The 124,047-nt window shown below is 37.2% G+C and overlaps 3 protein-coding genes across 6 annotated transcripts; all 3 read right to left on the bottom strand.

The window, feature by feature from the left end:
• Window positions 1–5,251: 5,251 nt before the first annotated feature.
• GRK7 (G protein-coupled receptor kinase 7) lies at window positions 5,252–39,892 on the bottom strand. The gene is made up of 4 exons (XM_063306651.1): window positions 39,290–39,892; window positions 38,280–38,717; window positions 14,874–15,145; window positions 5,252–5,901 (listed from the first exon to the last, which is right to left on the bottom strand). The coding sequence occupies exons 1-4, from the start codon at window positions 39,890–39,892 to the stop codon at window positions 5,577–5,579; spliced, it is 1,638 nt and encodes a 545-aa protein (XP_063162721.1). The 3' UTR covers window positions 5,252–5,576.
• A 7,238-nt stretch (window positions 39,893–47,130) lies between these two features.
• On the bottom strand, window positions 47,131–51,853 carry RNF7 (ring finger protein 7). 2 transcript variants are annotated; one of them, XM_063306652.1, is made up of 3 exons: window positions 51,612–51,832; window positions 49,143–49,190; window positions 47,131–47,760 (listed from the first exon to the last, which is right to left on the bottom strand). In XM_063306652.1, the coding sequence occupies exons 1-3, from the start codon at window positions 51,787–51,789 to the stop codon at window positions 47,642–47,644; spliced, it is 345 nt and encodes a 114-aa protein (XP_063162722.1). In that variant the 5' UTR covers window positions 51,790–51,832; the 3' UTR covers window positions 47,131–47,641. The 2 variants fall into 2 exon arrangements, with proteins under 2 accessions (XP_063162722.1, XP_063162723.1); XM_063306653.1 differs by having other exon boundaries at window positions 47,704–47,760; window positions 51,619–51,853.
• Window positions 51,854–61,858: 10,005 nt separating this feature from the next.
• RASA2 (RAS p21 protein activator 2) lies at window positions 61,859–119,107 on the bottom strand. Of its 3 annotated transcripts, none has more exons than XM_063306657.1 (24): window positions 118,982–119,107; window positions 113,647–113,764; window positions 110,735–110,838; window positions 110,191–110,285; window positions 105,660–105,736; window positions 101,146–101,229; window positions 99,493–99,565; window positions 96,559–96,635; window positions 95,287–95,385; window positions 93,019–93,175; window positions 91,309–91,457; window positions 89,873–89,987; window positions 86,976–87,050; window positions 84,979–85,102; window positions 83,907–84,013; window positions 81,344–81,430; window positions 81,187–81,264; window positions 80,723–80,796; window positions 79,503–79,609; window positions 78,490–78,572; window positions 70,856–71,064; window positions 69,423–69,526; window positions 67,813–68,002; window positions 61,859–66,913 (listed from the first exon to the last, which is right to left on the bottom strand). In XM_063306657.1, the coding sequence occupies exons 2-24, from the start codon at window positions 113,721–113,723 to the stop codon at window positions 66,883–66,885; spliced, it is 2,376 nt and encodes a 791-aa protein (XP_063162727.1). In that variant the 5' UTR covers window positions 113,724–113,764; window positions 118,982–119,107; the 3' UTR covers window positions 61,859–66,882. The 3 variants fall into 3 exon arrangements, with proteins under 3 accessions (XP_063162727.1, XP_063162724.1, XP_063162725.1); XM_063306654.1 differs by having other exon boundaries at window positions 118,821–119,008; XM_063306655.1 differs by lacking the exon at window positions 118,982–119,107 and adding an exon at window positions 118,217–118,440.
• Between the last annotated feature and the right edge of the window lie 4,940 nt (window positions 119,108–124,047).

Here is a 124,047-nt window from a genome sequence, read left to right on the forward strand (position 1 = left end):
GTGGTATTCTTTTCTATTCTGCCAGTCTCTTTACTAGATCTCTTTATTATGACTTTTCATTAATTCATATTTTCATTACTTCATGTTTTCAGATTCTCATAATTTATACTGCTGTCTTCTCCACTAGATACAGCAGGCCAATACTCAAATCATGGAAGCCCTAGAAATTCCCACTGTTAACAGAATTATCAGTCTGTGAAAGACATGTACAGGTAGTCCTCGCTTAATGACCATTTGTTTAACAACAGTCTGAAGTTACAATGGCCTCAGAAAAAGCGCTTTACAACTATCGCAAAATGTCACACCACATCTGCAGTCATGTGATCGCAATTTGGGCACTTGGCAGCCAGCTCGCATTTACAACCAGTTGCAGCTTCCTGTAGTCACGTGATTGTGATTGGGACCTTTTTTGCTGGTTTCTGGCAAAAAACATTCATTGGGGAAGCTGGATTCACTTGACTATTGTAAAAATGGTCGTCAAATTGGGTCTGGTCATGTGGTGACTCAGTTAATGACCACACCACTTAACAACCAATTTTCCAGTCCATATTGTGGCCGTTAAGTGAGGGCAGCCTGTATTGCTCATTAGCTGAGCATATACTTCTATATCTAAAAATGTTTAAAAAAGCAGAATTATGAGCAAAGGTGCTGTTGAGAGAAAATCCAGGATTGCTTAATGCCGTTGCTTAAGTTGGTTTTGCTAGACCACACCCAGACATAGTTTGTGCCAGCACAAGAGCTGGCAAGCAAGAAAACGGGCAATGCAGTTGATTTCTGTCTTTGTAGGGAATCAGAGTTAGATGATATATCTAGCACATCTTTCTAGCATGTTTTTACAGAACTCCATTGAGAAAACATAATTCAATCATCCGTTTCAATCACTGCTGTTTTAAACAGTTAGCCTATTATTGTTAACGGGGTTAACAAGTTAGAACAAGGACCCAGAGTCATCACAGCAGTATTTCAAAAGCATTACTTTGATCCACTAAGGTTAATCCAACCTAGAGGGCATGAAGTATGCACCTTCTGTGTACCCCAATCATCTTCTGAAACTGATTTAAAATGAATGTGTCAGTTTTAATTTTTAATTCAGTAAATATTGATAAATATAACACATAAAACAAAAGTTCTTCTGGGGTCCTCCAAAATTTTTAAAAGTAGGAAGGGAAAAAAATGTTTAAAAAACACTGCTTTAAGATATTGCTTTTATTTTACTGTTTGTATTGTGGTACCGTGGGTAATCAGAATCAGAAAGCATCCTGTACAGCCTACTGAGCAGACACTGAAAATCAAGTCCCTAATTACAGTGATTCTCACACTGGGCAGTCCTTCCCTGCTCTCTAAGGGAGAAAGGAAAAGAAAGCCAAGAATCTTGCCCTTATGATGTTTATGTCCTATTGGCCATAGGATGCCATACTGGAAACAGAATTATATAGTTCAAGCCACAATACCCTGCTGGGATCCCTAGAAAGAAAGAGTGGAATTGCATATCTACAGCTACAGCATAATCCACAACATATTCTACAACTACACAATCTAGAGCATGGCTGGGGAATCCTGGGAGATGAAATTCACAAGTTTTAAAGTTGCCAAGGTTAAGAAACCCTGCCTTAATCCCTGTGTTGCCTGAAGGGATTTTGATGATCCGTTCTTACTTTCCGCATTAATTTCACAAATATAGGGTATATTTGTTTAAAAGAATATACTCTATGCAATAAAACGTTATTTGTTGCAGAACCTGCCCATTCAAGCAGCACAATATTGGTTGCGTGACCTTGTTTTTCAAAATGCAGCAACTTAAAAACATGTTCAGCTGGGCTTTCATCATCTCAGATAGTCCCTGTGAAGAACTACTTCATGTGTTCATTAAATTTGATGCAATAAGGAAATAAGACTTTCAGCCTTGCCCTCTTGTATGCAAACTACACTTTCTCTACGCATGAAATAAAAATAAAAAGTTTGCCTAATAATTTTTCTTCTCCCAAATAAGGCTGTAACGTCATCTAATTACAGATTTATTGTAGCAACAAGTAAAAAATGTGGTGTGCGCTGCCAGTTTCCCCAGCACAATGAAACACATGGTGATAGTGCAGTTACAAAAATATGCTGGAAAAAAGACATCCAGGCTTGATCTCAAACCAGAGGTCAGCAGAATAGTGTCTGCCAACTCTTATATTAATGTACTTTTAAGAAGAGTTCTAGCGTTGTTTCTTAATCATACACAAGGTCTGTAAGAGGTTAAGGGAAATGGAAAATCTATTTACATTTGCTTGCTCATCCAAAAGGTTGCAACATACAGTACACCTTATTACAGAACACAGTTGCATTATACAACATAACAGACATACTATGTTCAAGGCACATCACTGAAATGAACTAGGAAGAACTAAAGAAATAAATAAAAGAGATTTTTAAAAATCAATCCAAACTGCTAGCATTATATAGGAACCACCCACATTTTGTCTTTCACAAACCAGAAAACCATAGTATGCTATAAAGAAACAAAAGGGGGAAAATGCTAAGACAGAGTTGAGTGTCCTAACACTTTAGTTAACCTGATCTTAGATATGTGAGGAATGCTCTCCCATTTCCAATACTGAATCAAGTACCATTCTGTTTAGGTGTTGGAATGGAGGTGCCACTTGGGTTTTGGCAATCCTGAGTGTTTTGGGCCAACCCTGAAAGCTGCACTGTAGGAAAAGGTGATGATGATGATGATGATGATGACTGCACATAGCTCAGTGGTAGGCAAAGTGTTGTGCATTTGGAATGTTCAAGGACATAAAAAGAAGTCTATAGAACTTAAAAGCTGAAGAAAACATGTCATTTGGATTATAATTGATTAAGATAAATGCTAAAGAGTGCTCAGTAGCTGAATAAAATGCTACATGCCTGTATTTTGTTCTGATGTAGTCAGACCAGACTAAGAAAGAGACAATTGCATGCAAGAAGTTCAGAGTTTGGTACTCTAGTACTTATCCATTCAAAACATAACGTTCTAGGAAACTCAATGATGTAAGGCATTCAAAACTCATGATACAGGTAGTCCTCAACTTACAACCATAATTGGGACAGGAACTTCTGCTGTTAAGTCATGCAGTCATTAAGTGAGTCATGCCCAATTTTATGACCTTTTTCGACATGGTCACTAAGTGAATCACCATGATCATTTAGTGAATCCGGCTTCCCCCATGACTTTGCTTGTTGGAAGCCCCTGGGAAGGTTGCAAATGGCAATCATGTGACCCTGGGCCACTGCAACCATCATAAATACATGCAAGTTGCCAAGCGCCTGGATTTTGATCACATGACAGTGGGGACACAGCAACAGTTGTAAGTGCAAGGACCAGTTGCATGTCACTTTTTGCAGCGCCATTGTAACTTCAGACAGTCATTAAATGAATGGTTGTAAGTCAAGGACTACCTGTAATTTCCTTCTAATTCCTCCTTCTTCTTCCCTGCCCCCTTTGCTGCACTTTCTTCTACTACGCCAGTGGATATCTCTTTTTATCCAAAAAGCCTACTCTTCAAGTAATTACACTATAAGACTTTGTTAGTACTGTATATGGTTGTGGTTAAGTGAGTTGGGGGATGGGCTGAAATGCAAAAAGAACAGACAATAGTGTATATTTTCTGAACAATCCATCTCTAACAAAAATATTCTGATTAGAAATATGTGTGGGCACAACAGGAAAAAAGAGAAAAGGACAAAGATTTTATATTTAATTTACTTTGGGATATTTGTATGGTGTTTTAGCACATCAGCTTATCAAAAATTACAGTGACTTTGGTCACTATTTGCTGTGTTTATGTCTAACACTATTCCTGCCCTGGTGTTTTGGGTTCCCTCCCAGTCTTTTGGTGGCCATTTATGAATTGTGATGGCATTATTTGCCCTGTAAGTAGAAAAAAAGGTTTTGCTTTTTTTTTTTTGAAGAAGGCCATTACACAAGATGGAAGACAAGAAATAGTAAAACCCAACCAGAGGTATAGACTGAAGGTGTTGGAGCCACATGACTAAAAATGTGCAAATTATGCAGGTCATGTATATTTATTTGCATATTATTAATAATAAATAAATAAATAAATATTAATGTGTCTATTTGGATCTTGAAATGTTTTAGCTCTAATACATTCTTAACTGAAATTGCTTAACTAAACATCAGCCACATAAATGAATTGATGAACACAATATTATAAATAGAAATAAGTGTTTATTTCACTTGATTCTCGTATTGAATCGGAAACATTTTGCTAAGTTTGTGTGGTCAGAACACTGTGGCAATATGTGTATAAATAAGTTTGGAAACAAGTTGGAAAGTATTCTGAAACATCATTGTGGATATGTTTTATTGTTTCATGTTAATGAGGGTGTAGCTCTGCAGATTCTCCAGCCATCAATCCCCCCAAGATGTCTAATTGCTTTTAAATTGTTTATTCTGTAGAGTTGCCACATATATAAAAAAAGAGAGAGATAATTTAGGGAGGGCAAATTGAGTGAACTTTTCCTTGTATAAATATTTTCCAGTGCAAACATGGAAATTTACTCTCAGGCAAGCTATTTGTGTCGGTGATAGTTTACTGTCAGTGAAGAACTCCCAACATTTCTAGTGCACATTCTTTGGCCTGAGCAAACTAGTTTCAGAATGTCAAATTTTGGATATGAGACAGTCACAAAGCATTTTATAAGAACCAGATGTATATGTTTATGCTATACAAATATATTATTTTTCAATGTTTAATGCACTTGTAAAAATCGTTAACAAACTGTATTAAATTCACTGCTCACTGAATAAAGGTTTTGATTCCATTTGTATTTCTCTACTTAAACACCAGTTACAAACTGGCGTGGTAAATTTGTTTAATTTAAACTACGGCTTTCATCAATATGAAAAGATCCTATCAGGAAATCTGATAGGAAACTGAAATCGGTATTAAAAAATTACTTGACAAATTACTGCTTAATCTATAATGCACATAATCTATAAGGATTAGTTAGTGGTTCTTCCAGATGAGAATTTTATTGTGTAATTGCCCTGTCTTATTCACAGCATTTTATATGAGATCCAGACATTTTTCTCCTTTATTTATGACCTTCCCATTTTTTCCCACCAGTTCTAATGTTTATTTTCAGAGAAAATCTGTTAAGAAAAAAAAGTGAAGAGTTGCATAATGCTTTTTTATTAGTCCTGTGCCTGAAAGCACATTAAATAAATGTTCTGAGTTCTCTACATCACTGAAATCAATTTGGATTTTGTTGTTCTTCATAAGAGTGGTGTCCATTTTATAAAACATTTGTGTGTGTGGCTATGGAATTATAATAAAATAGTGGCAGTCCCAAATAGAGTGGTGTGTCCTAATAGCTAAGATTGTCCAGAAACCACCACAAATTCTTAAATTATTTCACTATCATAAAAGAATCTTGAAGTTTCACTGCAAAATTTCCAGCACAGAAAGGGACACATTACTCAGTTTGCCTTTATGGTGTCAGTGAGATCTTGCTAAACTTCTCTGAGCCTTTGAAATCTTGGAAGATTCAATTATGTATTCCCACCTTTTATGTTACTAATTTAAGATTTATAGGAGTAAACAAACTCCAGATTTGGAGTCACCTTCAACTACTCGGTTGGGATTATTCAGATCTTCAAATAGTCCTGTTTCAATAACTTCTTCTTGCCAGGGTATTGGGACAGCACCAGTAGCAAATTTCTTAAAGAATTCAATGTCTTTTTCATCAAACTCAATTCCCCGAACTTCAGAGAAATCAGCAATGTCTGCAAGATCTTTGGCATAGACGACTGATGGGTCTGGCACAAAGGGAGGATCAATAATGCCTGCTTCCAGCCTATGAAAATTTATTGACTTGAAGAATGCATGTTTCCTGGGATCATCATCATTATTCCTGTAACAAAACAAAAAACTGTTTCAAATAGGAGGAAACTAGTCCTGTATAGCAAAGTTACACTCAAGCATGCACCGATCATAGATAGGTTTACCAGTGGGATCAGAGAGAAATGATTAAAGGTACATTGGTTAATTAAGTTTGAGGTCTTTTGTTTGTCTACAAATTAGAAGCTTTAATAACTCAGTGGGGAAAAATATTCCATAAATAAGTTTTTATGCAGATTAATATACATATATTTTCCCAGTCCATCCAGATCAGAATATAATAAAAAATGTTAATCATACAGTCTAAAAGAAGCAGAAACTAAAAGCATTTCCAGTGTAAAATATGAGCAATTACAGATTTTAAATTTGTTACAGTTTAATTCTGTTCTCCTTCATTAGTTTAGAAGACATTAACAAAAGGTTTGAGAGCCCCATGTACAGATTCTATCAAGCTTATATCACATTCTAGTAAATTTTCTCCTTTGGCTGAGAATGTCTAGTACTGTATTCATTAGTGAAATACAGCACTGCCTTCATTCCCTGTGGATAACTTGAGCAGCATTAAAGAAACAATATACTATCCGTCCCTCAATTGGTGATTCACAGAGGTTGCGGACTATACTTTTTATCATCCCCAGTCACTAGCTTTGTTGACTGGAGATGATATGAGTCCCCATGATACTAAATGGTATTGTGCGATTAAATATGAAAATATGCACATGGTTTTCCTTAAGTATTATAAACATGTCTCTATTTTAATCTATGAATCTGTAACGCATAGGTGTGAGGGAACTGCAGTTAGTATTAGTGGGCATGTATAGAATCTCAAAGGAATTAAATAAGTTATCAGAAAATGAGCAATGTGTTCCATAGATTCTATTCACAGGTGAGAAGGTCAAATCTGGCATGATTACTGACTTGGAGAAACCGCGAGCTGCACTAGTTACCAGTCTGGGGTAAGGTGCTGATCATGGCATCTAAAGCCGTACATGGCATGGAGCCCAGTTATTTGTCTCCTGTGGTTTCTGCCTAGCAGATAACTGACAGGGTTGGTGTGCTTCAGGTCATTTTGTGTGTCATTTTTGTCACCCTATTTTATCCTTGCTTCTTTTTCTGGGCAGGTGGACATACTTCCAAATAAAGTATTGGATTGCAGCTATCTTTTGTTTTAATCTGATAATGGTCCTATATACTAGAAGCATTCTTTCAAATAAAGTTATATTAAAAACTAATGCTGCCTCCAGATATTCAGGCTGCCTCTTTGAAGTTCCATTAAGATGTGGCAGTTCCATAAAGCATCTGAAGACAAGACGGAAAACTATGTGACTCCTGGAGTGTAGGTGCATTGGGATGGATGTCATTATGGGTTTTTTGTTTTGTTTTGTCTTATTTTCAACCCTCCTTTTTATTGGCTGGATAAGCCAGGAGTGGCACCTTTTCTGTCACAACACCTGCCCTCTGGAATGAAGTTTCCCCTGCGATTTGGGTAGCTCTCACTCTGATGGGTCTGGAGGGCCTTGAAGATCTGGCTGTTCTCCTAGGGCTAGGGTGATGGAGCGTCTTGTGAATGTTATTGTTGGTCAGATTCACCATCTTGCTCTTTATCTGCTTTTAACTTGTTTATTTTGCTAGTTTTGTTTAAATTGTTGTTAAATTTTATCTTTTTTTTTTTGCTATATGGTGAGACACCCAGATTCGTTTGGAGTTGGACAGTGCCTAAGTTGAATAAATTCAGTTAATTTGAAAGAAGCTCCTTGCCTTTGCCCACTTAGGATGGAGAGGATGTATCCTGAATCATATTCAGATATGTGCACTTACATAAATCCAGAACAAAGAAAATGGTATAGAATTGACTCCAATCACTGAATTTTATTACTTGGGGAAAAAATCAAGTGTTACAAAACAGGTAGCAAACCATGCAACTGAGTAGTATTAAGGAACATGATTTTCTGTGGACATAATCATGTAAAATAAAAGAACGTGTAAATTTCTATGCATTCCCTCTTTTTAATGCTGATGTGATAAAAACTCAGTCAATCACACAAATTAGATTCAGGTGCCCAGCTATAAAATCTTGGCTTCTTTTTTCATAATCTACAGGTCCTCTAGTTCTGACATCCAAATCTTCTTGATATTTTCCTCTGAGTTGTGTGCCAGCAGACTGTGTTAGGGAACAACTCTTAAAGGAAACTCAGTGGCCATCACTTTCTCCTTTTTAGAAACTGACGTTTTAGCACCACCACTAGGCCTTTGCATGCATGTACAAGAGTCACCTAACAGCATGGTGAAGGGGAGTATATAGACAGAATGTTTGTTTATTTGTAAACTGGTGGAGCTCTACTGGATGCAGATTTAGATTGAGAAGGCTAATTTCTAGTTCACTTACTCGTACTAAGTTACAGTTTCTTTATTCTCAGTTTGTTGAATAAGCCATAGTTGGCTAGTCACACACTGAACCCATAAACAAGCTTTAATGTGTTTAATTCATTTGCTAGATTAATAATAATATTTTTCAATATTGGACAACCATTGAAATTATACTTTCTAGAACACCAGCTTGTAGAAAATTATACTTTCTAAAAAACCCCCAAGATTCATTGGAAGTTGAGCACACTCAGGTGCATTCATGTCAGGCCAAGAAAACTACATGAATCTGTTCATGAAAACATCGAGTCAAGTTCTGGGTGAATGAGATTTTTACTTAACTTCATCATGAGCTCATTGTATGTTTTCTCAAAAAATGAACAGTTAGAAAATGAATATATTGAAGTCTTTTTAGCTGTTCTTTGGACATGCTGTACGGTTGGAGTTCTCTGAGCTAGACTGGGTTGTTGTACAGCTGTTTCTTTACTGTAGTAGTTTCATAACATAATCAATTCCGGAGATGTGGGAAGTGAAGGTTTTTGGTTAGCAAGGATTGTATCTCTTTCTAGGATTGTATCTCTTTCTGTTATGTCAGTTATAGACATAGGTGGGAGAGTGCTGTGCATGGCAGTTGATTTGCATATAAACTAAATCTTTTGTATAAACTAGGCCATCGTATGTATAATTATATTTGTCTTTCGTATCCCACTTAATATTTTTTGCTAATGTGGTATTTAGTGAATATCTTCTGAAAGAGATTCACCCAATCTTTTTCAAATGCTACATCTTGGTTATCTGCTAGGAGCATAGCTTTCTCAGTGCTTGCCCCAATAAAAATAATGCTTTTCTCTGGACAGTATATTGGGCCTAATATAGACTGCTTTTCTGAAACTGACAGATACTTATTGATTGCATTTAGCCTTAGAGATAATGACTTAATAACCTGCTGGAGACCAATGTTTAATTGGTGTCCTTTGTTGTTTCAGCTGTTACATCGTATTTGTAACTTAATTTTGAAAAGTGGTATGTATCAAGTAACAACTAAATGCAACTCTGCTTGGATTAACTTGTTAATATCAGTTTCCAGCACCTACATATTTTTTTTTCATATACATGAGAAAGGGAAATAAAATATTTTTCTGCTTCTTTCTGATTAGTGAGCTGCTTCTTTTTGCATGGCCCTGGTGAAAAACCTAGTTCCACATATCTGACATAGTTGAACCCAGAAAATTCACCTCTTATGACCCTTGGATGGTTGATGTTTGCTGTTAATCAGAACCTTTTTAGAGGGTCAAGTGTGCAAATTAAAGCTGCCTATAAGAAGCTTTAACTTATGCAATGCATACTTAAACAGATAACCCAAGGGCTCAATGACCTTACCAAAATCTTAAGTTAATCTTTATAAAGTTGTTCTTGAACAATATATCTAGCATAACAAACATAAGCAGGATTTCTGTTCCCTCCAATATACAATGAATGTTTTTCCCCCTCAGTCACAATATCTTACACATTTTGTTGTTTATTCGTTTAGTCACTTCCGACTCTTCATGACTTCATGGACCAGCCCACGCCAGAGCTTCCTGTCGGTCGTCAACACCCCCAGCTCCCCCAGGGACGAGTCCGTCACCTCTAGAATATCATCCATCCACCTTGCCCTTGGTCAGCCCCTCTTCCTTTTGCCCTCCACTCTCCCTAGCATCAGCATCTTCTCCAGGGTGTCCTGTCTTCTCATTATGTGGCCAAAGTATTTCAGTTTTGCCTTTAATATCATTCCCTCAAGTGAGCAGTCTGGATTTATTTCCTGGAGTATGGACTGGTTTGATCTTCTTGCAGTCCAAGGCACTCTCAGAATTTTCCTCCAACACCACAGTTCAAAAGCATCTATCTTCCTTCTGTCAGCCTTCCTTATGGTCCAGCTCTCGCAGCCATATGTTACTACGGGGAAAACCATTGCTTTAACTATGCGGACCTTTGTTGTTTACACATAGTGGCAGTAAAAAGCAAAAGACAGACAAGAATGTCATTGATGGATTTTGATAAGTGCATGTATAGTTCTTATGGATATCAGACTGTTTCTGGACACAATGAAAAAATGTATTGTAACCTATAAATACTCTATTCACTTTGGGTGTAAGCTCTTTGGAAGCCCACATTTCCTATATGATCATATGCAGGATTTAAGATCCCTATAAAGCTTGTCTGTTTGGGGCCCACATTTTGTGAGAATGAGACTGAGGACCTTCCCAGTGGAACTGGAGCCAGAAGAAGCCAAGTCTCTCTTTCTGTTAGCTTCTGCTTATGGATCAAGATATCTTTACCTCAAGAAATGTTTGGTACTGAAACAGATACGCTTGCTGAAATAGATTTTTAATTGGGAGGGCAGTTTATTTTTTTAACTGATGCATTCAGTCATAGTTTAGTGTATTTATTTTAATGTTTTAACTGTAAACATAATAACATTTTCATCTGTATTTTGCTTGTTAGCCATGCTGAGTGTTGTTTTTGGCAAAGAAGGAGAATATAAATTTAACAGATAAATAAATAGTACACTTCAAATTATTAACTATGGTGACTAAGAGATCTCTGCTTTGCAGTTAGTATTTTCAATCAACATTTTAATTCCAGCATTTCCTTGTGTTTTGGTATAGCCTGCATCAATTGCTCCAACCATTGGCTTTGAAAGACAGTTTAATCGTTAGGGGCTAAGCAGAATCTCTTTGCCATGACATGGAAAGATCACAACTGGTAAAGAATGCTAAAGCAGCACATTTGGCAGTATCAACAGCAGCATGAAAAACATCTGCACAAATAATTATTGCAAGGCAGTTCTCTGATCCTTTAGAGGTTAATACAACATTCAACAAACTGGAGCAGAAGGTACAGGATCTAAAACGCACAGGCATTAAAATGTGTCTTTGCCCACTTACTGAACAATTGGGACAATTTTTCCCCAAGAAAAATATAGGGTGGGATTAATAAACAGGTTATGAGCCACATGCAGAATAATAGAAGGATTCAAAAAATATTCTTTCTTTAGCTTGATAGCTTCTATCTCTTTAGCTTCTATCTCTTTAGCTTCTTTAGCTTTTGTTTTTAAACTTTCTTTGTCAGAGATATAGTTGGCTGCCTTATTCATTCCAATGTCCCATGTTTTCTTTTACCATTTTTTAAAAAATTAGTGTGCTAGCAGCCTGACTGCATCCAACTTTTAATTTAATTTAATTTTTTATTTATTTTATTTATTTCTAAGACTTTCATACTGCTTGGTTCTTCAGGACTTTTAAGACCTGATTATAGTTTACAGCTGTTCCAGATACAATTTACTGTACAAGGACTTCTTATTTCATTTTACATTTCATGTTTTCTAGCTTACATTTTAGGGGGCTTTTAAAATTAGGTTAAAATTAACTTTTGCCCTACCTGACATTGGCTAGTATGCTGGGAGAGGTATCCAACATACCGACATTTATATATTATATATTTCATACATTTATGAAATGCTGGTATAAATAATATTAATTCTTTAGACACAAGAATGTAGCCATACATATTATATTATTATATCTCTGACTGAATAAACTTTTTGTGTGTATGAAAAATGTTGCCCTTTTCTTCAAGCAGAATGTATTTATTTAAATATTTATAAGCCATTCTGTTTCACATCTGAAGCAGTCTATAATCACTGTTAAAGACTTCTCTACAGTTCTATGAAAAGGTATTTTCTCCCTTCGCACAGCTTTGCCGCTAAATGTTATCAGAGCTTCACAGGAGTCCAAAGATATACAGAGGGCCCTGACTGAATACAGGACACCAGACAAGTTGGTGCTTGTTTCATTTATTTCATAAACAAAGCATCCAACATGCAATGTGCCAGTTTGAAAAAAATCACCGCCCCCACTTCTCACAATTGTTACCCACTATTCTTAACTTGGCATCACAAAAAAAGAAAATTTAAAGCTTTTTAAAATTTAATATGGCTTTGTAATGGGTCAGGCCTGCAGGATGAAAAGCTAGAAGTCCCAAGCCTCCTCTTCCAGGATGTTGATTCATCTCCTGCTTTGGAGTAGCAGCTTGGTAGTTCCTACTGCCACCACCAGCCTTCAGGGCAAGCCTCACCTGTTCTGCTACAGATTCATTCATTCATTCATTCATTCATTCATTCATTCATTTAAAAGATTTATATGGCTGCCCATTTTGTGGCAAACAACTCTGGGCAGCTAATAACAATGATAAAAGCACAAGCAATGCAAACAATACAAAAGAAAAAAGAAAAAATCAAGAGATGAAGATTCCTCAGATGAGGAGCCCCCTACCCAAATTCTCTAGGAAGGGGTTTCAAACTATTATTATACATCACAAGAAATTCTAAAGAAAACAAATATCCTTAGAAACATAGCCTGAAATATGATTGAAAACTAAAATTAAACACCTGGTTGCATACCTTGTTCAGAGAGATAAAGGATGCGAAACTTCTCACAATGCAGAAAATAGAAAGCAAAACCTAGCATAGATTCCTAGCTACACTCTTTACAGTTTCTACAGAGCAAATGATCCTTTGCTCTTTCAGTGTTCCTGGACTTCTTCAGCTTCTTTGAGATTCCAAACATCTGGGAGATGGGAACCAGCCTCTTTCCATGGAGACCAAATCTTTTCTATGTCCCAGGTTGGGGTCCCTGGCTCTGTGACTCATGTCACAGTTGCAGGGAGGTGGACTGCAAGTCCACAGTTTGGCATGTAGGCTACAATCCCTACAGGCTCATTCCCTATAACCATGTTTAGAGCAGTGTTGAGCACAGCTATCATTTTCATTTCTAAAAGGAATACTTGAATTGGGATGTATAAAATGCCAGCCACCTATTTTTCCCAAGGGTTCTTCCTCAAACCCTAGCTTTCTGCTTTGGGTCATCCTCAACTGTAATTAAAGCTTAAATTGCATATGATGGCAGAATCCTTTGTGACTGGAGTGGCCTTTAAGCACAATGAAATAAATAAGTGTAAGGGAATTTGTCAATATCTTTCCCTCCCTGATTGTGTGATTTTACAACAGACTTTGGTGCTGTGAAATTATTTAACATCATCTATCCATAGACAATATCGGTAGTCCTCACTTAATGACCACAATAAGGATTGGAAAATTGGTTGTTAGGCGGTACGGTCATTAAGTGAGTCACCACGTGACTGGACCCGATTTTACAACCAATTTATGACAGTCGTTAAGCAAATCCAGCTTCCCCAATGGATGTTTTTTGCTGGAAATCAGCAAAAAAAGGTCGCAAATCATGATCACATGACTGCAGGATGCTGAAACTGGTTGTAAATGCGAACCAGCTGCCAAGTGCCTGAATTGCAATCATGTGACTTCAGGGCTGGTGCATTGGTTTGTGACAGTCTTAAATGCAAGTACAGGATGTAAAGCACTTTTTCCGAGGCCATTGTAATTTTGGATTGTTGTTAAATGAACAGTCGTTAAGCAAGGACTACCTGTCTGCCTATTTTTCTCCTAATGCCAAATTCCTTTAAAATGTCTTAGAACTGAGAATATAGTTATTCAACCATTTTCACTGCAATGTGGCATTTATTCATTTATTGCATACCACCATTTCACTTGGGAGCTCAGGGCAGGGCAGGGCACATGTGAGGAATGCCTTCCCGTATTTTATCACAACACCCCTGTGAGAAATGGAACTAGGAGTGGGAATTTGGCCCCAAAGTATCCAATAAACTCCATGGTTCATCAGGGGAACTGGACCTGGGCCTCTCCAGATCCAAATTCAACAAAAACCAAACACTATTTTCTCAGATTCTCCTATTCACTCTCTAAGGGCTCTTCCCCACAACTCAGTTAAAATGCTATTCGCCAGTCCTTCAGCTGGCAGAAAATCAGGCTGGCATAAAATGTGCTGCTGCTGCTGCTACTGCAGATCCCTATCCTACAACAGGAAGGATGTCATGAAATTGTGCTGTTCTTTACTGTGTGAACGCCATGTTAAGGAAATGGATTGGTGGATTCTTCTTGCTTTGATTTCCTCCCTCCTCAATAAGCATCAGCTAGTGGGAAAATATCCATCAATTATTCTCCTTAACAGGGCCTGGGGCAGGCAGGTTTTAACAGTTGGCTTAGATGTGCAGATTCAGCCATCTGTCAAAACTTACTCCAAGTTTTGCACACATTCCTGCTGATCCGCAGGCTGTCAGAAACTTGTAAAGATCTTAAGATATGGAAAGGTCAATCTGAGAAGAGACACCTTTTAGGAGCAATAGGAAGAGTTAACATTTATGGATTTTAAGTCAGTATCAACATCTTGAATTGAGTCTGGAAGCAAGGAACCAACCAGCTCACTGGGGTAAAATGAACAAAATTGTCTATAGCAGTTAAAATCCTGACTGCAGTATTCTACATCACGGAAGCAGCCAAGGAACCTTCAAGGGCAGCTATGCACAATGCATTATAGTAATCCAACCAAGGAGAAGGGGATTACTGTGGCTAGATTATCTTTGCACCCAAACAGATTTTAGCTCTTTAGCTTAAGCAGTCTTAGAAAATTCTACAGTATTGTCATTTGAACTTCAGTTCCTTAAAAAATTATGGTAGTACCACTCAAAAGGGGAAAAAAACCATACCTGTTTCCCAAACGATCTTCAGGATTCTTTGCCAAGAGGAGTTTACAGATACTTTTTGTTGACTCATCAAAATTAGCATGCTGGAACTTCACTTCATCTTCTAAGGTTCTTCTTTTCACTTCATCTTTCTCAACCTTTTCTTTGAAATCCTTGAATGGTGTTCGACCAGCAACCATCTCATAAATACTGCACCCCATAGCAAACCAATCTACAGGGTAGGAGTAACTTTCTTCCTTTAAGATTTCAGGAGCCATGTATCCATTAGTTCCAGCCTGTGACAACATAACATAGTTTTAATGAACAGTAATCCTAATTAGTGATGTCTTTGAATGAGAAGCAGTCCATTCCTTGGATGAATCCCACAGAGCTCCATTTAAATGTTAGTCATGAATTTGATTTGATGCATGGCATAGAATTTTCAGCAAAGTAATCTGAAAAATATTATTACATAAGACTGCTTAAAAACAGTGGTGGGCAACATTTGTGGCTTTGAGTACTGCACTGATTCCTCAGTTAGGAATACAGGCACATGTATCCAACACTGGGCATATATCCATTTGCAGACACTTCATTCTCTCTCTCTTTCACACACACACCACACTCTCTCCCTTTCTCACACATACCACTCTCCTGAGCAGGTTACCGAAAGGAATAGGTAAGTAATGAGGTTTCTGTCTGTTAGTAATCTGTTTGCAGATAACTCATTTCCTGTTGAGGAATCTAGCAATTTTAAATAATCCACCAGAAGGAACAGGGGAAGCCTAGTTCACTCCACTTCCCAGTGACCCAGAACAGAGTTGAGCAGAGAAACTGGGATACAATGAGGTCTCCCATTTGGGTCACCTAATGCTGAATTCTCATTGCAGGAAACCAGTAATTTTAAGCAAGTCTACTGTCAAGGAGTGGGAAACCTCACCTATCCCTCTAAGGCAGTGGTGTCAAACTCACATAGAAATGGTGGCCACTAAACCATGCATAAGGATCCCTGCAGGCCATAAATTGACTTAGGAAACCAAACCTTTATATATTTCTTATTTTATTAATACATAAGCACATTAAAATCAGATAGGAACTAGATATAACCAATACATTAAAAAAGAAACGCATTATCGTTAAGAATCTGATCATTTGTTTTCAATATTTATGTGAAAACACATATTTATATATATATACATATATGTGTGTGTCTGTGTGTGTATACACACACACACACACACACAGTATGTGTACATACACACACACACACACAGCCCACCACCTCACTCTTCTTCCTGGCCTCCTGCCAAATTACAAGGCAGTCCAGCTCCTCACCTGCTACTCTCACTTATCACCTCCCTGCAATGTTCCCCCTAATTTCTGACATACCATGAATAGAAAAAAAAAGTTTTGTGCAGCTGTTCCCAAACCAAGTGCAACTTTGTGCACCACATTATAAGAATGTGAGTAAACTGTACATGTAATAGTGACATGTTAAAATATTTACCTATTTTTTAATTAAAATGTTGAAACTAGAAAGTATAATAGTAAGTCATGTACCGCACAAGGCTGAAAGTTGTGCTTTCAAGTAATTTTGGAATCCTGGCAACCGGCCCCTGCGCTTCTCTTGGCAGCGTTTTTCAGGCGTGACTTGGCAGTTTCTCCTTCCCAGGGCCGAGAGAGAGGGACTGGCCTGAGGTCCCCCAGCTGGCTTCCTGCCCAAGTCAGGACTAGAGCACACCAACCCTGGTTTCTAGTCTGACACCTTAACCACAACCCCAAATTAGCTCCACACATCCATGCCTACAGATTATAATATAAATTTACTAGTTGCTGATAACTGCAATCAATATTTTGTAAGCATTGAAATTTCTTTTTTTTTTCTTCTGGAATTTGATATTGTAATGAAAGAATAGAAAAAAGAAAAGCATTATGCAAAAAGCATTTACCGTACATACTCATAGATAAGCCAAGAATTTCAGGTGTCAAAATACGTCCAAAAAATTGGGTTTGGCTTATCCACAGACAGGCTTATCTGCAAGTATATGTGGTTGGTTTTTCCCTCACCTTTTAAGAAGTACCTGTATATCCCATATATACTTGTGGATAAGCCCACCCATGAATAAGCTGACCCTCAAATTTTTAACCAAAATGCCATGAAAAATGTGCCACCCTCAGATAAGCCAATTGTGAAAATTAAAACATACAGAATTTCAAGGGTCAGCTTAACCGCGAACGGGCTTATCCATGAGTATATATAGTAGACTGCCCCGTCTCTTTCATTTCCCCCCCATTCTTTCCTTCTTCTCTGGATGTATTTTGAACTTATTTAAACTTTATTATTATTAATTTAAAAGTTGAATGTTTTATAAAGTTAAGAACAATCATGGACATTTTGTAGCCTGAAACTCAACAGATATTAATTAAACCTTTTTTGGAGGGAGGAGGGAAATTCAACCTGTTTTGAAGGGAAAAGAGAAATTAATTTAACCTGTTTTGGAGAGAGGCACTCCTCTGTGGTGGAAGCTCGGGGGACCAGAGCAGGTCCACTACCAGTGCAAGGCTGTCTGTCGGCAGTCTGGGGAAGAGGCCCAACCTCATTGCCACAGCTTAATTGCAGCTGCCTTCCATGCTGCAATTGAGGATGCTGCCGACCAGACTGAGCAGGAACTCCTGTCAGGTGGTGCTCTGGCTCAGCTTGTGCCACGGCAGTGCCAAGCAATCCTTGCTGCTGCAGTTAAGCCGAGGTAGGAAACTTGTGCAGGACTCCTCGTGAGTTGTGAGCCTGGAGTTTTGCTGATCGGTGACTAAATTTATTATTATTTAGTTTTAAAATGTAATATTATCCATGTTTTATTGTATTCTTATTTTATTTTGTTAAATATTTCCAAAATGTATTTTAATCTGGTTTGGGCCACACCCAGGGGTGTTGTGGGCTGCATGTGGCCCGCGGCCTGTGTGTTTGGCACCTCTGCTCTAAGGGAACTGATCTATTTCTCATAGACAATATATATGATTCCATGATGCTTTGCTTTCCTTCCAGAGAAGCAACTTAATACTTGTATTCTTCCTGCCTGTTGCATGTTGTTTGAAAAGTTTCTGTAATCGATGGGAAGCTCAATGGCAGTCTTAAAAGGAATAATTGTTAACTTAATCTACACCACAGGGAGTTGCTGATATGTCAAAAGACAACCTGAAGTATAAAAGTGTTATACATATGGAACAAACAAATGAAAATATTTGAAGCAAAAATATGGAAAACCGAGGGCTTCTTGATACAAAATACTACTTGTATTTGGCAACTTTTTAACATAACAAATATTCTTCAACTAACTATCAAACTGCTTACAGAATCCCATTGGCAACTCCATTGCAGGAAAGACTGCCTAATCCTGTGAAATTCTATGTAATCCCTTCATCACAACAGCAAAGTGTATTTTCCACATTTCTTTCATATTAACCAATACATCTATACATGATAAGTATCTAAAAAGAGGAATGGTTTTCCCCCAAATACCTTATTGTTAAAAGGAAAGGGCCATTTATTGGTAGAGAATATAGTAAAGGAGCAGTTAAGTTTTAAACTGTCTTTAAAAGTGTCTTCTTTTTGGGTAAATACAGAGCATATGGGTGTATACCATGTATGCTCATCCCCAAATCAAATGCAACAATCTACTATTTCACCCCTAATCTGGTGCAGAGGTGTGCATCAATAACTTTGAAGAAGGCATGCAAGAGTGGTTACATAAACATGAGCTGAGCCCTGAAAGAGAGGACAGGGTGAAAAAGAAACTCAAGATGGCCCTGTGTTGATTCTCTTCAATATAAAAGAGAGGATAGAGAAACTCTGTCAGGTTTTCAAGATTCTGTTATTACATCCTATGACAATAAAGCAGAATTCCAGTGGTTCTTGTGGTATTTGTTTCCTGACCTTGCCTACCTCAAAGGGCTGACATCAGTCTTGAAAGCCTCACTATTCTTTATTCAGAGGGGCACTGAACCTTGCTTTGCACTGTGGAGATGGCATCAGAGCACCCCACTACACAGAATAACTTGCTGAAGAATTGTTATAACATCAGCAAGGGGATATACTAATAACAAATCTGCACAATGTTATGGTTCAACTAATACAGCATTTCAGACAAGGCTTACCTTAGCCAGGAGTAATACAACAACCTGCAGCCCAACCGATATTTCTTCACTTTCATGGGAGTTTGCCAGAGACATTTGAAAAAGTCTAAAGTAATTTTCTGATCTGATCTTAGTCTGTGTGAATGGTTTATGGCATGTTGGTCAACAAAATTATGTACAGATTGTTTCAAAGTGTCTTTTGATCTGAATCTGCTGAAAGAAGGGGCAGCCAAAGGGTTGTGCCCCTCATTGAGGGCAATGATCCATTACAGATCAATTACCAGAACTTCATGCAAAGTTTTAGAGCTCATTTGATGAATCAGCTCAGAAAGCAAGAGCAAACAGATTCACTCACTGAAACAAGACAACCACAGAGTTTGTAAGTACAGATCAGATTTTCAATTATTTGCCATAGATTTGGAGTGGAATGATCTGGCTCTAACTGACCAATTTTAAGAAGGACTTGCTGATGAACCGATGAACATTGGAAAGACATTCTAGGGATAGATAATTTAGTGCCCTGCTGTTGTTCTCAAGTTCAGTTCCCAGCCAGCATGGCTATTGGCAAAGGATTATGGGAACTATACTACAAAATATTTGGAGGGCGCTTGCTTGCCTTTCCCTGAAAGAATACTAAATTCAGTAGGCCAGTTAAGGAGCTGTATGCTTAATCTTATATGGGAAATAATTAAACTTATCTGCTCAAGCAAACCATAACCACACTGAACTAATTAAATAAAGTTATGTTGATTAGTCTGTTTACTTTTCTTTCTAGAAAAGAAAGGTTATCTTTATTTCTACACTGTGGTTGTTTTTTGCTTTATAAAAGTGCAGGGAGGGAAGAAGAGAGAAAGAGAGAAATCAAAAAACAATGCAGTGACATTCCCAGTACTTCTGATGATCTGCAAAATAAAACACACCCACTACCCTTCTGTACTAAAATGATGCCTCAAAATACCATTAGTATTTGTACTTTAGGATCTGCGGCAGAAGCTCTTTTTTTTTTATTGCTGTGAAAGCAGTCCAGTTGGCAGACACAAAAGTAAAGGACTTTTTTCTATCCAGAGTTATTGCAATGTGCAGAAAATAAAAATAATGACATGCAGATATATTTGGTTATGTGTGAAATATGATGTCCTTAATTTGCTGTGTGAAAACATCCATGCAAAATGAAGCATGTTAGTGATTATATTGGAATTTGCATTTGCATTGTTAAGCCAATTAGCATGATACTGGTTAGTGCTTTACTACCATCTTCAGAGGACATGTGTTTAATCCCTTCATAATTGAGACCAGGTATATGACCTGTGGTTCAGAATATGTAAGTAATTTCTTACAGCTTGCTTGGAAGATTTATCTGTTACACAGACTTTTAAATAGAATTAAGTAACAGAAAATAATTGTTTGTGCGATTGAAGTTCATTTGTAACATATTGCATATGTGGGGACTAATGGCTTTAGAAAGGACACTGTGAAATTCCTATTTTTATTTATAGATAAGATAGATAGATAGATAGATAGATAGATAGATAAGATAGATAAGACTGGAAATTCAAATGCTTTCAGGACTCTTAGGACACTTCAACATGAAATGTTTCTGTTTTCTAATTCTTCCACATCATGTTGAAGCTGGCCATGGAATCATCTTTACTCCTGAATACCTTGGAATGCAGAGAAGAGCCATGGAATACCATATCAATGTTTTCTCTCCAGGTGATCAATAGAAATGTGCAAAAAATATAATTTCCTTGGTCCCAAATGTAAGCTTCTGTAAATCCTGAATTAATAACAATCCACTCACAAGCTAAATGAAAGAAAGATGCATTGCTGGCACTCTTCCACCCATGTTTTCAATACAAATTAGCATTTGCAGAAAAAAAAGGGTGAAGCTGCATGACCACCAAGCCATCATCCCTCATGTACTGAAAGTCTCATTGAGAGCTGTAAAGATAGCATGATATTGTCATTAGCTTCACAGCCAGGTGTTTTTCTCAAAACCGCTACCTGTAGCTGTGGGCTCCAGTGCAGAGGTGGTGAAGAGTTCTAAACAATGTCTACAAACAGGCACCAAGAACCGGACACTGAAGATTGGCTGGGGTCGGGGGAGAGACAGATGGTCCTGGAGCAATTAAAAGGGGTGGGGGAGTGAGAAGCAATTTCTAGTACTCTCCATTCCCAAGAGCCACACCCCTCCCAAATCCAGGAAGCCTGAAATTTTGCCTGCTTGTTAACCCCTGCTGGAAAAGGCAATAAACGGACTAAAGTAAAGATAAAGCCTTCCTTGAGTTGAGTTTGACTCCTGGTGCCTAAATGGACACCTGCATAGTTTTCTTAGCAATAATAAATGGTTTACTGCCGTCTGTCTGTCTCTCTGTTCCTTCCTTCCTTCCTTCCTTCCTTCCTTCCTTCCTTCCTTCCTTCCTACCTACCTACCTACCTACCTACCTACCTACCTACATCATTTTACAATCCATTGGTTTTCTGATGGTCTCCCATTAAATTATCAACCAAATCCTACTCTACTTAGCTTTTTGAGCTAAGCCAACATCCATTAGGTGCTAGAGGACGAAAAAGGGAGGAAAACTAGACTCTAGAATATATCCCTCATTTTATATAGCAATATATTTGATGTCAGGGTGACCAGGGTCACACTTAATATTTTAGTGACCTTAAAGATCGTAGTAAGAGATGGATTGATTACTGATTGTGCAAAATGGTCAGGGCCACATCATACATGTAGTTCTGATTAGAATTTCTTCCTTTCTTCATCTTTTAGAGGTTTTGGGGGGAATATGGTAAAGGGAAAAGCTCAGCCTCCTTGTTAGGAAGCCACAGCAACAGGGAATGGGTATTTGCAGGCTCTATATGCTGAACATAAAAGCTACTGTGACGAAGGAGAAGGGGTGGGTGTTAGGGAAGAAGGATGGGGGAGATGGCAGATACCAGAGATTTGCAAGAAGAAAACTAAAGACCAGGGAACAGTGGACTGTCCTTATCAGGCCCAAACAAACAAACTCCCCCACCCTTCTAAGCTGCCTGGCCTTGAAGCAACGTACTGATCAGGCAGGAAATAAAGCTGGTTTTGCGAGATGGGACATCAGGAGGGAAGAATGGGTGCCAGAGACAACACAAGTAAGGAGCTGTTTACAACACACAGCTGAGCCTGGCAGGCTTATTGAAGCCATTGGTGAGAGAGCAGGAAAGCAAGCTTCAAACCTCTACAGCCAGAACACTATCTCCTTGGTTAGGCATTTTATTTGGAACACTACTTTGAGTTCTTGGTTTGGCCTGCTGCAGCTCCAAGAGGCTGTTTTTCTTTTCAACCCCTGTCCCTGAATGCTCAAGAGACTGGGGAGAATAAACTTCTGCAGATTCTCTACATTTTGGAGGGTCCAGGGTTCGCTCTCTGTTACAGTATTCGCTAGTCAGCTCATCTTTCTGTCTACAAGGGTCTCTGTCACAGGAATAACTTTTTAAAACTCTAGTAAGCGTATATTTGGGATTGGGAACTACAATTGCACTTTGTGTTTTTCAGCAATTGTGACCGGATGCGACTCCAAAGTACACCCCCACCCCACCCTGCAATATGTAAAGGCTGGATGTGGGTTTAGAACTGCACATTGTCCACTCCTATTTCTACCTATTAATTTTATTCTACGTAAATATAAAGATTTCCTCAAGTTGAGCTTGACTCATGGTGACTATGTAGACCCATCTATGCAGTTGCCTTTGTAGCAGCCTTGCAGTTGCCTTCAGGATGTTGTTGTTGTTGTCTCCTTCTTCTTTTCTCAGTCATTGATATAGCTATAAATGACTGGGAAATTTCGTGCTGGTCTCCCATCCAAATATTAACTAGGTCCAACTTTGCTCAGCTTTTGGGGAGATTAGCTAATGTCAATTGAGTGCTGCCACCTGCTGTAGGATATTTTTCTATTCACTGAACTTCTTACAGAGTATCAAGCTAAGTACTGTATATTAAAACAATAAATACATACAGTTAACTGTTTTAAGAATATAATAAAATATTAACAAGGAGGATAGGATAGCTGGAAAATAGATACTAAACAAAAGTTCTCAAAAGTTCTCTTCTTTGCCTCTTTGTCAAAAAAGATTAATAGTTTACAAACAACACAGCTTCAAATCAGATACAAATTAACTGTCCACTTGTGAGAGCCAGTTTGGTGTAGTGGTTAAGGCACCAGGCTAGAAACCATGAGACTGTGAGTTCTAGTTCCACCTTAGGCGCAAAGCCAGTTGGGTGACCTTGGGCCAGTCACTCTCTCTCAGCCCTAGGAAGGAGGCAATAGCAAACCACTTATGAAAAACCTTGCCAAGAAAACTTCAGGGACTTGTCCAGGCAATCTCTGAAAGTCAGACACGATTGAGCAGGTAAAAAAAAAAAAGCCCAGTGGTGTATAATCATTTTTAACCATCCCGTGTGTGAAAAGTCCAAACATCCTGGATGTCTTGGTATATTCCAAGTATTTGGTATATCCCAATTACATAGCTAAGAAGAACACATGCATCCTTTACAAACAGTGATCAGACTGGAGTCATGGTAACATTTCAGAAGATTTCAGCCACAAATGTATCAACAATAGAACAAATGCAGACGAGGCATGCATATTCCCCAATTCCTAAATTATATCCCCTAAGGTAACTGCAATCAGCTCTGTTAAAACATTCTATATGACATTCAGGGCAAATCACTATTTCTTCACTTTCCATTTGTATTCTGAGCTTATCTAGCATTATAAAATCACACATATAAAATCACCCAATATATATGATGTACCATTACAGGGATATAAATTTGGTAGCATCTCCTTTGCTGCAAAAATACTTTATTTTTATAAGTCATGTACCAAAGCAAATAAGAAACTGACTCAGTTTAGCAATACTAAATAAACGTAGTATACAGAAGATAATTTTTCAGAAGTCTGAAGGAGCCAGAACTGAAACTCGTTTCATGTACTGGGGGAAAAATGTCCTGCTGATGAAGTGTTCTCCTAAAGTCCTGGCTAAAGTCTTGTGGTATTTAAGCTCAAAAAATTGGGGTGGAGTTGGTTGGTCACAAAGCAGCTATCCTTAGGGGTTCCATCAGCATAGGAAAATGTGGTTTAGATCGGCTCACATTTTCCCACAGCTCTTTACAAAACAAACGCAATCAGTCTCGTAAACCAAACAGGGATGACAATCTGTGTGTTCAACCTTTATTTGCCATGGCAAAAGAACTGTTAAACAGGAGGAAAAAACAAGCTGAATTTAGCCCTATCAGCTATTTTATAGAGCTCACTCCTCCCTTCCTTCACAGGGTGCCAGTGACTGCTTTGTTCTCCATTCCAACTGTTCCATCTTTCGTTAGTAGTGGCCTTAACAGACCTTGGAGGAATGTCACATTGGACCACAGGAAGCTGTTCAGTATGTTTGGTTCAAAGATTTTTTTCTTTCTGCTTACAACTAATTCTGCCATGAATTGTATAAGAAAGTGGCAGAAATCAAGACTCTTTCCTTTCCTTTCACTGACAATATACCAATAGTAATTGGTTCAGCATTCAACTATCCATTGGAAGGATGACATTTCCTGTAATCTCATTGATAAATTTTGCTATAGGGCATAGAATCTGCAGAATTCAATAAACAGAGTAACAATTTAAACATCTGGCATTCTTTCTTTACTGCTGCATGTCTTGCAAACTGTAGTTCTGCTGATGTGTTTGTGAGCTTGCTATTTTTGTAGGCTCTTCTCAGCATGAGGTTAGGAACCTCTTAAGAAAAAGGGTATGTGAAGGCAGATTTTGTTCATACTAAATATATTCTTACATGTGGAAAGTGAGAAGTCCAATTCTTTTTTTCTGTCTTAGACATATATATGTACATATATGCACACATAACACACACACACATATGGTGTATGTAGTATGTATGCATTTGTGTGTTTGTGTATATACTGCCTGAATATACTACTTCCTCTCTTTCTCGGCTTTATATATGCACTAACCTTCTCTCCCATTCAAATTTATGGCAAAAAGTCTTAAAAGAGCTGGCATGGTGTTAATGCAGTTATGATATTGGACTAGGAGTGAGGAGAACCAAGTGTTTGTTCACCCTGAGCCACAGTGAGTGACTTTGGGTCACTTTCTCAGCCCAATCTATCTCACAGGGTTGTTGTAGGAAAAATAGGAAGCAGTATTGCATATGCCACCCTGAGCTCTTGAATCAAAAGCGGAACATAAATGTAATAAATAAAAAGTGTCATTCTGTTATATAACTTTTGATTATTATTCAGTTTTCCTCCTCCTTCTCCTTATTGCACTTGCTATGTGTATCTTGTGTCAGAGTCAACTAATAAGTAAGCTAAGTCAAGCCAGCAATGGCAAATTTTCTAGCAAAATTGTGAAATCAACTACATCAAATTGACTGATTGGAGGCAGTTATGGAAATAACAAGATTAGAGATGGGCATTTGCAGAAGGCATTGGTGGGTGATATCTACAGCCTAATACCTTACCATGTTTATTCAGATATTTAGCTACAAATCCTCCTGTCCTGTGCCGCTGATTTTTGTTGTTTATTCGTTCAGTTGCTTCCAACTCTTTGTGACTTCATGGATCTAAAAATCGCAGTTGTTTTCTAGAGAACAGCACAGCCAGTTGGCCTCAGCTCTGGTTATTACTTGGATGAAAGCTACCAGGCCTGACCCAATGCTATCTCAAATGGTTGTTGGCTAGACTAGGAAGTTGAAAAAATCCTGGAAGAAGGTAAAGGCAAACCACTTCCATACTGATGCCAAAGAACCATATAGACATATTCATGAAGTCAGCAAGAGTTGAGCTTGACTAGAAGGAGACTATATTTTTATACACCAATATTACTACCATCTAGGGATATTTGCTGCAAAGACAACTGGTATATCCTGTTTTTCCCTTAAGTAGTTCCAAAATCTCAAAGGATTTGGGAAATATTCTTAAACCAAATTCACAAGAATTTGATAATATCCTTTCTCTTTGCAAACTAATAAGAAATGGGGTGTTGCTATATTTGTTTAAAAAAAGATACTTCAGTTAGCAAAACATGGTGTAGTAAAAATATTGATCTAAGTAATCAAGTAATCAGATACCTTCTATTCTACCTCTTCAACTCTGAGATGGAAGCAACTATAATTAATAGAAAGTAATTTTTACAACTCCACCTCTAAGCAACGGCCATTTAAATCTAATGTAATCCATTATACCATCATGACATCACCTGCTAGAATAAATATATTTTCACTGCCTGGTGTAAATCCAGCAGAGAAGGAGCTGAGCACAGTTTCTTTCCAAGGGAATAATGAAACCTTGTCACCAAGACAGAAACAGCTTTGTCAGATAATTTTATTAGCTTAAAGAAAATAATGTACAGTACAGTTGTACATGATCAGTACTTGCAAATAAACTACATGCAATGACTATATTTTCCTCCCTCCCTCCCTTCTTTTTCTTTCTACATACACTAAAGAAGGCTTGCTGAAAGAACTCTTATTTATTAGATTTATATGCTGCCTTTATTTTGTACAACTAAGGGTGGTGTTAGTGGGGTGAAGAGAAAACGAGAGTTCAAGAAGCTTCAGAACTGTCATGAAGTCATGAAGAATCAGAAGTGACTGAACGAATAAAGAACAAAATATCGTGTGACATCTCCTAGTTTGTTGCATGCTGAAAGCTAATTTATACAATGGGGAGTATTTTCAGTCCACAGGGTTCTGCACTGCACAGAAAGCCTTCACAGGGAGAAATGGCTTCCCACAGCAGAAATCCATTTTTAATGGATTCTAAGTCCAAGAAAATATATAGGACTTAGGTTCCTAAACATGCAAGTACCTAGCTCCTTGTATCTGAATACTATTTATTTATTTATTGCCCACTTTTGTTAAATTTTCCTTGTTGAAGTCTTACGTTTTCATGAAAGACAACTTGATTCCCCCCAACATACAACTATGCTTCATTTTAACTTTTATTTGGTATATACATATTTCTAAGTACAGCACTAATCTTATTAATCAGAGAATTTACAGGTAGTCTTCACTTAACAACCATTTGTTCAGAGACTGTTCAAAGTTATGGTGGTGCTGAATGAATGGTACTTATGCCCAGTGCCCAAAGTTAAGGCCGTTGCAGTGCCCCTGCAGTCATGTGATCAAAAGTCAGGTGCTTGGCAGCCCGCCTGCACTTACAACTGCAGGGGCACTTCAGCTCCCCTCAACCACCTATCTCCCCCTCCTGCAACAGCTTGGAGGCAGTGGCAGTGCTGGGGCTGAAGTAGAGGCCTAGGGCCTTTAGCAGTCTCAGCCGGCCATCACTGCCCCTGGGCCTCTACTTCAGTCCCAGCGCCACCACTGCCAAGGAGTGCCACCTCAAGCCCCATGCTGTAGCCAATCACCCCAGCGCCACAGCACAAAACCCCAGCCACCCTTGCCATTGTGTGCTCTGCCGGCCCTGCTATGCTCAGCTGACCTTTGCTGGCTTCCTCCCACTGCTGATGAGGTGTGGTCCTGCCTGGCCCTATGGAAGGCAGCTGCTGGCTGTGCCAGGCCATCTTCCTGAGGCTACTTGCCCTGTTCTCCAAATAGCATGTGCCATTCTTGCAATGCTTCAGAAGGCTTCTGGCGCCTTCTGAAACCTTGTGAGAAGGCTGTGCCCACCATTCTCCAAATCAAGGACTAACAGCATTGCCATTGCTAAGTGATGTGGTCATGTGACATTGCGCTTTATGACCACATCACTAAGCAATGAAAATTCCGGTCCCAGTTACCTTTGTAACTCAAGGACTACCTGTATCTGTGTTTCTGCAAAAATAATATTGGGTGACTTCCTTTTTTTTAATAGTAAAAACTAATACAAACTAAATGAAAGAGAGTAGAAAGAAAGAGTAAAGAGTGCAAAGGAAAAGAAAAAAAACATAATGAACGAATGAATGAATGTAAGTGCAAATATGGTAAATAAAAAGAAAAGAAATATATAAAGAAATGGTTTCCAACCTTCATCACAAGAAGTATAAACAATTTTGGTAACTTTTCACCTTCTTTTAATTTACAACCAATCATCTCTTCATCCCATGTCCCATCTTTTACCTATGAACAAATCCATAAAGCATCGTCATTTCAGCCCTGGTATCAGCAAAAGCCCATTAAGGGTTGCCAGAAATATCAACATATCTATTTTAACCCTGATGAAATAAAACCAACTTTATATTCCTTCCTTTTACTTCTAATAATCTTAATCTTTAGTCCATTCAAGTAATGTAGTAGAACTTGAATTCATTTCTTTTTTATCTCTTTTCACAAGATTCATCCAAGCTTTAACCAACCTCTTTTGCAAATCCAATATAAAAGAATTATCCAGGTCACTCTGTTGGTTTATTATTTGTAATTCCCTTTTGATTTTTAAAGCATCAACCAATTCCTTTTGTGTGTCCAATGAAACATCTTTTTCCATGTCATTCTTGTAGCCATTCATTTGTAGATCCACTTTCAGTGTCAACTCTGTCTCTATCTCTCTCTTGTCAGATAAAAGCTTGTCAGATAAAACTTGTTCCTCTTCTGCCATTTCTTCCAAAACATATTTTGGACACAGTCTATCCACAGAAGCAAACATCACTACTGACATTGTTGATATTAACTTCTGATACTATTTTTCAAAAGTATCCTTCAGTATTTCCAATGTTATAATATTTGTGTCATTGTGTAGCTGTTAATCAGGTTTATGTATTCTTCTCCTTTACTTAAAATCTTTAGTTCCCTCTAGTGTCCAATTTTTGAAATTGTTTATCTCTTTTATGTTCAAAACAAATCAACTTTCCCACAGGAAGGATTCTTATAATTAATTCAAAAATCTTATTTCAAATTTATCTGGACCCTTAATCCGTTTATAACTTTCTAAAATCAAAGTCTTAATTGGCTTTTTGCTATTTCCATTTTTTAAAGTTCTTAAACTTGTAGTTAAAATTTTATTTCATTAAGGATTGAAGGCAGACTCACCCAATGCTTTCAGACTTGTTGATCCAAAGGTTTCTAATAACTGAAAGGTAATTAATAAGCAATTTCCAAATGTGATTAGAAAGGGACGTGTGTGTCCTTTTGAAGGCACCCACCGCGATTTGAGCAAGAGGACTATGCCCTTGTCTCCCAGTGCTCAGAACCCACTGGAAACCTCTGTTTCTGGTCCCCTCATGAGAAGCAACTATCGGGACCACTTCTGGGCAATCTCCTGTCCTCTCTTTGTCTGAAGAGGTTTGAAGAGAGGCTCATTCTTCACTGTGGTTGTCAGCTCCACTTCTTGCAGAGCTGTCTTCAGTCTGCCATTTCTTCCTCCAGAAGCCAAAAATAATGTTGGCTGACTTTCAATGGTATCTTGTTGCAGAACAGCACTTCCTTTAGGCAGGATATCTTGCATAAATTACTGCTAATTAGACTTTCAATGTAATTCATAAATTAAAAGAACCAAGGGTTTCTAAAAAATAAACTAACAGGTATACAAGATAATGTACTAATTAACAGAGAATGCTGTATCCAAATTAATATATTTGTAAATCCATAGTTGTTACTTCTAACTAGCACTTGATTTTCCAATTAAAAGAGTAAATGCCTAGAACTTCAGAAAGGCTCTTCTGATGTTCGTTTTTTTAAGAAATTAAACCTCAGATGCAAACAATATTGGAGTGGGGGTGGGGACAGGGACATTTGAACTCAAGTTCAGTCAAGACATTTTTTTTCTATCTGTAATGTCTTTCAAAACATTTTAAATAAATTTTGGAAATATTATTTAAGTTGCTGTTAATGTTATATGATGCTCAAAATTTACTGAGAGCAGCATACTGAAATACTGCTAAATAAAATTCAACTATGATTTTATAATGGAATTCAACCTTATTGACAGTAAATTTAAAATCCAAAAGAAAATTAAAGGAAAAATATTTTCTAGGGAAGAAAATAATTTATGATATGCAAAGATTAGTGAATTGTAGTTACATGTTTCAGAAATCTCTAAATGATCCCAGACTATAACTATATTTGCACATACCTACTTATTGCTAATTTAATCATGGTTTACTCAACCCAATTTTATGGGTTTGCATGACATAGTGAATGATAGGCTTGATTTATAACATACTAAAATATTAGGATCAACAATCAACAGTAAAGGGACAAGCAATCAAGACATACGCCGCAGACTAGCATTTGGTAGAGCAGCCATGAAGGCCCTGGAAAAGATATTAAAATGCCGTGATATGTGTATACCTACAAAGATCAGAATCGTGCAGGCCATGGTATTCCCTGAGACACTCTAAAGAAGTGGAAGTTGGACTTTAAAGAAGCAGGATAGGAAGAGTATTGATGCCTTTGTATTGATACCATGGACACTCAAGCAAACAAACTGATGGATCATTGAACAAATCAACTCAGAGTTCTCACTTGAGGCACAAATGACCAGGCTCAAATTATCCTACTTCAGACACATTATGCAAAGACCCAGCTCTCTGGAAAAGGCTCTAATGCTAGGAAAGGTGGAAGGAAAGAGAAGAAGAGAGCAACCAGCAGCAAGGTGGATTTATGGTGGCGATGAGTGCACCATTGGGAGACTTGAAAGGTTAGGGATAGATCATCATGGAGAAAATCTATGTGGTTGCTAGGAATCCAAAATGACTCAATGGCACATAATCAATCAGACCAGCAGACTCCAAATGCTTATCTATGGTCTTTTAACAACATCCTCCTGGAATGGTAGAGGTTAATGATACATTTCTTTTTCCCTTTTGGGAAAAAATATAGGAACATCAACCTCCATTTTCTGAAAAGATGTAAAGGAGAAATAAAAAAAACCCCTAATAGTGGAATAAAACAGGAACTATTATTTATTTAAGGCAAGGTGAAGACGTGGAAGAAGCAAATGAGCTCTCAGATAACTATTTACCAACAGTATCTACAATGCTGCTCTCATTACTAGCCCAGGACCCACCCAAGGCCTCAGCCCTCTTTTTCCTTCCTGCTCTCCACCCTAGAATCCGGTCTTCCCCAACCAAAGATCTAGCCTTTATCCATCTGTTATTGTTAATTATGGCTTTTACTACAGAGGTTGGGCAGCAAAGTGGACAGAATTTGGAAGACCACAGTAGGAAGCATGAGTCTGTGTGTATGACTGTGTATTTGAATGTTACATGAGTGCATCGGAATGGATTTGTATGAATGTATTGCACTTTGATCAGGGAAATGGTATTGAGCCTAGCTATTGAGAGATTGCCTGTCTCCTGTAGTGTCTGCCCATTCTATGTGCTCCAACAGGGTTGGCTTGCTTTGGGTCCCATCAATTAAGCAGTATCACCTAGAGGGACCCAGGAAGTGGACCTTTTCTGTTGCTGCACCTGTCCTTTGGAACAGCATCCCCTGGAGATCCATATGGCCCCACCTTGTCTGTCTTCAAGCGATTGATCTTGGGTTAGGATAGGGTTACCAGACATCTGTCAAAAGGAGGATATGTCCCCCTTTTTGTCCTCATGTCCTCCATCCAGCAGGCATAGCCTTATAATCAAATATTATCTGGATTTTTAAGTATCTCTGGGTTTTTTGGACTGTTTTCACAACAGTAATAATTCAAACTTTCATGTATTGTGACCTTGTAAATTGTCTGCTTTTTTCTTTCTCTTGTCTGTCGACAGACTCAACAACCTAGATTTATGTTATTTCCTGATTCCAGCAATCAACTTCAATCCAGCCCCTTCAGATCTATGATCACTGTAGTCTGTAGATCACATGACTCATTATATGACTTATCTGTGGTGAAATTTGGAATGCACATCATCGTTGATTCAATACAGATAGTCCTCGCTTAGTAACCACAATTGAGACCCGAATTTCGGTTGCTAAGAAAGTGGTCATTAAGCAAATCTGACCCAATTTTACAACCTTTTTTGCAGCGGTTGTTAAGGGAATCACCATGGGTGTTAAGCAAACCATGTGGTTGTTAAGCAAATCAATTGATTTTACCTGCCAGAAGCTGCCAGGCAGGTCGAAAATGGCAATCTCATGAGTACAGGACAGAGCAATGGTCATAAATGCAAACCAGTTGCCAACTGCCCAAATTATGGTCACGTGACCGCAGGTCATAAGTGTGAGAATCAGTCACAAGTCATTTTTTCCAGTACCGTTGTAAGTCCAAACCATCACTAAACGAATGGTTGTTAAGCGAGGACTACCTGTATTATCGCTAGCATATGTTGAAAATAAAGATTTGTGGGAAAAATATTGCGATTGAAAAACCAGTCTTTCTGATGCTGGAAAAAGTAAGTTCATATACATGTAAGCCTAAGCACTTTTTTTTGCTGTAATTTTTGTTGTGAATGCCATGAAAGTTTAAAAGTTAGCATGTCCTCCTTTCCCCCCCCCATTTGTCCTCCTAATTGTCTGCATCCTCCTTTGCATGTTCAGATATCTGGTAACCCTAGGGTAGGATGTTTTGGGGGAAAACCTTTAAGTTGGACAGGAGGGGCAGTGTGGGAGTATGTTATGTCGCTCCCTCAGATGATTGTTTTTTATATAATGTTGTTTCGTTTAACTTTGTGAAGCTACCCAGATTCATTTTGGAGTTGGATGGTTTAAAAATTCAAGTCTTCCCCTGGAAGAAAAAAGCATTCGTAGCCCAACCTACCTCTTAGGGTTGTTTTCAGAATAAAATAAAGGAATATCACCATGTAAGCTGCCTGAGCTGAGCTGAATTCTCCAAAGTGTCATCTTCAGAGAAAGTTAAATAAGGGCAATCACATGATTATAGATTTAAATATTTGCTAGATTTATATCCCACTTTTCCTCCAGAAATTCAATGTGGTATTTTCCTCACAGCAGCCTGTGAGATTGGGTTAAGAAATGCAGCATAATTGGGTAGAGATAAATTAATTATTATATTTATAATGGTATGGTATAAGGACTCAGAGTGAAGTGCCACAGCGGCCTAATAATTATACACAAAGTACTCTGAAGTAAGAGTAACTGTCTTGCTTCTTGACCTGAACTTTACAATTTATTTATTTATTTATTTATCAAATATACTGTATATATAGCCACCCATCTCACAAACAAACGACTCTGGGCAGTGCTTATAATACATACAATCATTTTCTGAAGCTTGTGAAATGACGATGGTTTCCTTACCAAGAGGTAGAGAAGCTATTAGCAAATATAAAGCAATTTTACATCTTCAATATATACAATAGATTTATTTATTTTATCGAATTATGTGTATGTTACCTACTGAAACAATTCTAGGTTGCTTATAACAAATTAAAAATATCCATAACATCTATAAATATTAAAATGTTTTAAAATCTGCTGCTGTCTTCCGTAACAGTCCCAAAAAGCCCTGAAGAAGAGGAAGTTTTTCACATGTTTCCTGACGGATTAAAGGGTGGGGGTCAGTATGACTTCAGAGGATAAGCTGTTCCAAAATGAAGAAGCTGCCACTGAGAAATCTTTGTTTGTTTGTTTGATTTCTGTAGCCACCCATCTCAACAAGTGACTTTTTTCCAGGTTCCCATGCCCTGATGTCTTTAGAAGCAAGTACAGGCAGTCCTCACTTACTGACCACAATTAGGACCGGCAACTCCATTGCTAAGCAATGCAGTCATTAAATGAAACATGATATGACCACACTGGACTTACAATGTCAGTTCCACTGCAGTCATTAAGCACATCATGTGACCATGACTTGTGACTTACTGCCAGTTTCCCCATTGTCTTTGCTTGTTGGAAGCCAGCTCTGAAGCTTGTAAATGGCGATCATGTGACCATGGAATGCTGCAACTGTCATAAATGTGTCCCAGTTGTGAAGTGTCCAAATGGTGATTACGTGACCACGGAGATGCTCTGATGGATGTAAGTTTGAGGACTGGTTGTAAATCTACTTTTTCAGTGCTGTTGTAACTTTGAATGGTTGCTGAATGAGGCAGTAGGTAAGTGAGGACTACCTGTACTTTCTGTCCCTTCTCCTGTCCAGATCATGTAGAGCAGGCATATTCTACATGAAGAATAATCCAAAATGTAAGAATGGCTAAGTCAAATATAGCCTTATAGTTAGAAACCAACACCTTGAATTGAGCCTGAAAACCTATCAACAACCAGCACAGCTCCTGCAGAATAGGTTTTATGCTGCTGAATTGGCTAGCACTGGTCAAGCTGGCAGGCCAGCAGCTGCTTCCATGCCAGCTTCACCTTTTGGATTGTCTTCAGAGATAGCCCCATACAGTATACAGCAAATTGCAGTAGCTTTACAGTCAATGCCTCCTGATCCAGGAATAGGCATTACTGGCAGAACTGCAAAGTCAGCCAAAGGCTTTCCTGGCCATGGATTCCATCTGTTTCAGCAGGAACCATGACTCCAGGACAAGCCAGATTACACACCAGCTCTTTGTGGGTAAGTGGAAACCTGTCAAGATGGAACTGCTTTGGAACCAGTGGTTTTCTGTACCAATAGTAACTCTATCTTCCTGGGATTCAACCACAGTCATTTTCACCCCACGTAGTCCCTCACTCCTCCAAGCACTGGGTCAAGACTTCTACATCACTTATTCAGCCTGGCGTTGAGATGTAAAGCTATGTATTATATTGATGATACCAGACCTTAAACCAATAGATGGCCTCTCTCAAAGGTTTCATGTAGATGTTAAATCAGATTACTCAAAAGGCTGATCCCTGAGTATCCCACATGGGAACTCGTTCCACAGAGGACCTTCCTACTTCCTCAGGTGTCACTGGCTCAAAAAATCCCAGGTGACCTTGCAAGATGTTACCTCTGTCATTTCATGAGATTCTACCCATTTTGTCTTTAGGAGCAATTTTGTTCTCAAAGAGCTCCTAAAGACCAGCAGTAATGTCCTCTGCGATACCAGAGCCCAGAAGGGCCCAGGTCACTCTAAATAATGCTGCTGGCCAGCACTCTGAGGATGCAATCAGAGTGGAGAAGTATTGACATTTTATATCTCTGACAATGGCAGTGTAGGCCCAGACTTGGGCTAATACCTGTTTCTGGTCATTGTTGGTCCTTGTCTTTTCCAGTGTTGCTGTAGGCATCTTGTTAGGTACTTCATCTCCTGGAGCTCCTCAGTAAATCCAGGAACCCCATGGATTGGCACCCTCAGAAAGGCCACTCAGGAGCCACCCTATCAAGCACCGTATCTCTCTGTTCCATAGTTCAACCAGGCTAGCCTCAGAGTTGTCCACTTGATTGCTTGGAAATTCCCAGCACTCACTGGAAGCCAGTTGGATTCATCAGCTACTTAGGATGGACTAGCTTAATAGATCCATCCTCCCTACAGAGGTTAGGGTGGCAAAGTGTTCCAAAGGGGACTAAATAGTGATCTGACTATGACAATGGCCTGATGTTGATGTCTTTACCTCTTACATCGTGAACTAATTGTTCTGAGGAGAACATCATATTTTGTCAACCATCTACTTTATCTTCACGCCTCATGTCAGGTGTTATTCAGGAAAGACAAAAATTAATTAGTCAAGTGACATGTATGCTTATGGATAACAACTGTTTATCACTGAAAAAATAAGTCAGTTTTCAAAAAAGGATAGTTTACTTTCTTTATATATTCACAAGCTGTAGGCTTTCAGATTCAAAATATCACCTTATTTTCATAGTGTTTATTTATAGTTACTATATACCATCCCACTCCCTTAAATTCCAAAGGAACATTTTATTTTATTTGTTAGCTTTATCTCTTGCCTTTCCTCCAGTGAATACTGTATATAGTACTCCCTCATCCAGTTTTTACCCACAATAACAATCTTGTGAGATGGGCTGAGCTGGGAGAAAATGACTGGGGCAAAAATCATCCAGTGAACTTCTGTGCTTAAGAATGGACCAGAACTGCAGTCTCTCCGCTCACATTCTAAAACATTTACCACTGAACTGCACTTAGTCTACTTTAGTTATATAACCATGATTAAGCAGATATTTAATAGAAAAATACAGACACATTACAAACTGTGTTATAGCCATATATACTTACATTTATGTCAATGGGGGAAAGACCCAGCTTCATTAAAAGATATTTTAATTGTATAAGCTGAGTACCTGGGATGACCAAATCCACATTTTAAAACCACTATTATAGACATGGGGATGGATGGAGAAGCTTGAATAGCAAAATGCATGCCAACACTATTATTTTATTTAGAAATTTCATAAATAACAAAATGTTCTTATAATGAAAATATTTTATCATTCCAATATCACAAACTAAAATGTATATATTTATGTAGCATTTTTGTTGAAATTAATAGCCATTAACTAATCCTGATTTCATCATGACTTTAGTTGACTACGAAAAGAAGAGTAAGTTCTATTGGGTACTGGAAATATGATACATAGTATTTATCTGAAAGAAGTCTACGTTTTTTACCCAAGTGATTTAACATGAGAGGGTCTAACATGAGATTTTCAAAGAATGTACTGTATAATGGAGGCAGATAAAAAAAAATTTCTATTATTACCTTTGCAGGGATAGAACTGTCTTAAATTCTGGGTTGTCTTTTGGGTATGAATGACATTTGTCCACATAATTTTTCCACTATTGGAGTGTACATACTGTATGTAATCCAGGGATAGAGTTCCAGGATACTGCCTGTTGCTGCTGTAGTTCTAAACAGTATAGCATATTAAGACTCCTTGCAGTAATTATGAACCGATAGTTGTTATAGTATTACCACTGATAATCATTTATTATAACTGTATAATTAAATAATTGTTAAATAATAGTAATTTATTTATTTAGTACATAATTAAATAATCGTTAAATCTTAATTGTTATACCAGAAAGGTACATTATTTAGATATTTTAATAGTATTTGATACCACTTAGATAGCACCATCTGGACCATTGGGGAGAGTTAGAAGTTGGAGACACTGTGCTGCAATGGTTCTACTTCCTCTAGGAGTCAGTATTGTGGAGGAGTATTTGAGACCATGGTCATGGTTCAGACTACGTAGGGTGTTGCAGGACTCAGTGTTCTTCCCTATGTTATTTAACTTCTATATAGTTTTGCTGGGGGAGGTCATCCAGCACTTTGGGGTGAGGTATCATCAGTAGATGGATTTATTTATTTAATTAAAATATTTGCATGGCCCCCCATCTTAAAACACAACTCTAGGAGATTCATGGCAATAATAAAACAACAAACCATAAAACCATAAAAACAAAACTAAATCCAGGAACTAAAAACAAAAAACAAAAACTACACACATACACACATACACACACAAAGAATCCACATAATTTGTAAATATATATAAATCAATTCGTAATCTTAAGGAGATATACAACATTTTACACATTCATATTGTATAAACATTCCATACATACCCTATAAATATTCCAAACATACCATATAAACATATACACATTCATATATTTCTAAGCAAATAATCTGAAGTATTCTATTAGGATTTATTTTAGTGATATAACTAAAAATGGAGCCTAAATGTGAGTAAAATAATCATTAATTAAATAATTCTTCAAGACTCTTTGCTACTGTGTTAATGTCTAAGTCAGTGCTATCTTCTGCACCTTTAAATTGAAAGAAAAATGTACTTTAATTTTCTAGAGTTTTTTTAATAAAAAGTCCAATGACTAAGTACAAAAACCAAATTAATTTCTTATGTTACGAAGGACTTATCTAGTGTCCTATTCCTCACCAACCCCTTGATCCTAGATTTTCTATATTTTGACCTGGAATGTGCCAACTGATTTGTGGAAGGTAAGGTATGGGCTGTCTTCCCTGATTTTAATAGTTACTTAAAATGTTTATTATTTTCCCTCACTGAAACAAACTTTAGTATTCTTACGTAATCACTATTAATTGCAGTGCGCGTGTACAAGAGAACTTTCTATATACTATGTTTTATATTTGGATAGTAAAGATAATATTTTACATTAATATTTCATTTCCCAACTGCTCATTGCATAATGTACCTCTTTGTTTTTTTTCTCTTTCAGCAACCAGAAAACATGTAATGCCTTGGAAGAAAATGGCAGCTTTTGGCAAGATATAGATTTCTTTTAAGGAGGCATGGTACCTGAATTGCTGCACTATACAGAATACACAAATACTGAATTAAGTAAATCTTCTTACCAATCTGTCACATAAAGTTAGTATATAAGATTTAGTCAGGAGCAAATCTGAAAAAATTAAAGCTTGGATTCAATGCATTGGAAACAGAAAGAATTGCTCCACTGTATCTGCAACCCTGCACAGTGAACTCTCACTTACCCTATTGGTGATTTTTTTGTCCTCCTTGACTTCTACTGCCAAACCAAGATCAGACAATCGGCAATGGCCATTATCATCCAGGAGGACATTTTCCGGCTTCATGTCCCTGTAGACAATTTTCTTGGAGTGGAGGTGCAGTATCCCACAGGTAATCTGAGCTGAGTAGAAGATGACCCTATCCATTTCCAAGCCTCTCTCACCCACATGGTAAATGTGATATTTAAGGTCCCCACCATTCATGAGGCTCATGACAAGACATAAGGAGGTTTTACTTTGATAAGCATAGGCCAGCCTGACAATGAAACGACTGTTGACTTTTTCGAGTATCTCCTTCTCAAGAAGAGCCATTTTTTCACCCTTTTTTTTCTTCAATCTTTTTTTATCCAGCTTCTTACAGGCATACATCTTCCCAGTACTCTTCACCTGGACAGCACAAACCTACAGCATGTTCCGTGCAAAAGGAAAAAGTCCAAGTGAGCCATCTATATTGGGAAGCAGAGAGGTGGCAATGACAATTCTGAAGTGCTTCAGTGTTAAGTTGAATAATAAGGTCTTTTGGCTGGAACTATGACCTTCTAGCTCTTCTACCACTGCATTTTACATTACACTAATTAAATTACATTATGCTAATTAAAAGTTGTACAGATTATATTTTGCATTTTGTCTTACTGTTACAAGTTGCCGTAGGTGCTTATATAAGCAGAAAGGTAAGGAATAAATTCAATAAACAGACAAATATTTGCATTATTCACTATCCCATGAAAAATAAAAAATAGATAATTTCATGTAAGCAACCCTGAGCAAATGAAAGGTGGGGATACCTATTGCTTCTGGATACACATTACTGCAGGGAAAATAACCAGTGAAAATGGCTAAAATAGGCATATATGTCAAGCAATCTTGTTTATACAAGAATACAGCTAGTGATCCATTGTCTAACAAAGGATCTTTATTTAACTACCAAGGCTCATCTATATGCACAGCAAGTAGACAGAATAACTTCTCCTTACCTCTCCAAAGCCTCCCTTGCCTAATACTCGGAACTCTTCAAATAATTTCTCAGTGATAGGTTGCTGTTCATAGCTTTTCCATTGCAAGAATTTCTCATAGAATGGACTGGCCTGGAAGCCCTCAAAGGGTTTTCCTTTAAGAAAGGCATTTGTCTCTTCCCTGGCTGACTGCAGGATGTTCTCAAAATCATTCTTGGAGGCTGACTGGCACTTGTTGGATAGGCCTGTACTAAGAAATTTCAAGTAAGCATTGCTAACGTTCCTCAGATACATATTGACCATCCCCTCTAGGAGACTACTCTTGATGTTTTCTTCTGACAACTCCCAAGCAGAAATTTCATCCAAGAATTCTTGGGCCAATTGGTATTCAGGCACAGTCTCCAGAAATTCTCTGAAAAACTTCTTGCCAATGGGCTGTTGCTCACAGATGTTCTCATACTCCACAGGAATGGATTGCCTGATTTCAACACATTCTTCAATCTTGGGTAGTATAATGCTCTTGCGCCGTTTTTGCATATCCTTGGCATCCACATCTCCAGTTTTCCTGGCCTGTAAATATGCTGTGTTGGCAATCAGATTATCAAGTCCCCCCATATCACACATCTTGGCAATCAGTTCGAATAGCAGAGCTTGCTAGGGTAAAAGCACCGGGGAATCTTGGAGTGTCTGCCTGGGTTTTGCTTTTTTGTGCCACTGCCTGGGTATATGTATAAGCCTCAGAGAACAGGAGGGAGATTGCTGACTTTAGTATTAAATACCTCTCAAGGATTTTCACTAAGTACCTTTAAGGTGTATGTACCATTTGTGGAAAATGGCTAGTAAGAGGTTTCTCTGTAAGGAGCTTTGGGTTTGCTATCTATAGCTAAATGGATGCCATCCAAGGAAAAGCTCCTCACTGCTACCACTACTATCTGGTGTTCATTTCTCAATTTTGATTCTACAATTTATGCCTAGAAATGCCAGGTCCTTCTATATACACCCTTCTTGTAGTTCTTCCTGATCTCAGTATCTGCACTAAATCAGACAAAACATATGGCACCATAACACACTCTAAAAACAGTTATGTAAAGCAGGTCCATCATAACTTTAAAACTGGCTTTAAGACAAAAGGGATTTTCAGTACTTCACAAAAGCTTAATTGTCTTCAGTGTTGTGTATGTATTTTGGGTGGGAAGAATAAATATTCTTTTTAGTTAGCACAATTCAGTTTAAACTAAACCTGATACTTTATGAGGATCTTATCCAAAGGAATGCCAGTATTATAAGCTGCATCTTCATAGTCCACTAAAAGCTTGCTCCTGTCATCCACAGCAACCTTTATAGGAATTCAAATCAATTTAGGCAAAGTATATGCAAATAAATGTTGCTATATAAATAATGCAAGACCGAACAGCATTTCATTCGGTTATACATAGGGTCGCCATGAGTCGTAAACGACTCAACGGCAACTAACAACAACTTATAAATAATGAGTCTATATGTTATGTTATTTATTTTATATCCCACCTGTATTATTTTTATAAATAACTCAAGGCAGCGAACATACCTAAGAGTCCTTCCTCCTCCTACTTCCCCCACAACAACCACTCTGTGAGGTGAGTTGGGCTGAGAGAGAGTGACTGGCCCAAGGTCACCCAGCCGGCTTTCATGCCTAAGGAGGGACTAGAACTCTCAGTCTCCTGGTTTCTAGCCCGTTGCATATGCTTTAAACAAGATAGTCTTAATTTCTCACAACCTGGCAAAGAAGAAATATCACATTTGTTTGGAACAAATCTGGTAGGTGATATTAAAAACAATTCTTGGTAGCATGTTTTTTTTAGTTCAGCACTTAAACTAATGGGATTACAAAGGGAGCTGGTAGCAATCCCTATATTTAGATAGTCTAACACTTCATTGTAATAAACTGTTGTGATTAATGGCTCTCATATTTTCACTGTCTGGGGGATGAAGGATAGCATTCTGTTGCACAAAGGGCTCGGTGTTCATATTAACACCATACAAAGATAAATGTTCTTGTTCTCATTTGGATATACCAGTCACACTGAGGTTATGTTAGTAAAAACTTCCAATAATCTCAGGCAAGAGGCTAAAAGTACTTGTGAATACAAAATATTCACAAGAGTTGCCAGTTCCGTTATATCCCATTCCTGGAATATAATATTCACTTGGACATTATAAATACTAAGTTGCCGTTTAGAAATCATAATAATTAATTAGAAAATGATTAAATACCCCTTCAAAGCTAGTTCAGATATGATACTAAAATGTCTTGTGCAAAGCACTGTGTAGTATTATTACAGTTGTTTAAGCTTCAAGATATATAAGAAAACCATATTTAAATAGGTAGAGGACAGAGAAACATCTATAATCTTAGAAAATACTATTTTTAACATCGATACTTAATATACAGTATTTTGACAAATAGATGTTTGTATTGATGGAGATAATCTGGTAGGAATTATTTGGTCATACAGTTAGAAAATGGACATAAAACATGAGTAATTTGGTCCTTAAAGGATTTTTCTAAATTTGTTAGTGTTATATTCTGTGTTAACTCCTATTTTGCACTTTTAAATATCACTAATTCAAAGGAAGATTTATTTTAGCTTTCCAGTATTTTTGGAATAGTAAATTTGGCAGTTAATGACAACAAAAATATTGATTACTTATGTCACACCATTTATAGGGGAAAAAAGGATAATAAAGCCATACTACAATTAATTACTGAATATTGTGTTATTTTTCCAACTTCCTCTAAAACATTTAGCCAAAAATAAGTAATCAAATGTACACTGTCAACAGAGATAATCACAGTTTAAACTAGAAAGCTTCCAACAAAATCTAAAAAACCCCCAATTAATATAATACAATTTTAAAGAGATGTAATTCAATCTAGAAATTATTTAGTTTTAATGACTTGCCAAAAGAGATTAGAAGTTGCTGGAATTATAAACTTAAGAACAAGCAGTGTTCTTAAGTTTATAATAAACCTCTGGGAAGAGGTTTGTTCATATAAGTTGTTTATATGAACAAACCTCTTCCCAGTTTTCAGTAAGGTTGCTAATATAAAAAAACCCTTATTTTAACACCATTTTAGTTGTTTTCTTAATAAAAAATTAGCAGAATGATTGAATCAAGCCTATGTATCAAGACTGTGTAACAATTGGGAAAAGCTGGCATTTGAGCCAAAAAAAAAAAGTCTAGTTCTTATTTTCCAAATTAACTCCTGAGGAAGTTTTAGATTAGTGTTCCACCTCCAAAAAAAGTAGGCGTAAGACTGAAACAAGAGATTAGTCAATACAACTCTTAATTAGTTCTGAAATATTCTACAGATGTCCTGGTTGGTTATACCATATTTACCAAGGAGAAATTTATCTTTCTCCCAGAAATAATTATCTGCCAGCTGATGGGAGGGGTTTGTACTATGCTCAGTTAGAAGTCAGGAGATTGTTGAAAACGAACAAGCAGGCAGGAGGCACAAGCTGACAGCAGTCCTCCCTCATTCCTTTCCTATCTAGGAATCCTTTCCCTTTCTCTCCCTTAATCTTCATCCAGCTTTGTTCCCCCCTTCCTTCCCAATATAGCTATCTTTTCCTCTTATATCACCATCCTATTTTTCTTATTTTTTCTTTGGTGGGGGGAGGAAGGATAGGAATGTATGTGTACATACTGTATTTGTGTATCTGTTTGTAAGAATTGCTTTTACATGTGAGGACAAAATGGTATATAATGATTAAGGATGAACTAATTTTTAAAATGAGGTACCTTCCTTTACAGGCAATTAAATTTAATTGCTAATAATTCATTCAGCTATAGCACCAGTTTGATGTAATGGTTTAAGGACCAAGTTAAGAGCACGGGAGACCGTGAATGCTAATCCCATCTTAGGCACGAAGCCAGGTGGGGGACCTTGGGCCAGTTACTTTCTCTCAGCCCTAGAAGAAAGCAATGGCAAAGCACTCCTGAAAATCTTGCCAAGAAAACTGCAAGGAGTAGTCTAGGCAGTTGCCAGGAGTCAACATGTGTGTACGTTTGTGTGTGTGTGTATTCCAAACAAGTCCTTTTTTGGAACTAGGATGTCTGAGAAGTACACATACATACATATGTACAAGGTTGTCACACACAACATTTATTGGGTGATGGTAAATCTCCAAGAGTGGTTTCAGCTAAAGCTAGCACCCCTGCATTGACAAAATAAAAATGGAAGTTTTGTCTGTGGTTTTTCCTTTCTATTTCCTTTTTGGGGCATAGGATCATGTTAAATTTAGGGTTATCTTACTTTATGAAAGCACATGTGGCCCTTATCTTCAAAGAGGGAAAAGCAAACTATGCAACAGTCAGCCAGACATTGATACCTGGGAAGATTCCAGAGTGGATAAAGGGATCCATCAATAGGCACCTTTAAAATAATGCTGCCATTAGCAGAAGTCAATGTGGATTTGTCAAGAACAAATCTTGCCAGCATAATCTAAGTTCATTTTTTGATTGGGTAGCTTCCCTGTTAGGTTGTGAGAATCTTGCGAACATAATATACCTTGACTGCAACAAAACATTTTACAAAGTACTCTGTGACACACTAATTAGAAGGCTAGTTAAGCGTGGGCTGGATGGCATGACAATTAAATGGATACACGGCTGGCCCCAAAATTATTTTCAGTACTTATCAGTGGCTCCTATATTGGAGAGGGTATTGCAGGGTGCCACAATAACCACTTGGATCTCCCTCTCTTCAATATTTTCATTAATGATGTGGATGAAGAAACAAAAAGAATGCTTATTAAATATATAGATGAGGAAACCCAGCTGCACTTACTTTGCTTGATTCTTCCCAATCTTTTGTCTTATCATGGTGAGATAGGGCCTCTCTCCTAGTTTTTTAGTGCCACTAAGTTCAGTAAAGCTAAAGAGACAACAAAACAATGGATTCTGGATGTGGAGCAATAAGGTGATATGAGGCTAATCAGTTACTGGATTTTAAAAATCTGGCTCCCCGTTGGGCTCCAGCCTCATCTTTAGTTTTCGGAGACCCAGGAACTAACATGAGTGTTTTCTTTGGCACATTTTGAAATACTGCCAACAGCAGAGATGTGTTTTCAGAAGATACTAAGAAAAAGTCCATCTGTCCACTACATCTACTGATGTGGGTCTGACCAAACAGAAATGCTGTCCATCTTTTTATACTACTCTACTCCTATTACAGTGATGTATCATCCCAATAATAGCTAAATTCCCAAAATGCACAGATGACCTATTTGTTTCTTGGTTTGATTACTTATTCAGTTTATAAGGCTACCTACTTATCAAGCAGCTCTGGCTGACAAGAGGGTTAAAAACACCTTTTAAACATCTTATCTATTAGCTGACAGAAACATACACATCTTACATATAAAAGTGTTAATTTTTCTGCTAGTTTACCACCTCCAATGACTACTCAGTGTTGAAAGTCACCACTATGTAACTTCACCTGAATAAAATCTTAATTTCTAGTTTTATTTTTTTCCCTGATATTTAAGGATTGAATGTGTGTATCCTTGATAGTCTGATCCTAAGACCATAATAACATGGAAATAAATATATATATATATATAATTTATGGATGATAAAAAAATGATAATACTTAAGATAGAAATAAAACTTGGTCTTGACAGTTTGGAGAAATTAGCTGAAAGTAACAATGAGAAATCCAATAAAGACAAGCCCTAAATACTTAAGAAAAAAACCCAATCTATTGAAGACCATTTAAAGAAGAATATCAATTATTTGTAAGAACTTGGAACAAAGATTTGGAATTTCCCATAATGACAAACCAATCATGGTCTTAAAAATATTAAATGTTTCTTATGATCTTAACATGAGATTAATTTAGCTTAGAAAGTATGTATTTTTTTCAGGTACTTCAAAAAAATATTTAATAAGGATTTGTTGTCATCTCCCTTTTGCTGGAAGAGTAAATTGATACAGGAGCCATTTATAAATACTATATGGGTTTGCCTTATTGTAGTCACATTTTGACTTAATATTCATTCTTGTTAATATGTTTCTGGGAAAAGTGCTAACTTTAAAAGATATTTATGTGATTTTCAGCTATATGCTAAAGATTTAGTTTATCAAAATACAGTATGAAAAACTGTGGCTTTGTTGATCACAGGATATAGCAAAAAAAGTTATTTTGTTATAATGGTAAGACTGCGCCACTCTGAACCTACAATTTTTGATTGGTTTTGTTCTCAACTTTTAAACTGCCTATCGACCAAATGGAATGATTGATTACTATAATTCTGTACAACCAGCATTTAATGGTGTATGTAACAATTGCTTGTTTTAAGATTGTTATTGTATCCTATAACAATAGAGCATTCCTGAAACTTCTGCTGCTTTTTTCCTGATGTTGCATGCCTTAAAGGACTGACATCTCTATTCCAGAGAGCACAGCATGAAATAATGGATTTAAGTTACTAGATTTCAAATGAATGTTAGAAAAATCTAACAGTAACAGCAATTCCTGATAAATAGTAAGCTCCCCTTTACTGGGCATGCCAAAGCATATAGGATGCCTTCATATGGATTCCTGCACTGAGCAGGGAGCTGGCCTCAATGGCTCCTTCCAAATCTATGATTCTATGAAATACATTTGTGTAAGATTTATTTTTGGCTGTTAAATCACAGTTTGGAGTAACCAATCTGGAACAGCAGGAAGGCAGTAAGAATTCTATCCAAAGGTTTTCAATTCCTGGCAGTTAAGATCCTTTAATGTTCAAAGCTCTGACACAGCAATTTGAGGATCCATTTAATTTGCCCATAATCTAAAATTCTCTATTAAAGTATGTTCATGAAAGTCCAATCAAGATTAACTACTGTACTTTTCATAAAAGGCAATTCCAAAATTAAAGAACCTTTATACTTCCAAATGGGCATTTTTTAACATGGGAGCACAAGCAGACTGGCTGCATCTTTTTACAAGTGAACTATTATTTTCTAGCCAGGTTAATTTGCATCAGCTCCAAATTACAGTATGTACAAGTTTCAATCATCAAACTGTTTTTGCTTGGGAAGTAAGTTCTGTGGTACAGTTTAGTCTAATATGCATGCAGCAGTCGGAAGCATTTGTCCCTCAATATGTTCAGGAAATTGTAGCAGCTTTTACGAAGGCCTGTTGTAGAAAAGGAGCAAACTGTTGGGGTTATAAATGATGAAATATGAGTGCAAGAGGACTGAAATCTCACATCCTATTTTAAGATACACATAAGTTGTACTTTAATGTAACCTTATGTTTAATTTTAAATCACTTTTGGGGATAATGAACAGATTTTGAAGGATGAAAGCAATTCCATATCATGCCTGTTTTCCTGAAAGGATTAAAGTCAGTATAAACATGTCTGCAGCATTTCACTTAACCATAAAATCCCAAATAATATTAAGAACTGCTATGTGAGTTTTCTTGTTTTCCTTTTGTTCTTTAGAGATTCTAAGTCTGAAAGCAATGACTATCTTTTTTGCTTTTGAGCTCAAAGGTGCTCTGAAAGCCCTTTTGGCTGAAGAACAAGATATAAATATGTTAAGTATATAAATCCCAAACACCTCAACCGTTTTCAAATGGACAGCTTAGAATGTCATCTGCTCATAGCTTCAGTCCAAGCATATTGTCTTTCTGCAACTTCTGCCTGCCTCTACCAGAGAAACAAAGCCCAAACATCTGAATCCTGCCCTTATATTAAAGTAAAATTTAACAGATAAATGTGTAACTTCCTACTTACTATCCATTCTAGTTTGTTTCCAAGTTCCAGACTTTTTAATATCAAAGTTTTAAATACATTATCTTATAGGGACAAATAACTTACACATTTCACAAGGATAAGAGGTTTAATTGTGTGTGGAGAAGGTACATACTTTGAAAAGGCAGTCAATTCAATTCCATCTTAAAGTACTATGGAAACAAGCATTTATCAATACCTAAAGAAATAATGATAAAGCCAAAATAAAAACAATGCACCATCAATTATTTATTAATTAATAACTTCATTTTGAGAAAAAGTAGCAATGTTTCAAGCTGAAATTGCTTGTATTAATAATCATAGACCTATAAGCCCTAAATAATTCCTAAATAAATGAACAGTGTTCATATTAAATATTTAGATACATTCTTAAATACTGCAGCTAAGTTCCTGATGGAACATTTTTAAAGACCAAAAAACCAGCAAACTAACACAAAAATTTCAAATCCAAGTCCTTGTGTAGACACAAATAAATAAGATGGATTTTGCCACACCGTGACTTCTTCTCTCTTTCATAGAGAAAGTATACCATTAGTTGTATACATTTCAAGCAATTTCAGTGCAATAACTGGAAGCAATTTTATTTGCCTATTCTTTGGACTACCCAGTCCTGCTGGCAGAGGGGGCAACGGTTGTTCTGTTTCACCCACAGTGACATGCAGCAATTGTGGAAGGAATGATTACACTCTCCCCAGACCACTAAAAGAAAAAGAAAAGCAAACTTAAGACTGCAGTTTAGAAATCATTTATGAGAATATGTAATTCAAAGTATAAACACTGCCCTTGAGAACAGTATACATTCATAAATTAAAAAGAATTACTGTGCATTTTTTGTGTAGAGATGTCAAGCCAGTACTTTTCATGTTCTTGATCCTACAGTATTGTACAGTTAATATATTTGAGCAATTAATATAAACTACATGCACAGTACTCATAAGCCTTCATGAGCGTGAGCACTCCTTTTCTGCTCCTTCCCCTATGACTGGAACAAAGAATAAACCATGATTGTTAATTTTTCCAGATTCTTGTCTTCTTATAAAGTATCAACACTTTGTTTAAAGAAAATTCTAGCTAGTTAAGTAAGTCATATTCATTCTTTAAACATATTGTCATGAGTACTGATGGCGAGCAGGAGGGGGCCTCTATCCAGGGGGGGAAAATGCATGCGTAGTACTGAGGAATTAAGCAGCCATTCAAAGAGACACAGATCAGACCCGCCTTAGCTTTTGGGGTTTATCTGTCTGGGTTTTTCCCACGCTTCTTCAGTTTGTTAGGATTTTCTGTCTTATGTAGCAGCAATAAACACCAGAGACCTATTCCTCGTCTCAGTGTGGTTCCTGACTGTTAGGACTACCATGCATCTTTTGGTCTTCCTCACATATTATTTTCCTTTTTATGTCTGAGGTAGCCATGTATGCAATACTAAATCATTACATGTGAATGTTTTTATTAGACCTATTGGATATCTAACTGAATTGTAAGAAATCTCTGGGCTTGTTTTCAAACTCCAAAAAATCCATGAATGAATATCTTTCAAGTGTACTACCATAAACTAACAAATCAGTGGGAAAAAACTAAGTATGTACTTAATATTTTCACTAAAGAGAACTTAAAAGCTATTTTAACTTAAATTTGGCAGTTCCTCCATTTTTTAAAATGTTCCACCTATGATCCATTATAAATGATGAAGTTATCTTTTAGCATAATCATTCCCTCCAATAATAATACAAAAACAGGAATCGTGAAACTTCCTTCAGCCAAAGAAAATAAGTTATGAAACCAAATAATTCTCTCTAATTTAAAATGATGCTTTAACTGTTTCAACAACACTTTTTAAAAACAAAAAACAGGTACAGGGAAAGAAGTAGCAACTGTTACTTTTTGAATTAAATACTAATATAACTAGCTTTGCATCGACACATACCTACATGTAAAGGATTAACCTAATATTTCCAACTATTTTATACAATATATTCAAGAGAAGCTTTACTGAATGAGACATATTTACTTGAAGCTTTAAAAAGCACCCCACTAAGATAAAGCCTTTTAATGAATAACAACAGAATGTACTCACAACATACCAACACAATCTTCTTGTTTGTTTTCAGCTTGACATCTAAGACAGGCATCTAGATGTAAACAAGAGCAAGACTATTATGTTTTGGATGCAACTAATAACTGGTTTTCTAAAGATTCTACAACTCACTAAAAACATTTATGGAGTATGCATACCATATTATGAAGTAATTTATAACCTAACTCACCCTAAAACATGCCCTTCTATTCATTCAGCTTCATCCACACCATGAATATCTTACTTCTTTCAACTAATTTGCAGTTAGCTTTAAAAACTAGTAGACTTTGTAGGGAGAGAAAAATGGATATTTGATAAGATTCAGCATGTCTCTTAAGATTCATGAATGAAGTAGCAATTCTCACTTTTTATCAGGATGTGCTATATTACTGAAGGGTTATCAATGAGCAAACTATGGCTGTTACAAGATTATATAGAGAAATACACTATGTGGCCCAACAATAATTAATTGTATATCAATTCTTAAGATTATTATCACTTCCAAAAGAGCCATGAATTAAACATATTGGAGCAAATACATACACCTATTGTGTGCGCACCACAGGTGTATATATTTGCTCCAATATGTTTAATTCATGGCCCTTTTGGGAGTGATAATAATCTAAGAATTGGTATACAATTAATTATTGTTGAGCCACATAACAAGACTGATTATGTAGGGAAACCATACATTGTGCATTACTTAAATTCACCCTAAAGACACAAAATGTGACTTATGAGTCTAGAGTATTGATTGGTATGTTCCAAATAAGATAAAATGTCACTCATGGAGCTATTTTTGAAAATATTTTATGAATCAGCATCAATGAAATTGAACAAAATATCTGGAGGAATCTGGTAGCCCCTTTTCTTAATTTTATTAAAAGGCATACATTTTGTGAGCTGCAGCTTACTTCCATTATACAAAATAGTATGCTTTTTAATAAGATTTAGAAAAGGTGCTACTATAGACTAACACAGCTTTCCTCTTACAATGAAACTGAACAGCCTCAACCAGCTATATAATTTGAACATTTTTCTGACACTGTTGAAAAATAAGCATATTCCAGTGAAGACAAATAACTATCTATCACATTGCACTCTGGCCATTCAAAGACCCAGCTGTTTGCATGCTCTATTGACTCAGTACACACAAATTCACACAACATTCCTACCTATATTTGAATTACAATTTACCGAATGATTAATTAATTAATCAATTTTTGTATAGTTTGACAGACTGAACCATAAACTAATCATACCGATTGGATCCCCACAGCATAATTTGGGGTGTTGTGCAAATATAGCTAATATGCTCAAACCATACCACTACCATCTCCCTATCCTTTTGTGGAAATATAAAAGTTTACACACCCACATAACAAGAGCAAGGAATAGACTAAAATGGAAATAAATACATGCAGCTTAAAGAATCCTACATAAAAAGATGCTGATAGGCTTAGGAGATCGGAATAAAAATGTGATCCATGAGAATCCACCCCACACTGGCATCACATCTGCCTGCACTGGCAAGTCACATTCCAGTTTGGTCTTGGTGGACTGAGCACTACAGTTGTGAATTCTATAGTTTCAGGCTGTTGTGTTAAAACATGTATTTGAGGCCTATCCACATGATTTTTATACATCATGTTAATCATATTGACACTTGCTTGTTTCATATGCAGATTTAGTAAGACTTTTGTCTGTTATAAAATACCTCTTAAAGCGTTTTGTTACATGAATTAATTCCATGAAGTTTTGGCTTCCTGAAAATGCCTCTATTAGGGGCTTTCCAAAGACCCAGCTAAATACCATAGGTATGAAGAGTATCTCAATATTTAAATACATTTTTAAAACGAAGTGGGGGTGAGCGCCATTGGTTTACAATGTTTCTCGGCTACCTCCTGAACTCAGGAACCTTCTGCTATGTTGCATAGCAAGTAGACTCCCCACCCCGAATTTAAATCTAATTTTATAAATCCCTCAAAATCATAAAAGGAGGCATAACAATCGCCCAAACGCAGCCTGGTTTTTCTCCCAGTTGCACTAAATTGAGGAAGAAAAGGAAAGAACGAGAGAGTATAGCAAAAAGAAGCGGTCATAAACGAAGAGATGATCCGGAAAGAAAAGCAGCCTGGAAAGGGGATCCCCACCGACCCCTTTGAACTAAGGCTGTGTGTCGACAGCGCCTCACGGCGCCCAGAGGCTTCCTCGTTCAGGCCGCCGGGCGGCAGAGAAGGGCGGCTCTTTCGTCGACTCCCAGCGGAGGGGCAGGCGAAAGCCGTGGACCCCGCCGCCCCTGAGACCCGGCCGGCGGGAAGAGCACGAAGGAAGACCGGGGCGGGAGGGACGAGAAGGCGACGCCGACTTGGCCCGGCGCGGCTCACCCCCGCCGCGGGGGAGCAAGCGGGATGGCGAGGTGGCGGAGACGGGGCCTTCGTTTCCGACCGAGCTTTCCTGCCGCCGCTCCGCTTACCCATGACCTGCACCCGGCAGATGGCGCAGGTGTCGCACTCGACGTCCCAGCTCCACATGGCCACGGCGTTCCACTTCTTCAGCGAGAACATCTTGTCGGCGCCGCCCGCCTTGGCGCCGGAAGAACCCGAGTGAGAAGCAGAAACGCCGGGCTCGTCTCCGTCCTCCGCGTCGGCCATGGCTGGGGGCGGGAGGAGGCGGCGGCGAAGGCGGCCTGGCTGCCCCGCCCGGCACCTCCGGCGCAGCTCCGCCCCCCCCCCCCAGCGGCAGCCCGAGGAGCCCCAGACCCCGAGCGGGCAGCGTTGAAGGCGCGGCTCGACGAGAGGATGGATCTGCGAGGAGCCATTTGCCTTAGAAGAGCAAGAGCTTAGCGGCGCGGGGTCTGGATGAGATTAAATTAGTATTCCTAAACTGGGTGGTGATACTGATGTGGATTTGCAGCGATGAATGCGGGGCTGTTCAGTAAGTAGTTGAATCTGGTCATTTAAGATCCATTTGAGGTTCACATACTGTACTTTTGCCACACACAAATAGGTAGCTTTCGATCATGTTCCTCAATAAATAAATGAACACTTGTAATGCTTTGGACTCCTTTGTTTAATTGGGTTCTCTTTGTCTAGTTTTAGCACTTGTGTGGAGAACGGATCACGTTTTAGGTCATCTTTATGCAGAAAGGTTGAAAATTCAAAAGGGTTCACAAACTTTTAAGGCATGGAAGAGAAGAAAATGAATGCTTTTGTCATTAGGCTTGCAAGCAGGACCCCAAATTCCAGTTCCCAAAGCCAGCAGTGGCATCTTCTGAAGGGAGATACTGGTTCAATCAGAGGTTTCTCTGAAGGGGCAGCAGGAGGGAACATCTCTTGTTCAGTACTGTACTTTGTCATCACTTTGATTAACTGGGTGTTTTTGAGAAACTCCGAATTGGACTTGTCTTGGTGATAACTTTGTTCTCCAATTGATGCAATCCCTACAGGAGGGGAGCATGGCCTTGGTCAATATATACAAGGGGTCTGGTGGCTGCACACATAGCCCTGCATTGCCAGAATACTCTATTCATAGCAAGTGAAAAGCTTTGGTGAAACAGGCTAGAGCTGAATTGTGACCCATAGGTGTGCACATACCGTTTCTTGAGTTTCTTAGGCACTGAATATGGAGCTGTCTTCCTCTGTCTGGTAGATTTTCAGAGTCTTTTTAGGGTACTGTCAGGGGACTGATCCACTGTTTTTGTCTTTTTTTTTTACTGTCAGCTCAGGAGAAAATTCTTATACTACACATTGAAATTCCTTTTTAATAATTTTCTTGTGGGATCTTATTCCAGTTTTAGTCTTTTACACTCTTCTTTATGGGTAACAGAACATTCTGAATGAGAAATGATTCTGCAGTGATTTTCCCCTTCTTGCACCCAGCAGCAAAAATCCCAGGCTCATCGGCTGCAATTCCCATCTAACTTAATTCAAAGGAGTGTATGAGGTCTCTTTTTCGGTTTGTGTTGAAGAGAAGAGGCATCTGAGTTCATTTGCAATTGATGTTTTTGGTGAGACTTTCTGCCCATCCAGATCACGCTGCCCAAGGTAGTAGTAAGAACCCCCATACTCATGTTTGTACAGAAACGTGCAAAAAGGCTCATGTATGGAGACGACCTCTGATTCTAGAAACATATGAAAATTCTTACACATCTGACATCACAGCTCTTTAGGTAGAAATTTTACAAGCACCAGCTGAAGAAAATAATGGCTACTTTTGTCCACTGAGATCTTGCCAAGAAATGGTGAAAGTGATAGAGATGAATGGAAGAGAAAGAGCATCTATTCATCCCTAGATCCATAATTGCCATAATTCACTTAAACACCACTAAGAATCATATTAAAAACTTAACTTGGATGAAATGCCTTATACTATATACTGGGTAGAAGACGAAAACATCCAAATGCCATGAAGCATGTATTCAGATGTATGGTATGTAGTTTTAATAATATCCTGCAAACATACTGCTATTTAGATGCCTATTAGTTTCAGATAAAGTAAATTAAAGTCAGCAAGATACCAATGAGACTGTTTAAAGGTGATGTGCTCTTATACCAGAAAAAAATCATTTTGTCAAAATGTTTTCAGTTGTCCTGATTGTATTCCTAGCAATTCAGTAGAATCTGAGGGGGTGGGCATGCTCTGAGTCCCTTTAGTTAAGGAGTATTGTGTTGTGGGATCATAGAGGCATGCCTTCTCAGTCGCCATACTTGCCCTCTGGAGTGCCATTCCTTGAGAGGTCCATTTGGTCCCATCCCTGCACAGCTTTAGAAAGGCATTGAAAAACTGGCTTTTTGAACAGGTCATTAGCTGAGGTCTTTTGTGATCCTGCTGAGTGATAACTGTTGAGGGACAACAAACTGTATTTCCCCATGGCATTGTTTAATTTTTATACCTTTTCCATTCTGATTGTTCTTATTAAGTATTTATGTACACTGCCTTGAATCTTTCTGATTTGGTGGCCATATACTGTAGGTCTAATAAATACTTGAATCAATTGCTTGATCATTCTGCTTTTTTTTTTTAATGTTGCAGATATGTGACAGTTGGCCTAGGCACTTGGTCTACAGTATATACTGCTCTACGTCTCATTAAAAATGATCACCCATAGAATTACATGAAGAGAATAAACTACAGGAAGATGGTTGAGGCTTCTTCCTGCCTACTTTTCTGGTGCCTTTCAAAATTCTAAACTTTCTCAAGGGAGAAAATATGTAGTTTATGTTCCAATAACTACTCAACTATTTATATGAAACATGGTGAAAAGAATAAGTGCTGCCCGTGTAAATGTTTTATTACAAAACATGTCCTTCTGTTTTAACACTAACAGGGCACTGCCTGACTTAGGACAAGTAAGACTGAATTAGAGTTTTAGGAAATATTTTCTCATCTAAAGGAACATAAGAGCCTTGTTTTGAATGAATGAAGAACATAGGGCTCATTGAGGTATGTGAATTTTTCAGTGCATTGTTTATGCATCTATAAACAATATGTGAGCAACAAAACACATAAACATAGAAGAATTTGGAAAACCATAACTTGCAATGCAATGTATTTATTTTTTTCAGGCACTTATACATGTATCCTTAGCCTATTAAATAAAGCCTGTAAAAGTGTTAAACATCTGTGAAACTATAATAAACTGTAATGTAAAACTTACTGAGAACATTTTTGTAACTAGAACATGATATATCTAGAACATCATATTTCTTAACATATACATCATGAGGATATTCATCTTCAATGTAATTTCTTCAGAAAGTACATGTAGACTACTATCACTTGGTTGCTTGTAAAACAAATATCTCAACAGATTGTAATGAGCTACTGTAATAGCATATTGGATGTTGAAGATTAACCCACCACATTAAAAGAAAAAATCATACAAGTAGGTGATGATTGCTATGCATTTATTTTTATGAGCTGAAAATTCTAGTCCAGCAATTGAGTTGTGTGTTCACCTGCCTCTGTCCATTTTATTATCTAGTTGTGAGAATTTGGTATGTCATGACAAACATAGAAGGTTAATTGCAGGGAATGGGTTACTTAAGTATGGCAATACAAGAAGAGAGGATCAAGAATGAAGGAGTGCTGAAGAAACGTAGACTGAATACAAAAGTAAGTGTTATGGAATGTTTCTCTGAAGGGGGGAGCGATGTGTGGGATTTCAGTAATGCTGCTGTTTCTCAGGAAGGAGGCAGCAAATTCCAAGAAGCGGGACAAGATAAGAGGAAACATAGTCCAGAAAGCGACTGTGGGAAAACTAAGAGGTTCAGAATAGCCCTGGCCTAGAGCTTTCCCAGGTTATTTCCCCTTAGGTTAGGTAGAGTTGCTTTAGTCTGGCAAGATTCTGTCTAGGGAGTCCATTTCATTATCTGCCTTTGGACATAATTGAAAACGCTATACTTTGCCCCCCTAAATGCCTGGCCATGGTAGGGGCTTATTACAGCAGAAGTAGGTGACTCATACCAAGATCTGCCTGAATCTTTCCTGCCTCTTTCTCACCTCCCTCACCTAAATAGGGAAGAACATATTGAAATGTGAATCTAGTTTGATCTATACTTTGAAAGTCTTCCCTATCCACACTCTCGTTGCCAGAGGGGGGGGGGAAGCCTGCATTGAAAACATAGGTCTCTCCCACCTCCGTTAACATCTTTTTTAAGTCCGCTGGTAGAGGTCATCTGGCGGCATGGGGTTCAATTACACATCTTTACCCCAGGCCAGGCAAATGATGCTGTTCAGGTGCTGGCTCAGTGCCTAGAGGCTGTAAGGGCCTGTATGAGGAGAAACTAGCTGCGGCAACCTTAGCAAGATGGAGTGGTTGTGGGTCCTTCACCCCCCCTGTATGGACATCCTACAGATAAGAGCGTAGCTTCACTATTGGGCACAATTCTTGTCAAAGATTCAAACTCCCAAATAATTGGTTTCATATATTTTAATTCTTAAATGATGGTTAGTGAAATTGTTGAACATTTAATGGATTTAGCACCTGATACCAGTGTTCTCCAATCAGTGGAACTACTTGAAATCTAAAGGGCAGCAGATTATAAAGCACTGTTCCTGTGCATAGTAAGTGAATCTACACTTCTAATGTAACATTATTCAAAAATAATTTACATGAATGAATAATCAAGGATATCTTCAAGGATGGGGTAAACCATGCAGTTGATGTACATCACATGATTTGCTTTCTTTTCTTATCCAAGGCTATTTGTATGCTAAGCTATAAGCCATAGAAAATCTCACAGGACCATCTTAAACCAACTTAATCTCATCCTCTTTAGAAGGTATGGCCCTTGGCTGAAAATAGTTGCCTGTCCAAGTTACTTTGTTATATTTGGACAAACCAAATTGTGGTTTATGATTTTTGGCATGCTGCTACAAATCACAGTTAAACTAACCATACTTCCCTGAACAAATATAATGAAAAATTGTGGTTAGCTTAACCCAGAAACTGATTCTTTCTATCTTCTCATGATCATGTTGGAGGAAAGGAAATAAAATGCCTATGGCTTATTTGCTCTTGCTAGTTTTCATAATAATATAGCTTCACTAAGAACATATCCATAGTTTGCAATTAGTTCCAAACCTGTTAAGTTCTTACCATATAATTTCTAATGTTTTAGGCTCACTGCATAAGGTAACAAATATATTAATACAGTAATAGCAGAGTGAATGCTGTATTATTATGTGATATATTTTGTTAGTTTGTAGTTTATTATTGTATTTCCTGATTGTACTTTGTTTTTTTTTTTAATTTTGCTGGTCATTGACTGAATAAATAAATTTACTACTTCCAAACCTGTTCAATGTAACAAGAGTTTCAAATTCTTAACAAAACTTTCTAAATGCCAATTTGGATTACATGCGTCATTACTATCAACCCACCAGTTAAGTCCCAAATCAAAACAATTTAGACTAGTTGCATTCAGAGTTACACAGGACTTAGAAAGCTCCCCTCTAATTCAGAAGCTGGTCTTCTGATACAATTATATTCACATCTATAAAGAGATTATTAAGTCTTCATTGTAAAGAAGTCCATTGTTTTGCTAAAATATAGTGATCCTGTCAGTGTTGGAATTTTCTATTTTTGTTTGTTCTAATTCAGCTTGGGTTCACAGAGCTATATCTGAAAAGGCTTAGAGCTTTTCCTCATTAGAAATTTACACTGAAATTGGGACAGTGTAAATCCTATGTTTACCTTTTTGTCCCATGAGGCTTGTCTTGTCTTGTCTCAGGACTATGGTTTATGAAAATACCGAGCTGCTGCAAAGAGAACTTGGACAATGCATCATTTGCCCGGCAACTGTTTCTGTCACCTCAGCAAGGGCTGTGGTCTGCTAAGATTTGCTGGTGATGAAAAGTTCTTAATTGAGAGAAAAAGCAAGATTTCACAGTAAGGCATTATGCAAAATAATTTTTTACCATGCTCTCACATATTTTTATTTGGTTGGATTAAAAAAACGGGTAAACACTATAGGCAGTAAAACAATAAATAAAATACAACCAACCCCCCCCCCCTGGCAATTGTTTTAAAATCTGGGTTTGGAAGAGGAACTTCTATATGTACAGTTGGGGCCAAAAATCATGACCCAAGTCCAGAACCCTCAAATGATCATAGAGTGACTGGTGATGATGGGGAAAGGCAAAGGAACCTCGGTCAGCACCTGATTGCCAGAACCCAAGACTAACCCTGGTCTCAGGAGAGTTCTTTATTTGTATTACTAAAACATAGCATAGGCAAGGGGTGATCAGGTGGGCACCAACATGGTAATACTTTAGAAATCCCTTCGTACAACAAAATATACTTATTATAGCATTTGATTACAGTTAGGCAGGTGAAGTAATCTTCATTTCATTGTAGTCAATAAATAACATGCAATGAAGGAAGGTTAACTCAGGTGAAGTCTTCATTCAGCTGTAGATGAAAAACACTTTCAGAGCTCTGTATTTAGTCTGAATATATAATTTATCCTCTGAAGGGAGAAATGTGCAAGGTAAAACTGTTCCACTGATACAAATTTTTGTTGAGAAAGCTGTGCTCTGTTTAGTCTGTAGGGTAGTGTGACCAGTGGTGAAATTATAACTGGGCCAGAATGTAGGTTCATGTAGACAATATGGGTCCCTCAAGATACTGTGGATCCTTGTGGGCCAATACTGAGCACTGAGCCCAAGAAGTGACCCAAGTCTGTAACAAAAGTCATAGGGAAGGAGGAAAAAAAATCCCCACTTATTTTTGTGACTACTAAAGTCCCCTGATATTCCATAACCAAAATGTGATATCAAAACAATGAAAAGCATGTTTTCCTGATTACTGTCAGTGAAAAACAAAAGAAAGCTTAATATAACTAGAAAACTTTTTGACTCTCCCCAACAAAAATAATTCCTAATGTAAAACGTGTATGATACATGGATTAAAATGTATGATATATGGATTAAAAATAAACTCAAGATGAATTTAAACGCATTTGCTATTAAACAGGCTTAGAAGGAGAAGGAACTATTGATTACTAATTATATTTTTCCTTTGCATGTCTGTAACATCCAATAATAGATAATGCTTTCAGATTTGAGTGCTAGCTTGTATTTTCTAAGAATTGCTCATTACATTCATGGAAACTAGTTAAAATTACTTTGTGATATTTGTTATTATAGCCTAAAGTTTCTTTAGGCTGCAACTGAAGAACAAAATAAATCCAAGATAAATCATACAGTCTTTCCAAATCTGTCTAATCCAGAGATTTACTACATGATGCATTATTCTAATTTGTAAAATGGATAAATGGTGCATCCATCCAGCTGTAGGATGATAGCCTCAGTGCATGAAAAAAAGTATTTATCAATGGTGTTGGTGGTTTGAAAGTATTTTTCTTTAATTCTGGTATATCAAATGGGTTAAACTCAACAAATTCAGTAATGTGATAGTTTAACTATGAACGTAATCACGAACATAATTAATCTTTAACACAAACACCCACTATTGTTTCTTCTAACCTTCCCTTATTCTTAAATTGTTAGCATAGACTCTATAATTAATTAAAAGCCACCCTGGAATAAAATGTATGCTTTTGCTGCAGTGTTCGTTAAGCCTTTAGCAGTGTCGACCATTTCTCAGTCAAAACACTCTGAAAACCATGAACTGGAAAACTTTTGTGGACAAAGGCTGTATTCTTTCTTTTTTTTAAACCTGACCTTATAAAATCTCATGGGATGGGATGATGTGGGGGCATATCCCCAGAAGGAAAAACCAGAAATGTCATCCTTGGAGAGGTTGTGGGAGGTGAAAGCAAAATAGATGGGTTGAACTTAAGAACACATATCTTAAGGCTCATTTCTACAAGAAATGTTTAAAGAGTTACCAAAATAGTGTCCACTAAAGCAAATAGCAAAATGCATCAGATTTTCCTCTACTCTTTCCAGAACTAATGAGCTTCCATTAGCTAGATTTAGAACAGGGAAGAACAAATTATCTACCATTTATAAGAACATCCCAAATGCAAAGTTCTTTACATGGGACAAACAGTCTATTTCCTAAGGTTCCTTTCACTTATTTCAATATTCAAGGTACTAGGGAGCTAGGGACCTCTTACAGACAGGTTTTGTTGTTCTTGTTGTAGACTTAGGCAGTTTTGGCAAAAGAAAGAATTCCTGGCTACGATATTCCCCATCCAGTTCTCCCCCTGAATAGGGTCCTTTAAGATACTAGGAAAATAGCCTTTTTCCTTTAACCTGACAATTTTATATTTTCCATCTTTGTAATTCTCACCAATATTTTAAAGCTTTAGTGTCTTTGGTGCCCAGGCTATTCATAATTTATAATCCAGTTATAACCCAGCTCTGAGCTGGTTGGTTAGATGAAATTAGAATGAAAGCATACAATATTAGAACATGGCTAATATAGAAAAAAAGCTAATTATTACTTAAGTGTAATTTACAGAATTGCAGACCTATCCCCATAACACACCTAGCTGGAACAGTGAAGGCATAATGTAGGGCTACTAGATGTAGGCTACAAAAATCAACACCCATTGAAATCTTTGCTATCTGGAGGTTGTCTAGAATAATGGCTTAGAATCCAGACAATGAACTCTGCATTGATATTGTCTGAAGCACATTTCCTCCTCCCTTTTTTTTACCAACTACATCACCAAATGAACCAAAAGACCTGCAGCTATAATGCATCTCTCAACAGAGAAGCATTTCTTAGGCAACTTTAATTCTATTCAGCAATGGTGAGAGTATATTTCTGTTCGAACAAGTGACATCTACTGTCCCCAAACATGCCTGTGTTCAAGGAACAAATGTAAGGAAGTACCCAAACTCAATGGTGATGTCTGATCCTTCATATGCAGATAAGACTGGCAAGTATAGAGGGACACAATGCCTTAATTTATCAAATTGGAGAAGGAAATTTTACTTACTCAGTTTTTCCCCCACAGCTTTTTGAATGACCATAAACAACTTGGAGTTCAATGATTTGTAGCCTTCAGTAACTCCAAGGAGCAAATTCAAATAGTAAGCTGAAATCAAGTACATAGAGAAGGGGTCCCCAAACTCTTCAGCTCATCAACCCCTTCATGAACTTTCAGATTGTTCATTGACCCCTCATACTACTTTAATAGTACTAACATCATCATCAACCTTGGGTAGTCCCATCGACCCTTTGGGGAACCCTGATGTAGAGGATGGAAGTGATAAAAACAAATTCTAGTTTATTATGACAAATAATTCAAGGGCTTCATATGTACCTGAAATAGCCTCATTCTACTTTCAGATCCCATTATCCACCCAGCTAGAACCATCTTTACATGCAGATATTTGATTGGAAGATGTTTTAGAACACTGAAAATTAAACATTAAAAGTATTCCAGTATATGAATGTTAATTAATTGAACCATCATCCAATAAACTGAGCAAAGTTTGTAAAGAGAGTAAATTAAAGGTTAAATGATGACATTTGATGCCCTTGTTGAAGTAAATGGAAATTACAGTCTCCCATGGTGACACCTCATGCTACTTCAGTAACATTGAATGGGATACTGTACATGGAAGGAGATGACATGGTAATTCAGGGCATGGGACTATGTGCTAGGAGGACAACCAACACACTACATCCATGAACCTGAGATTCAGTCTTAACTAAATGAGATCCTTGTCTATTTAAACCAGTACTATTTACTGCAACAGGAACTCTCTAGATTACAAAGCATCTTCAATAGTGCTGAGCATCTCCAATAAAGACATGTAATCTTCTGAACCCAGATTTAAATATAGTGCAGCATTACTCAATTGATTATGTTTGTATCACAGTGGTATGTGCACACTGCAAATATTTCTTAACTCCTTTATAACTATAATCCTGAAGAAATGTATTTTGCTAAGGAAATGTTTAGTTTATGTTTGTCAATTATTACTTGTACAAAGTCATAGCTGTTTTAAAGCAATTCTGATGGTTTTAATGAATAAAATCCCAGTTTATCTTACAAGTTGCTTAGTCCATTTGAATTGTCATAAAGTTAAGTCTTGGCAAAATACTTTATCATGCAACAGAAGATTTTAGTGAAAATAGTTATGTAATTTGACTTTGATTTCAGTAGCATATTGGCCTCTTTGATAAGACAGAGGATGACGTGAAATAATTTTAAACATCCATACATGAAGAAATTTCATCTACATTTTATATACTTAAGAAAATGAATGAACTTATTAAAATAAACTGCAATATTCAAGTTTCAAACAATTCTACTGTACTTTAATACTTTGTTAAGAAAATAAACTTTAAATAAAACACATTCAATATACCATTGTTAACAAATTTAAATACATTGTTAAATTTACATTGCCAACCAAATCTAAGTAGTGAGCAGACATCTCAGGGCTACTCCAAATAGAAACTCCTCTCAATATTTCTCACCTATTTGTACAAAATGTAATGTAGGATTTTCTACTGCATATGAAATATACAATTGCGAAAAAAAAATGCATGGGCAGATCTAGAATTATATCTGGCACTTGGACATGTATCCAACACTGATATGGTACTGTATGTGGAAATTTAAACTGTTTCAGTGCTGCTCTGTTGATTTTCACTGCTTCAAAATTTTATTGGCACAATGTGGTACCTTATGTTTTAAAAGTGCTTTTTTTCCTGTAATAATATGTTATAAATCTGGTTTGTCAAATGAAAATAATTATTGAATGTGATTAAACATTTCTTTCTTGGCCAATAAGGCCATGCTGACATTTGTAAAACATTGATGTAAAGCCTGCAAGTTAAAATTGGGATGAAGACTTTAAGGACACTACTCTGCTTTAGATGCTACTGCTGTGCCCCCAACCCTGGGAGAACAAGCAGATAGTCCACAGAAGTCCTTTAATTTTATCTTTCTTCTACCTCTTACAGATAAGTATACTTTACATACATATAAAAAAAGGGCATCATACAAAAACAAGGATAGTGTGCATCATTTGCTCAACAACCTAGTCAATTTGCAACCAGGAATTCTGGTAAATAGAGGAAAGAATGAATTACTGTATGAGAAATATACACTAGACTCTTCGTGAATAGTGGGTAGCACACTGCAATCTAAATAGGAAGTAAGTTTCATTTAGCACTATACTGAAACCACGTTGAAAATTTTGATCCCCCCCAGTTCTAATTCAATTTAATAAAATAATTTTCTTTCCAAATTTATTTCAGAGAGAATTTTGGTGAAATTTACTTGGGTAGAGTGGTTTTCATACTTACTGAGCTGTGATGGTCACAGGGTATCTGTGAATGCCCTGTCCGTCACTATATAACCATCTGTTCTGCAGTTTGCAGCTTACCAGCTTTCATGAGATTGCAATGTTTGGACTGCAATGTTTGACAGCCAGGGAGGCTTCACTGCAATGCAGATAGGTAAAATGGAAAACACCTTTTGCCAACTATAATATGAAAGCTAAAAAAACCTACCAGGAAGATAAACACAAAATAAATTCTCAAATATGGTAAGATAGAAAAGATGAGCTTGTTTGCAGGGGGAAAACTCATTAACAATAAGGCTGATTTCAGCACAATATTAATGTATGAACCCATCCACAAGCATGAAGCCTGCACAAAGCCCAAAAATCAGTCATGATTTTGGTGGGATAATACTATTTCTCATGACAATTATTTATATCCGACTTTCAAGATAAATATTCTACAAGGCAGATTGCAAGCAGTATCAGCAACCATAAATAAAAAACCAAATAAATAATTGTTAAAAAAAAATCCCGGCATCCTTCCTACAGGGCATTTGGATGGTAGAACTAGTCCTTTGGTGGAAGGTGATAGAGGAGAGCAGAGTCCAGTCAGAGCATACCTTTTAGAGTATCTTCTTGGGCCTTTATCTTCATCTCTGTCTCTCTAGAAATCCTTCACACTAATTGCCCTCAACAATTACTTCACGAAGCTGGTAACATATAGGCAACAATGCCCAAACTAAACATAGTTCTAATTTCTTTAATTATAACTATTATATACGTACAACCTTTTAATACTATTTGCAGAGTGAAACTCTCAATACTAAATGTCATGCTTTCTGAGATGGTATTGGTACACTCACTGCAAGTCCTATTATAAAAAAAGGGAATAACTTTTGCAAGCATCGTGATCAGGAATCAAAAGGGTAAGTGGAATGAATACCAGTAACAGTATGAATTGAGTAGCACCTTACATTTATGTGGTTACTAAAGTACCTACTTCAACCAATATTACAACAGAATGAATGACACAGTGATGATGGAACAAAGTAATGCTATAATTCAGTATATAAGCAAATATCTCAAAATTGTAACTACGGATTGTTTGAAAGCCTCAGATGATAATCCAAGTCAATCATATATACCAATGGTCAATAGTTATCGAAGTCCTTAGATTGTCAAACTGTCATCTTCCACATGTGTTTACAGGACTGAGGAAACCCCAACATAAATGCACAAACACTTTTTTAGATAAATACTTAGGGGGAAGTCAACTTCGCCTCCTCCCCCACATTGGACACTAAATACTCAACAGCACGTTAGTTATTTGAGGTGGAAAAGATACTTTGCAGCTGGCTGGCTGGGCTTCTATATATATATTCTTGTATTACAATTACACAGATGTATGTAATCAAAAAATCCTGCTAAAAGGAGACAAAATGCAGTCCCAATGCTTGTATATTATTTTCATTCATTATTCAAATGCAAGATTTTTCAGGACAAAATAAGGCTTTCATTTCTATAGCATAAATATTTGGATAGAGCAATCTTAAGTTGGTGTAGGAGTACAGTTATTCAGGGCAGAGGAACTCACATTTACTATATCCTATTGATTTGGTATAATCAGGGATGGAAATAATGTTTTTCTTACTGTCAAATGCTGTAAACAGGTGTAAAATAGCTCTTGGGCTGGTAGTTTTCTGGCTCTGTTTGGGCACATACTCATAAACAGGGGGCCTACAATCTACCAGATTTTCGGTTGACTCATGACTGTCTCCTATTTGGCAGTCTAGGGAAAGGAGTGAAAGGGAAGCCTGGTGATGGAAGCTTCATTGCCACCTGTGGAAAATTTCTATGGGTGGATCTCTTTTTTTTTGTCCATGGATGATGAGACTTACAGTTATCTATGAACTTGTAACACTTCCTCTAGGATCCAGTTTCTTTTTTAAACTGAAAGGATTATTTATCTCCATACTTAAATTATGCATATAATTAATATTTTTCATTTTTTCTTATACTAATAATAGCTTAGAAGGAGATTCCCACATGTGTTAAAGCATGTGTATATATCTATATGAGTGTATATGTGTATGAATGAAAGTGTAATTTTTCTGGTATTTTGCAAAAAAAGTAGACACCCAAGCTCAAAACCAGGTGACATGGACACGATTTTCCGTTATGAGTCTTTTCTGCATCACTCTTGCATTTTGCTTTATATTTACCAGCTATAGTCTAGTTGTAATGTTTTTTCTAGATTTGTATCTCTTGTGTTATTATACAGTCTGTGCCATTCATTCTGTCACTAAATCATTATAGTTTCCTTTACATTTTACTCAAAATCCATGATCTGCATTGACAGATTCATATACCCAGTGAACTTGCTTTTTAATGAGGCTCCATATCTATGCCTCATAGCAAATTATTTAACAAAAGTATCAAAAAACATTTAGTGATAAGGCATGGATACTACTTATCAGGAAAGAAAAAGAAGTCCTATTAGGTGCGTTTATTTGCAGGTTAATCCAGATTCAGGATCAGACTATTTAATTTAATGGCAAGATCTTTGAATTTATTTTGCTAGCATAATACTATTAGAACTCATGTAATATTTAAGACAGTTTTATCTTTTAAATATCATTATTCCATATTTCTATCAAACAGTGAAAACAGTCTTAGTTAATGGTGGCAAATAACAGTATTAAAAGGTAAGGAGACCAATGGACAGATATCTTGAATGTGACTTCAGTGGAAATACACTGATTTTTATAGTGCTTAGCAAATTGCTCCCAAGTTGAGTCTTCTGTAGTACCACATTCAGTAATGAAAAGATAAAGTCTCTTTTGATTAAGCTTGACTCCTGGTGACTTTGTATAATACTGATTTTAAAAACTTAGCCTTTTCTTCTCCCAAGTGTTAGTTTGTTCATATTTATTACATACCAATCTTTTTATCAGCCTATGAGTACAAATACAAGGCAAGATTAAGAGTTTTTAAGGGTAAAGCTTAGTTCAAAACTTTACTTGGCAAGTAAAAAATACCATAGATATAAAATTTCATAAAAGTATTGTTTTAAGCCACAGTAGTGATCATTCAACTGATCATAATGATTAGATACTATAAAGTATCTAGAATTATAATCTGGGGCTAACCAGATATGTAAAGTGCTTGGAGTGATTTTCATAAACAGCTAGTTACAACTAGATATGGCAATGTTCACCATATACTGTCTACCTTTAGGCATTTTTTAAAAAGTATTGATAAAGATATGCCACTTGGTATTCAGCTATAGTATTATTTGAACAGCATTAAATTCTTATATTCCCTTCCCCCCAACCCTAATCACTAAAAATACTAATAATGTATAATTTCAAAAAGAAAAACACAATGGTTCCATATCATACCTTTCACTATTCACTCCAATTGTAAACAAGACATATAAATTCCCTGACTTGTCCTGTTTCAGTGATATCACTTAAATAACCTAACATTGCTAATTGTCAATGCACATTTTGAAAAAGTACCATCATTTTCTTTCTTTCTTTAAAAAAGCAACATTTCTACTGTAGATTAAGAAAGGAAGTTATAAAAGTGGCTGTGCACTGAATGTAAAGCTTCAAATCCTGTCAGAATTTCTTTGCCAAGAGTACTGTCCAGAAAATAGTAATGATGGTCATAGAAACTGATGATTATCCTGGCAGATTAAATCCCAACTGAAGGTCGTAGTTGTTTTCTTCCTTAGAAAGCTTATTTCTTTAGAAGATCTTTCCAACTTTAGATACCTTGTTTACTTGCATCTTCTGAACTTTAATTTCTTTCAACAATATGTACATGCTTTCCCTTATCCCTGCAGAATTCTGATTCCACGCTCTTCTTTCCACTGTTAAATATTAAATAGCCCATGAATGCAGCTAATTCGCAGCTATATTCTTAAATTCATTGAATAATCACATAACCAATTTCTTTTTAAAGAGTGAAAATTACTCCCTTTCCTTCAAAGTCCATCTCTATTGCAGTGTCTTTGGTTAGGAAATTTTTCCAACAATTGGGTTTTCTCTAGAAAAGAAAAGAGAACCATATCTATTTGGTAAAAACAGTCTATTAAAAATTATTTTTTTCACTTACAATTAGTGTTGTGTTTTCTGACCACAGTAAAACCTCAATTTTATAGATCCCCACTGAGCAGTTTTGAGCACTGATGCAACAGACCAAATATCCACCTAGGCATCCCCCACAAATAAGAAAAGGTCTGCTGCATTCTACATAGTCTGGATGAGGAAGCCAAATTTACTTGAATGTTATCTTAATTTTATGACATTTGAGGCAATTTATATACTTTGCATAATGACATCCCTATGGAAATGAGATAAAACTGGGGCAAATAATGTATTTTCACAACTAAGAGACAGTTGGGAATACTGAAACTTCCTCTCCCAATTAGTCCATTAAATCAAGGTTTTACTGTGTTAAGATTTGCAGAATGAAGGGTGTGTTCTTGCATTACAACTCCAAGTTCTAAACATATCCTATTTCTAAAAACTAGTCATATTCAGTTAAAATTAGTTTGGTATTGATAAGGAATGCATTTAGTTGTGATATGCTCATTTTATTGCAGCAAATTTGTCAATCTCCTTCAGATTTAACTCTCTTCCTAACTGACGTCTTCCAATATGTTGTATAGGACAAAATCCACTTGCCTGATCTCTAATCACCTGCCCCATAATCTGAAAGGATTGCAACTCATCTATGTTAAATATATAGCTAATAATGATATGATAACATTTAGTTCAACTAATTTTGAAGTAAAACTCATTGTCATAATTTATCTTAGCAGTTTTGAATAATACATAGTAATGCATTAGAAGACTATGTGGTCACAAAATGATGTTAACATATAGTTGCCATTTGTTAAAACACAAACCTGTTGTAATGGTAGAACTACCCACAATACTTACTCACTGCCATATTTAGCGCTAGATGATCTTTTTTGCCGATATCTATCATGATGTATGTTCAATTGTTCTACAATTGATATTATTTGCTGAAGAGTTTGAAAAGTTGCTACTGAGTCCTCAATTTTGAAATTAGAATAATCATTTGGCTCTTTCTGTGGACCTTGGTAGACTGCTATGCTTCCACAAGCCTCTAGAAGTAAGCATATACCAGAGTATTATGCAAGCTTTAAATATTCAAGAAACAAACTTCTGCTGTTCTACATTTTCAGACATAAGGCTTTTATCATAAGTGCTGATGTTTAAAATAATGAAGAAGGGTATTTCTGGGCATAAGAGAAAATTGTTCCCTATTAATTCATCAACGTAAATTAAACAATTTAAATTATTTGTTATCTGGGTTGATAAGAACAAACTTTTCCATGAAAAAAATAAAAGGACCAAAAGGCTCATTGTTATGTTCCTCTATCATAAGTCTATAAGTTCTATCAAGTCTGTAAATCCAGAAGATGGCACTGAGTTATGTAATCTCTTGATTTAATGGACCTTGGATTAGCAGACTTATATAATACATAAAATCTAACCTAAAGTACATGATAAAAGCAGCAGCAGCCCAGCTGGATAAAACTTGGTTCCCAAATAATGAACATCAAATATAGTCACTCCCTGGTTCTGCAATCCCACATTTGCTACTTGGAGAATGCTTGTAATACCTGTCAGGATATAGAGCGAAGAACCATGCTGAGATCAGAAGTTTTAGCTCTAGTGTTTATTGGTCTGCTCTACAATACAAAATCCTGCTAAACTGAGAAAGTACCAGCAATTCCTACCAGAAAAGCTCAGAAGGCTAAGGCGGTTCCTTTCTGGATCTCTTGATAGGGAGGCAAAGAGAATCAGTACTGTGTGTGCATTTTTCCCCCTGGAGAGGGCCCCCCTCTTCTTCACCAGCAATTTCCATAACAATACCCTTTTTTCGATTTGCCATGGCTTAGATCTACTAGGGCCTTTGAAATCACATACACCACTTCCACAACTGCTATGGCTGGTTGGACAGGCTCAAAGAAAACCTATTTGGATTTAATGAACATTCATCTTCAACAGACACCCTTCCCTCCCACTAACTAGCTTATTAAATTTAGGGTTTACTCTATTAACAGATATGCAGTAACTGAGATGTACACTGGTAGGATACTTTGAGAATCATATCTTAAATAATTGAAAGATATTAAGTGAAGAGTTTTCCTCTGTTTAATACTTGAAAGACGTAACCATGTTTACGATGGATGGAATGCAGACAAAGGCCTAGCAGAAGCCAACTTCTCAATTCTCTTATATACCTAATAAAGCCCCATATCCTTTTCAAAAAGCTCCCAAGGACCAGGGACTTCCAAATGAATATGGGGGACTGCGGTGCTGGGGGAGAAGAGGAGCTGGGAAAAGTCTGGAAGAAGTTTAACTGTACCATTCTTGTTCCATGTGATTTTGAGCCAACCCATTGTATCTTAAAATTATCTGGAAGGGACATGAGATTTCAGATTTGGACAACAGCTAATGGCCCCTTTATTAATATTACAAATTGGACTGCGTTACTTTGACAAATAAGTCTTTCATACCTTGCATTTTCTGGAGCTTTGGCATACTGATAGCAAAGAGTGAGTAGATTCTCTCTGTCTCTCGATCTCCATCTATTTCTATCTGAATGTCAGCAGGTACACCTCTTCAATTAGAAATATAAATAAATAAATAAATAAATAAGTGTATATTTCTTCATTTTGGAAAATAGGTTATTTTTAAAGGAGCTTAACTAGCTATGTATTAATGCATATACAAATCCAAATAGTTACATTTAAACAAATATTCCTAAAATGTGATATAAAACTCAGCATGAACGTACAGGGCACTACTATCTCCTTGGAGTAATACATTATGCAGCAAATTTTTGAAATGGTCAACTTCACAAACTTAAGTGTAAACAAGCAAACAAGCAGTGCAGATTTGCAAAACATCTAGATCATTTATACTTATAGCTGTATCATGATAGGTAAGTGTTCTTAATATGTGGCCTACCTGAAGCCAAAATTAATTAACCTGTTTCACAGATATCAAACCACCCCATAAAGCTGTAGCAAACCCATCTGTTAAGCTAATCAATTGCAACTTTTAAATTCATAATATGATGCAATAATCATGTAGACAACACTCATATTATTTGATGCTGGGACAATATAAGATTACGGTAAAAAATAGGAAATGCATCAAATCATTTTCCATTCTGTAACTGGCAGAGAAATGCTCACTGAACAAGCATCAAGCAACCATCTTTTTAGTAAAGAATAAGCAGAAATAAGATTGAAAGTTAGATACATACATACACATACAACCATCATGTTATTGCCTTTTGGGTAAGCAACATTATATAAAGCAGAGAGAGTAAGAAATATGAAACCAAAAATATCAAAAGCTTGAAATGAGAAGGAAATATTGTTAGATCTAATTTATGCCAAGCCCATTCAGTATCTCTCTCCTTCCCTGCAAACCATCCTTGCTTCTACCAATAAACATATTTTGGAGGGCATACAATTTTTTACTTTGTATTTATAATAAGTTTTTGTTGTTTTTTTATAGTATATTATGATGTTTCTGGTGGATTTTCTTGTGAGCTGCCTAGGGTCCTAGGAGGCAGTGGCATATAAAGGCAGGCAGGCAGGCAGGCAGGATATTGTATTAATACACACTCAGGATGCAAAGAACAAAAGCTGCCATTTCCAAATGACAACTGAAATAAATTCACTTATTATAGGATTAATAATCTATGTTATTTCATAATCAGAACTGATGAATAGCTGGCATCAATATGAATGTGTATGTTTTCAAATCTAATAATGTTCAGAGGCACTTGCTGATGTCAAGCAGATGCATAATTCTGATATGAATCTCCCTTTGGTGACTAGATATGGCAATAAATAACCTAAGCTACAGCAATATAAGCAAAATTATGTCTAGTCAAAAACAATCACATATTATTTTTCTTGCAGATGTTACTTACGCAGTACATGGCATACAGCCCACTGTGTTCTCTAATGTGGCTTTACAGCAAAGCCAATTTCCATTCAAAAAAGCAGATGGGTGGTAGACACTCAATCTCTTTTGGTTGCATCTACTCACTCTACAGAGAGCTTCTATCCACTCACTAGCCTCCACACAATTATTTGCCTGCACATAGAGTGGTTTCTCAACATGTATCACTTGAAACATCTGAAAAAGAAAATAGCTCTATTCAACAACCAACAATTCATTTAGAAGAGAAAAAAGGGCAACAGCACAATTGTTTATGTTTATTTATGTATTATTTAAGAACTTTGAAAATGGAACACTGGATATTATCTAAACAGTTTCAGCTGGCTTGGTATAACAGAAATTGAACAATGCATTAACTTCCATTTTGCTCAGAAAAGGAGGGACCTTGTGACCCACATTTTTGCTTCTAGGCTGATAGACTCTGCCCAGTTTCATCCCATGGTTGAACTGATATTCTCAGATACCTGAGAAGTCCATAAGGCAGAGGAAAGGAGAAAGGAGGAGAGGAAGTAATCCTTCCCTAATTGTTCCTAGTACAGTAAGGAAGAGATGCAGGGAAGAGAGCTTGAATTAACAGGCATGACAAAGAGGAGTCAGATACTGATGAATTAGAGAATGATCACTAAACGTCTTTCTCAGTGCCACTGCTTGTTCCCTTGATTTAATGAAAAATAAATCATCCAATTATAAAGCAAAGCACCAGCCTCTAAAAAAATTATTTATTTACAATAGTATCTTTGGAACCCACAAAAGTCCCACTAGTATGCTACATCCAGCGATGTTAGTTCACTTTCATGTCTATGGTTATTTTGTAACCACAGCTATGCCACAGTGGCAACTCAATTCAATAAACAAGTCTTTCGTAAGAGCTATTTTGTTAATGTTATTTTCAGTTTAGTGTGAAGAGATAGGCAACACTGGAGTGTGCATATGTAACCTAATATCTAGGAAGTGGTAATGATAGTGGGTAAAACAAATGAGGGAAGAGTGTTGTAGCACTTTTCTCCACAAGTCTCCCTTCACAAAAGAAAAGGTGTTCAATCTGTATAGTTCAGCAGAGGTCATTTATGTGGTCCACCTAGCAGTCCTGCATGTAGAAAGCCTTCTTGTTGTGGCAAACTAATGAATAGCAGGCTCTAAGTCTCCCCACTACCACTCTGACCCCAACCAATAAATGGAGTAAAGGGTAACAAAGTGACAGTATGCCTGAAAAATTATGTGCGATAGCTATAGATATTGAATGCTCTGCACACATCAAAGTCTCCCCAAAGTCACACAGAGAATATACAGACTCAGGGTAGGAAAAAACCAGTGCTCCTTTGGAATGACAGTGCTTGTGCTGCCACCACCTCTCTTCCAAGGATACTTTGTTTTGCCATCTATCCCTAGCCCCAGTGTGTGAGTGAGATAGGGCTGCCACAATTTGTACTGTCCTTGTAGCAATTACAAGGCAAAAATGCAAACAACGAAGTAATTTTCAATAGTGAGTTGTGCAGAGAAATGTGATGACAAGATTCAACTCTTCTCCTTCTCAACAAACGATCTCAACACAGAAAAAAAAGTTTTATTTTTTAAAAAGACATGTTACAAAAATAAATGTAAAACTGCTTTTTTAAACTTTGAGATAGTAAACCCCTACTCTTGTCCAGCTTCAGCCCAGACTTCTCCCAGGATTTCCTCCCTGAATAAGGAAGGAGGGGCTAGATGGTGCTGAAATAGCAGTCCTTTGAATAAGCTTCAGATAATGTGCAGAAAACCAAGGATTTTAGATAGCTCACTCCTTTACCTGACTTTAACTTTAGCTGAAGGCTCCATTCCTTATCAAAACTGAGAAAAGAAGATATAACTAGAGTCTTCTGAAATCATAAACACAGTTGATGGAATTGAGGGCACACTGCTGAGCAGACAGATGGACAGGCTACTAAACAACTGATGAGCTTATGACTACCAGGAAAGAAACTGAGTATTTTTCCACCACTCACATGATGCACAGCAGATCTAAAGCAATTATAATCTGGGAATCTCCCTCTTCTATTAATATTCAACCACTTTCTGAGGAAGATGTCAACAATTCATCACTGGAGAAATCAACCTGGAACTAGGCCCTGGGACCCTGTGCAATGATAAATAATGTTCAACACCAGATGAGGACTCTATACACAGGTAAATTTTGCTTGTAGTACATACCTCATAATAGCTATTTTGAAAGACTCTTTAAAAGAAATCAGTCTGACAAATGAGAAGAGCTATAAAACTATCACTCCCCCTTTATAAGATCAAACAGGACTAGTGGAACTTGAAACATGGCCCTAGTCTTGCTATCAGAAATATTAAACCAATTAGACTTCTGAAGATGGGACAATTCAAGTCATTGACCAAATTCTACCAGAAGAAATAAAACTGAATCCCAACCAGCGGGCTGTATTTATTTATACGATTTTTAAGAGGGGATTAAGATTGAACAGGTTCACACCTTTAAATACCTTGCAATGGTCTTCAACATCAAAGGATCATGAAAGCACATCATGAGTATGCCTCTCAGGCAGCATTATAGTTTTCTCTCGCTATTAGACATTCTTTTTCTCCAATGGTGGAGAATAGTTCTTGCCACTCTTAAAAACTTTTAAAAGCCAAAATATTAACTCAGTTCTTAAATGGAACACATCTCTCACCTTTCCCAGATTGTGGAAAGACTTTGTCTGGGCACAACATAATGTGTTGCCATCAGTGCTCCTAATGAGCAAATACTCCAAACTACCCTTACTGGCTTCAGCAAAGGATCGTTACCTTGTCGTGGTGCTGGAGCTTGAGCACCTCAATGATGCCATGAGCTAAACCGTGAAGGGCCACCCAAGACGGGAAGGTCATGACAGAGAGGTCAGACTAAATGCGATCCCTGGGGAAGGTAATGGCAACCCACCCCAGTATTCTTGCCGTGAAAACTAAATGGATCAGTACAACCAGAGATATGTCGGTATACCATCGGAAGGTGAGACCCCCAGGTCGGAAGATGGTCAAAATGCTACTGGGGAGGAACAGAGGATGAGCTCAACTAGCCCCAGACGTGATGACGCAGCTAGCTCAAAGCCGAAAGGACGGCTAGCGGCCGACGGTGCTGGTGGTGAACGGCGAATCCGATGTTCTAAGGATCAACACACCATTGGAACCTGGAATGTAAGATCTATGAACCAGGGCAAATTGGATGTGGTTATTGGTGAGATGTCAAGATTAAAGATAGACATTCTGGGCGTCAGTGAACTGAAATGGGCCACTTCACATCAAATGACCACCAGATCTACTACTGTGGACAAGAGGACCACAGAAGAAATGGAGTAGCCTTCATAATTAATAGTAAAGTGGCTAAAGCAGTGCTTGGATACAATCCAAAAAACGACAGAATGATCTCAATTCGAATTCAGGGCAAGCCATCTAACATCACAGTGATCCAAATATACGCCCCAACCACAAATGCTGAAGAAGCTGAAGTAGAGCAGTTCTATGAGGATCTGCAGCACCTACTGGACAACACGCCTAAAAGAGATGTTATTTTCATCACAGGAGACTGGAATGCTAAGGTGGGCAGTCAAATGACACCTCGAATTACAGGTAAGTATGGTCTGGGAGAACAAAATGAAGCAGGACATAGGCTGATAGAATTTTGCCAAGACAATTCACTCTGCATAACAAACACTCTCTTCCAACAACCTAAGAGACGGCTTTATACATGGACTTCACCAGATGGACAACACCGAAATCAGATTGATTACATCCTTTGCAGCCAAAGGTGGCGGACATCTGTACAGTCGGTAAAAACAAGGCCTGGAGCTGACTGTAGTTCAGATCACGAACTTCTTCTTGCACAATTTAGGATCAGACTAAAGAGATTAGGGAAGACCCACAGATCAGCTAGATATGAGCTCACTAATATTCCTAAGGAATATGCAGTGGAGGTGAAGAATAGATTTAAGGGACTGGACTTAGTAGATAGGGTCCCGGAAGAACTCTGGACAGAAGTTGGCAGCATTGTTCAGGAGGCAGCAACAAAATACATCCCAAAGAAAGAGAAAACCAAGAAGGCAAAATGGCTGTCTGCTGAGACACTAGAAGTAGCCCAAGAAAGAAGGAAAGCAAAAGGCAACAGTGATAGGGGGAGATATGCCCAATTAAATGCAAAATTCCAGAGGTTAGCCAGAAGAGATAAGGAATTATTTTTAAACAAGCAATGTGCGGAAGTGGAAGAAGACAATAGAAGAGGAAGGACAAGAGACCTCTTCCAGAAAATTAGAAACATTGGAGGTAAATTCCAGGCAAAAATGGGTATGATCAAAAACAAAGATGGCAAGGACCTAACAGAAGAAGAAGAGATCAAGAAAAGGTGGCAAGAATATACAGAAGACCTGTATAGGAAGGATAACAATATCGGGGATAGCTTTGACGGTGTGGTCAGTGAGCTAGAGCCAGACATCCTGAAGAGTGAGGTTGAGTGGGCCTTAAGAAGCATTGCTAATAACAAGGCAACAGGAGACGACGGCATCCCAGCTGAACTGTTCAAAATCTTGCAAGATGATGCTGTCAAGGTAATGCATGCTATATGCCAGCAAATTTGGAAAACACAAGAATGGCCATCAGACTGGAAAAAATCAACTTATATCCCCATACCAAAAAAGGGAAACACTAAAGAATGTTCAAACTATCGAACAGTGGCACTCATCTCACATGCCAGTAAGGTAATGCTCAAGATCCTGCAAGGTAGACTTCAGCAGTTCATGGAGCGAGAATTGCCAGATGTACAAGCTGGGTTTAGAAAAGGCAGAGGAACTAGAGACCAAATTGCCAATATCCGCTGGATAATGGAAAAAGCCAGGGAGTTTCAGAAAAACATCTATTTCTGTTTTATTGACTATTCTAAAGCCTTTGACTGTGTGGACCATAACAAATTGTGGCAAGTTCTTAGTGGTATGGGGATACCAAGTCATCTTGTCTGCCTCCTGAAGAATCTGTATAACGACCAAGTAGCAACAGTAAGAACAGATCACGGAACAACAGACTGGTTTACGATTGGGAAAGGAGTACGGCAGGGCTGTATACTCTCACCCTACCTATTCAACTTGTATGCAGAACACATCATGCGACAAGCTGGCCTTGAGGAATCCAAGGCTGGAGTTAAAATCTCTGGAAGAAACATTAACAATCTCAGATATGCAGATGATACCACTTTGATGGCTGAAAGCGAAGAGGAACTGAGGAGCCTTATGATGAAGGTGAAAGAAGAAAGTGCAAAAGCTGGTTTGCAGCTAAACCTCAAAAAAACCAAGATTATGGCAACCAGCTTGATTGATAACTGGCAAATAGAGGGAGAAAATGTAGAAGCAGTGAAAGACTTTGTATTCCTAGGTGCGAAGATTACTGCAGATGCTGACTGCAGTCAGGAAATCAGAAGACGCTTAATCCTTGGAAGAAGAGCAATGACAAATCTCAATAAAATAGTCAAGAGCAGAGACATCACACTGACAACAAAGGCCCGCATAGTTAAAGCAATGGTGTTCCCCGTAGTAACATATGGCTGCGAGAGCTGGACCATAAGGAAGGCTGAGCGAAGGAAGATCGATGCTTTTGAACTGTGGTGTTGGAGGAAAATTCTGAGAGTGCCTTGGACTGCACGAAGATCAAACCAGTCCATCCTCCAGGAAATAAAGCCAGACTGCTCACTTGAGGGAATGATATTAAAGGCCAAACTGAAATACTTTGGCCACATAATGAGAAGACAGGACACCCTGGAGAAGATGCTGATGCTCGGGAGAGTGGAGGGCAAAAGGAAGAGGGGCCGACCAAGGGCAAGGTGGATGGATGATATTCTAGAGGTGACAGACTCGTCCCTGAGGGAGCTGGGGGTGTTGACGACCGACAGGAAGCTCTGGCGTGGGCTGGTCCATGAAGTCACGAAGAGTCGGAAGCGACTAAACGAATAAACAACAACACCCTTACTGGAATAAGTCTGCCTTTGGGGATCAGAGGAGGTTGAAACCATTGCCCATATACTGCTCTATTGCAATTTCTATAGGAACGTATGGAATTCTCTTATTTCATCTCTTATGTGACAGTATCCAGGATGAACTGATCTTTACAGCAAAAAGTTTCTACTTTCAGATTCTAACACTAACATTACCAGCACTGTGGCTAAGTTCTGTGTTGGTTAAAATGCACCATCAAATTCTGTATTCCTGATTATGTTTTTACATGGTTTTATGTTTTTATCTGGATCATTAATCATAACAATAAAGTATGTAAGGTTCTTCCTGAATTCTGACCTTTGATTTTAAATGGGCTCAAAAAAGATCTATTGGACTTTAAGGAAGCAAGCAGGATAGGAAGAGTATTCACACCTTTGAACTTTGATGTTGGAGAAGACTCCTGAGAATATCATGGACAGTCAAGAAAACAAACTGATGAATCATAGAACCAACCAACCCAGAGTTCTCACTCAAGGCACAAATGACCATACTCAAATTATCCTAGTTTGGATACATAATGCGAAGACCCAGCTCTCTGGAAAAGGCTCTAAAGCTGAAAGGTGGAAGGAAGGAGAAGAAGAGGGCAACCAGTAGCAAGGTGGATGGACTGGGTGGACTTGGAGTTACAGTGGCGATGAGCGCACCATTGTGAGACTTGAAAGAACAGGGAATAGATCGTAATGGAGAAAATCTATCTACATAGTCACTAGAAGTTGAAAACAACTTGATGACATGTAATCAATCAAACATCCATTATGAGCAGAGGAAAGTACTTGTCCTAACAGTCAGGAACCATGCTGAGACAAGGAATAGGTCTCTAGTGTTTTATTACTGCTACATTAGACAGAAAATCCTAACAAACTGAAGAACCGTGGGAAAAACCCAGACAGATAAACCCCAAAAGTTAAGGCGAGTCTGATCTGTGTCTCTTTGAATGGCTGCTTAACTTCTCAGTACTACGCATGCGTTTTCCCGCCTGGATAGGGGCCCCCTCCTGCTCACCATCAGTACTCATGACAGTACTGGGGTAATGTTTCTCTGACCGTGTGACCAAGAGACTTCTTCTAAGTTCTGCCGGCTGGCAAGGGAAGTACATCCAGAGCATCTGTCCTCCTCTTGGGTGGGAAAGGACACTCCCTCCCTTCCAAATATATTCCTCTTGGGAGGGATAACAGTATTTGGCATGCGTTTTAGAAACACCTTCTAATGTCTTCTTGTGAAGAAGTATCAGGTAAAACTCAAGACATTTCTGTCCCATTCACCAGCATGCAAATCCACACATAATTGCCAGCAACTCATAAAGTAAATTCACTCTGTATTAACAAAATCTGGTGGAACGGGTATCCGAACAAAGACTCATTTATCCCAGATCATCAAGCAAGAACATTAAGAGGGATAGCTTTGATATCCTATAAGTAAGGAATGTCTCATGGAAATAGTTCAAAATCAGTGCCCAAGTGCCTTTTCAGTACATATAACAAGAATTTGAACAAAGCTTTGTTTCTTGGCATTAAACTGCTTATTCATTTTTATATGTGACATTTTAGAATTCTCCATGCTTGACTGTTACTTCAAAATTTACCCAACTTACATTTTTCTTGTTAAATGCACTCTCATCAAGTTTTTCTACTGCAAGGATGTTTTTGACTGGAATGGTAAATATAGCTTCTTTATCTGGATGAACAAAAAATTGCAAATACTTTAACCAGAAAAAAAACCTTAACTGTTAAAGATAACACAAAACATATATACCTGGTGAAACATTCTATCTGACCCTATTTGCCTTTTGTAGAGCCATGAAGACAGGATGGTAAAGCATTTGGCTAGGATGGTAACTGAGCCTATTCTGTTATGCCCAGCCTCCGCTACATGTATGGGTATGACTGCGATTCATTATTATGGTTTTATATTATTTTTGTGGATTTTGACAGGTTTCGATTTTCGATGTTTGCTACCCAAAGTCCTAAACTATGAACTGGACAGCCTTACAAATCCCATAAATGAATAATCCTGCAGGAAACAGAATCCAAATTCCAATATTGCATCTTCTATCCCTCAGAAAAGTATATATTTGTCTACACTGTCCTGGTTAACTCACATATACGAGCTGAATGGGCAAATAGTTTGGGGAACTAGTACATTTTCAAAAATTATGTAATAAAAACATGAAAGGGTACTTTTACTGCTTTGTTTTATACCGAACAAATTTAATATTCTAATGAACTCTTAACCAGTAGAATCAAAGAACACAATCAGTGTTAACACCAACAGACCATGCTCTGTAACTTGAAATGTTAAAATAAAAAAAGTGTCAGGGTTGAGGTGAAGAAACAATGCTGAGCCAGGAATTGAGCTCTAGTTCTTTATTGTTTCTACCATACACAGAATCTTGCCAAACTGAGTAAAGCCAAAAAGGAGCTAGGGAAAAATACTCCAGGCAATCTACGGCCAGCCCTGTCTCAGCTTCTTGGCCGGCTGCCCAAGGTCCTCCAAACTATAAGATGGTTTCTCCTCCTGGAATGCACCCCCTCCTTCCTCTCCTGCGACCTCCATTGCACCACCCCCCTCCTCAGAGACACACTCCATCACAAAAAGGAACAATACCTTGTTGCTTATGGTAAGTGAGTTCTCTACTTGTAAGGCAGAACCAACGTTTCTTAAAATTCTTTTTTCCAATACGAGTTCTTCCTTGTGCTCTTTTGAACATCTCTCTGTGAAACAAACGCAACAGCATTTTTCACAGATTTTTCAAAACTTTCTAACAGGCTATCCAGATGCATTCATTTACAAGTTAAATTAATGGATTCAACTCCTGATCTTATGATAAATCAGCAATGTCCAGAACAAAATACTATTTAAGACTAGATTTCCTGATTCAGCATGAAGTCATGCTAAACTAAATGCTATGCAATTTCTTTCCTATGCTAATGCATTTTCCTTTCTTCCCCTCTTTTGAACACCCTCTTCTTTTTCCCTCCTCTCTTTTTCTCCCTCGCTGTTTTTGTGCTTTCTACATCTCTGTATGAGAGAGGTGGCATGCAAAAACTGGGATATGGGGCTCGCCTAAGCTTTTATAAACCCAAAATTATTGGAGACCCCCGATCTAGGAATGTTATTGAAAACTGAATACAGTCAAAGACCACAGGTATAACTAGAATAATCTCTGATTAGTGCTTTTACTATTATTTACTGTATAAAGCAGGAAACCTTTACAACATTTGAAGATGATTTTCTTGACATATTTTCCTTCACTGTATAAAAGTACACATAGTACAGACTGGTCACATTTACAAATAACTTCAGAGAATTTTAAACTATAGTAAGGGTCAACAATGTAATACTCACACCACCTCCAGATATTGTTCATGAAATTCCTTTTAAAAAGGCTGAAATCGTGCAAGACTGTAATTTGTAAACTACTTAATTATTTTTTTTCTGGCCTTCATACCATTGGGCAACAAAACACAATGGCAATTAGCACTTGAAAAGTTTGCCCACACTTGATTTATAGGTATGGTAAAAGGTAGGTGACGTATATAATATATAATAAACTAGACTTATTGTGAAGGAATCTTGCATCGAGAAGAAGGAAGGGCAATCTGGGCACAATGGTCATGGGAACAAGGTATTTTATATTTTGGTCAATAGGAATCCTTACAGAAAGCCCAAATTTTAACACTCAGGGCAACTTCTTCAAAGAAAGTGGAAACTTAAGTAGTGGTGAAAGACCAAAATTCTGTCTGGAACAAGTGAAAGTGACACATAGCAAAGATACATTAAAATAAAAATCACTTCTCAACACATTGTACTTTGGATTAAGTTACCCTTCTTTTAGATGCACTGGTTCACTCATGATACTTGGCTCTTTACTTTCAGTGGAGGACACTTCATCTAAAAACTGAGTATGAAGTATATATTAGAATAGAAATTATTTTCCCAATCTTACCCAGAACCTTAAAAATTAGCAAATATTCAGAACATTAACATACACTTATTCTTAAGTTAAACAAACATTTTAATAGTTCAAAATTATTCTTCTATTTTTTTTTTTTTTGCATGTGTGATGTAAACACAATACTATATTTTTATTTTTAAAACATCCCTTCCAAGTATTTTACTAAAACAGGTGGAGTTTAAATGTAACATACAGAGGTCTGTGCTGGACAGCCTGGATTTAATCTCTCTCACAGAGAAAGATAATGTAGTAAAACTTCCTGAGGTTTTGCAGGAAAGCCAAGAAAACGCATTTTTTAAGAAAACCAAATATTATGTATAAAGGAAACAATACCTTTTTAACTATTTCAATGCATTCTTCTTCTTGAAACATTTTGAAAAATTCACACATAAATGTCTCCTTAAAGCTTGACTAAAAAGAGAAAATAGATAGAAGTAAATCTTAACAGAGGCATGCCAGTAGACAAATGTAGTTTCAGTGAGATACTTACCAGTTTACTTTTGGACAAACTTCCCCAGCTTCCCAGTGTCTGAATTGCTTTTGATATAAGAGTTAATGTTCTAGATGTCTGTGCATCCTAAAAGAGGCATTTAAAGAAACACATTCAATATTTACAAATGATACAAGTTCAGCTGGGCTGCATGATATTACCACCAAACGTGCTGCCTCTGGTGACAGACTCTTACAAAGAAATAGGCAGATATACCAGCATATCAACCATACATCTTCTGTGACATCACAGTTTTCATGGGCATTCATATAAGCTTTGTGATATTGAAACAGGAATGGTTTTTCTTCATATATAGAGATTGGTCCTAACTGCACTGCACAGTCAAGGGCTTTACATCCAGGATAATTTTCTCTAAAGTGATAGAAAATAAGAAATGTTTGTCAGTGTGTTCTGGAAAGTACCCCAATCCTTTGGAGACGATTTTCAGGGGAAAAGAACGAACATATAGAAAATAGCCTTTCACCACTTACTATTAATTAGTGGACAGAGAAAGCTTTAGTTCTGTAATTCTAAAAAGCTTTAGTCTATAATTCTAAACTTCTACAGGTTTAAATTAATCCTTTAGTAAACAACAACATAATATATTTCAATCTTACTATTAATGAAGAATGAGAACTGAGACCAGACTGAACAAGTGAAAATGAATTGATAGGCATGGTTCAAAAAAAAAAAAAAGCATGATGTAGTGGTTAAATGTTGGAGTGGCACTGGCAAGACCTGGGTTCAAGTCCACCCTCAGCCGTGGAAGCTCACTAGGTGACTTTTGGCCAGACACTCTCTCTTAGCAACCTACCTCACAAGGTGGTTGTTGTGGGGAAAAATGGGAAGAAGGAGTACTGTATACAATACCTTGAGCACCTGAGAGAAAGGAGGAATAAAGTAGGAGGGTATGAGAAGTGAGCGGTAGCTGAGAGCACACTGGCCCAAAAACTTGGAACAAAAATTGTATGAGTTCTATATGATATTATTTGGTGTCTTCTAAAGAAGCATCTTCAGTGCCAAATTAAGTAAAGCAAATTATCACAGTTTTGCCAAATATTTAACCTCTTGGTCCACTGGAAGATTTCTACATAAATATGTTCCAGAAATTACGCACCTAAAAGAATCATATACTGATAACCCATGAAGGAAAAAATGTAATCTGTGCATAATATTATTGACTTCATACTCTCTGCAGTGTATTCGCTATGGAAGCTTTCATGAGAATTTTGCTTAGAATAAAAATATGACTCCTTCATGTACTGTACTTTGTTTATATTTGTGTGTAGGATATAAAATATAACTGAGAATGGATAAAAAAATGCAGATGTTCACATTCTTCTTCAGTATAACCTGAATTCATACATTGTACTGAATCATGCTGTTTACTTGCTTTTGGCTTAGTATGATGTGAACAGAACAAAATGTGGCTTGTTTTAAGTCAGTAAGCTATAATTGAAAGCATGGCTTGTTATTGGTTTACTGGTCACAATTATGTCTTAATATGCATGCTTCTTTTGGTTTCCTGACGTTTTTGTGCCACTGCCCTCAAATCTTTAACCAAGACGAAAGCTATTACTATTTGAGAAAAACTAAATCAGGAATTGGCCTAACACAACATAGTTACTTTTTTTCTGCACAACTGTATGATAAAGATACATGTGGGTTTTTTTTGATAAATCCTTAGTATCTGGAATCTATCCTGATATCAAGGACTATGGATATTTAGGCATGCGAACTAGCTAAAAGAATCATGCAACACTGGAAGGAGAAACCTATACCTGACTGCAGCAAAGAACTGTTGATTTGTGTTGTCAAAATTTGAATTAGTCTTTTTTTTTCTTCAATAAAGGGACTTTATTAAAGGCTTTTGTTAAATGTCAATGTTAAATCAACTAAAAAGGTTAATTTTTTCAACAAACCAATCATGCAAGCCATGACGTATGACTGGTGGGTTTTTTTTTTTGGTGCCTTTGAGTTAGTGTTCACTTCTGGCAATCACCTGGACTAGTCCCTGCAGTTCTCTTGGAAAGATTCTTGGAAGTGATTTGCCATTGCCTCCTTCTTAGGGCTGCGAGAGATGACTGGTCCAAGGTTACCCAGCTGGCTTCATGCCTAAGGCAGAACTAGAACTCATAGTTTCCTGGTTTCTAACCTGGTGCCTTAACCACTACATCAGACTGGCTCTCCAGTATGTGTGTTCAAATCAAATCTTTATTATGGTTGCAGACCAGCATAAGTGTGTGTATTAATTTTTCCTATTTTACTGAAAATAGGAAATATATCCCGAAATGTTAAGAGATTAGATTTCAACTAGCCAAATATTTAATTTGGTTTTAGTCACATAATTTTCTAATGGCAAGTACTTTCAACATATAAAAATGTCCCCAAATGCTTTACCATTTGATAACTGATCAGTGGTGTTTTGTTGTTGTTGTTGTTGTTGTTGTTAAGTGATCTCCATGCTCATTCAGCTCTCTGCTTAGGTTACAAGTTTATCTCTGCATACACCCTCCTCACTAAGCTCACCTACTGGTTTGAACATAACATTATCAAAACTTACTGGATGATGAGGTCGTAAATGGAAAGTATGAGGCGATACTACAGCTACAGCAAAGAAACGAAGGAACACAAAGCTGCTCACTGCAGAATACTGTACATGAGGGTCATCTGCAGAGAAAAACCATGAAATGTGAAATGTACAACTCAGCAGGAAATGAAGATAGTGAAAAAACTTAGTAGGGTGTCAGTAGAAAAATGGTTATTCTTCTTCTGCAAAATAGAGAAGTAGCAAGTAGTGTGAAATGAAAGTGAAGTTATGATGAAAGATGCATGGCCATGTGTTATTGGGCACATATCAGAATTGTTACAGTTTATTTGACGTTACATGCTAGTTATAGTAAATTTAGGATTGTGCCCCTTCCTCTTCTCTGTCACAGGTGTGAATAAAATTGCAAGTTTCCACTTCTATATTTACTTAACTGTTGGCCATTGTTATGATTAATTTCAACTATGCAAAGGAAAGTTACTTCTAAAGATACATTTTTAAGTTTGATATGTTTCCCTAAACCACAGTTAACACTAGCAAAAATCTGTTCAGCAATCAGTTTAAACTGGCCTGCTTGTTTCCTCTTAGTTTAGAAATAAAGGTAGAGATGAATTTAGGCACCTGAGGCTGGTGCACGCAACTGTCAACTATTATATTAAATATATTTTCCTATGACTGTTTTACTCCCTATAGGGAGGCAATGTTACTTATTTTTCTGTACTATAGCAGGAAGAGGCAACTTAGTGAACTCCAGAAGTTTTAGCTTATAACTTTCTTCAGCCTCAGCCTGCACATCCAGTGATAGAATATTCTAGCAGTTGTAGTCCAAAACCACTATTGCCTATCCCTTCAGCATAGTATCAGTGTGGAGCATAGGTACAATTGCTATTGTACAAACAATTGCTTGCTGTTAACAAATGTGTATCAACAGAAGGCAGGCAGTGTCTACAACTGGTATTTTAACAATTCGCATTTCCATCTCTTTATTAATGCTATAAAAGCGATTTTCGGTAACATTCTCATGGACTTAAGAACCTATATTCAGGCCATAGATCATACTGTCATTTTGAGACACCAACACACTTACTAGGAAATCTTTCAGCAGCCAAGCGCCTCAGAGAACACAACACATCACACATTAATGTTGGGCAACTAATACTTGATTGTACAATTGTACTGAAAACTTTGTCAACATAGTAGCGCAGATTTTCCTGTACAGACAAATAATTTCAGAAAGTTAGTATCTTTTATATTGTTTATCAAGTTCATTTTATCAATGAGAAAAATCTCTCCAACAAATTTTCATACGTAGTTATCACCCTAGCATTCAGCGGCAATTTTTTAAAGAATAAATACATATCAATACTCTAAAAAGGTTTTTCTGGTCGTCTCAGACCTCTTGTTGGCTTTTGATACTATCGATCATGGAATCTTACTGGATTGCCTATGGGGGTTGGGATTTGGAGGCACTGTTTTGCAATAGTTCCAATTCTTCCTCAGTTGGCAGCTCCAGTCAGTGGGAGTAGTGGGTAGAAGAGGTTGGCCTGATGGCCTCTGATATGTGGAGTGTCACAGAGGTTGGTCCTCTCTGCCTCATCCAATGGCCCAGTTATGGTATCATCAATATGCTGATTACACATTACATTGCCATCCTGAGCCATAGAGGAGATGCTACTGACATGCTCTCTTGGTTCCTGAAGACCATTAAATTTCTGGATTGGAGAGAACAGACTGAAGCTGAACCCAAGTAAGACAGAGTTACTATTTGTACAATGGGGTCTTCTGTTGACACCAGTATTGGCAGGCATTAACCACAAGAGGACAGGTTTGCAATTTAGGGTGGTTTCTAAACTCACAGATCCTTCTAGAACAGGTGGAGAACATGGCTAGGGGCCATTGACCAGCTGTGGCTGGGTGTGCTAACTGCAACCTGACCTGGTGCAGAAAAGCCTGGCTATGGAAACTCATGCCCTCATTTTCATGTGGATGGATTACTGCAATGAACTTTACATAGAGTTACCCTTAAAGACTATTCAGAAACTACAACTGGTCCAGAATGTGGTAGCCTACATACACACCAGCTCCTGGCAACAGAGCATAATACTCCAATTTCATGGGCTCTGCATTGGCTGCTGATAGGTTTCTAGATACAATTCAAGGTACTGGTGTGGACTATAAAGCCCTGCATGACTTGGCACCTTAGTACTTATGGGATTGTTTGCTCCAAACAGAATTAGCCCAACTTATTAGATCCTGTAGGTAGTAGCTGCTGGTGGTTCTGCACTTCTGGGAGGTGAAGGGGGTCAACACTAGAAGATGCTGCTTTTCAGTGGTGGCACCACTGTTTTGGAATGGCATCCCCTTTGAGATCAGGATCACCACTTTCAGGAAATTATGGACAACCAGATTATTTTGGAGGACATTCTTTTGATTTAATGGATGTTGTCAGTACTGATTTTATTATTTTATGTTGGTACTCCTTGTTTTTGTTAGGCTTTTATGACTGTATTTATTGTGGATGTTTAATTGCTGTCATAGTTTCAATGCATAGACTGCTGAAAGTCATTTGATTGTGTCCAAATCCACTTTTCATTCCCAGTACTGATCATATGGATCAAACACAGCACTGTATTTTAAATTCAGTCAGCAGGGCTCATGTGTCAAGTACAGAGAAACTTCCTATAGTTAATATTAATGCCCATAGCACTTTTTGGATACAAGGTGCCTTATAATCTGACTCTCTATCACTAATATAGTTAGTATTTCCATTTTCTTAACAGTAGACTAAGCAGGCACCTTTCAATGACAAGGTCTGATTTCAAGTGTGCCAAGGTACATACCAAATATTGTATCTTGTTCTGCAGTTGTTTTTAGTTATACCCAGTAATTACAGTGAGGTCTACATAATGAAATTAAAGAGCAGAATATAGGCAAAACCGTATGAGAAAGAAAAAGTGCTCAGATTCTATATATTTCCTTGTTACTGAAATTATTGTGGACTGTTACATTCCAGAACATGCTTAGTTGTTACAAGCTCCATAAATACAAATAAATAAATAAAAAACCTGCAACATTTTAGCCTACCTTGTGCATTTCTACATTATCTGCTTCTTTCAGTTTCAGGGGATCAATTTCACAAGGTTTAGGATTCTCACATATCTGAAACAAGATTAAAGTTTGCAGCACAATTATATACCTGTCAACTCAGAAGTGAGTTCAATGACATTTGTTGTCAGGTAAGTTAAAAGAATAAAGCTCTTATCAGTTATAAAAGGACAATTAATAATACATAACTATATTCTCTTATTGGATCAGATGTCAAAAATAGATTGCTAACCCATAACAATGGTTCTTCAAGTGGTCATTGGTACATTCACCCTTATTTCTATCTGGGCCTTTGCCACATCCAGTAAAACACCCCTTTAACTTCAGCCTCTAGAAAATGATTTAGAATAATTTGCGTGGAAAAGTTTACCTACGCAGTAAATGCAAAGACGCTGTTTAAAGGACCACAGTTACAGGAACAAAACTGCTGTTTTTTAAATTGTGGTTTCTATGCATCACCCATATGGGTAACTAGCAAACTATATACTGTCTTGTGAAAGTGATATCTATCTTGCTCTGGTAATGTTAGATGATATCCAACAGGGAAATGTCAGAAATAGTCACAGGAGTGTCACCAATCTTTGCTGAGTGAGCCCAAGCTGTCCTGGGAAGATAAAGTTAGACACACAGTAAATGACGCTATGGTGTTATTAATCCAATACAACTGCATCTGCTATGATGAAGCAGATAACCCTTTTTGTGGCAACCAGACAATAGCCATTGAAATGAAACTCTGGAGATATACTCTCTTATAAACAGTAAGTCTAATAAAAGTCTAGGATTCTAGTGGTAAAGAAGGTCAAGGAAAGAAGACTGGGAAAAAATGATAGCCTATCCCAAATGTTTCTCTATGGTTTAGGTTCAATAATATGTTAACAGACTGAGCTACCTCTATATTAGGTAAAGGTAAAGGTTTCCCTTGACGTAAAGTCCAGTCGTGTCCGACTCTAGGGGGCGGTGCTCATCTCCGTTTCAAAGCCTTGGAGCCGGCGTTGTCCATAGGACACTTCCGGGTCATGTGGCCAGCATGACTCACGGAACGCCGTTACCTTCCCGCCGAAGCGGTACCAATTAATCTACTCACATTTGCATGTTTTCGAACTGCTTGGTGTGCAGGAGCTGGGACGAGCAACGGGAGCTCACCCCGCCACGCGGTTTCGAACCGCCGACCTTCCGATCGACAGCTCAGCGGTTTAACCCGCAGCGCCACCGCGTCCCACCCACCTCTATATTAATATCACATAAATCCTTATTTCTTTTTTTCAGTTCTCTTTATCACTACAATGTATTAATTTTTACTATATAGCCACTGTTGTTTTCTGTTTATGGTATTTTGGTTGTTAATATAGCATCAAACTTTTTTTAAAAAAAAATAAATTTTAATATAAAAATTTAAAAAATAAAAATGCACGATTAGCTATTCATCTCACATAGAGAGTGAACAACTAAATAAAGCATGCTACACTTTGTGGCTAGGAAACCTGAACATGTCAGAAGCCTCCAATATATCTTGTGTTCAACCTGTAGAAGGAAGGGAATTAGGGCTGATGAAGTCAGAATTCCATAAAGATAAACCAAAACCAGGCCTGTCATATGGTGGTGAAAATTTTTTATGTGATCAGAATAGAGGGAACATAAATGATCTTGACCTAACTAATGGAACAATAGGCTATGTCACAACAAGAATTGTCTAAACCTTCCTTTGTTATCAAACAGAGGGGATGGCATGTTGCTCAACAATGCAAGAAGGTAATTATCAGGATTACCCAAGTCACCAAAATTCTGGTGTCTGATGCCAGAGATCAATTGCCACTTGTATATCCTCAGATAGTCTGGAAAAACACTGGTCTTTGCATGCCTATCAGAAAAATGTTTTTGCCCATGCATAATTCCACAGCCCTGACAGGGAGGCCCTGTTATAAAACCAAGTACGCAGTATTGGAGCAGGTGGACTTCAGCCAAGACAGAATCTGACAAACTGTGTTTTGGAGTTGCCTAGCAGAAGCCATTCCACTATGACCAGACAGATTGAATTAATCACTGGTGATTACTGGCAGGAAATCCTCACGGCAGCTAGCATGCGCATATACCCATTTTACCCATTTCAGAGTCAGAGAAATGTGAGCCAGGAACATATGGGCCACCAAGCTGCCTTTTACTTCTATGTTCACATAGAACCAATACAGAATGGAGGGAAATCATATCCCCTTCCTGCCCAGTACTCCAAGCCCGTAAGAAACACTGCATAATTCTTTTCTATTGCCACTGTGATATGGCACAAACTACTGGAAATACCCCAGGTTGAGCAATATAAAATGTTATATTTATGTATAATGCTATATCCTAGGGTGTGTTTTTTTGCAATTTTTAAATAGTTTTGACATGTTATTCCCCCCCCACCCTGGAATTCTGACTACTGAAATGACAGTAGTAAGGATAAATATTCTTTCTGTTTGGGTACTGAAGATTCAATTTCAAATCTAAGACTAGCCAAGCTGAAAAAAGCTATTGAAAAAGGAAGATTAATGGTAGATGAAAAAGCATGGCGTGTTAGAGTCTAGTATGAGGTTCTCAGCCTTTTGTAAGCAGTTCACACAATATATGCAGATAAGGTGAATATATTAAACAATATATTAAACAATTTGCAAACTAAGATTTTCGATTGGCATTCTTATGTAGCATACTAAACGTTTTGCATGTTGGCATGATCACAGTTGGAATAGTTCATGCAGTCTCAAGAAAGCAATATAGACATATTAGACCTGGCACAAAGCTAAAAACAAATGACATCTGTAGTACTACCATGAAGTTTTAGGCAGTAGGGATTTTTACACTGTTCCCAATATATGTAATTTCAACATATACATTTATCATACCTCATCTAGAACTGGTTTTAAAGTAACTTTCAAGTAGTGCTTTCCCACTATTTTCATCATCTCATCTACACATCGAGTAGCTAAAGAGTTTCCTCTGAAGATTGTATTTACTTCTCTGCAATACAATACAAATAATTAGAAATTAAAGGCTATACACACACACAACCAAAGTTCTTTGCTGCAGAGTTTCTAGGTAATACACAGTGCAAAATTTAAAAATACCTCTAATATTCTTAATATATATAAGGATACATATTATCAAATGGATACCCGTGTCTTCTAGGTGGCCCCAATAATTGCCAAATTCAAATTAATATATACAATCAATATTATACAACCAGACTGAAGGTACAAAGACATAATTTAATTCTGGACATCCCTTTCCAAATACTCAACCAGAATAGGCATTATTTTCAAAAATGCACCTAAGGATGTCAATTTCTTTTCAGAAACATGACACCATTATAGAGCAGAACAAACTCTTCCATCCTTCTTTGGTTCTACATAACCTTGATAGTGCTGTACCATGTCTGCTTTTGAAAATCAAATCATTAATAATAAATTCTAGGAAAAATGGAGAATATGCACATTTTAAAGCTAATAATAAAACCAATTCATGCTCAGCTGGCCTTCCAACACAGGAAGGGAGGAAGAAATCTTGTCCTGAATCATGCTAGTATTTAAAGCAGTGCTTTAATGGTGACAGGGCACAGCAAAGTGGAAGACCCCACTTGTTTTTCTCCAGGTTTAGAAAATCACAAGATCTTCCAGGAATTGAAGAACAAATAAAAATAGTGTATTTCAAGACTGCAGAAATATGCATATTTTGTAATGAAATCAAGCAACTATTACAAGCCAATATTCATTTTAAGATTCTGAATCACTTAGTCCAAAGCAGAAGATTTGTAATATTTAGTGACAAAAATAATTTCATAGAAAAATTTATGTGATAAGTTTACACTGTGGTGGTCTCTCATGAAGGATACACAGGCTGCAAGTTTTCTCGGGATGAGAGCTTGTGGTCTCTCATGAAGAATGTAGGAAGAATGCACAGACACAACTTCCTCGGGATGAGAGCCCCGATTCAAGCCGTAAGCTCTCTTTTATTTTCCCCCAGCTAAGCAAGTACACTAAAACAGTAATTCACATAGCAGAAGGCTGATTGGTCTAAATAGCAATGCATACCTCATGTAACCCCCCTGATAGCCTCCTGGCACAGCTCAGGTTACAGCTCGTGTTGCCTTGTGAGGAAAGTTTTTGCTACAACCTTATCCACTATGGAAGTTCAAGGAAGGTTCAATGTAAATAAACATCTTGCACAGCTGTCGTGGTTTGCCAGCCAACAGCATAGCATGCAATGCTTTCTACATTACACATCTATCTTTATTGCAGACACAGCTACTGGAGAGAATGGGGGAAAAAAATCAAGTACTTACTGGGTTTCCTTCAGTTCTAATTCTGCCACTGCAGTAACAAACTGTACTAGTGCATGATGATGGAGTAACAATCTTATAAGTGGCAAAATACTATCATATTTATCTCGACACACTTCAGCCAAGATGTAAGCAGCTGACGCAGAAATTGGCTATAAAAAGGGGGAAATGGGATCAATATAAATAGTCCCTCATTTTCAAATATGCAGGGAAGTTAATAGAGAATAACAACATAACAGACATTTTTCAGGTAAACTTTAGCCTAACTTAAAAAAAAGTCTATGTAAACATAACAATTGTTTTCCTCCAGTTTCAATAACTACAATTAGATCTGTTGCTCTGTTGCCTGCTGATTGGAAGAGAACCTCACAGGAAGTCTAGACATATTCTTTTTGCCTTTCAGCTGACAGAAGACAGAGAAGATATCTCAAGATTACTGTTTTATGTTCATATTTATCTTAACGTTTTAATATCAGATGCAGTATCCAACTGCAAAAGGAACTGTCAATAGATGCAAAATCAGTTCTTTGTGTATGCCTCAGATATTTGCCATATAAATATCCTCTATAGCAGGGTAGATGATCCAAGACTCACATAGCACTCCCAGCAACCAAAGATACGGCTGTCAAAATTCATTAGCAAATTAGGCCTAGGGAGGAGGTTAAGAGTACAAATTGAAACAATTTTTACTTCAAGAGGTCAAAAAGAGATTTGGATTTAGGGAAATATGAAAGGGAATAGTAGATAGCAGCCTGACTCTTAGAGGACCTTTTCCCACCTTTAAACCAACCCAAATTAACTTGGTCCACTCCCTTTGTGACAATGTCTTTGACTCTACAATTATAGTGTTAACAGGGATTTAAATCAAAGTATTTGCTGGCCTTATTATTCAAAATGCACTCTCACAATGGTTGTTATGAGCACAGCCTCCACAAAACACTAATTTCTTAGAGGGGAAATGGGTCTGAAGCAGACTTCAGCCATGTTTATTACATACTGAATTCCAAATAATTCTATACTACCTCCATCAAAAGGGATAAGGGGAGGTATGAATAATATAAACATGCAACAAATTAAAAAAAGGAAGTTAAATAAAGATCCTTCTTTTGAATAAGCTAGATACAATTCTGGGTCAAATTCAGGAAAATTCTGTGCACCAATAAAATGTAAAACCAGAAGCAAGAACTGAGACAGTTATGTTATCAGTATGGGACATCACGTGTATTCTACCAGACTTTTGCTGAAATAGAATTTAAGCCTGAATACTTGCTGGCTGCATGACACAATATTTGTTCTTGTCTAAAAAAAGGATGCACTGACTCAAACCTGGAAAGTACACCTACTTCTCAATATTGAACAGATCAAAGTAAAGCAGCTTTTAAAATTCTTTACAACTCTTTAAGCACATGGAAGAACTTTTGTACAGTTCAAAGGTTTTTTTTTTTCTCCCTGAAAAGCAAACTCATGACAACTGCACCAAATCGCATCTAAAATTCTACCTTTTCATGAAGAGGCTGTTTTTAAAAGTTAACTGTTCTAAGGGCTGTGCAGTACTATTCATATTGCTTTTTGGATTCTGAACATAAATCTAACCTAGACGTCCTTTTGAAAGAAAAACTTATGCCACTTCCCAACAAATCCAGCACAGAATGCAGGCTAGTGGCACTGCATTAACTGCTTAAATTGGTAAGACATGTGAAAAATGGAAAATACCTCCACTTCTGATGATTTCAGCAGCAAGTCTCTAAGAGATTCATAGTACTCTGATGGAAGTACATAGTCTTCATCGTAATATATATTCAGCCTAAGGGATCCATGATCTTCACTTTTAGCAGATTTATTTCCATTATCTTTTGGTTGTAGGAGGTACCTTAAAAAGAAGTAACTGCAAGGCTTAAGATATGATCTTAATGACAGACTGAGCAAATTGCAGTATTAAGCGATTAAGTAAGATTAGACAGATAATGAAAAACTTTGAAGAGACTATGGATGTTGCTAATTTATACTTATTCATGTATTTAGAAAAAGTATATGCTCCCTACTCACTGTATGGTTCTGAGTAGCATACAAAAATGCTATAAAAACAACTAAAACATTATCCATACAAGAAAATATAAAATTGCAAGAACCAGAATTATAAACAATAAAAGGCATGTGTCAATATGCTTTGAACTGTGACCTGAAATGTAGCTGATCAAATACAACACTGGCCACACAGGATCCTTAGGGGACCTTATACGTCAGGCCAGGGAATGATCTAAAGTGCAAGTACAGTATCGTCAATATATCAGGAACTACCTGGATATATTGGTGGGTCAAATGAACAGGAGAGTTTTATTAGATATTGTGCACCCTAGATAAGATTATTATGCCAAGAGAGTCGCAAAAGTGATTATCTGTGGAGAATCATCCAAACTGCTCACAAAAGTGCTCAGATGTTATCAGGGTGTGGGCCGGGGTCATTGGAGGTCAGATCATCTAGTCAACGTTCTTGTCAGCCCTACAGGGTAGACCAGACTAAGAAACCAATGCCATACAGGTCAGGACTACTTTTATTGTAACAGATACAGTAACAGAGTCTTCCAAGTCCGAATGTGCTTCCCCCTTTCCTCATTTTATCTTTGTGTGAACTAGGAAGGGCCTTGTCTGAGATATTTTCCCAAGTTAGCTTCTTGGTCCAGGCTCATGCCCCACTTATCTGACCGTTGCCTTGATACTGGTTCTTCCTCCTGTCCTTCAAGGCCATTCCCTATGCCCTCTACAAATCTTGAAAACCTTGACAGTCCTTCTCCTCAAATGCCATTAGGGAGGAAAGCCAGTATTTCTTCTCATTCCAAAGGCCTTATAATGCTGTTTCTATCATGTATGATTGGAACTGTGCCTAAACCTGCACTACAGTTGCTCGTGCTGCTTGCTGCTATATTTCAGTGCCATGATCATAGATATGTAACTTTCTTTATGGCTTCAGTCTTTATGATGTAATGAATGATTATATCATGTAACCAAGGTTTAATGATTTGTTTAAAAAATTAGACTGATTTCACATGTTCTGTGTAGCAGGGTTTTTCAAACTGTGTTCCACGGAACCCTAGGGTTCCGCAAGAACTTGATTGGGTTCTGTGAGAAACCAAGGACAAACGTCTAGTGGTTAAGGCAACTGGCTGGAAACCAGGAGACTGAGAGTTCTAGTCCTGCCTTAGCCATGAAAGCCGGCTGGGTGATCTTGGGCCAGTCTCTCTCTCTCTCAGCCCAACTCACCTCACAGGGTGGTTGTTGTGGGGAAAACAGGAGGAGGAAGGAGTATTAGCTATGTTTGCCGCCTTGAGTTTATAAAAAATAACAATAAAGCGATAAATAAATAAATAAATAAATACGTACATGTGTATGTATTCAAATGCAGACAATTTTCTATCACTAGAGCTTTGCCTCTTGATCAGGAGCTCCAGGATTTTTTTTTTTTTTTTTTAAACTAACAGGTTCTGTGGCCTGAAAAAGTTTGGAAAGCCCTGTTCTATACATTTTTGGCATTGTTTTCTGTTTTTGTGGAAACTTCTTTAACACATCAGAGGAAAAATATTGAAAAGACAACTGCACTACAAGGTGGTGAAGTTTAGTGGCTTTATAAGACTATCAGAGAGCAGGGCAGTTTTATATGCAATAGTTCTAAAGCTTTAAATAATACTTGGATCTAAGGCTATCCTGTTCATGTTGCTGGATGTCCATAAGGCTTTTGAACACAGTTCTAAACTATCGATCACAATCTGACTTTTCCTGTCTTTGACTGCAGTTAAGATTACTCTGCTTTTTTCACTGCAAACAGTAAGTCTTAAACTTTTCTATTAGATTAATTAGATTAATTCATTTGGACTAGAGTCAGTAAAGATACCAAAGGACAGAAGAAGCTATGTTACATTTCCAAGTTTAAGTGTGATATTAAACCTTCCTTTTACCAATTTGACAACTTTGTATTCAATTCCTTACCATGCTTGGAAAGTATCACTTCCTAATGCTTTGACAGGAATCTTAATTTCTCCTAGGAAAAGGTCTTGTACCAAGTTGCCATTGTTCCATAAGTCAATCCTGAAAGTTAAGTCTTAGAGTTAATAATTGACTTAGCTGTCATAACATCTTTCATTTAATTTTTAAGAGAAGTCATCTGATTTAAAATTATCACACAGAGCAGCACACCCACTCAGCATGCAGAAAAGTAAGGTTATTGTCTCTCACCTAATAGTTTCTCTGAGTTAAGAAGAAAAATATCTCTTAGTTCTATAGAAGGCAATCATGAGAATCTGCCTAGTGGTTAAAACTGAAGCTTTGTCAGTAAGGAAAAAGCAATACTTAATGGTGCTGAGGCATTCAAAGAAAAAAAATAAGTACATTTTCTTCTCAGGCATTTACTATTCCTATTTTACTTTTATTATCCCATTTAGTGTTTATTTTGATTAAACTGTAACACTTCAATGACACATGCATTGATTATGTATTCTTTAAAACTACTTTTTAGCCAAGACAGTTCAAGTATTCATAACTTAAAAACATATACACACATTATATTTGGGTTGTTGAGTCTTACCTCACCAATATTTCTGTTAAACGGCACATACATTAAGAAGAGAAAAAAATCCATTGTGTTGTGGCATGACTGAAGTTCTCTTGCCTCCCTAAATGTTACATCTACTGTGATATGAACTCAGATGTTTCAACTTACCCTACAGAAAAGGTTTGTTGAAGTCGGATAAAGAAATAATGTATTCTTTTTATCCAAATATTCCAATTATAATTCCTTGTCAAAATTTACTGCATAGAGAGGAATATATATGCATTTGTCCACTCCATCATTATGCATTTCCCCAAATGCAAGTATTTTTGTCTTATAAAAAGAAACATGTAAATTCCAGGCCAGTTAAAATATCTGGACTGCAATCTTTTCTAGATGTACTTGAAAATCTGTAGCATTAAACTTAACATGACTTCTCATTAGCCACAGATTATTATATACAATTAGAATAAATACTGCATGTAATATATAGTACCTTGACTTAAACTCCTTTTTAAAATATGCTTCAACCTTTATGTTTTTTTGCAGGCATTTTTTTCAAATTTAAATTTTTAAGTGAATCTTGCCCCAAACTTGATAATTATCTTGATTATTTTCAGCAGTTATAGAGCATTTTAAAATTTTCATTATAAGAAGCATTGACTGCTTTGATTGCAAAACCTGAATTGATCTTAATATGCTGAAGAATATACCTGACTTCCAGCTTCTCAATGTCTTCTTCTTCTACCTGAAACTGTGACTTCTTGGTGTAACTACTGGACCTAGTTACCTGAAAATAAAACTTACAAAGTAATTTGTTTCTCTTTTAGCAGTACTCATTGAATCCAGTCTAACAGCTATGTCTTTCTAATATTGTTTATTACTAGAAAATGGATCAAAAATTTAAGTAAAAATCCAATATACCTTGAACTGTAAGAAAGGCAACTACAGTAAATACGTTTGCAATGTATCCATAGTAACGGAGTCACGGTTGTAAGGTGGGCAGCTCAATAAATTATTTAAAAAAAACTATATAAAATGTAAGAAAACCATGCTTAACCTTTGTTTGACTCCTTTTGGTCAAAGCCCAAGGCCCATGTTTTGATGTCATGGAAAATTTAGTTAATTAACCCTAGAACTTTAAAGAGTTTTTAAAACTTTCTATTTATGATCTTATTCTGAACCAGTACAAAACCTTGGATTAAGTTCCAGATTCAGATGCTAGTAAAAAGGACCACAGCTAGCATTCTTCCAGGAAGATGCTAGTAAATTTTACAACCGAGAACACAGAAGTTGCCACAAGAAATGCTATTTGATGACTGTCTTGTAGTTTTGATACATAAGACATTTATCTTACTGTTCTTATTTTAAGAACAGTATCTCACACACCCTTCCCCTACTTTTATAACATTCTAAAAACTTTCATGTTAAACTGAAGGGAGCTGAAAGAAGAAGGTTGGCATTTATGTTAGCTACCATATGTTAACAGTAATCACCAGCTCTCAATTTTTTCTATTAAGAATGCTTTGCTGACAACATTACTGAAGCATCTTGAGATGCAATGCTAGACTCCAATATGTATATATATTTCCTCATTCCCTGCTATGTAATTATTGAAACAACTTTTGGTGCTAGGTAATGCATACAAAAACCTAGTAGGTATTCACTCTGAGTAGGAGGAGGAGGAATCATTATAGACGTAGACCTTCCTGAAAGCTGAGTCCTTTTTTTCCCTTCCAAAGTTGTCTGTACTAGAATGAAATTTAGCTATAGTATGCCTACTGTATTGCTACTACCAAGACAGTGTTAGGATCTATATTCAATACAATATATTGAAGAAGTTGTAAATTAGGATCGAAATTGTCTAGGTAAAGCTTTCTAGTGGTTCAGCATATATACAGCTGAGCCTTGTACCAAAGTTTTGGCCAAGTAAAAACCAACACATCCAGCAAATATAATTATTTTCTCATTTCTATTGTGTATGAGCATTTATTTGATGATTTCACTAGTTACAGTGGAAACTGAACATATTGAGTAAAGGTAGCAACAATATATTTGTGAATTATCCATTTTAACAAGAAACCACCTTAGAATTAAATGTTAATACTACATATTGAATACACATGGAATGCTATATTTCTAATACTGAAATATTTTTGTTGAACAAATAAGTGTTTTGGTTATGTAACTTTGCAAACTATATTGGCTAAAGAATATTTGGCAAGTAACTAGTTGCTTTCTTTAAATTTGTTTCAGTATCAAAGATTAACATAAAGAATCCTGAGAAAGCCAAGTCACAAAACTACAGTACCCAATGTGCTGTAAACTGTAACAAAGACTACATTTCAAGACACATATAGGGCTGTTTTTAATTAACATTCAGAAATGTAAATCAATTCTGAAAGGCAAACAATTACCTAGGTTGTAATTCTTAACTTAAAATCCACTGCACTGAATACATGGAGAGAATTATATTATCACATTATTTTAGATTTGGCTGTCTAAATTTACATTTTCTGTTACAAAAATTAATATAAATGTCCACATTTGCTCTCAATTCTTATTTTTGCTAGAAACTAGCTTTATTCTATTTTCAAGTCCTAACTCCTTAAATATGCTCTTAACTTTTACTGTCATGAATTTCTCTTTTAACGGTATTTTTATCTGTTATTCCCATCTGTAAATTCCAACTCTGCTTAGCTTTTTTGAAAACACATCCAGGGTCAGTTAACTGCCCCACTTGCTATGAAAACGATGCTAATTAGTTTTCCAAAAAATTATGCATCACTATCCTAAAGTAACAATCCATATAATTCTTGTTCTTTTACTATTCACTTACTACGTTCTCTTCTTAAGTGACATCAAATCACTTTGATGTTTTTGAGAGTACTTTCTATGGTACTGATTCCCAGGTATATTTCTCTATCCACGTCATCTCCCCTTACGGCTGGGGTTACATCTCTCTGATATACATACTTGGATATCTCACTGTTTCCTCAAACTCAGAAGTGTCCTTCTGTTATTTTGTCTGTAATTTTGACTGTAAACCAGAAAAATCAGTATAATTCTTGAAATTAGTAGCTGTATATTTAATTATTTTCTCTAATATTCCCCATGTTTAATCAGCTGCTGTTTGTATTTATTGATAACTCTTTTTCTCTTGCAATCTTCAGTCTTATCTGAATCTTCTCTGCCTTGGGTGTCTTCCTTCACACCGTAATCTTGCCCTTTATCAAAATTTCTGTTGACAAAATATTATCACAGTATCTAACACTACAGTCCTTTCACTGTCTTTCCATTTCCTGCTATGTCCAGCTCAATGTTTCTATGGGCTTTCCATTATCTGTCTAGCCTATCTTTGTTGCCACCTCTAAAGCCCATTTTAGTCTTCTACGTCTCATTTCTAAATCTGAATATGTATACCTTTCCACTCCCAAAATTTCTCTGAATCTGCTCTTCAAAGCCTTTCCCTCTACTATTTTCTCCATGATTTTCCCCCAAGAAAATATGTAATGTATGTACACTGATCCTCAAATTTTATAAACTGGTTCATAATTACCATTTAAGTGGCTAACAAATAAAAAGCAGTACAGAATAAATTGATAGGCAGAATATCAAACATATCATATTGATAGGAAATTAGTTACCTCAAAATAAAATGTTTCATTAAATTGTGGATTGCTTGTTTTCTTCTTTACCTTTGTCTTTTTTTGATCATTCCTGTTCCAATATAATATAGCTTTACCATACAGGACTTAAAACATATTATTATAATTAACAGGATTAATCTACGTGATTAAGCATTTGTTTTTTAGTTTAAAACTAAAGGAAAGGCTTCTTTTTAATTAACCAAGTGTATCATTGATCACTTGAAATTGTATAGGGTTGGTATCTATGTCTGAAAATATATGTATACATACTATAAACACACAGTTTGTTCTCAATACATTGGAAGAGTTTGGCTACTAGGGATTTAAAAACTGCTTGAAATTTGCTTATGTGGGAGCAAATTGGCTACTTCTCAACCAATTTACAGTACATACAGGATTTCTGTTGTGGGGGAAGAAATGGATATTTCTTATTAGAAAAAAAACTGAAGTAAGCAGAAAACGTCAAGGAAGATTTAGGTTTACAGACTTTATAAAATCAGTTATAAATGAAATGTTATTTATGTATTGCAGTCTTAAACAGATTAAAAACTTAAGCATGAGATACAGCATCCAGTGTTTTATCTTTACATTAGCATTTTATAAACTCTTTTATCTACTACTGCTTTGATATATTCATATAGCAAGACAATAGTCCTTTATTAGATACTTTCTTCATGCATGGAGTCAATGTCTGAGGGGAGAGTAGAGCCATGCAGACTAGTCTTTCCTTCTCATAACCTAAAATATGAATGTCAGCAGGGAGGGGATCTTTGCACACACTGTTGAATAAAGAAAAACTAGAATACACCAGAAATTTTCAGAGGAACAACAAAGTAAATGTAATGAATAAAAAATATTTTAGAGACAGTGATGACTAGCATTCTTTCATACATGGTTTTCTAGCTTAGCCAATGGGCGCATTCTGAATTCCAGATGAATTTTGTGAATAATACCACTGCCATGAGGATGGGGACTGCCTAATGTCTGCTTTTATAAGATCTGTATCCCACCTTTCTTTCAGAAGCTCAAGCAATGTACATATCCATTTCTTCCCCCACAACAGAAATCCTGTATGTACCGTAAATTGGCTAAGAAGTAGTGATTTGCGCAAAGATACCCAGTCAGCTTCCATACCCAAAAGCAGAGCTGAACCCAAGTTTCCCAGCCCTAGGACAGCACTTTATCCAGTGCCTTACAGTGGCATGGGCGGTCCAATCAATCAATCAATCAATCAATCAATCAATCAATCAATGAAGCAGAGCCTACAAAAAGCCAAGGAGAGGTCTACAGGCACAATATTACTGCCAGGCATTACATTAAGGACCTGAGCCTTAATTCGGATTACTTTCATACACAATATGCATAGTAGCTCTTTTTAAAACATGCCTCTATATGATCTTACATGGAACATGCATAACATGCAGAGCAATAATTCAGTTTAACATATATAATAACCTCTCTCAAAATCTGCATTAACCCTGTACATTTTGTTTAATGAGACATCTATCAACTGAAAACTTGTGCACTGATTCAGCTATTAATCAATATATTATTTCTCCCATCAACCTAATTTTATTTTATTATTCTTTGGCAGCTTCCAAAAACTTTAAATAGTTACCCTGGCAACTTAAATACATTTTAACTAGTTACCTTGAAGGACCAACAACAGATACTGTGGCATAAGGGTCACAATTTTGCCCATTGATAAGAGGCAGCCCATGACATTCCTTCAAGCTAGAATTTAAAAAAAAGAAAAAGAAAAAAAGGAAATTACAAATCAGTCCAGCTATTTATTTAAGATATGTCACATCTAACAAATAAGTGAAAAATAAGTTGTGCTAATCCAACTGCCAGTTGGCCTAGGCCACATAGTACATTCTTCACAGAGATCAGCAACCTGGTTGTCAGTTTTTCATTGCCTTGTCAGTAACTTTTAGTAACATCTGCTAGTGATTCTAAGCTTTTGGATGATGATTTTTCTTATACCTGCTCCACACCAGAAGCTGTGTACATTTAATCATGAGATGACAAATTGGGGGTGGGATATGATAGGAGTCTTCAAAAACCTGAAAGACATCATGCAGGTCAAGACCCGTCACCTCTCATTCCAGAACACAGGAGATGGTATAACAGGTTTATGTTACAGGACGGCAGATTCCAATTGCATTTAGAAAGAACTCTCTAAGGGTAACTGGAGCTCAACAGTAGAACTAATTATTCAGAGAGATTGATGGCTCCCTTTCCCTGGAAGTGTTCAAGCAAACTAACCTGCCATTTGTCTAAGATGTTTTAATTTGGATTCCTGTATTGAACAGGGAATTGGACAAGTGACCTAAATGGTACTGCTTGACTCTTATGATTTAATGGTAATTGGTTATGCTAGCAAGGAAACTATGTGATACACAAGATTGCATTTTACAGCACACTGCTGAGCAATAAAGAAGGGTTCTAATTTTTACAGAAAATAGGACTTTATTCATTTATTTGTTGGGGCTTATATATGCTGCTCTAATCCAACAGGCCCTTTAATGGCTTACATTCCCTTCTGAAGTAAAAGGGTTAAAATACAACAACAGTGTAATAAAATGAAACAATACCAAACATTACTAAAGAACAAACTAAAGCTCACTGAGAACAAAATATCCAACCACAAGTCAGAATGGAAGTTCAAATTCTCCTAGATCCCCTCCTAAGGGCTTTCTTAAAAAGACATGTTTTCACAGCTCTCCTGCAATGTAACAGGGCTCATCTCTGGTGGCACACATATTTATGAACTGGCATTGCTAGAAGGAATTTCTTCCTAGATATGCTTAAGAAACAAAGAGAAAGAATTTATGGGAAATGTGTTGTTGGATCCTCTAAAGTTTGGAGCCAACACAGATGTAGTACATACGATATAGAATTACAAGGTGCTTTCCACTGGGATATACCACAGTGAAAAAAGTATGTTTAACAATATGGATAAAAATCATAGTGCAACACAGTGCCAAATGGTTATGGTACATTCTATAAGTTGCATATTAAGTTGCATATTTCATTTTTGATTAGTATCTTCTAGAAATGACCCATTTTTCCTTTCTTTTTATACTGTAGATTATATGTTAATTAATGTTTGCATTGTTCAAGATCCCTGTGAAAATATAAAATACTGACATTCTGAAAAATAAGAACTTCAGAAAACTTAATTACATTTTCCCTGTGAATGATCAGTTCTGAGCATGTAATCATTTCTTTGCTAGCTATCTGATAGAGATGGGCTCAGATCCAAAGTGTTTGATACTTCCCTCTTTCAGTTTAACTGGTTTCATCCACTAAAAGGGAGAAATTGTAATGTGAAATAGACAGACAATATACAAAAGAAAGTACAAAGTTTTATTTGGGTTAGGCTGTGCTGCCCATGGGGCTGTCATCCTTCTATTTTATGCTTCCTTCGTTCTCAGAGAAGGAACAACTATAGCAACTTCCTACAAATGATTAAAAAAAAAATCCCATTTAGCCTTGTGTAATGACACACTAGGGGGCAGTGCTCATCTCCGTTTCCATGGCTGAAGAGCCAGCATTGTCTAAGGATGCTTCCATGTCACATGGCCAGCATGCCAATCATGGAAACGCTGTTACCTTCCTGCAAAGCAGTACCTATTTATCTACTCGCATTTGCATGCTTTCAAATTGCTAGGTTGGCAAGAGCTGGGGAGAGTGTGGAAGCTCACTCCGCCGCATGGCACTCAGGTCTCAAACCGCCAAACTTGCAACCTTCTGGTTGACAAGCCTGGCATCTTAACCACTGAGCCACCACACCTACTAAGAATGAGGAGAGATCAAAACTATTACCTGCAAGAAAAACTGTATGTACAGTATATCTAGCAAGATCTATCATGTTATCTATCAAAAATAAAATCTTCATAATTTTTATCTTTTTTCTTCTTCTTTACACACTTAAGTGTTTTTGTTTACTTTTAATGAAATGCAAGCTTGGATTTCCTTAAGCACATAAAAACCCCCAAATATCACTGGGTCCAGTATGCACTCCTTACATCCTTTCTTGGCCAATTCTACAATAAATCTGAACAATTTCTAAAGGGGATACTTTAATCGGTATTCTGAACTCCCCAAACTTACTGGGCTTCTCTTTGGTATAAATGGCCTATCTGGATACTAATTGTTAGTGGCATATAAACAATGATATTATCATGGTAGAAGAGAATATTAGAAGTCTATCTTAAAGCTACTGAAGTACCAAACCAGAAATAATTTCACCAATTTCATGATTTAACTTAGCAATTGCCTGATGTGTCTTTATCCCTTTTCCAATGTAGTCAGGTAAATCAGACTAAGTAAGTGCAAGCCCAGTATGGTTGGTAGCAATACAGACATGAAATTGCTAAAATCAAGCTTTTACAGGTAAGATTTACCTTAAAAACAAGCTTTTGGCCATTCAGCCCAACAACAATAAAAGGAAGATCTTGAGAATGGAACAATCTGAATCACATCTCCTGTCCAAATAATTCCCTTCACAAAAGTGATACAGTACAAAAGACAAGGAACAACACAGAGTATACTACCTGTCATCATGAGAGTTTGCAATATGTTTCTTAATTGCTGCATCATTAATAGTACAACTGTGATAGTAACTGACCATCCTGTCAGTTACTTTTTTTTTCTTATTAAAGGTGGATTGCCACAAAATATCAATTGAGACTAAACTGGAGGTAGGTAGTTTACAAGGTGAAAACCAGGACATCACATTAAGCCATTAAGCTACAGCAATTGTGATTTGCCAATCCAGGATTAAGGGTTTTGTGTGAATCCAGCTCGTATGTGCATGTGTTTTTTGCATTAATTTACATTAATACTTCTGCAGGGGGTGAGGGGGAATACAAAGATCGAATTAAAATGAGAGAATGTCATCCTGCTTGATTTCTCCCCTCGTTTATTTTTCTCTTCCACGTATGAAAGATACAGTACATAATTGAGCATGCATCAGTTACCCATCTAAATAATTTTTGAGTCTGAGCTTGGTTTTTTTTCTATCATAGTAAAAAACGGGCTTCTGGTTTATTTCATTGCCAACCACAGCATTTAGATATATTTCCCAGTTAAATTACTTTAACTAAGGAATCTAAAGGCTAATCAATAATAAATGGACTGAAGCAAGCACTAGGCAAACTGACTTATTCTTAATAGTTTTGATCAACTTTTGAAATTAGGCTGAGAATTACTGAGAATTACTCAGCCTGTTCCTGAGACTGGAGATAAATATTGCTCTATGAACTTATTGCAATTCAGTTTATTTTGGAACAGTTAATGCAAGATTCACTAAAATATGGACTGACTGATATATCCATGAACAAGTGCTAAGTGATAAGCTAATAGATACTAGCTTATCATTAGGTTCTAGGATTTGAAGAAATTTTGATTAGCCTTTCAAGTTCATGTTGATGGTCGTTCTATGACAATTGCAACTAGATTTACTACTTCACATAATTGTATTCAATAAATTTTTTTCTCACATGTGCACAGTACTCCCCAGTTTCACCATCTGAAAACTGCTTAAACTTAGATCTGAGGGCAAAAGATATGGAAGAGGGCATGAATTGGCTAGAGGTAAGAAATAGTCGCACTTTACCGTTTTGGTATTCAAGTACTATTTCCCAAATCAATTAGATTTTCAGATGATTATAACATTTCACATAACTGACAGTAAATGGGTCTCAAAACACACTCATACACTGAGAACTTAAAGAGTAGGTATACAAGCCTTGCTTTAACTATATCTTCTCTCTCTCATCCCCCAAATATGAAATTTCCAGTTGGGGAAAGAAAATGAAATGTTAGACGCCAAAATTCTCAAAACAAGGATGGAAAAAGTAGATATTTTCCCAAGCTTGGAAAACTGAATTATAAGTTGTTTACATTGCCCTGGGAAGATGAAGTTTTGAAAGATAACGTACACATTTCAATCTACCTATGTCTGTCTGTCTATAATTGCCATTTTCCACCAAATGGGGTAAAAAAAGGAATCAGATTCATTATTAAACAAAGGTAAAACCCAAGGGCATTTTATACTTGGAGATTTTCTATAGATAACATTTCAGTAATAAGTTTTAATCTATTTAGTTTCCATAAGCAAACGAATTTTTGAAAAAAATCATAAATATCCTTACTGTACTACTAGCTGCTGGCACACAGATCCATTATCTGTAATCAGTTCATTTAGTTTTAATTCGAGATGTACTTTTCCCTGTTGACAAAGAGGAAAAAAATTGAGTTGAAAGTCTGTCAAATTATATTCCTTGTTGTTATACAGCCAATACAGTTCTACATGTTTTCAAAACCTTTTCTGATAGTTATCATCAGATAACAAAAATTTTAGGAGAAAACTGAAAGCCCTTCCATAAAGGAATAAAACCCCAAATATTACCAAATTATTATTTCCCTCTGTAGATTTTGGATTTAAATTACTATTCACTGAATAAATTCCACCATGTCGTCAAATATTAAGCACTGAAGCACACATACTGCTTCTACTTCCCGCAAGTAACAATTTATAACATGGAAGCTCATGATCCATATTAATAAAAATTGTCGAAGATAACATATGGTAGCATATTAGTTCCAAAGGGAGAATCGTGAATACAGGTAGTCCTTGTTTAGCAACCACCTCATTTAGCGACTGTTTGCAGTTACAGTGGTGATGACCTATGACCTCTGCAGGTCTGTAAAGCAAAGGAAAACTGACGATCATAAGCACAGTCATGGTTTCACTTAGCAATCACCTCACTTAACAATCGAATTGCCAGTCCCATCTGTGGCCGCAAACAAGGACTACCCGTATTCACCTTTGTGGGGATTATTTTTTTCTTAAACCAACTCGTTTTGGCATATAGACTACAGCAATTACTTAATGGCACAGAGTAGCCTGAAAACAATAGCCCACCCTATTGTAATTACAGCGTCTGTTTAATATTTCTAGAGCTAGATTTATGAATACAAATAATTTAGCCACTGTCAGATGTGCTAAACATACTACAGTTATTGTTACAGTCTCCTAATTCAGAAAACTGTTATCCTCTCATAAAGAAATCACTGAAAACCATTATTTCAAGGATGGCTTACATTTGAAATTATTTATATAAATGCTTTTCTTCTCACTTCTTCATTAATTAGACAACTCTGTTAAGGCTTTTTAAAAATTAAGAATGAGCACGTGTATGCCATTAACTCCATTATAAAAGCGTCAAAGCTTTTGACAGTACAGATAGTTCTCAGTTAACTGCCCTGTTTAGCGACTGTTCAAACTTATGAAAGCGCTGAAAAGTAGTTTTATGACCAGTCCTTGAATTTAGGACTGTCACCGCATCCCCCACAGTCTCGTGATCACAATTCAGGTGCTTCATAACCAGCACACATTTATGAGGGTGGCAGCATCCTGTGATCACCATCTGCAAGCTTCACAGCTGGCTTCTGACAACCAAAGTCAATGGAGAAGCTAGCAGTAAGTCACAAGTTGTGGTCACATAACGTGCTTAACGACTGCAGGTAATTCGCTTAACAACTCCAGCAGAACTGACATTGTTAAGTCCAGCACAGCCATGTGATGTTTCACTTAATGGCCATGTCGTTGGATGGAGCTGTCAGTCCCAACTGGGAGCAAGCGGGTGCATTCACTACAGAGCCAGTCTTATGGTTTCACATTATGTGTAAATGCAATCATACTTTACTTTCACCAGTGTTAGTAAAGAGTCCATTTCATCATAACCATTCTTCTGATCTGCCCTATGTTCAAAAATAAGCCCAAAATTATTCTAGGTTTGTTCCTCTTGTGAGCAGAAAATGGAAGTTGCTGGCAAATAACGTAAGACTCTTAAACTATTAACTAATGATAAACGTGTTTATGGCAATAAACAATTACTTAGCCCGGTGCACAATTTGAACCATATACTGAAAGGAATGACAAGGCAAAACAACATCTTAATTAAATGTTTTGTATGGGAGGGACATTTGGTTGAGTATCATACCCAGACCACAATTCTACAGTGTTACGTATAGAGGTATATAAAATACTTTGAATTCAAAACGGTTCAAGTCTAAAATACTTTGTTTAAAGCTTGAAACAGCTATTAGGAGTTTGAGACAGGGTGCTTCAACTTCACTGGAAATGTTCCAATACTTTTTAAAAACCTCATTGGAAATGTTCTGAGCTTGAAACAGTTGCTTTCACCTTAGGCTGACATTTCCAGTAAGGTTGGAATTCAAAATCAAAACGTTTTGCACATTGTTAAGTCAAACAAAATTCATTTTCTTGGCTTATAATTAGGCTGAAAATACTTTCTTAAAATATCCTACTGCTTATTTGCATAAATACTTATTGTATTCATATATATTGTAATTCACAAAATAGCAGTATTATTTTAGGGACAACTAAATTCACTGCTGAATTAAAAATCTGTTTCACAGTGACTTTTTAGAGCATTTATAAAGTAATTCAGAAGCAACTCTCTCACATGTAGCATCATGAAAAACAGTAAGAAAATTATTTTGTCATGAACATGTTAAAACTTACTTTTGTAAATTTTACTTTAAATAAGAGTGTATTTATGTCACCCATCTACAAGGGATCAAAAGCCTTCTGTGAGATGATTTCAGGAAGGAAGCAATACAACAAAGTACTAATTATTTCATCAGGTAATATGTAGCTGGAGGACTCCCATATCAGGTCTTATTCTCGTTCTCCTAACTTGCATGCACAGGATGCATTTCATTATTCTAGGGTATAGGGACACAATGTTCCTGCTCTGGATAGAAAACATTCATTTTAGTCTGAGTGCCTGTATATTTAAAGTTCTGCACATCAGCATATCAAGAAACAATCTGATAACAACTTGCAATATATTGTTATAGCCCTGTTGACTTGTCTTCTGATGAAGAGGAGGAAAAAGAAGAGCCAGGGGCATCTACGGATAATGATCCTGGAGAAGGTGATTCAAGCAGTGTTGAAGCCAGTAACTCCACTCTGGTTCATGCAGATCCAGCAAGCCCTTAGGACTCCCTAAATGCACCCATTGGCAGCCTCTCAGACTTTGAAATTCACCCAACCAGTCCCAAGCAGAGATGTGCTTTAAAGATCCAACAGCAGAGGGCTGAGCTCCACAGGTCAGGCAGACTGGCCAAAAAGCAGGCCAGCAGCAGAGTAGACACTAACAAGTAATTACCTTAGCTGTGCATTTGGGTGGTGGCTTAGGTTGACATCATTCCCCTGAGAGAAAACACAGAACTTTTCAAACTTGTGCGTGGCAAAAGTATGAGAACCTTTGCTGTCAGTAACTAGTGTAGCCCCCTTGGGCAGTAATAACTTCAACTAAACGTTCTGATAACTATTGCTCAGTCCTGCACATTGGCCTGGAGGAATTTTAGCCCATTTCTCCTTACAGAATAGCTTCATCTCAGGGATGCTGATGGGCTTCCTCGCATGAACTGCCCGCTTCAAGACCTTCCACAACATTTCTATAGGATTAAGGTCAGGACTTTGATTTGCCATTCCAAAACATTAACTTTCTTTTGCTTTAACCATTCTTCAGTCACACAGCTTGTGTGTTTTGGGTCACTATCTTGCTGCATGACCCACTTTCTCTTGAGCTTCAGTTCACAGACAGATAACTTGATATTTTCCTGTAGAATTTGCTGGTCCAATTCAGAATTCATAGTTCCATCCATGAAGGCAAGTCGCCTGGTCCAGAGGCAGCAAAGCAGGCCCAAACCATGATACTGCCACCTTTCACAGATGGGATAAGCTTCTTATGCTGGAATGCAGTGCCTGCCTTTTGCCAAACATAATGCTTTTCATTCAAGCCAAAATGTTCTATTTTAGACTCATCCATCTACAGAACATTCTTCCAAAGGCCTTCTGGCTTATCTACATGGTCTTTCACAAACTGTAGATGAGCAGCAACGTTCTTTTTTCAGAGTACTGGCTTTCTCCTTGCAACTCTGCCATGCACACCATTATTGCTCAGTGTTCTCCTGAGGGTGTTCTCATGAACAGTGACATTCCCCAATGCCTTTAGTTCCTTAGACGTTACCCTGGGCTTCTCTGAGACCTCCCAGAATATTACATGCCTTGCTCTTGGTGTGATCTTGGTTGGTGCTGAATAACAATGGTGCTGAATTGCCTCCATTTGTACACGATCTGCCGGACAGGTGAGCATCAACAACTGTTTTTCAGAGGTCCTCAGAAATCTCCTTTGTTTGAGCCATTACACACTTCCACATACTTGTGTTGTGAAGATCAGACTTTGATCGTGAATACCCAGAATTCTGTCCTTCAAATAAAGCAGGATCTCCCACACTCACACCTAATCATCATCCCACTGATAATGATTGATAATGACATTGACAATGACACCTGACTCTAATTTTCCCTTCAAATGAACAGATAATCCTAGAGGTTCACATACTTTTGTCCCATACAAATATGTAGCTTTGGATCGTTTTCCTCAATGAATAAAGGAACAAGTATAATGTTTTGACTCATTTGTTTAATTGGGTTCTCTTTATTTAGTTTTAGGACTTGTGTGGAGAACAGATCACGTTTTAGGTCATATTTATGCAGAAATATTGTAAATTCAAATAATTCACAAACCTTTAAGCACGACTATATATATATCGGCATTAGTTTTCATATTTATTTAATTTTACCTGAACTTCTGAGTTAGAATCAACTGGCTGAAGTATAAACCACGTTTCTTTGCCAGAATATATGCTCAAATCTTCTTTTTTGATAGCTATTTTACCTAAAGGAAAAATTAACAAGTCAAATGGGTGTATTGATTTAAATACAAGTGTTACATGTGTATCTAACACAGCTCTAGAGAAGAACTGCATCAGAATACTCCATATCCTAAACAACATTATTTAAATGCAGTCTACCAGTATTTTGAATTCCAACATTAGGAAGCAGTGGTAGATATTACTACCACTGCTTGAATGAAGACAAAGCTTCAGAGTAAAATCCCTGCTTTTGCAAGTTATCCCAGAACATCCTATTCAGCCAGACTGATAGATGAAATGGCATGCATTATCTCAGTCATTTGGGATGGAAGATCTCTAGAGCCTTTCCATTATAGAAGACAAAAACTATTTATTTTAAATAATAAGATGCATGCCTTCAACAGGCAACAATTCCACATTTAATATAACAAAACAACCCATGAATATTACATGTCAATTTGTTATTTCTTACCTATACGCAGGTCCCTCTGTAGAACATTTTTGTCATAAATATAGAATGATAAATACTGGAATATCCTTGGTATTTCAAAGTAAAACTCTTCTCCAAAAAATGGACTGTGAAAACAAATCAGCAAACTACTTGATTACTTTGCAACTTATCACTTTGTCTGCTTGATATTTGGAAGTTACAAATTTTAATAAATGGATTCTCCTGAACATAAGCCCCTTTCAAGGAATTATTATTTCTGCTAATTTTAGTATAGCTCTCCTAATTACACATTAGATTTCAACCCAAGGAAACATATTTTGTTAAGCAATATGTAACTTCTATGAGCCTTACACTGTCCTTGCAGATGCCATTTTCTATATAAAAAGCTCCAGAAATGGCCACTATCAAGTCATTTATTTACTGAATTTATTCATTACCTCAATCCACTAGAATTCTGAGCAGTTTACTATTACTGTATCATCATTATCATCACCACGACCACAATAAAACTACTTTTGGTGTTGATTGCTCCACAAAGGCCCTTCAAAATAGCCAAGTCTTTACTGTTCCAAGAAGGCCATAAAAGTGGCAGCTATCCTTGACTTGCGAGGCAGATTGTTCCTTAGGAGAGTATAAGAAACAAACAAGAAAAAATAAAGTTGTAATGCAGGAAGGCAAACATGATTCAGTAGGCCTTACTGAAACTTGGTGAGAGGAAACTCATGAACCGAGTACAACTTACTGAAAAAGAATAGGCCAGAAAAAATGGGAGAAGTGGCATTTTATGCGAGCAAAGTGCATGTGTGTACGGATCCAAGAATCTGAGCACAGGGTTTAATTTAGAGTGCTTGCATAAGAAGACAGAGACAGGTAAACAGCAATAGTATTATCTTGGGGACATGCTACTGACTGCCAGGTCAGGAAGAAGATCTGGATAATGCCCTCCCAAGCTAGAATGCAGAATCTTCTTAGGGGAAAGATACAGTAATAATGGGAGACTTGAAATGCCCACATTTCTGCTGGAAAACCAACTCAGCCAATATTGCAATGTCACAAAAAGTCCTCAGTGGTCTTGCTGATAGCTCCTTTTTCCAGAAAGCTGAAGAAGAAATGAGGAGACTGACTGTCCTAATTTGATCTAGCCAATAAGGAAGATTCCACTTAAGAGCTAAAAGCACTAGGAATCTTGAAAAGAAACGACCATATTATTGTGAGGTTTAAGATACAACAGTGGGAGAATCAGATCTCATGCAGTCAGTGAGAGACAATATGATCACAAATCAGACTGTTTTCTAAGCAAAGGACAGGGCTTTCCCCTTCCCCAAACTGGGGCTAAGTAATCCTTTATGTAGGGCAGGCAAAAGAATGAATTGCAAAAAAGTCTGAAAGTTGAATCTATGTATAAATAGTGTTTGTTCTTGAAACACTGTCATTGCTGGAATTCTGTCATTATGGCTCTGTAATTTTTCCAAAAGAAAAATCACTTATCAGGAATGCTTGGATTTGTTTGAGTTTGCCTAATTGGTTCCAGTCCTGCCTTGTCAGCTGAAGTCCAACATGCAGAAAGAAAAACTGGAGATAGTTGTGCATTCATGTTAGATTTTAGGAGAGTCAATTTCAAGAAATTTAGAGAAGTGCTAGGCAACTTGGACAGAAATCCTTGGGCATAAGGAAATAAAGGAGGGCTGGAAATGTCTCAAAAATAAGACACTGAATGTACAATCATGCTCTATTCCAAAGGAAAAAAAAATGAGGGCCAAAGAGAAAAATATTTTGGATGCACAGAGAGCTTTCAGCTTAGCTAAGAATCAAAAAGAATATTTAGAAAATGGAGAATAGGTGCAATCAACAAGGGAGCATAACAGCAATTAATTAATATCTCTAGAAGGAATATTGGAAGGCTAAGGCACAAAAGGAATTTGAAGAACATTAAAGGCATGAGTGCAGAGTGGGGAAGATTGTACTGGGCAGTAGTATATGCAAAAAGAATCTGGGTGTCTTAGTGGGTCACTAGCAGCTGTAAAAAAAAGTTAAATGCAACCCAAGGCTGCATCAAGAGAAGTATAGTATCCAGATCTAGATAAATGGCTTCCTCTCTGTTTTGCACTGGGCAGACAATATCTAACAGACTGTATTTATTTCTGGGCACCAAAGTTTAGGACAGATATTGACAAACAAGAACATGTCCAGAGGACAGCAACCAAGATCACAAAGAATGTGGAAGGAAAAACTTATGAGGAAAAGTTAGAGATGCTGAATATGTTTAGTATGTAGAGAGGTCTGTGGGAAGATAAGACAGCTGTTTTCAAGTAACCGATGGTTTGTTCTGTGTTGCCCTAGAGGACAAGATAAGAAATTATGGCTTTAAACTACAAAGAAGCAGACTTTAATTGGGCCCCAGGAAAAATTTATTTACAGTATCAGACGTTTAGCAGTGGAACAGACTGCCTTAGAAGGTGGCTGACTCATTTACTGGAAGTATTAAATTGAAGCTTGATGGCCATCTTTCAGACATGTGCAGTAGTAGACTGGGAGGAGGCTGGATAAGATGATTCTAGCCCAAGGGTTCCTTCCAACCCTTACATTCCATGATTTGCTTCTAGAATCTACTGGGCCACCCTCTCTTCTCTCACAATTTTATGGTCCAGAAAGAAATGGAGTTGTCTAAAACAGTCTGTTCCTGGATCGACAAATTTTGCACATTCCTATTCCTTTTGTATGCTCAGTTCCAATTACATTAACATAATACACCAATCAGAGCCCTGATGAACATCTACTACACTAAACAATGTGATAATTATTTATATAATCAAAAGCATACATCACTATAAATGTAATGAATAAAAAGCCCTTCAGTTTTCCATCATAACTAAGATTTGCTTTCTAATTAAGACTTGCTTTCAGTAAGACTGGCATCATGATTAGAAGCTCACCTTAAAGACTTCTCTACTACCTGAGTACGAAATACCTCTTCTTGATCCAAATTGATTGTACAAAAGCAGTCTCTCATTTTATTTGGTCCTGGATATGGCACTAAGTTTTTGGCTTGACCTAATGACAAAATGAAATAGTTTTAATTCCTTGTGGAAGAAAACCATGACATAATCAATTTACAAAACTCTAGTCATAGTGAATACCAATTTAGAAAAGAAAGGTACCTGATATTGAAGACTCTAGTGAATTTATGCCTGAATTAAGTGAAAACAATTAAAAGATAATAGCACAACACAAAAAGTTACCATATTATTGAAATACCGATATTTTAAAAAATGTTATATTATCATAGTCAGGACTTTTACTTTGTGCTTTCCAGGGCAGAAGCCACCTTAACCAAAACAGCACCACATGCTAAAACCTTGTTCGCTATTAATGTAAGAGAAGGGATCCACCCCACGCCTCATTAACATCATTTCTTGCAATAGCTATACTTGCTTAAAGAGAATCCCTCTTGGTAACCAGTTAGGCTGACACAGCTTGTTAAATAAGGCATGCTTATGCCTGAAAGTGATATGACTGCAAGTCATAATACAATATAATTGAGCTTAACTGCTACCTATCTCTAGATGTTTTTCACAAAACACTAATTTAGTATCTATTACAAGATCTTGATTCACATTAATTTTATTCACATCACTTCTGTCAACTGTACTGAATGAATGCTTAAGACTTTTATGTTGTACACATATTAATTGTAAAGACATGACTTTTCTGAAGTCAAAATGAAGGTTACCCCATCATACAACAGAAAAGCTTACAAAAAATAGCTTAAAGATTATTATAAACAATCTATCACATTATTTTATATGTGCTCTTCAGAAAGTCATTCTTGCCAGATAGAGCGCTTAAACTCAGAGACACCCCCCTCCACACACATATAATTTATCCATATTCCTATCACTATAAGCAAAATACATTTGCCAAGAGCTGTATTATTTTAGACGGCTTGTACCAAGATTGGCACAGGATTAAGACGTATTCATACAAACGCTGAAGAAAAAAATCTTAAGTAGCAAGAACACACACCACATCATTTACTTGCATGCCACAATGCCCTGCATTTCAGAATCACTTTTATTATTTGAATTTGGGAGTCCTCCTGAAGTGGCGAACCACAACATCCATAAATCCCAGCCAGTATGATTAGGAAACATACCAGAAAGTCACAAGATCTTGAAAAACTACAACAGATCATCTAATTACCAGTAGGATATATTTTTTCTCATTTTCTCTTAAGAATATATATATACACACACAACCTGAGACCCCAAGGCCACATGTTGCTCCGAACTGCCTCAAGTATAGTTCCTAGAAACTATATTTATCACATAATCACAGAACTCCATTTAATTTATCTTAAATATAAATTACATCATATTTCAATCTCATCCAAATCTCACTTAATTTTTGTTCAGGCTTCAACTATTTTGAGGAGCACACCTCCCAGAAATCCACTTTAAGGACAAGTGTGACCCTCAGAACACAAAAATTGTACAGCCCTGTATTAAGAAATCTACAAGTAAGATAACACTAGTTTATTAGAGAAAAATATTCAAGGCACATAACCTATTATCTCAGTAATCCTACTACCTCAAAATAATTACAAAGACACTATACAAATACTGGAGTTCTGTGGTTATCTGGATTCAACTGGAAAAGAATAAAATGGGACTTGCTGGATGAATTCATTAAGCAAATCCTTAAAAAGGTGCGTCTTCCTGGGCTTATGTGGCCAGAAAAAGACATGTTTGATAGTGAAGGCACCATAGGTACTACATACACACTCTGAATCATTTCTCCCTTCACATCTAGATCGTTACACAGGACTAGCAAATACTAAATGGATATAAAACAGAAAAGGAAGAATACTTTTTTAAAAAAATCAGGTTACTAGCATGCAAACCATGTTGAAATATAAATCCTTTGGTTATCTAACGTATGTCAGACATGTATAAATATGTTCAGAACCCCAAATGCGCGCGCGCACACACACACACACACACACATATATATGATGAAAATAATTATTTCACTAATTTATATTAAAATATATAAGCAGGGTGAAATGCAGTATTTATTTTAAAAAATTGGTTTATAGGAATTAGGAGATATGCTTTTAATGACAGGTTCTTGTTTATTAAAACTAAACTCAGCATCTAAAAAAACAAACTGATACAGTACAGAGATTTGATAGGATAAAATCAAATACAATTGGTTAGCAAGCCTAACCCAACATTTTGAAGGTGTAATAATACATTGTAAATACTAAAAATTTTGAGAGCAGGCAAGGTTTTAATCCAAATCTAGAATACCAAGTTATATTTCAAGATAAATGTTCATTGAAACCATTTTTCTTGCAATTATTTTAAATGAATCTGAGAGATAACCTTTAATACATTATTTTATATGCATATTAAATATCTCTCTGTTCAGTGCAATTCAACTGAAACATGAAATCTTGTTCTGCTTAAAAAATGGAAGTTATACATAGTGTAAACCAATTTAAAAAAGACTAATAAAGGCATGAGAAAGGAAATGGGTTACATTTGACTTACATGAAAGTACTTCAGTTCCTCCCATTTCAACAAAACCACTACATCCTGTTTGTTCTGGTTACCCTAAAATTGACTCATAACATTATCACTTTTTAAATTCCTTATATCTCAGACCGTATTTTTACATTTTCCACCTTCAAGTTAAAATGCATCTTTGTTGTATCTGCCAGCAACAAGTCCTATTAACTTTCAATCCATTTTGATAGTCACTGTTATATCATGTTTAATAATAATACATAAATAAAACACGCTCCCTCCTCCCATACTGTGGTCATTTATAAAATATCCTTACAAATTTCCTGATAAACCACATGCAAGTAACAAAGCATGTCCACTTGAAAAAGGCTTCTTGTCAAACAAGTTGCAACTTTACAGAGCAGATAAGATCCATTTTTAAAAAATTAAATCAATAAATGCTAGCATTCTCATTAAAATGTCATGGTTACAGTTAAATCTATTTAATATATTAAAAATTCTAATCAATACAAATGAATTTATGGTTCTGTCTTAAACAGATATATTATCATCTACCCATCAAACATGGGTATGCAGTTTAATTTTTTTCAGTCATAATATATTTCAGGCTAAGGATAAGATGTTGGAGAAGCTCACTCCTGTGAATTGGTGAAAATCATTAGTCAAACCCTTTGAACTAAACCACTGCTTAGACATTTACATTGGTCTCGTTCCTTTGCAGGCACAGAAAGAGTATTTGCATTATTTGGTATTACTTTCTCAAAGCTTAAAAAATTTCTAAGAATTGGGAGAAAAAACAGGAAAAGTGATATTTCTATTTCAAGCTATAAATACATTTGGAGTGGGGAAGGAAAAATCTGATTTCTATAAAACCTTCAGGACTAGATACATTTTGAATTGTAATTTTTAAGGACAGCTGTTGATCAGTAACCAACAGGGTTGCTAAACTTGGAAGTGTACTATATGTGTGATATATGTCATTTTCAGGTTTTGATATGTACTACTGTTTTTAATGTATAAATGTTTTAATCATCCCTAAGGCCTGGACCTGCATTTCTATATATGTGTATGTAATGCTTCCTACATATACAAACATGATTTGAAAACTATTGTAGTGATCTGTGAATTAATACAATCAGATTTACCAAATACATGAAAATCTATCAAAGCTCAATTTAAATCAGAGGTTTCTCATGGCATTTAAAGTATGATCAAGGATATCTTGTTACACTATTAGAAATGCAGCTGCTTTGCATGACTAGTTACAACTGCATGTCACAGACATTCACACTTCCATTTCTCTCCCATGACATCCATTTGTAACCTATTATAATACAGGTCAGGTGAACTGACTTGACAGCAATGGCTGTCAATGGATAATAGTTTATATGTGGGTTAAAGGTGTCAAATATTATTTTGACAAGACACAACCTAGAGGTGTTAAAATTACATGGGATCCATTAGTAAGTACCCTTATGGTATAAATATTATTTTTAAGCCAGTCAAAATACTATTTGTTGCTCAATAGATTAACTTAGCCCTCTGGAAACATAAATATGAAGAGAAATTTCAAGAGTTTTTCACATAAGCCTACCTTGCTATATAACCAAAATCAAAACTACACCTAAAAACATTAAGTGTTACCACAACAGAAGAGTTTCCACATAAATAGTCAGAATTGGGCAACATCTATCAAATGTAGCACACAATAAAAGCTTCCAAGTAACAGGAAATGAGAGTTAGCTTCAGGCAAGAGAAAAAGTGGACGACTGCCTTGCTTAGTTTCTGAATCCCTTTCACCAAATAGCTAGTTCCAAAACCTACACAAACATCCCTATTTGCTTCAGATGTCAGCCTTTCCCACCCTGATGCTCTCAGATCCTACAGATCCTAGTGGGTTACAACCCCCACATTCCCACCTAAACGGCCATCCTGTTGCATATTTGGCTACCCCAAACAGTAATGCTATACCTACATCTTCCATCCCTGTGCAAAACCTTTCTTTTAGAGGTCCCTTCTGTTTTCTCCTTTCACTTCAACTCCCATCTTCAGCGACGCCTCCCCCTTTTCTCATAAGGGTGCGTGCATGCATTGATTTCTCTCACTGCTTTCCCACTATTTATTTTTATTTTCCAGGGGGTTAGGCCGCTTTAATCCATGAAGACTAAGCGGCTTACAAAACCCCTCCAAAAAGAGGATTACTGTAAAAGCAAGGCATCAAAACAAGAAGGAACAGCAACAAATCAATTAATCACAATTACTGTTAATGATGCACCTCTATTCCGACTGCTTGTGGCTTTTCGCCACGAGGCAGACTAATCCTTCCCCTACCCTAGCAACCCCCCCCCCCACACACACACACAGGGGAAGCAGCAGGGGCTGGAGGGCTGGGGCGGATGAGTCAGTGAGGCCGCCTCAAGGCACAGGCCCTTCCTTCCGGCTCTGCTCGCGTCGTCTCCGCCCTCCGCCCTCACACGCACTTCCCTCCTCCCTCTCTCCCTCCGCCTCTCTCTGGCCACGGACTTGTACATACATACAGAGAACCGGGTCCTGCTAGTCGACCCCTCCCAGTGACTCACAAATCTTTCCGCGGAGAGTCTGCAGCACTCGCACTTCTTCGTCGCCCCCCTCGCCAGCAGCCATAGCCGGGGGCCACCCGCCGCGCGGCCCAGAGAAAGGCCAAACGGCTTCCGCACGCGCCCCGACGCGCCCGACTGTGTACAAAACCGCTGAGACCTACCCCGTCGCGGTACTGACGGGCAAAGCCCTCACCACTGCAGCCACGCCCACCGCTCTCGCGCTTTTCTCTTCTGCCATTGGTTGGAAGCGCCGAGGTAGGGCGGCAGGGCATGGGCACAATGTGCGCATGCGTGCTCTTTCTGCTTTCCTTTCCTCGGCAAAGGGAACGGCGAGAGTGAGGGGTTGTTATGAGGGTGATGCATCGCCCTACCCTTTGAGGAAGGCAACTGCCTTATCTTTCCGTTAGGCATGACTAAGAGAAAGTCAGGGCGGCCGGAACTGTCAGCTCTTACTCAATCTGATGAGGACCGAGTGTCATATCCAGACCTAAACCGCACTGAAGAATCTGTTCTCTGCGTATCAAAGACAATGTTGATTTGGAAAGTGGAAGCAGTTCTGAAGAAACGGGGAGGGGGGAGCGTCTCTGTTGGTCTCTTTCGGCAAAGGCTGGTAGATACCATGGCGACGGGAGGCTTAAAAAGGCACGACGCTCTTAATTGGGCATTTCTCCATTAGTGATAGCGAGCCAGTTTGGTGTGGTTAAGGCACCAGGCTAGAAACCGCGAGACCCTGAGTTCTAGTCCTGTCTTAGGCACGAAGCCAGCTGGGTGACCTTGGGCCAGTCACTCTCTCTTGGCCCTAGGAAGGAGGCAAGGGCAAACCACTTATGAAAACCTTGCCAAGAATACTGCAGACACTTGTCCAGGCACTCTCCAAGAACCGGACATGGACAAAAACATTAGTGATGGGTCTTTTGCCTTGTTCAGTTAAGTCCAATCTTTATTTTTTAGTGTGTGTGCCTTTGAGTCAGTCTTGACTCCTGGCGACTGCCTGGACAAGTCCCTGCAGTTTTCTTGGCAAGATTCTGAAGTGGGTTGTCATTGCCTCCTTCCTAGGGCTGAGCGGGAGTGACTGGCCAAAAGTCACCCTGTTGGTTTTATGCCTGAGGTGGGGCCAGAACTCACGATCTCCCGGTTTCTAGGCTGGTGCCTTAACCACTACACCAAACTGGCTAGCTATCACTAATGCAGAAATGCCCAATTAGTCCAAACTACCTGTCCCCAAATCAGAGAAATGTACAGGCTCCTTGCCAACCTGTATCCTATATTGCCCTTTTAACTCACTCCAGTCGGCTGATTTCTGGGTAACAAAGCCTGGCAGATTTTTATTGGGACTGCTGTGGAATAATGTTGGAATAAGGGGGAAGATACTATATTAACACTGGTACATCTAAAGACAAGGGCAGCCTAGCTCATCTCTGGGCTGGGAATGAGATGAAGGCAGCATCATGGAGACACAGCAGAAAAAAGTTGCTATTTGCCAGGCATGTCTGTGCCATGATTAGGTTCCAGTGGGGAAAAGTGCTATACGATCACCCAGGCATTGATCGGTTGATAAATAACCTGTGTCTCATACCTGGATGCAGGCTCAAATTATCCTACTTCGGATATAATATACGAAGACCCATGTCTCTGGAGAAGGCTGTAATGCTGGGAAAGGGGGAAGGAAAGAGAAGAAGACCACCAGCAGCAAGGTGGATGGACTCAGTTTCAGTAGTAATGAGTGCACCATTGGGAGACCTGAAAGACCACATTAGGGATAGATCATCATGGAGAAAATCTTGATGGCACATAAGCAACCATACCTGGACTGGAAATATCCATAGGACCACCAGATTATGGCAATCAGTTAACTGTTTCAATATCTTTGTGGCCATCTTATGGATGCACTAAAATTTGCAGCCCAGATATGGTAGCAGTATTTCAGTGATTTACCTTCACAGAGATGGCACCAAAATACAGAAATTGCTGGGTGGAAATTGTCATTCCTTTACTAATGATTCCTCAAACTAGTACAGAAATGGCAACTGAGGAACTTTCTTTGCTTTTTATGATGGCAGTGTGAGTTCTAACTGTAGCTTCCTATACATAAACAGGAGCATCCGCAGGGTAGGGTCAAAAAAGTCAAGATGAGGTCACTGTAGGTACAGCTTTGATCATACCCTAGTGGCTAGCATCTTGCCTTTTTTGACCCTACTCTGTGGACACTCCTGTACCATTAGGAGATAGTGTACATTTTCCAAGCTATAAAAAATTGTTTGCTAGATTCATACATTGTGCCAACCCATGGTTTAATTACCAATATTTGAATATTGCTATATTGATCTGTATAACAATGGTTTAATGAACCAGTGTTTGTGTTCACATAGTGCACTAACCAAGGGACGTGGTGGCGCTGCGGGTTAAATCGCTGAGCTGTCGATCGGAAGGTCGGCGGTTTGAAACCGCGCGGCGGAGTGAGCTCCCGTTGCTAATCCCAGCTCCTGCTCACCTAGCAGTTCGAAAACATGCAAATGTGAGTAGATCAATAGGTACCGCTTCGGCGGGAAGGTAACAGCGTTCCGTGTCGTCATGCTGGCCACATGACCCGGAAGTGTCCTATGGACAACGCCGGCTCTAAGGCTTAGAAACGGAGATGAGCACCGCCCCCTAGAGTCGGACACAACTGGACTTTACATCAAGGGAAACCTTTACCTTTACCTAGTGCACTAACCATACAAATTATGTTATGGAATAGTGTGTTGTAGGAAGCAGTCCTCCAGCTGCCTGTCCTTTTACCTCTGAGGTTTTTACCACAGTCATCTGTGTCCTTGCTATGTGGGGTTTACAAACTGTACTAAGCCATGGTTGGCTTAATCAGGGTTCATTGAAGAAACAGTTTAATTTACATAGCAGAAGTAAAAAATCATATCTTATAAACCACAATGACTTCTGATTTAGTTATTTCGCCATTAGATTGAATACAACCTAATTTTTAATTGTAAGAGTTGGCCCAATTGGTGGCACTAAAATGGGCCTGTGAATGCAAATCCCTTTCTAAATAGAGCGGTGAACTCTACAGCAATTATCTTCTTCCTTCCTCTGTCTTGCTTGATTTCTAGTAACGTTTAATGGTTTAGAATAAAACAGCTTTCTATAGTTCTATAGATCATATTTCAGACTGTAAACTATTCAGGGCATAGTAATAAAGGAAACTAAAGCTGAAGACAATGCTTTTGAATATTCAATGGGATTTTCTCTTTCAGTGATGTACTATTACAATCAACGAAAATATATTTAGAATGATAGAAAAAGCTTTTTTAGGTAAGAGGAAATCCTATCAGGAAGGCCTGACCTGTACTAAATTGTCTTCAGTATCAATTACAGTACATATGCAGTTGCACCACCTAAAATCTATCTGGAATGAAAAGAAACACCAGCAGTGAAATCTATGTGGCTAGGTTTACATATAACATGTAAGCTATAATATGGTTTGCTTTTGGCTTCGTAAATAATTACCCATAGTTTAGTGTATTGTGCTATATATGTACTGGTTGTTTAATTTCTAACTCAGCTTCCCAGTCACTTCCATTCATTCCTTACTGATTTGCAACCAGAGATCCAAAAAGAGGCTGAAAGTTACAAGCTTTGTGTTGCCTGCTTTCAAATGTAGCATATGTATCCAAATTAATACTGTGCAATTTTAAAAAAAATCAATGTTTTTTTGAAGATATATTTTTAGCAAGACAGGAGTAGGAGGATATAAAACAGAAGGTTTCAGAACACTGAGTGCAGATGGATATGTAACTTTTGGATGCAACTCACTGTAGAAAAGGAAGTTAACAACAACAAAAAACTTTTAATGGGATATAACAGAAGAAAACAGACCATTTTGAAGTCATGCCAGCCAATTTTGGTATCAATTACCAGTCAGTATTTCCTAGAATTTATTCTAATTAGCAATACTTAAAGGCCATCTCAAGCATTCAAATTCTATGGTACAAAACTAATGCAGTATAATTTCCATATGTTTCTAGAGTAGCATAGTAACTTATATACTTTAACACACTAATCTTGAACTTAGGAAGTGGACCGTAGGGGCTGGTCATATGCATGCTGTACACAAGTAGTAATGCTGACTAAGTTATTTTTGTTCATTTTTAGATCACACAGATAGATTTACATTTATCAGGACAAACTAGTAGCTTGCTCAAACATTGTTGGACTAAACTTCTTTCATTCCTGACCTTTAAAATCGATTTTGAATCAGAGAAGCTGGTTGTAGGAAAAAAAAAAGATTCATATTATGTAAAGAAAAATAAATATTTCTTAATAAAAAAACATGTGCCAACTCATTCATGTATGTATGTATGTATGTAATCAAGGACACCAAGTGAAAACACGTATAAAGGTTGATCTAATATATCTTACTGAATAGCAATCTTCATCAGGTTTAATTGGATTTACAGCAGGGAAGGGTGAAAAAGACTGTTGCCTTAGCAAGTTAAAATGAATACTTCTGCATAATCTCATAATGTATTTCATAGCAAGAAGCATGAGATGTATAAAAGGAAAATATAATTCATATACTGTAAATTAGATGATATACAATATAATGTATCGATTACTTAATTTAAAGTCTATATGCAGTCCTAATTAATAATTCTTCATATTTTATAATTGTTGGGCATTAAAATCCAGAAAATTTGGAGAATACCTGGTTGCCTATGGCTTTCCAAAACAATCCAATGCATATCTGTTCAGAAGTAATTCCAGTTACATATTCCTATAACATAGCCAATGGTCAACAATCTTGTTGAGGCCCAGATTCCACTGCACAAATATCCCTTGATGCCACAAATGGAAAATCTCACAAGTTAAAGCTTTAAACATTTTAAAGTGTCTTTACTATGTTTAGCCGTTTTGAGGGGTTTCTTCAAGATCTGGTGGCCATTATCACATTTGTGGGTTCTGGATTGCCAACTTCTGATACAGAGCATAATCCCCTTAATTTCAGTAAGAGACATTTAGTACTTGTTGAATTTTCCTAAAGTTATCAATGAAGCTTAACTCTAGATGAATCATAGGGTCTGCATCCCTTTTAAATATCAAATCACAGCAGATACTGGACATTCGGCTCTTTTGTCCATTCCTTGGTGCTATACAGTATTTTAATTAGCCTGATGCTGTCTTCCCATTATGGATTCTGCCTTTTTTCTCTATAAACCTGTGCTATCTGCTTTTCTTT

Source organism: Candoia aspera, chromosome 6 (genome assembly GCF_035149785.1).
Source record: "Candoia aspera isolate rCanAsp1 chromosome 6, rCanAsp1.hap2, whole genome shotgun sequence".
In the NCBI taxonomy this organism is placed as follows: Eukaryota; Metazoa; Chordata; class Lepidosauria; order Squamata; family Boidae; genus Candoia; species Candoia aspera.

Excerpts from the sequence above, each read along its gene's own strand:
- GRK7 (XM_063306651.1), bottom strand. The coding sequence starts at position 39,892 with ATGTGTGATATGGGGGGACTTGATAATCTGATTGCCAACACAGCATAT. Across the intron at positions 38,718-39,289 it reads GCAAGGGAGGCTTTGGAGAG|GTTTGTGCTGTCCAGGTGAA; the intron begins GTAAGGAGAAGT and ends AACATGCTGTAG. Across the intron at positions 15,146-38,279 it reads ACAAAAAAATCACCAATAGG|GCTGGAACTAATGGATACAT; the intron begins GTAAGTGAGAGT and ends ATGTTGTCACAG.
- RNF7 (XM_063306652.1), bottom strand. The coding sequence starts at position 51,789 with ATGGCCGACGCGGAGGACGGAGACGAGCCCGGCGTTTCTGCTTCTCAC. Across the intron at positions 49,191-51,611 it reads CTGCCGGGTGCAGGTCATGG|ATGCCTGTCTTAGATGTCAA; the intron begins GTAAGCGGAGCG and ends GTTTACATCTAG. Across the intron at positions 47,761-49,142 it reads CAAACAAGAAGATTGTGTTG|TGGTCTGGGGAGAGTGTAAT; the intron begins GTATGTTGTGAG and ends TTTTTCTTTTAG.
- RASA2 (XM_063306654.1), bottom strand. The coding sequence starts at position 118,884 with ATGGCTGCTGGCGAGGGGGGCGACGAAGAAGTGCGAGTGCTGCAGACT. Across the intron at positions 87,051-89,872 it reads TAAAACCAGTTCTAGATGAG|ATATGTGAGAATCCTAAACC; the intron begins GTATGATAAATG and ends ATCTTGTTTCAG. Across the intron at positions 80,797-81,186 it reads GCATTGAAATAGTTAAAAAG|TTTTTAGATGAAGTGTCCTC; the intron begins GTATTGTTTCCT and ends CTTCATACTCAG.